Consider the following 121,896-nt stretch of genomic DNA (forward strand, 5'->3'; position numbering starts at 1 on the left):
TAGTATTGGTTGCTATGGGCAAAAGTTTCACTTTAGCTGAGTCATGTAAATCTCTGCTCCATTGTTCCCTGGATATACAGTATGCCACCGGTTTGTGTATTTTCTTTTAGATGCATTTAAAATAAGGCACAGGAAGTGCAATGATGTATTATCTGTTACCCGTAGCAAACAATTATATTGCATTCATGGCTTCAGAGGAGACCGAACAATGAAAGATTAATGTTGTTTAGTTGCTATAGGTTACTGTGTGTTCTCTTCACTCCAGTCGCTAAGTCTCATTACTGTATTTTCAGGCTGCCATGCCTCTCCGTATACTGATGGTTTTCCTGCCACCAAGGACCACACATATTATATAGAATAATAGATTTGAGGCACCTATTGCTAGCCAGAATAGTTAGCACATATGTTCTAAGTGGATGAAAAAGTTTGTTATCAATAAAACAATGACATTGCACATATGCAGAACATCCTTCTAAATATAGGCATCCCCACCAGGATCTCCTCAGTGTACACATACCCAGATTCTCAGCTCAAGTGATCATTCAATACTCAGCTACAGAGCTGACACGAGCAGAGAGAGAAGAGGAAGTGCCTGCAGAATGGAGGGCCATGGTGGTTGTCAGTGAGTAGGTTGATGAGGCAGGGAGTGGACGTTCGCCCCCCTAGAGGGCAGGTTAGAAACCACAAGCCATTAAAATAATGCTCCACTTTGGTTCCCAATGCATTAACCACTTTATACCCAGAACCAAACAGACACTGTAGACTCAATCGCTCGCTCTCTGAATCCATTAGCATTACCAGAAGGTAATGCAGAACATGTGCCACTCTTCATCAGTCCCTTGTGTCTTTCCTTAACACAAACGTCTGGTTATTAATGTTACTCTGTCCATTATATTCTTTTCACCCCACATGCACACACCACAGGAAGCTTCTGCACTTCTACTGATGCAAGGCCCTGCTCTTGTGACTCCCCAGGCTAGGTCCATAGGCCAACCCTGTGCCATAGCAGGCTCCAATATGGAGACAGAGCCGCGAGGTGAGGGAAATGAAGTGCACCTGTCCCCTCACCAACAAGGCTAGTTCTCAACAATCACAGTCACCTGCTTCCTCCTCAAACTGGCTGCTATTTCTAGGAAAGAGTGTCCCATCCCAGAAGGATAAAATGTGTGTTTCACCATACTGTATGTACTTGACCACAAGGGTTATCCTGTAAATGATCTGCAACAGCACAAGGCTGTTTAACCCAGAGGATTGAATGGCTTTGTTCTTTTTGATACACCAAGGTTACACTTATTCTTAACATTTCTCCCAGTACGTGAGTTAGACAACTTCTTTATTTAAATAAAGTCCTTTTATGGTTAAGCTTGCAGAAAGCATGTACAGCATACAACATTCTTCACATAACATGTATCAATGATGGCATACAAATTGGCAGTGCGATTTGGCTGAGCTGTTGAACTAGTACACTGTCCCTAGCAGTTTCACAGAGAACAACTCCAAAGAGAACACAGAATGGCTCATACCGGAGATGGCATTAGTCCATTAGCATAAAGTCCATGCAACTTTTCTGCAGACATGCCCATTGAAGGTAACACCATTAAGCTGCACTTGGTCCTCACTGATTTTTCCCATGTAAGAACCACCAATCTAAGGCTGGTTCTCTACAGATAACTATACCCCAGAATACAGGATATGACACACCGGCAGAGGTAGAAGTCATACACAACCTGCAGCAACAACCAAATATTTAAAATAACATTACACCAAAATCACAAGAACATTAGCAATCACAATAATGTAACAGCATCCATTAGGAACTTGCCTACATGCGTGATGCATTGCACCCCTGAGATCCAATGATGGGACAGTACAGAGGCTGTCAGTACATGAGGACACATCTACGAGTATGTGAGGTTCTGCGCAGCTCCATGAGACTCCCCCCTGGGGGACTGTTCTGAGAAACCATGGATGTCTGGTCACCCTAATATACGTATGCAAAAAATATATATATTTTATTTTATAGAACTACCCTTGGAACATCAAGTCCTAAGTCCACAAAGATGGATGGGGCCTGCAGAACTCACGCTAGACGTCTGCTTGCCCCCATGCTGTGAAACATATTATACAAATCCTCCCTGCACATAAAAATAGCACTTCCAATTCAGATAAGAAACAATACCTGGGGACACAGGTAAAATTACTTATCTTGGGAGAGGAGAACAGCAGTGATGTTGGATTCATTTTCTACTCAACAATCTCATCAAGAGCTGTTGACCAGCAGGTTGATCAGCCTGACACCACAGATTAAAACAAAATGTTGCCCAGTGCTGCTGAAAACAAAATTATTGTATTTTATAGTTTTGCAAAGGTAAATCAAGATCCTTTTCTGACCTTGCCATGCAGGGTGACACCATTCTATCCATGTTATCAACTGAACCCTTTCATTTTTGTAATTTAATTTTCTTAACCAATTAGCTATCATCTTCTCCGATTTCCATTAGAAATAAATACCAACTATAGAGACTGCAATATATTGTAGTTTTCCTGGAACAATGGTATTCACTTTTTTTTTTTGGAGGGGTTGGGGGGCAGAAATAATATGATCACATCAAAAACCTTTGAAGTTGATACATGAGAGCCACAAAGACTGCACAGATTGCAGTATACATTTAAAAATAGCTCTAGTATTGTCAGCTTCACTAGGGCATCTAGTCCAACACATTACTCATAGCAAGAGCAGCTGGTAACCTATAATGAAAAATAAAACTGATGTAGAATAATAGAACCCACATAGTCACAAAAACTTGATTTAACTTTTTAACCAATGTGGTAAGAGTATTCTGAAATAATTATACAAACTGAGATTGGTTACAGGCATATTATTTGTCTGATGTAAGTGTTAATTTAGACACAAGCACACTTATACTTTATGTACTGTATATATACCTTTACATTTTAAAAAATCCTACCATATATAAAGCACGAGAAATGCTCCAAATGCTCTCTTACATTGGGGGTCAGTGGGAAACCCCCCCCCCCCCAACACACACAGGAGAGGTGCTCCTTTACATTGTTTGCCAGTAGAAGTACCCAATTGCACTGGTGGTTGGGGGAAGGATGCCCCTTAAATTGGTGGTCAATGAAAAGAATGTCCTTTACATTGGGGGTCAGTAGAAAGAATACACCAATATGATGGCTTTTGGGAAGAATTCTCCCCTTTCAGACAGCTAAAATAAACATTGGCATTAGTGGTTACCTACCTAAAAGACAAGAGGAAAAGCACCACTGGCTCTGCAAAATTGTTTTCCCACGTTTTTTGGGGCAATATAATTTGTCATTACTCAAAAAAGCCTACCTAGAAAATCCCAGGGTTCCCTCCTCTTTCCTCATTAAGAAAGGCAGGTCTACATTGCAGAAATGCTGGACAGCTCACATCACTCCTAGACCACTTTCTTTTCATTTGATAAGCCGCTGATGCATGCATGAAACAAATGGAGCCCAAAATAGGATTTTCGTTGCAGTGTGAACATAAAGTACATTGAGGGCATGAGTTGTACTGCTTAACACATAGGAGTAGAATTACTAAACCTGGAGCATGCAAAATCTGGTGCAGCTGTGCATGGTAGCCAATCAGCTTCTAACTTCAGCTTGTTCATCTAAGCTTTGCAAAAAAAAACTGGAAGCCAATTGGTTTCTATGCAGATAATGGATAAAATAGGTGCAGCGCTAAAAACACAAAGTAATAATGTTCATGAGTATGCCAATAAAGTGATAGTCTGTGCAGATCTAGGTGCAAAATAGTTGTAGAATCCGCAATTAGTGCTCCAAAACGTGTGGTAAAATTACGCACTCACCAGATGCGTAAAGTAAATACGCATTAAATATCACTCCAGGGGTCTCCTCTAGAGGTTGGGTAGGGTCCTAGTCCAGGCCAATACTCCTTCTGGGTATGGTGGTGCTTGTCAGGAGCTCACGGGTAGGAATAAGATCCAGCTGGCCAGAGATCTCTTTAAGGGATGGACAGGTGTAGAAGCCTGCTTTAAGGGACTCCCTTCTCTGGATACTATGTCGGCTGGATCAGCGTGACATCACATTGCCGGAGCCGCGTGGAGGCCCACCAGCCATCTTAATTACTGGACGGTTAGTCCAAGTGCATTTACTCTGCTGCTCACTCTGCTGTTTTTTCTGGAGTTTTGGAATTGCTATAATTATGCTTTTCTTCTAATACATTTATACCTACTATACTACACTATGGGCATTCGCTATGGTCTCCTGCATGGAGCAATTTATTTATAGAGCCCCCCATGATCCAGCCGACATAAGATCCAGAGAAGGGAGTCCATTAAAGCAGGCTTCTACACCCATCCATCACTTAAAGGATTCTCTGGCCAGCTGGACCTTATTCTTACCCGTGAGCTCCTGACAGGCACCACCATACCCAGAAGGAGTATTGGCCCGGACTAGGACCCTACCCAACCTCTAGAGGAGACCCCTGGAGTGATATTTAATGTGTATTTACTTCACGCATCTGGTGAGTGCATAATTTTACCACACATTTTGGAGCACTAATTGCGGATTCTACAACTATTTTGCACCTAGATCTGCACAGACTATCACTTTACTCATGAACATTATTACTTTGTGTTTTTAGCTCTGCACCTATTTTATCAATTATATGTTTTTGAAGGTTTTATTACTGGTTGCCTTTGGTGTTCTAGCTGCTCAGTTGAGAGTGCTCGCTTTGTTTCACTACTGGTTTCTATGCAGAGCTGCACTGTGCAGTTATAGTAAGTCAACCCCATAATGTTGAACCTTGTATAAAATTCCACTATGGTGTGTCTAGAAAATTATGTACAAATAGTTATACAATTGTGCCAAATTCCATGAACATTTACAAAAGGCATATGATGGAATTACACTCTACAGTTTAAATATTTGCATGATAAAATATTTGAAGGGTCCAGCTAGAAGAATAGGACAGTTTGGTCTTTGTTGGATGGTAAACATAAAGCATGGAAATTCTACCACTGGAGTCCCAGCAATAAGAAGTCAGTGGGCGATTCAACTAAACTACTTGATTCAGGTGTAAAAGACTTCAAAATCTGAAGCAAAAATAAATAGCACCTTATTAAACAGTGATATGAATCCTGATGAATACATCCAAATTAGATATCACTCTGTAGGTACATTTGGGAGATTGTACAAATATGTTATACATTGCTGAATGCTCTAGCTCACTTTACAAGTGGTTATATACAGTACAAAGTTCATGTTGGAGTAAAAACCATCTCTGAAACCAAGCTGCACACATTTGTATTACAGTTATAGACTATTTATAATTATGTAGATGTAAGGGATATATTACTACTGGACTGTGTCCATGAACAGTAGAGCATTGTCCCCTGATCTGTCCAAAATGGCTGGATTGGGAACAATCAAAACATCTGGCACAGCCAACCAAAGCTAGTTAAGGGGAAGAGGTGACTCAACAGATCTCCAACTGTTTTTTTTTTTGTATTTTTGTTTACCTCTCTCCCCCCACAAAGCGACTGCCATTCGAAACTGTAGTGCTCCTTCCCATAAGCACACAGTCCAACTGTTTGTGCTGACCTTGGACCCTGGTTGCCAATATAAATGCCCAATGATGATTGGATCATGCCTGCATGCTCAATCAACCTCTAATGCCTGTTACATTTTAGTTTGAAGGAACCTGGAATTGGATGGTGGCTGCACCTTGCCATAGCCAATACATCAGATAAGCCTTTATCCATAGGAGGTTTCAGCTTTGATTGTCTAACTTGCTAAGGGTAAATAAACAAGGAGTCTGACTGGCTGCTATTGACAACTGCATTCCCATCTGCCCCAGATTTCCTCAATCATCTCCATTGCTGTGGATAATGTCAACTCCAAAAAGCAAATAACTCTCAGAAAACCAAAACCTAACAATGAAAAAAACGTACCGGAGGTTTTATTATTTACAATGCATTTTATGATGATCCAACACCAGAGCAACACAAACTACAGAAAGGTTAAGATATATATCACCAATTTAAAATGCAACGGCCGTATGACAACAACCTTTAGCTTCTCTCATACTTACAATTCTAAATTAGCGATGTACAGTTGATAAGTGATAAAGTTCACACTCTACAAATCGTCCTTTGAAGATGCAGGCACCAACTTTCTTATACTTCAGTAATTCCAGTACAGGAAACTTAATATAATTGCTTCTGAGACCCATCCTTAGTCCAGTTGATAGAGATGTAGCATAGTAATAGATGCAGGTTGAAATCAGAGTCTGCAATATGCTATTATCCCTCCTGAGGGGTGGAGCTGCGTATTAGAAAAGATTCAGCTATGCCCTTTCATCAGCTAATACAGATTATCTCTATCCAGGTATAGAAAGTCATTTCCTGGCCTTAGAAAAGACATTTGGCCTTCCTTTCTCCTAATATCTGATCACTGAAATTATTCTATCCAAGTTTAATTAAGGCTCTTATTTAGCTCTGAGTAAGGTGAAACATCAAGAAATACAATCTTGTTTATAAATGAAAAGGCTGTAAGGTGTACTAAAACCTCAGCAGCCAATCAGTAATCATGTCTCATAGCCCTGATTACTCTAAATTGATGAAAGGCAATAGCTGATGGTTATAATTAATGAAACGTGTTCATTTCATCATTGCTTAGAGCTGTCTTATCAAATAATGTTATCTGCATTGACTAGTTCACTGTAATAATAGCTATACAAAATATAATACATTCAACCTCATCTTACAAAGCACTGAAGACTGTCTGTTAAATGTAGTAACCCATAGCCAAGTCTGATCAGTGTTCTTTCACAGCCCATGTTGTTTTATCTATGGCTACGAATGTGTTTATTTTGCACAACATATGCGGTTCACAAATTCTGGCCTAAGGATATCTTTAAAAAAAACAAAATTAAAATAGGTAGGAGAAAAAAAAAACCAAAAACTCAGTTTTAATATTTCAAAGTAAACACAGCATAAATATACTGTACATTTTCTTAAACAAATCTTGCAATGACAACTCATTTGAATTTAAACATCTTATTCTCCTAGTACCTACCACATCTTCTGCCTTTTTGCTGCTCATTGCTGGAGCAGGGAAACCGTCTTTACTTGCAGACTGGTTGTGTAAATTGGAATAAAAGAAGAATCAGCTCTTTGTGTGTATCCAGACAGGCTGCAAACCATACGATGAAACAAATGTGTTTGAAATGTTTTGCAGTTTCAAAGGTAAGCATGTGACTTGTGCTTTGGAACCCGGAGGTCCAATCACTGTGAAATGACATAGGTTTGAGCAGCTCCACAGGTGCGAAGTTGACCCACTGCCACTGTAGGAGGCAACATGCCGATGCTAAGTTTAGCATGGCTTACAAGGCTTGTAAATATAGGAGCGAGAGAGAATACTGATCCAGTGTAAACTCACAGACACATCGCAGAAAAGGTTCTCAATTGCCAACTCATTATTACAGTATTTGATAAACCTAATTAGATGACATTGACATTTTGTATGGCTCATTAAAGTGATTCCAAGGGCAAAAATGTTTGGGGCTAAAAATAAAAGAAGATGTTATACTTACCTGCTCTGTGCAATGGTATTTCTCCTGGGGTACAGGAATCTTCACATTCCTGTGTCAGCAAGTTCACTTTGTAAAGAAACACAAGGTATTCAGCATGGCTCTGCACAGTTTAATGCATGAACTATGAGACCCAACACTGTGCAGACTTTACCATATCACACAATCCCTGGGTCTCGCAGTCTAGCACTGGTGCAGGTGGGTGCATCAAAGTAATTAGGTCTGGCGGACACAAGCGGGCAGGGAATTCCGTCTCACTTATCATTTGAGGATGATGTGTTTCAGCACATTAGCACTCCCACATGTGTGATGCATCACAGAGGGACTAAAGAGGTATGCACTGGATGTTGAATAACCTGGAACAAGAAGTTGTCTTGTCCCTTTGATGAATAGGGACTGGCTAGCTTTAGCAATACATGGACACAGGGATTGATCAGTCATGACACCACAAACTGCAGTCACAGCATGTGAGCCAATGATTGGAAGGTAACGCAAAGAAACAACACGGTATATAACTACACTAATGCCTAGTTAACAAAATGAACACATTTGAAGGTGTACAATGCCTTTACTATATATGGGTTTACGTCATAATATACTAGAACAGCAATGGTATACAATAACTGAAAACAAATTATCTTTATGCGCTTCCCGACCGCCCTATAGCATACTGATGCAGGGTGGCACGGGTGCGCAAAATCACGTATATGTGTGATTTTGCATTTTCGGAAGGGAGGCGCACACGAGGCACACAAGCCCTACCCATGCCACCATTTGCGACCATCAATCACTGGGTCCCATCTGGTGATTACTCGCCGACGCCCAGTGATTACCTGGGATTTCCGACGGGGAGAACTGTTTTGTTTACTAACAGTTCTCCTCCCTGTCAACTCGGGCACACTGCTTTGGATGGCTGTGCACACCACAGCACAGCCATCCAAAGCAGTGTGCTTACAGTGAAGCACACAGACACCACCTCATAGTAAAACACAACTGTGACGATTGCGGCGTCAGACCCCAGCCCTTCTCACCAAACTCGTGACCGAAGGACTAGCCAATCTAAAGCCGCGCTGTCACGTGCATAACAATGCCACGCTCAGCTGCACCCTGCACAAAGATTTTCCAACTAATGGACCACAATCTGTGTACCTGCAGCCTGAGAGCGATTATTACTGAGTCAGGTTAATTATGCAATTAACCCTTCACACTGCCACCACCTCCTTTTTGTACAGAGAAAGAGGAAATTCGGCAATATTAGCAATAACACTATGATGTTTGAATAATCGTTTGTATACCACTGTCACCGCAGGCAGATGTATGCAGACGTTTAAAACACACAGTAGCGCTCTTCAGAGGCAGGGATTCTTAGTTTGCATTAAAGAGCTTTAGAAACAGTTCAACACTTTCAGAAAGTAAGATTTATTACTAAAAGGTCAAAATGGTGCAATATAAATATGTACAGAAAAAGATGTAGCCAATATATATATATAAATATATAGAGAGCAATAACACAGCAAAGAGATAACAGAAAAAAGTTTAGGGAGGTAGAGCACTTGCCAAAAGTCCTGGGTTAAGCAGATCAAGTATCCTGAGCAAAAGGGCCTTTTCTCCCAAAGTTCGTTCCGATGTTAAAAGGGAGGATTCTTCAACTCAACTTAGCTTAACTCCCTGCTCCAAACATAACAGCCTTTCTAGGAACTCAGCAGGGTGTCTCCTTGAAGCAGAGAACCAACCGCCTCATCTGGGGAGGGTGTTGGAGGCGGAGACCCAAGCTAGAACCAAAATCCCTTGCAGCTTATATCATGACCTATAACTTACCCTCAGTGCATGTAGCAGCCTAGCCAGTAGTAGATTAATATGCAGAAGCATCTGCTGAACGTCTAGATATGAAATATGACATACCTGCTGGAGACGGTTAAGGAGATATCATTTTCTGCTCTCCTGTAGATTTCAGCTCGGGGGTGTAATATATCAGGCGACTTGTATTAAAGTGACCGATCTGAATATATGCCTGGTCTCCTTGCAAGTCTTTCATATTCCAAGATATTAAATCATAGGGGAAAGTGGATTTTGAATGTGATGTCTGTTTTTATGGCTTATCTGGAATGTCTTTGAAGCTCAGTGAAGGACTTGGTTTATGGCTTTATGATATCTCAGATTAAGAAGCTAACAGACACCCGGGCACCAGCTAGTGGGATTTATAACCATTAAACTCTCCCGTTGAGCCTGTAATCTCTGGCATCATCCAGACCACATTTCTGAGGGAGGGGGGAAATTGGAGAGAGGCTGGTTTTGGAGTAGAAATGATACAAGATGGAGGATCCTTAGCAAGATGGGTGACCGCGCCCATCTCTGTATGCACAATTGCTATACCTCCCCCCTCAGGTGGTTGCATGGGAGGGAACTGCAATTTCCCTCCTGACGCAACCGACACCTGCTGCTGGTTTGGCTGACCAGGGCACAGATCCATTGTGCCCAGAGGGTCGCCGTGGGGTGATCTGGTACAACTGCACTGCAGGAGAACCAGGTTCCTTCTGAGAAGGGTGCTGCTCTCCCCAGCAACACAGTTGTGCCAACCAAGTGAGTTGTAAGGGGTGCGCACCAGTCGGCTGTGACTACCAGGATATCGTGGCAACTGCCGTGGTGCCCACCTGTTCACACAACATTTCTGTTCAGGGGTGTCATATGCTAACATATTGAGATGTAGCTTCTTGTAGAGGTAGAGAATGAGATTTCCCTCTCCAATCTCCTTCCTCAGGCCCAGGACTACATTTGACCCGAAGGTAGTGGCGCCTGTGTGCACGGGAACCAGACAGGCGAATTCTGGAACTCGCCTTCCGGATGTGCCTACAGGTACCTTCGTCCAGGATGAACAGTCCTCTTTACCTGCTAGCATCCAGGACACCATTTCCATCAGTTTCCTGTCTGCTAGGTCAGTCACAGGTTCAGCTGAGCCATGATAGTTGCACCAAGGCGTCTTACCGTAGCCAGCTGTATCCAAGACTGACGTAACCAGCTTTTTGGCCTGGGGAGTAGGCCAGGCCATAACAACCTCAGCCTTCCAATTTCCAGACCTCTGGGGGTCTCTTCCTACTGGTGGTTTCCAGTGCTGAACCACTGACATGCCCCTCTGACAGTTACCATGTTTGACTGTCAGACTAGGCATGGGCAGTTTGTTCCTGACTAGTGACAGGGGTCCAAGTGGCTCTTCCCAGACATGGCCGAACACTGCAAGGCCCCCCAAAGTGGGCAACTGCACACAGTTCCACTCCACATTGTAGGTCATTCCTGACCCCCGGGGAGGTGGTTGGTGCGTTCTCAACCCCAACTAGCTTTTCGGTGAATTCAGACAAGCCACATGGGGTTGTGAAGGCTGATTCGTCCTGAGCCTCCTGGGTGAGAGATGGTGGCCCATACCCTCTGTTCAGGTCCATGATGGTTAGACAGCGGGCACCTGCCGAATGCTTCATTACCTCATGGCTCCTGGGCATTGGGTAGGCCACACCCACAGGGCTGGCGCTCAGTTTTCCAAGGTCCTCACAAAGCCTGGTCATCTGATCCTGTTTGGGGACCGAGATTACCGGTGATGCCCAGACCCTGCGGGACCTCTGGATCCCTGACTGCGATATTCCCTCTGTCTCATCGGCCCATTCAGTCTGCACCTCCTGTGAGATGAGGTGAGCCGAAGGCATGAGGGAAGGATACACCCTGCCGTCCAACTCATTGTCAGGGCAGGAGCTGAGGAACGGACAGGCAGGCCTAACAATGTAATGCACTGGCTGACGACAACCACCACCCACAGACCGAAGTCCCTCAGGGTGCGGAGTCTAAGTCCCAGGCTGCCCTTCACCAGGGCCCCTGATGGTGGGGATGGACTTGACGCAGCCAGGAACCAGGTCGCGGCCCCCGAGACACCTCAGCTGCGGTAATGGCCGCCGCCAATGGCGTGTAGCTGGTGGAAGAGACAAAAGAGTAGTCAGACAAGCCGGGGTCAACAACAACAGGACAGAACAGTACAGGACAGCAGACGAGAATCACAGGTCACGAGCCGGGTTCAGCAACAGAGGGTCAGATCAAAGAATAGTCAAGACAAGCCGAATCAGATACCAGGAGAGTCACGAGAGTCAGAACAGAGTAACAGCAACACAAAGACACAAGACACAAGTGCAAAGAGCATGTGCGGGCCACAGGCTTATATGTCATCAGCCACACCCCTCTGGAGGATGGACCACAGAAACCTGAAGGCATAAAAGGGCTCCCATCATGCACAGCAGAATCCAAGATGGACACCAGCACATGAAGTAACATAACCACAGGGAAAAGGTAGGACCTTGACAGTACCTCCCCCTCAAGGGCCCCTCCCCCTCCGCGGCTCAACAAAAGGTTTCTGAGGAAAGCGGGTATGAAAAGCGCGGAGGAGGGCAGGAGCATGGACATCCGCGGAAGGAACCCAGGAACGCTCCTCGGGACCATAACCGCGCCAATGAACCAGGAACTGTAATTGACCGCGCACCAATCGAGAGTCCAGGATCCGGCTCACCTCATACTCCTCATGACCGTCAACCCGGACAGGACGGGGCCGAGGAAGAGAGGTAGTGAAGCGATTGCAGATCAGAGGTTTCAACAGGGAAACATGAAAGATATTGGAGATCCGCATCCCAGACGGAAGGGCAAGTGCATAGGCCACCGGATTCACTTTGCGGAGAATGCGGAAAGGACCGACAAAACGGGGAGCCAGTTTGGGTGTGGGCACCCGAAGATTGAGGTTGCGAGTAGACAACCACACCCGATCGCCGACCTGGTATGAAGGAGCGGGCAACCGTCTGCGATCAGCCTGGAACTTCTGGCGCTGAGCTGAGTCCCTCAAGGCCCTCTGGATCTGCCCCCAAGAAGAACGCAGGGCAGCAAGATGGTTCTCCACAGCCGGAATGTCCTGTGGTGAGAACCTCTCAGGTAATACCGCGGGTTGAAACCCATAGTTGGCCATGAAGGGAGACATCCCGGTGGAGGAGTTGACCGCCGAGTTCCTGGCAAACTCTGCCCACGGCAGGAGATCGGCCCAATCATCCTGATGGTCTGAAATATAACACCGAAGGAATTGTTCTAAGGCCTGATTGGAACGCTCCGCAGCCCCATTGGACTGCGGGTGGTAGGCTGATGAAAAGGAGAGACTAATACCCAACTGGGAGCAGAAGGCACGCCAGAATCTGGACACGAACTGACTCCCGCGGTCTGAGACAATCACCTTAGGTAACCCATGCAGGCGAAAAATCTCCCTGGAAAAGACCGTGGCCAGTTCCTGCGCTGTGGGTAATTTCCTGAGTGGAATGCAATGGCACATCTTGGAAAACCGATTGACGATCATGAGGATGACCGTATGACCCAGAGACACCGGGAGGTCTACAATAAAGTCCATCCCTAGATGTGACCAAGGACGCTCCCCATTGGGAATGGGTTGCAGAAGACCCAAAGGGAGATGCCGTGGAGACTTATTCTGGGCACAGATCGAACATGCCGCTACATAAGAGGCAATGTCGGCACGGAGGGTTGGCCACCAGAATAAGCGAGAGACGACCCAACACAGCTGGTTCTTCCCTGGATGCCCGGCAGTTTTGGCGTTATGGTAGGTACGCAGCAGGCGGGTGCGCAATCCCTCGGGTACGAAACATCTACCCTCCGGCCTCCCGGGAGGAGCATCAGTTTGAGCCGCCAAAATCTGCTCCCCAAGGGGAGAGGTCAGACTGGTGCGAATGGCAGCCAGGATCTGATCTGGAGGTATAAGTGAGATTGGCTCAGAGTCCACCCTGGACAACTCAGAGTATTGCCGTGATAACGCATCAGCCCTGACATTCTTGGAACCAGGCAAATATGAAACCACATAGTTGAAGCGTGACAAGAACAGAGCCCATCTGGCCTGGCGGGGTGTCAATCTCTTGGCCTCCGAAAGATAAGTCAGGTTCTTGTGATCGGTAAGAATGAGGACCGGAACCGCGGAACCCTCGAGCAGGTGCCTCCATTCCTTGAGAGCCAGAATGATGACCAACAACTCCCGATCTCCAATCTGGTAGTTGCACTCAGCCGAGGAAAGCTTCCTGGAGTAGAACCCGCAGGGAAGTAGGGGTCCATCGGGTGACCGACGCTGAGACAGGAGAGCCCCTACTCCCGTCTCGGAAGCATCAACTTCGAGGACGAAGGGCGACCCAGGATTGGGATGCGAAAGAATCGGAGCCGAAGCAAAGGCAGCTTTCAGAGCCTCGAAAGCTCTGATGGCCTCGGATGGCCACTCGTGAGGGTTACTCCCCTTCTTGGTTAGGTCAGAGAGAGGCTTTGCCAATGTGGAGAAGTTCCTGATGAACTTCCGATAGTAGTTGGCAAAACCCAGAAAGCGCTGAATGGGCCGAAGACCATTGGGACGAGGCCACTGCAGAACTGCCGCAACCTTCTGAGGGTCCATGGAAAATCCCTCCGCGGAAATTATGTAGCCCAAAAAGGCAACCTGGGATCGATGGAACTCGCACTTCTCGAGTTTACAAAAGAGTCCGTTCTCACGCAATCGTTGCAGCACCTGCTTAACATCCTGGACATGGGACTCCATGGAGGTAGAGTAAACCAAGATGTCATCCAGGTAAACCACTACGCATTGCTGCAACAAATCACGAAGGACATCGTTTATGAATTCCTGAAAGACCGCGGGCGCGTTACACAATCCGAAGGGCATCACCAGGTATTCGTAGTGCCCAGTTCTGGTGTTAAACGCGGTCTTCCACTCATCCCCCTGTCTGATCCGTACGAGGTTGTACGCCGCCCTAAGGTCGAGTTTGGTAAAGACCGTTGCTCCCTTAAGGCGGTCGAATAACTCAGAAATCAAAGGAATTGGATATGCATTTTTAATGGTAATCCGATTGAGACCCCTATAATCGATGCAGGGCCTCAATTCCCCACCTTTCTTCTTTACGAAAAAAAACCCCGCTCCTGCTGGGGAAGTAGACTTACGAATGTGCCCCCGGGAAAGCGCATCCACCACGTACTCCTCCATGGCCTTATTCTCCGCAACCGAGAGAGGGTACACCCTGCCACGTGGAGGAGTGACCCCGGGTTGCAGGGATATGGCGCAGTCGTAAGGACGATGCGGTGGTAAGGTACCAGCGCGTACCTTATCGAACATGTCCCGGTATTCCCCATAGTCGGTGGGCAACGCAGAGTCCGAGGAGGCACACAATACCTTAACCGGCCCCCGGATGCACCCGGCCCCACACTGTGGAGACCATGAGAGAATCTCGGCTGTTTGCCAATTGAAGGTTGGATTGTGCCTCTGGAGCCAGGGATACCCCAAAACCACCGAATAGTGTGGGGAAGAAATCACCTGAAAACAGGCCAACTCCCTGTGAACAGCCCCAATGGCTACCTCTATTGGCAGGGTCTCGTGGGTAACCTGCGGCGGCTGCAGGGGCCTGCCATCTATTGCTTCGAGAACCAATGGGGCAGCACGAGCCTGCAGGGGAATGGAGTGCTGCGCAGCAAACGAGCTGTCCAAGAACAACCCACCGGCCCCAGAGTCTACCAATGCCTGGGCCGTCACCGAGCCCCCTGTCCAAGAAAGGACCACGGTGATCAGTGGCTTATCCTTGCGGAACGCCGGGGACGAGGAAACTCCACCCAAGATCTGTCCCCGACATGATCTCAGGTGCGAGCGTTTCCCGGACGGACCGGACAAGACTGCCGAAAGTGCCCACCGAGGCCACAGTACAGGCAGCGACCCTCCCGACGCCGAGCGGCCCGCTCCCCCTCGGAAAGGCGAGCAAACCCCAGCTGCATGGGTTCCCCACCAGAAAAGCTATCCCCAGGAGGCGTGGGAGGAGAGGGAGGAACGGGTGGGACAGAAAACGCAGGTGCCAGTCGATTGGAAGGCCTCCGCAGGCGTTCCTTGAGTGAAGGCCTCTCCCTGAGCCTGGTGTCAATCAGGATCAGGAAAGAGATGAGCTCCTCCAACACCACAGGCAGTTCCTTAGCTGCAATCTCGTCCTTCAATGAGTCAGAAAGACCATGGGAAAACGCAGCCACCAGAGCCTCATTGTTCCAACCGACCTCTGCCGCCAGGGTACGAAACTCTATAGCGTACTCGGCCACGGTCCGTGAACCCTGATGCATGGTCATGAGCAGCTTGGCCGCCGAGGCGGAACGAGCAGGTACGTCGAATACCCTACGGAAGGCATCGACAAAACCAGAAAAATCTTGAATCACTGGGTCGTTCCTCTCCCATAAGGGATTTGCCCAGGCCAAGGCCTTGTCTGAGAGTAATGAGATGAGGAACCCCACCTTTGACCTCTCAGACGGAAAGGCGTGGGGTATTAATTCAAAATAAATACCCACCTGGTTGAGGAACCCACGACACTGACTCGGCTCACCCCCAAAGCGCTGTGGAAGAGGGGCTGAACCGGTCATACCTCTGGACACCGCGGGTGCCGCATCAGCCGCGGCGGTAGGCACAGCAAGCGGAACAGCAGCGGAAGCGACCACCGGAGCGACAACCGGCCTAATAACACCAGGAGTAAGGTGCGCGGTGCGTGCAAGCAGAGTTTGCAACGCCTGAGCGAACTGATCCAACAGGTGATCCTGTTGATCGAGTCTGGCGACTAGCATTGGGAGCGAAGGCGTGCCTGCACCGTCAGGGTTCATGGCACTTGTGTAATGTCAGGGCAGGAGCTGAGGAACGGACAGGCAGGCCTAACAATGTAATGCACTGGCTGACGACAACCACCACCCACAGACCGAAGTCCCTCAGGGCGCGGAGTCTAAGTCCCAGGCTGCCCTTCACCAGGGCCCCTGATGGTGGGGATGGACTTGACGCAGCCAGGAACCAGGTCGCGGCCCCCGAGACACCTCAGCTGCGGTAATGGCCGCCGCCAATGGCGTGTAGCTGGTGGAAGAGACAAAAGAGTAGTCAGACAAGCCGGGGTCAACAACAACAGGACAGAACAGTACAGGACAGCAGACGAGAATCACAGGTCACGAGCCGGGTTCAGCAACAGAGGGTCAGATCAAAGAATAGTCAAGACAAGCCGAATCAGATACCAGGAGAGTCACGAGAGTCAGAACAGAGTAACAGCAACACAAAGACACAAGACACAAGTGCAAAGAGCATGTGCGGGCCACAGGCTTATATGTCATCAGCCACACCCCTCTGGAGGATGGACCACAGAAACCTGAAGGCATAAAAGGGCTCCCATCATGCACAGCAGAATCCAAGATGGACACCAGCACATGAAGTAACATAACCACAGGGAAAAGGTAGGACCTTGACACTCATGAACCACATGGTAAGCTCTCCCCGGGTTTCCCTGAACCCAGACACCATCTATCATAGGCCTTGCCAGCAGCTTCTGTACCTGAATGGAAAGGAAAGGGGATTGAAGCTAAAGGCCGCAGCTCCCTCTCTGCGGGTCGGCCATCAACTCCAAAGGGGCCCCTCGCACGTCCAATCTAGGTGTGCTGTCACTGTCCATGACATATGTTTGTCTGCCTGGTGTTTGGGGAGTGAAACGAAGCCAGAAGTAGTTGGAGGGGGTTTCCTGCCTGGCTTCAGATGTTCCCCATACACTTTGACAGGCTAGATCAGGTGACACTCTTTCAGTCCCCAAGCCCCCTGCTGGTAGACCATTCATTTCACTGTCCCTGTCAAGCCATTGTTTATCTTTCTCAGCAGGGAAGCTCACAGCTAGCCTGTGGATGAATGCAACATTTTGGCCATTCTCTAGTGCTGCCTTGGCCATGGGACTACAAGACCCAAGCAGCTGTTGTTTACCTTTCTCAGCAGGGAAGCTCACCACTAGACTGCTGATGGATGCAACATTTTGGTCATGCCCCAGTGCTGCCTTGGCTGTGGGACTACAAGTCTCAACCAGCTGTCCAGTACCATGCAAGGACCACGGCTGGGCGGTTATCAAGGTAGAATCCTCTGAGCCGGAGCGAGGAAAAGGCCTATCCAGACCATCCCTTTGCTCAGCACCCAGAGATTGTACCTCTGCCCACTTCACAGCACTGTGGGTGACCCCCAACAATGAAAATGCATCATCATTAACATTATCAACATTATGAATATCATAGTCATCATTATCAACAGTTATGTTTGTAACATCAATGACACATGAGCTCATTACCTCCCCATTCAAGGGGATTTCCTCTCGTTGGCCAGCTAATGGAGAATCCTGTAACCCCACTCTATTCCCAGCCCCCTCCCTCTGTCCATCCACAGGTTGCCCAGACATTACCCCAACATCTGCACACATTACCTTGGCATCTCCAGAGAGTTCCAGGGGGGGCTCTGGGTGTTCTTGGCAGGGGCATAGTAGGAAACAAGAGTACATAGATCAGCACCCAACAGAACAGGTATGGGAATTTCATCCAAGACCCCCACCTCCCTCATCCCCCTTCCCTTACCCCAATCAATGAATACCTTTACACAGGGTATGCGTGAACAGGTTCTCCCAACTCCAGTGAGGGTAAGGAACTTTCCTGGGATGAGGTTCCTCTGGCCAGATCAAGGTGACTTCTGCCCCGGTGTCACGGAAACCAGTTACAGACCAGTTTCCCACATTAACTGGCTGCAAGTTGGCGGGGGTTACCCGCATCCTCCTGCGGACAAACAGCATGGAGGAAGAGTTGTAGGCCGGTCGGCCCGGTGAGGTCATCTTCTGCTCAGGACACTGCGTTCTGAGATGACTGGATTTCCCACAGGTGTAACATCTGCGGTTGTCAGGCAGGGATGGCTTTGCCCCAAGTACTGCAGGTGTTGGGTGAAGGGGAGCTTGACTCACCGGCGTAGGAGGGGTTGCTATGGGTGATTTCACTCCTTTCCAGCCATTTGGAGGAGCCTTGCGAGGGTCAGACACCCGCGTGTGGACATAGGTATCTGCCAGATCGGCTGCAGCTTTAGCAGATGCTGGTTCTCTCTCCAAGACAAACTGTCTGACGTCTGCCGGGCAAATATGCAGGAGCTGATCTCGTATCATGAGATCCTCCAGAGACTCGTAGGAGTCAGCTTTCAGTCCTTTAGTCCACTGCCGGTATGTGGTCCGTAAGAGACTTGCCACATCCGTGTAAGAGTCCCCAGGACCCTTTTGCAAGGACCTAAACCGCTTACGGTACACTTCCGGGGTCATATGGTACTTCCGGACGATGGCATCTTTTAGAGCTTCATAATCGTCATCCTGTCCCTCTGGCAATTCAACGAACGCATCCAGGGCCTTGCCTTGTAGCCCTGGTGTCAGGTACCGAGCCCATTGTGCTTGGGGCAGATGGTACTGACGGCAAGTTTTTTCAAATGACAGTAAATACATGTCAATGTCACTATCTTTTTCCATCACTGGAAACTTGGCTGCTGCGCCCATGGCCAGAGAGGCGTGCCTGTGCTCTAAGGACCCGAGGTACTGAACCTGTCACTGTGGCTGGAGCCTTGCCATCTCCAGCTCGTGCCAACGATTAGCTTCCCTCTGCGCTGCCTCTCTGGCAGCTGCTGCCTGGCGTTCCTCTCTCTCAGCCTGGTGTTCCGCTCTCAGCTGGTGCTTGGAGTTCCGCAGCCTCTCTGTCAGCCTGGCGTTCAAAGAACCGCAGGTATGACATAGGATCCACCTCTTTGATGCGTTCCATGGTTCCTGCATCTGAGGAGAGTCTCTGCTGGTTACAGGCACTCCGGTGCTGGCCTGCTCGGGCGGTGGTGTGAAGATAACATTCGGTGATCCTCCAGTGTCAGTCTCCGTATGCCCATCCTGCGAGGCCGTCTCTGAACCACTGGGATTGGAGGTAGCGGGAACCCCTTCATAGTCAAGTTCCCCCGAGTTCTGGTCTGCTCAGCTATCATGTTCCAGTAGGTCACGAATCAAATCTTCACAAGATTTGCGACAGATGTCAATTCCTCGTGAGGTACATTCCATACACAAATCACTTTTTTCCAATTTTCCTGTATTCTGCTGCACCGGGACATAATTGCAAAGGTAGAATAGAAAGAAGAAAAAGGAGCTGTTGCTATATGTCTCTCTCTCTCTCTATATATATATAGATATATTATATATATATATATATATATATATATATAAAAATATGCACCGCTTGTTTCTAAGGACTGTTTCCACAAAGGTTACAATCCTTCAGTGCAGAGCTAATTCCTAACAATGTACTGAAGATCTAATGCAAAACTATCCTACGTACGCTGCCAGCCAATATGTGACGATCGTGGCGTCAGACCCCAGCCCTTCTCACCAAACTCGTGACCGAAGGACTAGCCAATCTAAAACCACGCTGTCACGTGCGTAACAATGCCACGCCCAGCTGCACCCTGCACAAAGATTTTCCAGCTAATGGACCACAATCTGTGTACCTGCAGCCTGGGAGCGATTGTTACTGGGTCAGGTTAGTTACGCAATTAACCCTTCACACTGCCACCACCTCCTTTTTGTACAGAGAAAGAGGAAACCCGGCAATATTAGCAATAACACTATGATGTTTGAATAATCGTTTGTATACCACTGTCACCGCAGGCAGATGTATGCAGACGTTTAAAACACACAGTAGCGCTCTTCAGAGGCAGGGATTCTTAGTTTGCATTAAAGAGCTTTAGAAACAGTTCAACACTTTCAGAAAGTAAGATTTATTACTAAAAGGTCAAAAGGGTGCAATACAAATATTTACAGAAAAAGATGTAGCCTATATATATATATAAATATATAGAGAGCAATAACACAGCAAAGAGATAACAGAAAAAAGTTTAGGGAGGTAGAGCACTTGCCAAAAGTCCTGGGTTAAGCAGATCAAGTATCCTGAGCAAAAGGGCCTTTTCTCCCAAAGTTGGTTCCAATGTTAAAAAGGGAGGATTCTTCAACTTCAACTCAACGTAGCTTAACTCTCTGCTCCAAACATAACAGCCTTTCTAGGAACTCAGCAGGGTGTCTCCTTGAAGCAGAGAACCAATTGCCTCATTTGGGGAGGGTGTTGGAGGTGGAGACCCAAGCTAGAAACAAAATCCCTCGCAGCTTATATCATGACCCATAACTTACCCTCGGTGCATGTAGCAGCCTAGCCACTAGTAGATTAATATGCAGAAGCATCTGCTGAACGTCTAGATATGAAATATGACATACCTGCTGGAGACAGTTAAGGAGATATCATTTTCTGCTCTCCTGTAGATTTCAGCTCGGGGGTGTAATATATCAGGCGACTTGTATTAAAGTGACCGATCTGAATATATGCCTGGTCTCCTTGCAAGTCTTTCATATTCCAAGATATTAAATCATAGGGGAAAGTGGAATTTGAATGTGATGTCTGTTTTGCGGCTTATCTGGAATGTCTTTGAAGCTCGGTGAAGGACTTGGTTTATGGCTTTATGATATCTCAGATTGAGAAGCTAACAGACACCCGGGCACCAGCTAGTGGGATTTATAACCATTAAGCTCTCCCACTGAGCCTGTGATCTCTGGCATCATCCAGATCACATTCCTGAGGGAGGGGGGAAACTGGAGGGAGGCTGGTTTTGGAGTAGAAATGATACAAGATGGAGGATCCTTAGCAAGATGGGTGACCAAGTCCATCTCTGAATGCACAATTGCTACAACACCCAACACACATAACCCTTTGATCGCCCCTCATGTTAACCCCTTCCTGCCCAGTGCCATAAGTACAGTGTTAGTGCTCTTTTTTTTAGCACTGATCACTGTATTGGTGTCACTGGGGATGTCAGTGACACAAAGTCAGTTCACCCCAGTGTCAGAATGTCCACCGCAGTCCTGCTATAAGTCGCTGATCGCCGCCATTACTAGTAAAAATGTAAAAAAAAAAAATCCCAGTATATTTGTATACTGTCATTTGTAAATGCTATAACTTTCACGTAAACCAATTAATTTGCATGTATTGGGATTTTTAGCAGAATACATTTTGGCCTAAATTTATGACTAAATTAGATTTAAAAATTTTTTTACTGGACATGTTTTAATAAAGTAAAAAATGTTTTTTGTTACTCAAAATTGTCAGTCTTTTTTTTTTTATAGCGCAAAAAATAAAAAACGCACAGGCGATCAAATACCACCGAAAGAAAACTCAATTAGTGGGAAAAAAGGCCGTAAATGTAATTTGGGTGCAGCGTTGCATTACTGCGCAATTGTCAGTTAAAGTAATGCAGCACTGTAACGCAAAAAATGGCCTGGTTAGGAAGGGGGGTAAATCCTCAGGAGGGCAAGTGGTTAAAGGATAAGTTCACCTTTTGGACAAAAATAGATGCAAATTTTTTTGCAGGTAAAAAAATGTGCATATATTATTTTTGTCCAAAGGAGCCTGTAAAGCATTGCACCAGCAATCAGTAGGTTGCTGATGCAAGTGCAGGTCTCCTGCAGACCTGTCAGAATATCTACTTGCTGTATGGGATGTACAACCAAACAAATATACTGACAGGAAGAATCAATGAACTACCACGGCACTCCACAACACCGTGGTAGCTCATCGAAAACTACAAGCCCACAGCCGCTAAGGTTGTCGGGACTTGTAGGCACTCATTCACAAAATTCTGGGAATGAGTGACGCAGCCATGTGGGCAGAGCCATGCTGTTTTCAAATCCGACAGTACAGGGTGAAGTTTCCTCGTACTGTCAGAAGGAGGGGGGGGGGGGGGTGGCAGGCATGGCTGAAGCTATGGGAACATGTTACATGTTCCACCCTAAAAACAGTTGGAACATGTAACATGTTCCAAAGGTGAACTTATCCTTTAATTAACCTATCACCTGCTTGGCCCCAATAGGTTACTGCCCTCAAAGCTCATTATACAATGCAATTAACCTCTCTCCTGCTGTTTTTTTTGTTTTTTCTTTAAGGCACCAGGAAACCCTGTGTGTTCCCAAGTGCCTTTATTAATAAAGTCCCTCAGGTCTCTCTTTAAGTGTGTGCATATGTACATGTCTATTTTTGTGATATTGCTGTCAATGTAGACATTCTTATCACAGAGGCACATAGGAGCCACTTAAGAGTTTCCTGCTCTTGTGGGAATGGTTTAAAGCTGGCTATACATGGATAGGTTTTTTTTTCATTCAACCACCGGGTTGAGCGGAAAAAAAAAATCCTGACAGAACCCTGCATCAACAGAAGAAATGTTGAGGCAGCGATCTCCCCTGTTCTTGTATTGTATACAGACAGCACCAAAATACACTGATCAGCACTTGCAGCCATTGGTTTTTCGGCAAAAATGTTCATCAAGAGTCGGACATTAGACTGGCTTTTGTTGAGCAAACAGCAGTACACATGTACCAAAAAGTGTCCGATAAAGTACACATTCAGCATACATATAAATCTGGCGTATTTTGTGCCTGATGAACGAGTTACAGGGAGATAATTTTGTGAAGGATCAAATAAACTCTTCAGCATTTTTTTCACTTTTCCTAGTTTATTGACACGTACATTTAGGAGCTTTTGGAGTTGTTGAAGGTTATTTACATGATAATTAAGCTATTAAAGAACCTATACAGAGAGAAATGCATGAACTCATCTTCTTCTGAAAGTTCTGGTTTTGTATCCAGTGTGCTGATCTAGTGGCTTTTAGAATTTTTTAATCTCGGAACCAGGAAAAATTGCAGATGTTGTTACTTCTCTTGCTGCATAATTGCTCAAGGTCAATGAATTGTAAAGCACTGAACTAAAGCACCTGGTAATCAGTATGCTCAGAAAAAGGTGAACAATGGCAGCCACCATTGTTCTCCTAGTACAGAACTCCTTTAGGGCTCATTTGTACTAAAAGTGTGCTGAGATGCACAGATCTGCATTGATTAACACAGGCTCTATATGCTAGCGCACTTAGAAAACAACTGTTTTTGTTGACACCTCCTGGTGGCCCATGTGAAAAAAAAAATGCAGAGTTTAAATTCACTTTAAAGCAGACTGTTTGTCTGAAAGCAAGCTGCATTTGCCCATTGATGCAAGTCTAAAGCTGGCCATTCAATGATCAAAATTCTATCAACTTCTACTGAACAGGGACAGCGTCACACTGATCAAAATTTGGCCTGTCCCCGCTGAACCAGCTGAATTTTGATAAGTGTTCGGCTGTCCCTGTTTGACAGAAGTTGATCATTTGAACGACTTCTGTGAAGAGACATGTTGGAAAGTTTACCTTGATTTGATCATTGGAATTTAGACAGCAGCTAGTGCCACTGTCAGAATACAAAGTCCCAGTTGGGGGGATTCCTCCATTCACTTCATTTGTGTGTCCACTGGCTCAACGAAAACCCCCAACAAAAAACAAAACTGTATAGCCTACTCACAGGAGCTCAAAAGAAGATTATTAACAAATTTAGAAAGGGTAAGCAATAAAAGCCTCTATTTATCTCAATACAGATGTTCTTTTAATAAGACCCTATATTATGTTTAAATGAAAAAAAAATACGGTATATTTCAAAACGTTACCATTCCATCTTATTGAAATCATAATCCAGGCTAGCATACACTCACATTTAGGCCAATCATTCTTTTCATTTGTGAGTTAACGGTGTCATAGAGCTGTTATATCGGAAATCTGGATAGAACAGAGAAAATGTACAACCTCGTTTCATGTGCACTCGCTGTCTATGAAGTTTTGAGACTTAAGTCAAAGTTCTGTCGCTGGAGAACAGAAGGATGAGGAATTCTGCTGTAAATGTCTGGCATTTTTTCAATGCCAAGATGAATGAGCAGGAAAGAATAGGTTAGTTAAACTCTGGGCATTAGGTGTAAAATAAGGAAATGAGTGTTTTTCGTAAAATGCCACTGTAAGACCAGTCACATCAAGTGACTACGGATATCACAAGGTTTATTGAAAATCAAACACCACAACATAAATGTGATGTGTATTCCTTTATGCGGACACATACAGACAGACGCTCTCTCTCTCTTTCAATATAAATAAGCACAAAGGAATTTATATCCAAGTAAAGTGCATTTTATTAGGAAATATTAGTACATACATTACTGGGGAAATTGTTAACCCTTTAAAACTCACAGTTTATAAAGCATCATGTGCCACAAAGGTTTAGGCAATTACTTAACAAAATACAATATTCTAAACTGGGTAATAGCTGCAAAATACAAATAGAACAAGACAGAAATTTTATTATATATACACAAATGTTCTTAAACAGGTCATTTCATAAACTGAGATCAGTGGAAGAAGTTGAATCAAGTATACTGAATAAATAACACTCATCTTCCTGCTCCCATTCTGCTGGTTTTAAGTCTTGCATGAAATATACCTGTGTTCTATTGCCTATAGCTCTGACAAGGTATCAGAGGTATTTTGTAAAACACAAAATCGACCTATTCTCAGCACAGGCTACAAGTAATAGTTGAAACGAACAACCACTGCAAAATTACAGCGGAGATAGAGAGTCACAACACCGTAAAGGGTGGGGTGTGAGAACAAGTTTCAAAACCCACCTGAGTGTTTCTTTGATGAAGGATAAGCACAATGGGAACATGAAGGTGTGTGATACTTACTACACATATTATTCTCCTCTGTCTTATGTTTTTTTTTTAGTTTTCCTTTAGAAGGCAGAATACATGTGTCAACACAAGTCTTTTCTATAATCCAATCCAGCCTTCCCCAACTTTTTTACCTTAGAGGAACCCTTGAAATCATTTTCAGGTGTTAGGAAACCCCAATTAATTGGTTCATTAGGAAAAATGTAATTGGTGATCAGTGCAAAGAAAGCTCCCCTTACAGTGGTGTTCTGAATACCACCGTTACAGAAAGTTAAAAAGATCATTGGTGCTGCTGACTTTGCTAAGTGGGGTTGGCCCTGGAACCATGCAGGCACCATAAAAATAAGGTCAATCACCCACAGCTCAAGGAACCCCTATCAACCTCTCGAGGAACCCTGGTTGAAAAAAGTTGGTCAAACCAAAGATACCTAAAACATACAAGAGCTAAAAATGCAACTAATGCACACCAATCTGGAAAATGCTATCAAATACTTATAAAAGGAAACCTTTCACAGATATGACAACTCTGCACCCACATATGGTATGTCAGCTGAAAATTTGTAATATACCTAGTGTGAAATATGTTCCAGGCAACATTTATATCCTGGAATTCATCTTAAAATAACACAAGTAACAATCATTTTATGAAACGAACAAATAATAATATAAGGAGCTAGTTAGTATGAGCGTCATGCTTAAAAGTGTTTGACGGAGGAGCAAACCTATCTTTTTTGCACATACTGTGGTGAAAAAATGAAACTAGTATGTGATTAGTTGCCATTGTCATCTATGTTGGCTGCAAAACAATATAAGCTACAGGATGTTTTTATAAAGCAGTGGGATAACCTTACTTTGGCCATACCACCACATTAAACAAAATAATGAAAAAAATAAAATAAAAAACACACACACACACACACACACTGGCAAATTTATAAAGAAAAGTGATGTGCTTTACAAATGTGTTTAGTGCTTTGCTTGCTTTGAGACTCAAAAGGAAGCAAAGTTTTACTTATTTGATTCGCTGAAAAAACAAAATCGTAAGGAGGAGGCGGATCATTATGCAGAGAACACTCCATAGCATAGCCTGCATTTTATGAATGATTGGTAAAATGTAGATGCAGTGTGTAGTAAACACTTCAGTGTTCAGTGGAGAGCAGTAAATACCATTCTTCATTGTGATTGGGCCCCCAAGTGTGAGGTTGCAAAGAAAGCTTTCACATGCCAAAGCTTGCGTCTAATTTTGCAATTCTTAACAGAACACTTCCCTGTAAGATGGTGTGTGACCAGTGGTATGGTTTTTCCAGGAAGTGATGGGGATCCTAAGAGGGCAAACAGCTCAACTCAATATATGGTTTTGATCCACTTTATAAACCAAAGCCTGTTTCAACTTGGCCTGAAACAGTCAGAAAAGTACAGATCAGGAAGTTTCATGCTGCTTTCCTGAATCTGATAAAGCACCTTTTAGCTCAGGCAGGGAGTGGTGAGCACAGACCTTTTTAATAACTGCTTGTTTAAAGGAAAGCAGCACTCTTTAACCACTTGCCCACCAGAGGATTTACCCCCCTTCCTGACCAGGCCATATTTTGCGACACAGTGCTGCATTATTTTAACTGAAAATTGCACAGTTATGCAACGCTGTACATAAATTAAAATTATGTATTTTTTTCCCACGAATAGAGCTTTTATTTGATCACCTCTGCATTTTTATTTTTTGCGCTATAAACAAAAAAGACCAACAATTTTGAAAAAAAAAAAAAATAATATTTTTGACTTTTTGCAATAAAACATACAATAAAAAGGAAAAAAAATTTCTTGATAAAATTTAGACCAAAATGTATTCTGCTACATGCCTTTGCTGAAAAAAAAAAAATAAAAAAAAAAAAATCGAAATACGTGTAAATTCATTGGTTTACCTGAAAATTATATACAAATGGTGATCTATACTGGAAATTTAAAAAAAATATTTTTATACTAGTAATGGCAGCGATCAGTGACTTATAGCGGAACTGCAGCGGGCAACTGCCACGGACATCCCCAGTGACACTAATACAGTGATCAGTGCTAATAAAAAGCACTGACACTGAACTGACACTGGGCAGGAAGGGGTTAACATCTGGGGCGATCAAAGGGTTAACTGTGTGCTGTGTGTTTTATACTGTGTGCACAGTGTTGTGTTTTACTCTGGAGACATGCTGCGGTGTATTTCTCTGCTGTGCAGAGATACAAAACAGCATGTCCATGCTGACAGGAGAGAGACCTGTGTTGTTTACACACAGGTCACTCCCCTGTCGGCTTTCCCCGACGATTGCCAAGTGCCAGCCGGGACCAGGTGATTGACATTTTCGCCGCCAATAGCTGCGCGGGTAGGGTGTAGCGGGTCCCCCCTTACCCGGAAATGCAAATCATGTATATATACACATGATTTTGCGCAGCCCTGCCGCAGTACTTCTGCTATAGGGTGGAGGGCAAGCAGTTAACTACCCTACTCTTGGGTGCAGTTTTAAAATGGCACTATGGTAGCAGTCCTCTGGCTCAGCAGTATTTTAAAATGGCATCTGGTTTCCAAGGCTCAACACAAGCTTGATAGGGTTAGCTCAGCAATGGAACGGTCAGATTTCTTATTCGGCTACACACATAAAAAAGTGTGTGTATGTGTGTTTTTTTTTAATTTTACAGAAATATCTACAATGCTTTGTGTATTGCAGCATAGGAAATTAAATTTCAAGAGTCACTAAACACAAATATAAATAAAAAAACAAATACTTCCTAACAACAACTAAAACGTTTTTGTGCATTTTGTTTAGGGCTAAAATCATTGGTGGTGGCAATGATCTGCCAGTTCTGTACTACTTCCACCAACACTGCGTATACTTCTTTTCTTCTAAATCCTCTAATGAATCTCACTACAGCTGGGTTGGGGGGGCAGGGCTAAAATGGAGCACGTCACATTTCCTGTCACATCCATCAGCTTTTTCAGGCCCTCCCCCCAAGCCCAACAAAGAAGATTGAAACTCTCAGTCAAGAGCTTAATCCCCAACATTTGACTGACTCTGGTTTAGCCTTGCTCCCAACCTGGGCCGTAGTGAAATTAGTTAGGGGACTTAATCTACAATAAGATGAATGTACTGTAGATCAAGTCTTGTAACTAATTTCACTATGATCCGGGTTTGGGGCAGCTAAACCAAAATCAGTCACATGTCCTGTGTAAACATCCATAAAAAAAGTTTTGGTTTCACAGAGAGAAAAGTCCTCAGGATGGAAGACTTTCAGACAAAAGTGTACTTGTTTTGCCCAGTTGCCTTGACTTTAACTAACCCCCCCCAGATGCATACTTGCCAAAATATAAAGGGTGCACCTGCAACATCCAGTGCTACAAGAATCTTAGGCAGGCCATAGACAATGCGATTTTTTAAAAGTGAATGTTGATAGGGGAATCCCTCCCATGGAGCCATTGTGTTCTCCTGGTGGGGTGGCACAGTGAGCTGTCACTGCCAGGAGAAAGAAAGTGATTATCGCTAGTGGCTATAGCCACTAGCAATAATCTCAGTAAAAATTCAACATGCTGGTTGTACCAAAGTCAAACAACAATCGAATTTGGTACAATCAGCCTGCCCATAGATGGTTCAATTCTTGGCTGGTCCCTGCTAAACTGGCCGAGATTTGAACCATCTATAGCTTGCTTTATTCTTCTGGGCATGTCTGCACATTACAGCCCTAAAGACTTCTATAGGATTGTGTTATAACGCCATAGAGGAAGTGAGGTAGGGGTAAATACAGCCCCAAAGAAGTTTATGAGGCTGAAGTAGCCAGGATGGTCGCAGCTTGAAGCTTGACAAAAGCTTTATTAATGCCTGCTGTACATCATGTTCTTCAGAATAGCATTTCCAATCTGAAGCTTGGGTGAACTATGACTTAGGGAAACAAGAACTTACTCCAAACAAACACTTTCATTCACAAAAGCCGAGCTAGCTCACAGATAAACAAAATGAGTATTCCTCACCACACAAACTATACATTAAAGGCGGCCATAGATTTCCGATTTTCTTGCCAAATTATCGGCTGATAAAAAAAAACAACATCCGATATACGTACCGTTAGTGGGGAAAAATGTTGGCCATTTATTAATTTTAAGAGATTTTGAAAATCATCCAAGGTGGAAAATCCTGGGACGATTTGTTAGATCGGCCGATTTTCGCTGTAATTTATGGTCAAATCAGCCGTTCTTCTAGCCGATTTGATAATAAATTGGCTATGAAGAAAAAGAAGAAATAAATTTTGCAACAGAAGAAGAAATAGAATATCAAGAAGAAGAATAGAAGAAAAGAGGAGAAGATAGATTTTGCAGAAGACGAAGAAAAAAAGTTGCAACATTGTATCTATTTGTATGCATTTTGGATACAGATGTTTCTATTCAAGTACAAATACATACAATGTTGTTTGTCTTCTTCTGCATAATCTATTTCTTCTGTCAAATATAATAGTGGGGCTCTATGCAGGGACACCACTATTATATTGACGGCCGTAGACGGGACTAAAACCCGCCGACTTTTTTTTTGTTTAATTAGTGGCAACGTCGCCAGTCTGAACGACCGATTTACGACTTTTAAAGAAAAAAAAAAAGTCCGATTGTCCTCACGTCTATGGCCTGCTTAACAGTTTGTGGTTCACAGGTCAATTTCAACTAAGAAAGCGGAATGTTACATGATAGTCCTTTACCATAACTGAACACTTCCTGAATCCATTAGGGCTCATTTACATAATTATTTTCCTTTTCGCTTTCTAAAAAGAAGGTAAACAAGGTAAAAGCATACCAGCTCAATAGGGTCAAGTAAGCATTTCTACTGACACAACAGGATGCTTAAATGCAGGGTGGGCAATAAATAATAGCCTTTTTGTGTATTGCCCTTTGTACCCTTCTAAATGGAGTGTATACATTTTGCATGTGGGTGACTGGCCTTAAATGTAAAGTAGATTAGAAAAAACATTCTAGCGAGTATTTTTCTCAAATATGAGGGCTGGTAGCAGCTCAAATAAATAAGGCACAGAAAGACAGGAATAGTATCCGAGATGCATGCAACTTGATGCAGGCACAATACACTTGTGGAACTCATGCATCAGTGTATACATGACATTAGGCACATATTTGATTAAAAATTAGGATATTTATTTGTTCCCAACAAACAGCAAAGAATATTTAATTGTACAAAAGGCACATTAGTGAAACGTGACGGTATAGACATAACAATGGTTTAAAAAGGTAAAACTCAAAGGCAGTATTTTAGTGCAGCTTTTAAAATTTCAAAAGCACACAGGAGAGGTTAACAGACAAACTAATGGTTCTGATAAAGTTTGATCTACAGAAAAAAAATTCACACAATAGTAAAGAATTTTGGCATGACCAAGGTCACTATTATCTAAGTTTTAGAGAATACCTTCAAAAGCATTTTGGGTGTGGGGAATGTTCCATGATATGCAGTTAATACAGTTCTTACCTCAGCTCCCCACTGCTGCCAAGCTGAATGTGCTATTATGATTGTATTACGATTACTTCCATCTATCAGCTACTCTGCCTAATTCAGAATGTGTCAAAAGACTTCCCAAAAACTGGAGAAGATAAACTTCCTAGCACAAAAAAGCAGATACATTCAAAGGTTAAAGTGTTTCTATGGGGGCTTTTCTAAAATGTACTATTCACCAATTTCAAGTGGTTCTAAAGACTTTTTTTTTTTAACCTGCATTAAGGTGAAAGCTTTTGTTTTTGAATTGCCACTTCACCTCCCATATGTTTACCCGAGTCCTATCTCACTCCAGCACTGTGCAGTTCACTAGCTCTGTTCTCTCTCTGCTCAAAGAGGAGGCAACAGGAGCCATTGGCTACAGCTGCTGTTAATCAGATCCGGTGAACAGAGAGCGAGAGTGAGCCATGCTGTGTGTCAATAGGCAAACACAGCCAAGCTTGGGATTAAGCCTGCAGTTGTGCCTCCATAACAAGCTGCTTACTATGGGGGTAAACAAAGAAGAGGAGGAGCATCAGCAGGGGACACCAGAAGAGGAGGATTGGGGATGCTCTCTGCAAAACCATTACACAGAGCAGGTGATTATAACATGTTTGTTATTTATGAAGAAAAGAGCCTTTACAAAGCTGAACACAAGGCAGATAAAAAAAAACAAAGCCTTGTATATGTATTCATTTTTAAACCAACATGTATTTTTAAAATGCAGCTAGAATAAGAAGCTGCATTTTATGTGGTTTTGGTTTCCCGCAATCCTCTGTGCAGCACTCAAGACTGGAAGAGGGAGAAGGACTGGGTGCCAGAAAGTCATCATGCATGCACAACAAACAGAGGAGGAGGAAGCAGAGTGAATAGAGGGATGCCATTGGTCAGTCTGCTGCTGCTCCTTCACTGTTCAGTCAGCAGGCTGAGGATGGGAAGGTGTCACCACAGCATTTTCTAAAGCAACAGAAAATGTGCCCTTGCTCTCCTGGCTGTGCTATGTGATGGGTTGGGTGTTAATATTGAGTTAATAGGGATGCAAATCCTTTGGTAGGTAAAACAGTTCTCTTATATGTATAACATCTATTTATTGAGCTCTTTGCCTGGATACGTGGTGTTTTCAAAAATACCATATTTCTCCAAAAAATTTTTTGCTAGTGAGCCCAACTCACAAATTACTTTTTAATAACTTCTCCAAAATTGTCACTGCTCTTCCTTATTTACCATCTTCCTATGTACATTATCCTAGAAAAATAATGTACTCTGTCCTTGGCTATGTTCTCCTGCCATGAATTAGACCAAAATGTCTCTATAAAAAGATGAGGATCTGAAAGTAGCCATTTTTGGAAAAACAACATTACATATTGCATCAACACAATATACAGTCAGGTCCTTAATTATTGGGACATCGACACCATTCTAACATTTTTGGCTCTATACACCACCACAATGGATTTGAAATGAAGCAGACAAGATGTGCTTTAACTGCAGACTGTCGGCTTTAATTTGAGGGTATTTACATCCAAATCAGGTGAACGGTGTAGGAATTACAACAGTTTGTATATGTGCCTCCCACTTGTTAAGGGACCAAAAGTAATGGGACAATTGGCTTCTCAGCTGTTCCATGGCCAGGTGTGTGTTATTCCCTCATTATCCCAATTACAATGAGCAGATAAAAGGTCCAGAGTTCATTTCAAGTGTGCTATTTGCATTTGGAATCTGTTGCCATCAAATCTCAAGATGAGATCCAAAGAGCTGTCACTATCAGTGAAGCAAGCCATCATTAGGCTGAAAAAAACAAAACAAACCCATCAGAGAGATAGCAAAAACATTAGGCGTGGCCAAAACAACTGTTTGGAACATTCTTAAAAAGAAGGAAAGCACTGGTGAGCTCAGCAACACCAAAAGACCCGGAAGACCACGGAAAACAACTGTGGTGGATGACCGAAGAATTCTTTCCCTGGTGAAGAAAACACCCTTCACAACAGTTGGCCAGATCAAGAACACTCTCCAGGAGGTAGGTGTATGTGTGTCAAAGTCAACAATCAAGAGAAGACTTCACCAGAGTGAATACAGAGGGTTCACCACAAAAAAAAAACAGGAAGGCCAGATTAGAGTTTGCCAAACGACATCTAAAAAAACCTTCACAGTTCTGGAACAACATCCTATGGACAGATGAGACCAAGATCAACTTGCACCAGAGTGATGGGAAGAGAAGAGTATGGAGAAGGAAAGAAACTGCTCATGATCCTAAGCATACCACCTCATCAGTGAAGCATGGTGGTGGTAGTGTCATGGCGTGGGCATGTATGGCTGCCAATGGAACTGGTTCTCTTGTATTTATTGATGATGTGACTGCTGACAAAAGCAGCAGGGTGAATTCTGAAGTGTTTCGGGCAATTTTATCTGCTCATATTCAGCCAAATGCTTCAGAACTCATTGGACGCCGCTTCACAGTGCAGATGGACAATGACCCAAAGCATACTGCAAAAGCAACCAAAGAGTTTTTTAAGGGAAAGAAGTGGAACGTTATGCAATGGCCAAGTCAATCACCTGACCTGAATCCGATTGAGCATGCTTTTCACTTGCTGAAGACAAAACTGAAGGGAAAATGCCCCAAGAACAAGCAGGAACTGAAGACAGTTGCAGTAGAGGCCTGGCAGAGCATCACCAGGGATGAAACCCAGCGTCTGGTGATGTCTATGCGTTCCAGACTTCAGGCTGTAATTGGCTGCAAAGGATTTGCAACCAAGTATTAGAAAGTGAAAGTTTGATTTATGATTAATATTCTGTCCCATTACTTTTGGTCCCTTAACAAGTGGGAGGCACATATGCAAACTGTTGCAATTCCTACACCGTTCACCTGATTTGGATGTAAATGCCCTCAAATTAAAGCTGACAGTCTGCAGTTAAAGCACATCTTGTTTGTTTCATTTCAAATCCATTGTGGTGGTGTATAAAGCCAAAAATTTTAGAATTGTGTCGATGTCCCAATATTTATGGATCTGACTGTATAAAGGGATAAGTTCCTTTTAAGCAAGTCATTTAATATGCTGATCTGCAAGTAACACTTATATAATTGTAAAGCCTGAAGTCTCATATCAGTTTGCTCTAAGGTACTTTTGGCCTGTGTTAATTGCCAGGGAAAACAGCAATGAGCACAGAAGGGAAAGCACTATGATGAGACCAGTAAGCATTACACTTGAATGCATCAACATGAGGCTTTGATTGATGCTTAATGAAGCACAAAAAACTGTCCTATTCAAGATAACAAAGGGCTTTATCCAAAAGTCATAGGTTCCTGGCTAGGACCCAAAATTTCTTCCTCTTGGACTGCTTAGATGGAGATATATTTTCAAACACACCACTACTTTTCCCTTCCTTAAAAAAACTGATTAAAGGCATTGCCACTTAATTACTTAAAAACAAAAATCAACCCTGGGCTTAATGCAGTGAACTTGTTAAAAAAAAAATAAAAATACAACTTAAAGCAGACCTATTGTCAAACACCCCCCTCCCCCCCACCACCATCCAAGCTCCCTCCATATACTCTGCCCACCCCCTCCCACTAAAAAGGGAGACTCAATGATTCAAGGAATCGTAAAAAAAGGGGGATTCTTTAGCAGTGTTAAGAATTTCAGAACCACTGTATATTTTATATCTGAAAACAAGTTCTGCTTTAAACAAAATCCTTCATTATACAAATATGAAATTTAATAAAAATAAAATGCAACTGAATTATGACATGACAACATTCTCATATAAAAGGCATAAAAGGTAAAAAACACCTACGTTTCATGCACCTTCAGTAATTTATTAGAAAAGGCAGTGCTTGGAGTTTCAGCAAGGTGCAACGTATTTAATAAACCCAGAAAAACTTCATGCTGGTACAACAGGGCTGCTTGTCCAAATCCATTTATATCTGGTTTAGAACAATTTAGTAAGAATAAATCATACAAAATAAAAGGTAATTTATACACATTTAGAGGAGCTTTAGAAAGAAAGCTACATCTTGGTTTGACATAAGCTGAAAATGGAAAAAAAACTGTAAACTGTAAAAGTTATTGTTAATGAATTGCTACCATCTTTAGGACTGGAGAACATTTTAGCAGAACAATACATCAGTAAACACGTCAGGCATGTTGGGGTAAGTGAAGTGTCATTGCAGCTAAGCATATTATTATATATAAAACATTTTCACATTCTTCACACAGCATTTTACAAGACAGTATTTAATTTGCTACAGAAAAACACCATTCTGCTATGGCGCAAAATGACACATTTAAGACATTTCCGGATTATTATTATTAAGCTTTCATAGTGGTCCCATGTCTTCAAAAAAAGTAAAAACAAAAATATCTACTGAACCTGACAGATGAAAACTAAAAGGAAGCGAAGCTGGACCAACCAGTCATGTGCTAGCTTTCATTTTGTACCCTATATCAGAAATGTGGCAGCTCTGAGTCTGGTTGACTGCCATGGGCAATATCTCCACTCATATATATATATATATCAACCTTGTTATGACAGACTGGTCATGGAATGTTAGTGTCCTACACCTGCAAGAATCATTACCCTGTTCATGAAATGGCAAGAGTACTGATCACATAAACAGCAGCGAGCTGTAATATATGCAATCCTACATTACTACAGCACTCTTGCCAATTTGTAGTAACAGCAGTACTCGAGGATTAAGGGTCTAGCTGCTTGAAACTATTAATGCAAAGATGTGTCTGGAATGGTGTACTAACAGTGAGACAAGTAAAAATTGCAGAAACAGGAGACAGGTATATAGCATATATAGAAATAGAATATGCTGAAATGCAATGGCTGCAGGGCTTGATCGATGACATTACGGCCTTCAGTTCCGTGACAAATATAAAGCTTACATCTTTACAAACTGTAGCTATTCAGTTAAAACATACAGTATGTAGGAGGAGCTACAGAAATGTATTGCAGACACAGCATGTATATTTTGAATAAACAGTAAGGGTTAGATAGGAGGTGAACAAATCACCCACTGGCTTCTTATATGATGACTTTAAAACAGAAATTCCCATGCCTGAACATGCTGAGCTATATCCACATATTGTGACAACCACAGTGACTCCCTTATTTTTTCTTACACTTTGAACAAAACAAATCAAAAAGGGAGATCACCATTCTGCAAACCTGGAAAATATAATAAGCCAGTGTGATTGCGTCCACCAGCATCCATCCATTAAGAAAACATCAGTTTTGGATGGACTTGGTGAGCTGAATGTGAGTTTTTATGCAAGTCAATCAATTTTCATACCCATGTGTTCCTAGGCAGGACTAAATATAGTAAGACCGAGTAGTGTTGATATAATTTATCACTATTTAGTAATAACATAAAAAAAGAATTAAATACCAAGTTAAATGTACTGCTGTTAAGGCTACAGCAACTAAAATGCAACTTAATGCTTGTTGGAGTTCAGAATCGCATTAGCAGGACTACAGCTAGTACCACCAAAACAAGCCTTAATATGGCATACATAATTTGTATTACAAGAATATAACACTGAATGCAGGACAATTTCAATGTAGTTTCAATGGGTTGCAAGGTGAATTAAAAGAGGAAAAAAAAAAAAAAAAGTTCTGTAGTGCTAAGGCAAGCACCATCTTTTGCATGGATGGTGCTGAATTACTTACACAACAAATATATATATTAAAAAAAAACAAAAAACTTTTGTTCGATATTTGGTGAGAAGAAGCTGCTCTGCGTTCACATAGGCGACACTGTTGCTTTTGTTTCACAAAGTGAAATGAAGGACCTTCTAAAACTTCAAAGTCCATATATACTTGCCTCTCCTTCATACGGAATGATTTTAAGTTTGCTTATGGTTTGCAAAGTAAACAAATAAGTATTCTGACCAGGTGACAGATCATAAAAGTCCCCAATAAGAATCTCTGGAGCAAAACTGAATATGGGAGGAGGCAAGATATCCAACTCTTATTGTGCCTGCTAAGTCAGTGTCGTTGCCAGGATGATTACAAGAATTAACACCAGGACGACCACACAGATGATTATGAAGATCATTTTCTGTAATATCAGAAAAAAAAGGGTTAGAATCAATGCATATACTAAATGCAAACTGTCTGTACTGCCCCAAAACAACCAACCATATTCAAACCTGTACTTGAACATTAGGGTTGCAAAGAATGTTGACAAGCTACATGCTTGTGAATCAGCAGTGACAACCCCAATATCCACACCTATTTTGTAATCTCATTTAATGTAGCGGCAAGCTGAGCTGCATCATTGCCACGCCAATACAGGAAGCCACATTAGGTGGGTTTCACTGGTAAGTTCAACAGGTATCTGTTGGACTTTGCTGGGGACAAAGAGGACACTGAATGCAAATGAACTTATAATTAAGTGCTGCTGCCCACATTTTTGTAATGGGAGGCCATAGTTATACTTTAACAATTTCACTGATCTTAAAGTGGAACTTTACCCATAACAACTTCATAAAAAATAATGTTCTTTAGCAAGGAACATGCATTCCACATTATTAATTATGCTACCAAAATTAGTGTGCTGTAAATTGCCTCCACGATTGCTCGTTTGTTCTTGCTGCCATTTTGCTGAAGCCCAGAGCCCCTGAGCAGTAGTAAATCTTTTAGGCCGTCAGCAGATCGGCCTCTACATTTTCAGCACAGTGCCAAAAAACAAAGAAAAGCTGAGCATCTGCAGAGCAGGGTGAGACCGTGTATTACTGGATTTTAAACGATATAGGCACTTATTTGTAATGTTTTACATAGTCATACCTGCAAAAGGGGCCAGCCTGGAATGATCTAGTGGGACTTTTTCTGACTAAAGTTCCACCTTAAGTGCAAGAGTGTTGTACAAACATAAAACATTTAATAAAGTGAAGGTCCTTTCTGTCTGCACACCGATTTGAAGGAAGAAAAACATCCATAGTAAAAGACAGGTCTTTCGTAGCCACCCTACAGTGAGCAAGATTTTATACAAACTAAGGTGCTAGCCCTTTACCTGTGAACACACACTGCACCAATGTCAGAACCCTCCACCAGTGTTGACCATATGTGTACATGCATTTGTTTCAAGTGCTCAGTGTCATGGAGTGAGCTATTCTCATGAAGCTTTAGGCTCTTACATTGGATACATTTTTGGAAAATCTCTAGTTATCAAAAAAGTAATGGACAAATAATAAAATTGGTTTAAGAGGAAGAGTCAAACTGGACCAAAAAAAAAATTTTCCCTGGTGTTATGGATTGTTACACCTTGCAATGCCTTGTTAAATAATCATTCAAATGTAACGAAGAAATAAAATCTACAAATACTACACATGATGAACAATACACACTATTTTATTTACTATAAATAGCTTGTAAAATAGAAACGTTGCTGCAGTTTGTCAGCTGAACACCAGGAGGCACAGTCAACATTGGTATACCAGAATGGACAATGCCTTTTAACAAAAAGTAATCTGGAATTTCTGTTATGTCTAATAGTAGGTATTTGACTCTCCTGAACCGGTCGATTATTTTATGCACTTTAGAAAATATGCTACTCCCTAATTAATGATGGTATAATGTAAAATGACTACCATGACCTCTTTTCTGAACATATACAATGGATAGAACAGCACTTGAAAGTGGAACCAAACCAAATACACTGCCTCATCGGATAAATTCTCCTTTTCCCCTCTTCACTATGCTACATTAATTTTACTTAACTGGGCACAGTTTATTACGGGAACATAGCAGAACAAACCCTACACAGCAATGCTTAAATAACTGGAACAACAAAAAGAAAAGTTGTTATATCTTAAAGGTTTACCAACTAATTGTATAAAAGTATCCATTACATAAGTTAATCAGATATTGGACATTCTTAGCCTACTGTGTTAAGTTAAGCTAAAAGTGGGATAAAATCAGCAGCCCCCCAAGTCAAAGTGAACCAGAAGGAAAATATTTAGATTTACAGAGTCTTCAGGCATCTGTTGTATAACTGAAAAATATGAGATACCATTAGCCAACACCACTGTAAACCACCCGTGTACATGTAGATCATAGTGTAGTCTGCTGTTGTGCTACCCACTCCTTATACAATCAGCCTTGTTTACTACTAAACACATTAAACTGACTGATCTTCTAATAAGTTTACTGAAATGCAAATACAACTACTTAGCTATAGCAGTCTTGCCATGTTTTCATAAAATATTGTTCTTGGTCCTAAGCTGATGGTATAATGAGGGAGCACAGAAGCAAAATAAAAGTTACTTACTGCCACACAGGCAGATGTGCATATGCACAATGGGAAAAAAAGCAAAACACAAAACTTCACTTGAGGCCAACTGACAAACCAATAATCAAGGCAAGTATGCCAGTCGCCACCACCAATAAAATGGCAATGATCCATTGTTTCTGTTGAAGTTTAAAAGAAAATTCGGTCAGAATGCTTCTTGATCACTACAACTTATCAACATGATTCTCAATATGCAAGAAGTAAACTTAATTCGTTAATAAAGTAGAACTAAAGACAAAATTGTTTTTTTTTTCATATTGGATAGAGTAAGAGAGGCCATAGATTATGCGATTTTCTTTCCTGCAACCTGTGGGTGAAGAAAAATTGATTGATTCCCCCATCAACACAGTCAGTCAGTGTTGATGGGGGAATCCCTCCCACAGAGCTATTGTGTTCTCCCAGCAGGGGAGGCACAGACAGCCATCCCTGCTGGGAGAACAAAATGATTATTGCGATCGGCTATAGCTGCGGACAGTAATCACACACAAAATATCTGACATGCTGGTCGTATCCAAGTTGATTGGATTGATTTGGGTACAATCAGCCTGCCTATAGATGGATCGAATCTCGGCCAGTCCCTGCTGAACTGACAGAGATTCAATCCATCTATGGTCAGCTTAAGGGTCAGGTTTTTTTTTTTTTTTTTTTACCATCTGTGTCCCATTTGAGAGATTTCCCATCACTTGCTGTCCCCATAGCCAAAACCAGTGATAGCAGTAAACAGCACAAATAGAGAGGGTGAATCTTCCTACCTTGAATAAGTATTCATACCCCTTGCAATGTTCCACATTTTGTTATGTTACAACCAAAAACGTAAATGTATTTTATTGGGATTTTATATGATAGGCCAACACAAAGTGGCACATAATTGTGAAGTGGAAGGAAAATGATAAATGGTTTTCACCATTTTTTACAAATAAATATCTGAACAGTGGGGTGTGCATTTGTATTAAGCCCCCTTGAGTCAATACTTTGTAGAACCACCTGTCGCTGCAATTACAGCTGCAAGTCTTTTTGGGGATGTCTCTACCAGCTTTGCACATCTAGAGAAAGTTTTGCAAAATAGCTCAAGCTCTGTCAGAATGGATGGAGAACGTCTGTGAACAGCAATATTCAAGTCTTGCCACAGATTTTCAATTGGATTTAGGTCTGGACTTTGACTGGGGCATTCTAACATATGAATATGATTTGATCTAAACCAGGGGTAGGCAACCTGCCGCTCTCCAGCTGTTGTGGAACTACATTTCCCATGAGGCATTGCAACATTACAAAACTGACAGTTACAGCTATGACTTGCAGAGGCATGATGGATTTTGTAGTCCTGCAACAGCTGGAGAGCCGCAAGTTGCCTACCCCTGATCTAAACCATTCCATTGGTGTATGTTTATGGTCATTCTCCTGCTGGAAGGTGACCCTCCACCCCAGTCTCTAACAGGTTTTCTTCTAAGATTGTCCTGTATTTGGCTCCATCCATCTTCCCATCAACTCTGACCAGCTTCCCTGTCCCTTCTGAAGAAAAGCATCGCCACAACATGATGCTGCCCCCACCATATTTCATGGTGGGGATGGTGTGTTCAGGGTGATGTGAGTGTTCGTTTTCCACCCCACATAGCGTTTTGCTTTTAGGCCAAAAAGTTCAATTTTGGTCTCATCTGACCAGAGCACCTTCTTCTACATGTTTGCTGTGTCCCCCACATGGCTTCTCGCAAACTGCAAATGGGACTTCTTATGGCTTTCTTTCAACCATGGCTTTCTTCTTGCCACTCTTCCATAAAGGCCAGATTTGTGGAGTGCACAACTAATAGTTGTCCTGTTGACAGATACTCCCACCTGAGCTGTGGGTCTCTGCAGCTCCTCCAGAGTTACCATGGGCCTCTTGGCTGCTTCTCTGATTAATGCTCTCCTTGCCCAGCCTGTCAGTTTAGGTGGATGGCCATGTCTTGATAGGTTTGCAGTTGTGCCTTACTCTTCCCATTTTCGGATGATGGATTGAACAGTGCTCTGTGAGATGTTCAAAGCTTGGGTTATTTTTTTTATAAGATAACACCGCTTCAAACTACTCAACGACTTTATCCCTGACCTGTCTAGTGTGTTCCTTGGCCCTCATGATGCTGCTTGTTCACTAATGTTCTCTAACAAACCTCTGAGGCTTGCACAGAACAGCCATCTGTATTTATACTGAGATTAAATTACACACAGGTGGACTCTATTTACTAATTAGGTGACTTCTGAAGGCAATTGGTTCCGCTAGATTTTTGTTAAGAGTATCCAAGTAAAGGGGGTGGAATACAAATGCACGCCACAGTTTTCAGATATTTGTAAAGAATTTTCAAAAAACATTTATCATTTTCCTTCCACTTGACAATTATGTGCCATTTTGTGTTGGTCTATCACATAAAATCCCAATAAAATACATTTATGTTTTTGGTTGTAAGATGCCAATATGTGGAAAATTGCATGGGGTATGATTACTTTTTTAAAGGCACTGTAAATAGAAATAACTCAAAACACAACACAAAGCTTTAGCAAAATGTGGAACAAAAATATATTGATCTTTACTAGTTCCTAGTTATTGCTGCTTTCGTTTTACTTTTGGTCACACACAGGAACCTAAGAAAATTAGTCAACCATACCCACTAGTAGAATCATGGGGATGCCAATAAAATTACTCTGTTCAACAGAAAATGCTCATCTAAAACTTGTCAGGAATTTTACAATAATAAAAAGTAGTACTTCTTAAATGTGACATTCCGCTAACCTAACCTGACCTATTTACTATTGCAATGCAAGGCAGCACATACATTAGTAATTTTTTTCATTCAATTAGCAAGTTAAAAGAAAAAAAAAAAAGACAAAAAACAGCCCAATTACTCCATCCACACATTCGAGATGGATGGGGGAGTCACTCCTGCTGACTTGCTGAGTTATGACAACAAGAAGTAGAGTTGGTGGCATTGATCGTGCAGACATTTTCCAACAGGCTGGATATACAGAAGTCAATTGGTAGATCAACTTCTGTACAACCCAAACATGGATCAAAATTTCGCTGGACCGGCTGAATTTTGATCCATGTATGGCTGGCTTAATAAGAAAGATCAGCTGCCCATGGCAGGATCATTAAACTCAAGTAAACCATCACCAATTAATTTAGTTACGGCTTTATGTCTCCCCGCAAACCCAAATCATGCTAAGCTACTCTGATAGATACAGGATTAAATATATAGTAGAACCTTGGAAAAGGTAACACTGAGCTGTAGCACATCTGCCAGACTGCAACTAACCAAATATGGGAAAATATTGGAAGACCGAAATTAGGAACACAGAACTTGGCACAAGGAAGGGAGGGGAACTTGTAAATTGTTATCAATGGGTCTTCAGCAGCCATCACAAAGCTACTTAGGTTTCTTTTATTAGATGAACCAATGTACAGAAGTGAGTACACCCCTCACATTTTTGTAAATATTTTATTATATATTTTCATGTGACAACACTGAAGAAATGACACTTTGCTACAATGTAAAGTAGTATACAGCTTGTATAACAGTGTAAATTTGCTGTCCCCTCAAAATAACACACAGCCATTAATGTCTAAACCGCTGGCAACAAAGCAAGTACAACCCTAAGTAAAAAAAAGTCCAAGTTGGGCCCAAAGTGTCAATATTTTGTGTGGCCACCATTATTTTCCAGCATTGCCTTAACCCTCTTGGGCATGGAGTTCACCAGAGCTTCACAGGTTGCCACTGGAGTCCTCTTCCACTCCTCCATGACGACATCACGGAGCTGGTGGATGTTAGAGACCTTGCACTCCACCACCTTTCATTTGAGGATGCCCCACAGATGCTCAATAGGGTGTAGGTCTGGAGACATGTTTGGCCAGTCCATCACCTTTACCCTCAGTTTCTTTAGCAAGGCAGTGGTTGTCTTGGAGGTGTGTTTGGGGTTATGTTGGAATACTGTCTTGTAGCCAAGTCTCCAAAGGGAGGTGATCATGCTCTGCTTCAGTATGTCACAGTACATGTTGGCATTCATGGTTCCCTCAATGAACTGTAGCTCCCCAGTGCCGGCAGCACTCATGCAGCCCCAGACGATGACACTCCCACCACCATGCTTGACTGTAGGCAAGACACACTTGTCTTTGTACTCCTCACCTGGTTGCTGCCACACACGCTTGACACCATCTGAACCAAATAAGTTTATCTTGGTCTTATTAGACCACAGGACATGGTTCCAGTAATCCATGTCCTTAGTCTGCTTGTCTACAGCAAACTGTTTGCAGGCTTTCTTGTGCATCATCTTTAGAAGAGGCTTCCTTCTGGGATGACAGCCATGCAGACCAATTTGATGCAGTGTGCGGTGTATGGTCTGAAGGGGTGGGGGGGTCAGCCTGCCAGTGCTCAACCTCTGCAGCAATGCTGGCAGCACTCATACGTCTATTTCCTAAAAACAACCTCTGGATATGACACTGAGCACATGCACTCAACTTCTTTGGTCGACCATGCCGAGGCCTGTTCTCAGTGGAACCTGTCCTGTTAAACCGCTGTATGGTCTTGGCCACCGTGCTGCAGCTCAGTTTTAGGGTCTTGGCAATCTTCTTATTGTCTAGGCCATCTTTATGTAGAGCAACAATTCTTTTTTTCAGATCCTCAGAGTTCTTTGCTATGAGGTGCCATGTTGAACTACTAGTATGAGAGAGTGAGCGATAACACCAAATTTAACACACCTGCTCCCCATTCACACCTGAGACCTTGTAACACTAACGAGTCATATAACACCGGGGAGGGAAAATGGCTAATTGGGCCCAATTTGGACATTTTCACTTAGGGGTGTGCTCACTTTTGTTGCCAGCGGTTTAGACATTAATGGCTGTGTGTTGAATTATTTTGAGGAGACAGCAAATATACACTGTTATACAAGCTGTACACTCACTACTTTACATTGTAGCTAAGTGTAACTTCTTCAGTGTTGTTACATGAAAAGATATAATAAAATATTTACAAAAATGTAAGGGGTGTACTCACTTCTGTAAGATACAGTATGTAGGCTTTGTTACAATTTACTTACCCTGCGTGACTTGCTCTGATATTTTACGGCCTTCTTTGTTTCTTCTTTGGCATGTTCAATATAATCAGCAGCATTTTCAACATTCTTCTCTATGTTGTTTATCATTTCACCCTGTATAGTGTAAAGAGTTGATTTTACATGGCGAGTTTTTTAAAACATATTTTAAATGAAACAATTCAACAGTAAAGAAGGGATGACCTTTATCATGAAAAATGAATGGAAAAAATAGGACATCAATAGTGGATTTAAAAAAAAAAAGAAAAAAAAAAGGAACTTGGAAAAAATTGTTAATATAGTGTTAAAATAAAATATATATATTCTCTCTCTCTACATGACTGATTGAGCTCTGCAGTCACTTTTGCAGCAGTGTTTTTTTTATTCTAGTTTATAATCCTGCCCATTGTCCTTTTGTCTCTTTCGGTCAGTTGACCACGTCGACCGAGCTTACAGTGAGGAACAGAAGTATTTGAACACCCTGTGATTTTGCAAGTTCTCCCACTTAGAAATCATGGAGGGGTCTGAAATTCACATTGTAGGTGCATTCCCACTCTGAGAGACAGAATTAAAAAAAAAAATTCAGGAAATCACATTGTATGATTTCTAAAGAATTTATTTGTCTTGCACTGCTGAACATAAGTATTTGAACACCTGAGAAAATCAGTGTTAATATCTGGTACAGAAGCCTTTGTTTGCAATTACAGAGGTCAAATGTTTCCTGTAGTTCTTGACCAGGTTTGCACACACTGCAACAGGGATTTTGGCCCACTCCTCCACACAGATCTCTTCTAGATCTGTCAGGTTTCGGGGCTGTCGCTGAGCAACACGGAGTTTCAGCTCCCTCCAAAGATGTTCTATTGGATTTAGGTCTGGAGACTGGCTAGGCCACTCCAGAACCTTGATGTGCTTCTTACGGAGCCACTCCTTGGTTATCCTGGCTGTGTGCTTCGGGTCGTTGTCATGTTGGAAGACCCAGCCACGACCCATCTTCAATGCTCTGATTGAGGGAAGGAGGTTGTTGCTCAAAATCTCACAATAAATGGCCCCATTCATCCTCTCCTTAATACAGTGCAGTCGTCATGTCCCCTTCGCAGAAAAGCACCCCCAAAGCATGATGTTACCACCCCCATGCTTCACAGTAGGGATGGTGTTCTTGGGACGCAACTCATCCTTCTCTTTCCTCCAAACACGACGAGTGAAGTTTAGACCAAAAAGTTCTACTTTGGTCTCATCTAACCACACGACTTTCTCCCATGCCTCCTCTGGATCATCCAGATGGTCATTGGCAAACTTCAGACGGGCCTGGACATGTGATGACTTGAGCAGGGGAACCTTCCGTGCAATGCATGATTTGAAACCATGATGGCGTAGTGTTCTACCAACAGTGACCTTTAAAACTGTGGTTTCATCTCTCTTCAAGTCATTGACCAGCTATTCCCTTGTAGTTCTGGGCTGATTCCTCACCTTTCTTATCAGTGATACCCCACGAGGTGAGATCTTGCATGGAGCCCCAATCCAAGGGAGACTGACAGTCGTCTTTAGCCTCTTCCATTTTCTAACAATTGCTCCAACAGTTGATCTATTTTCTCCAAGCTGCTTGACAATTGCCCCGTAGCCCTTTCCAGCCTTGTGGAGGTCCACAATTTAGTCGCTGGTGTCTTTTGACAGCTCTTTGGTCTTGCCCATGGTAGTAGTTGGCGTCTGACTGACTGTGGGGTGGACAGAGTGTCTTTAAAGAGCTCAGACAGGTGCTACTAAGTTAGATTGAGTGGAGTAGAGGTGGACTTTTTAAAGGCACAGTAACAGGTCTTTGAGAGCCAGAATTCTTGCTGTTTCTTAGGTGTTCAAATACTTATGTTCAGCAGTGCAAGACAAATAAATTCTTTAAAAATCATGCAATGTGATTTCCTGAATTTTTATTTTTTAATTCTGTCTCTCAGAGTGAGAATGTACATACAATGTGAATTTCAGACCCCTCCATGATTTCTAAGTGGGAGAACTTGCAAAATCGCAGGGTGTTCAAATATTTCTGTTCCTCACTGTATGCTTATCAGATAACATTTTCCCAGAAACTGTACATGCAGTCATAACCTTTGATGCTGTACCTCGCGACACGGGAAATAAAATTGGCAACTTCAGTCAAAGAGGCACCAACAATCTGCCCTCTTTAAAGCTCAGTAAGCTCTGTACTACTAGCAGTGCAGCTGATGAAAGTCAGGCTTCCCACCTGTTAGATAGGTGTCTCAAATCACATCGCAAGCAAAAGAGTGTTACTTCCGCTTTCAACGCAAAACGTGACGTCACTTTCACAATGCAAATCATGTGGCATTTCCATTTTTTTGTCTGTGTGTGTGTGTATTTATATTTCCCCCCTAAAAATCACTGTACTTGGGCAGGCTGACCTATGAAATATTTATATTTTCCCTGTTATTTAGCTTTACATACTTTGCTAGTTCTCAGGGTCACCGCTCATCTGACATTTTCTACCTTGTCAACTGCTTGACCCCCTGTATAGTGTCCCAATTTATTTTTTTTTTCTCCTTGTGGTCATCTTGTGTACTAGTAGCTAGCAGGTAAACAGGAGATCTGTCCCACTGTATTTTTTTTTCTTAAGATCTCTGTGTACTGAAATAAAACCAAGGGGATATTTCTTGGAACAGTTCTTGGACTGAAGGAGGAGAGTACATCGGAGGATGTGTAATCAGTGAGCAGAAGGAGAGGACACCAGGGTGCTGTGTGAACAGTGAGGGTGAGCAGAAGAAAAGGGATGCTGGAGGCTATGGGATCAGTGAGCAAAAAAAGAGGCCTCCAGGGGGCCGTGTGAACAGTGAGCAGGAAAATGGGACCCCAGAAACCGTGATCAGCGGACAGGATCAGAAAAGAAAAAAAAAAAAAAGGACACCGGGCTGGGGTTGGGAGTTAACGTAATAAGTTAGGGAAACTGTGCTCATAACAGAATAAAGTTAGGAAGGAAGATTAACAAACTATATAAAATATAATAAATTTTTCCTGAATTATCCCCATTAAGTTAATGGGTAAAGTCCAATAGGAGCAGCAATGAGACCTGAGTATGTGTATGTTGCTTGAACAACCATGGCTAAATACTGCTGTGCAAAAGTATGAAACTAAGGCAGCAACTGGCAACACTGTGAAGCATCATCTAACTGAAAGGGTGTTAGGACTGTGCCAGTCAGGTGCTGGAAGGGGCCAGTACAGAGGTGGCTGGAGATATGGAGGTGGAGGCACCAGAACAGAGTAGATGGGTGACAGACAGGATAGAGGGAAAAGCATTAGGGAGGCCAGTCCTGAGCTGAAACATCCCAATAAACATGCCCGGCTGTGTGATGTTGGTGGTATCAGTCAAGGAGTGGCATTACTGGAGCAGAGTGACTAGCCTAACTGCCAGGGGAAAAATGCCTCTACTGAGGATGGGGGCACGTTTACAAGAAAGGATAGAAAGATACTGGTGGTAGGGGAGTCGGATGGGGCTGGGTGAGGACCCAGCTGTCATGGCACACATTAGTACCAAAGAAATTTAGGAAGATGGAGTGTCCTAAAAAAATATTTCAGGGTCTTAGATGCTATATTAAGGAAAAGGACCTCCAAGACAGTATTCTTAGAAATACTGCCTGTACCTCGGGCCACACTAGAAACAGACTTTTTACAGAAACAAATGAAGAGTAGTAACTCTGAAAACTGCCATTTCTGAAAAAAAAAAAAAAAAAAAAAAAGACATGAGAAAATAAGCAAAATAGCTGCTATTCTTCAAGTTCCAAAGAATTCTTAACATCCATCACCTCCATTTTTCTTTATAGAGGAAATGTGCAAACACTTATATTTACAGTGTCCTTAAAATTGGACCTAAATTGAAGTGAAGATTTTTAATATTACAGGAAACATCTAGAAATGTTAATTTTGCCAAATCAGTACCTTTTGCCATGACTTTCTCCTTAAAAAAAAAACTCTCTTTCACACTCTCACATGTGAGAAAACAGGGCAAACAAAGATTTCTTTTAATGATAATAAAAATTATTATATTTTTTATGCAATCCATAGACAAAGATAACAGTATTAGTTAAAACATGTGTTGCTTTAGTTTCTTTTTAAAAATATAAAATGTATTCTATAATCTTTCCAATTTAAAATATGACACTTTTTTAAAATGTGTTAAAAGGAGAAAGGGAAGGAGGATTTAATAAAAGGAAGAATAATTGTAATATATGGTTAATTCCACACACTTCCTTGTGTATATTTAAAATTTATAAATAAAGATAGTTATATTTTATTTACTGGAGTCTCAATAAATGTAAGCACCATAAAACCCCCAGCAAGCCTGTTTGAGCATTTATATTGGGATAATTAGGGTAGATTATAGTAAACACAGCAACTTTAGTTATTTTGACAGCCAGGAAGTGCCGGCAAGTACAAGGGGAAGCGACAGTAGGGTAGGGCATACAGCACAGGCCCGCTGTCCACAACTGGTTAAGCTATTAACGACATGGAAGCCCTAACAGCATTGGGCAGGTGTGTCAGAGTGCTATGACTTGCTTTTACTAGAGGGAGTCTTCTCCAGAACATGGTATTGAATGATACTTCATAAAAGTCACTGCGTCTTTCATGAAAAAGATAGTAGAACTAACTCTCAGGTGTTATTTTTTTTTTTATAATTGTGGCAGTTGGTGCTGCAGGACCTACATTTCTTCCTCCCCCTTTTCACTAAATCTCAAAGTAGCAGGGAAATTCCACCATGCCATGACATATGGGGCAGCTGTAGGAATTCCATCCTTACCAATCAACGTAAAGTAAAAACAAAAAATACAAAATGCAGTTTACTTGTGCTTCATTGTGAAGTTCTACAAATGCTTTTTGATACAATGGCAACACTCAATTTATGCAACAAACAAAAATTACAAGCAATGTAATGACAAAAACAAATGACTGTACCATGTGCATTATTTGTATGTGCTGAAATGAAAATGTAACTTTTCTACAACAAAACAATTACTTTACCTGTATCCCCATCCTCCAGGAGATAAAACCAGCAGCAAATGGCAAAGTGTTACACAGTTATTAATATCTGGAGAAAATGTTATCGATCGCATTGCTTTCAGACAATGAACACAGTCCCAAAGTGATACATGGTCTTTACTGCATACAAGTGCAAATGTACAGTAATCTAATAAAGACAGCACAAGTACAACTACCAAGTTATTGAAAAGGGTACCAATCATTCGTGACTATAAAAAATAATTTCAACTTGAACTGGAACCCTTGCTAAATCTTTTTTATATAATTTATGATAGATCAGGTAGGGATTAGAACCTCTTTGATGTTTCTACTGCCATTTGTATCTCCAATGGGGAGTTATGCCATTGTTTGCTGTTACAGAGACACAAATATCTCCCAAAAGTGAGAAAAACCCCCATCTTCGACAGTCAACCCTGAAACAGTTGTCCCCTCGGTTTCCACTTGAGCAAAGTTTCAGAGAAATGGGAGGCACCTGAGATAAATTTCAAGTGTTGTTGCAAATGGTCTGAATACTTATGTCAACATGATATTTAATTTTTTTCTTTTTCATAAATTTGCGAACATTTCTAAAATTATTTTTTCACTTCATCATTATGGGATACTGAGTGGATTAGGAAGAAAAAAAAAAATATTTAAACTGTATTATCAGGCTACAACATATAAAAATTGAAAAAATATTGCTCAAAAAATTTAAAGGAACACTTTGAAAACACATCAGATCTCAATGGGGAAAAATATCATGCTGGATACCTATACTGATATGGACTGGATAATGTGTTAGGAACGCAAGGATGCCCCATTGTTTGATGGAAATGAAAATTACCAACCTACAGACTGAATTCAAAGACACCCCGAAACTCAAAGTGAAAAAAATATGCAGTTGGCTAGTCCATTTTGCTGCAATTTCGTTGCAGCAACTCAAAATGATGCTTAATAGTTTGTATGGCCCCCAAGTACTTGTATGCATGCCTGACAACGTCGGGGCATGTTCCTAATGAGACAACGGATGGTGTCCTGGGGTATTTCCTGTATTTCCTCCTAGATCTGGACCAGGGCATCACTGAGCAACTGGACAGTCTGAGGTGCAACCTGCACCATTGGATGGATCGAAACATGATATTCCAGAGGTGTTCTTTTGAATTTAAGTCATGTGAGCGTGGGGGCCATTCAACGGTATCACTTCCTTCATCCTCCACGAACTGCCTGCATACTCTCACCACATGAGGCCGGGTATTGTCATGCACCAGGAGGAACCCAGGACCCACTGCACCAATGTATGGTCTGACAATGGGTCCAAGGATTTCATCCCGATACCGAATGGCAGTCAGGGTGCCATTGTCTAGACTGTAGAGGTCTGTGCGTCCCTCCATGGATATGCCTCCCCAGACCATCAATGACCCACCACCAGAACGGTCATGCTAAATGATGTTACAGGCAGCATAATGTTCTCCACGGCTTCTCCAGACTCTTTCACATCTGTCACATGTGCTCAGGGTGAACCTGCTCTCATCTGTGAAAAGTACAGTGTGCCAGTGGTGGACCAGCCAATTCTGGTGTTCAATGGCAAATACCAATCGAGCTCTATGGTGCCGAGCAGTGAGCACAGGGCCCACTAGAGGATGTCGGGCCCTCAGGCCACCTTCAAGAAGTCTGTTTCTGATTGTTTGGTCAGAGACATTCACACCAGTGGTCGGCTGGAGGTCATTTTGTAGGACTCTGGCAGTGCTCGTCCTGTTCCTCCTTGCACAAAGGAGCAGATAACAGTCCTGATGATGGGTTAGGGACCTTCTACAGCCCTGTCCAGCTCTCCTAGAGTAACTGCCTGTCTGGTGGAATCTCCTCCATGCTCGAGACTGTGCTGGGAGATATAGCAAACCTTCTGGCAATAGCACAAATTCATGTGCCATCCTGGAGGAGTTGGACTGCCTGTGCAACCTCTGTAGTGTCCAGATATCGCCTCATGTTACTAGTAGTGACACTGATCCTAGCCAAATGCAAAACTAATAAAAAACAGTCAGAAAGGATGAGTAGGGAAAAAAATGCCAGTGGCCTACACCTGTAAAACTATTGCTGCTTTGGGGGTTGTCTCATTGTTGTCCGTCTAATGCACCTATTGTTAAATTTTACTAAACACCAACACAGCTGAAACTGATTAACAACCCTCTATGTTACTTAGCTGACCAGATCATAATGCCAAGAGTTTAACTGACTTGATGCTATACTCTGATTAAGAAGTGCTCCTTTAATTTTTTTGAGCAGTGTATATACACGTACATACATACAGTGGGGATCAAAAGTTTGGGCACCCCAGCTAAAAATTTGTATTAATGTGCATAAAGAAGCCAAGGAAAGATGGAGAAATCTCCAAAAGGCATCAAATTACAGATTAGACATTCTTATAATATGTCAACAAAAATTAGATTTTATTTCCATCATTTACACTTTCAAAATAACAGAAAACAAAAAAATGGCGTCTGCAAAAGTTTGGGCACCCTGCAGAATTTATAGCATGCACTGCCAAGCTGAGACCTGCCAGTGTCACGGATTGTTCTCAATCATCGTCTGGGAAGACCAGGTGATGTCAATCTCAAAGTTTTTAAATGCCCAGACTCATCTGACCTTGCCCCAACTATAAGCACCATGGGTTCTTCTAAGCAGTTGTCTAGAAAACTGAAACTGAAAATAGTTGACGCTCACAAAGCTGGAGAAGGCTATAAGAAGATAGCAAAGCGTTTTCAGATGTCAATATCCTCTGTTCGGAATGTAATTAAGAAATGGCAGTCATCAGGAACAGTGGAAGTTAAAGCAAGATCTGGAAGACCAAGAAAAATATCAGACAGAACAGCTCGCAGGATTGTGAGAAAAACAATTCAAAACCCACGTTTGACTGCACGATCCCTCCAGAAAGATCTGGCAGACACTGGAGTTGTGGTACACTATTCCACTATAAAGAGATACTTGTACAAATATGGTCTTCATGGAAGAGTCATCAGAAGAAAACCTCTTCTATGTCCTCACCACAAAAATCATCATTTGAACATATAGACAAGCCTGATGCATTTTGGAAACAAGTTCTGTGGACCGATGAGGTTAAAATGGAACTTTTTGGCCGGAATGAGCAAAGGTACGTTTGGAGAAGAAGGGGCACAGAATTTAATGAAAAGAACCTCTGTCCAACTGTTAAGCATGGGGTTGGATCAATCATGCTTTGGGGTTGTGTTGCAGCCAGTGGCACAGGGAACATCTCACGAGTAGAAGGAAAAATGGATTCAATAAAATTTCAGCAAATTTTGGATGGTAACTTGATGCCATCTGTGAAAAAGCTGAAGTTAAAGAGAGGATGGCTTCTACAAATGGATAATGATCCTAAACACACCTCGAAATCTATGGGGGATTACATCAAGAGGCGTAAATTGAAGGTTTTGCCATGGCCTTCACAATCTCCTGACCTCAACAAAATTGAAAATCTATGGATAGACCTTAAAAGAGCAGTGCGTGACAGACAGCCCAGAAATCTCAAAGAACTGGAAGACTTTTGTAAGGAAGAATGGGCAAAGATACCTCAAACAAGAATTGAAAGACTCTTGGCTGGCTACAAAAAGCGTTTACAAGCTGTGATACTTGCCAAAGGGGGCAGTACAAGATATTAACTCTGCAGGGTGCCCAAACTTTTGCAGACGCCATTTTTTTGTTTTCTGTTATTTTGAAAGTGTAAATGATGGAAATAAAATCTAACTTTTGTTGACATATTATAAGAATGTCTAATCTGTAATTTGATGCCTTTTGGAGATTTCTCCATCTTTCCTTGGCTTCTTTATGCACATTAATACAAATTTTTAGCTGGGGTGCCCATACTTTCGATCCCACTGTACATACAGTGCTCAGCATAAATGAGTACATCCCAACAGATTTGCCAGAAAACCTTTACTTTCCTTTCAGAAATAACATTTTCTATGGGACACTATACTACAAAATACTCCCACAAATGTGGGCCACTGATTGCAAACAAGATTTGTTCATTTGCACACACAAAGTATTTTTCCTAACAAATTCATTCAAGACCATGTTGCAAAAATGAATACACCCAATGAAAGTCTTAGGAGCAAAGGTAAATTTTAGACAACAAAATCCTAATTAACAAGAAATCAACTACAGGTGAATCTAATTATTCATTAAATAGATGTCCAGCAGACAGTTGATTATAAAAAAGCGTTACTTAAAGAAATCTCCTACCCATTTCATGCTGTCAGCAATTGCACCACATGCAAGAGAAATGTAACAAGGCCTGAGAAAGAAAATTTCTTTACAAAAGAAAGGTGGAGGCTACAATAGGATCAGCAAAGCTTTACTTGTCAGAATACGGTAGCAAAAGTGATACAAAAATTTAACAAAGATGGAACTGCACCCAACTCACAGAGACGTCCCAGGCCATACATGGTGTTACAGGAGCATCTTCTGATGAGAAGGGTTGAAGAATATCGCCATGCAAGTTAGAAGAAGTAGAAAGCCAAATTGGGGTGATTGTTTCCCGTGACACAATATGGTGTACACTGCAGGGGAATGGCATGCATGAGTGTCATCCATGAAGGAAGCCTCTCCTGAAGCCCATGCATAAAAAAGCCTGCCTAGAATTTGTCAGGGCCCATGCTGAAGAAGACGACGACTACTGGGACTCTACTCTGGAGTGATGAGATCAAGATAAATGTTTTTAAAACCGAAGGCTTCAAAACTGTAGGCGTTGCAAAGGTGAGGCGTACAACTAAAAAATGCATTGTGCCTACAATGAAACATGGTGATGGCAGTGTCCTTCTGTGGGGCTGCATGAGTGCTGCTGGTGTTGGGGAGCTGCATTTCATTGATTGTATCATGAATTTGCAGATGTACTGCTCTATATTGAAAGAGAAGATGCTTCCATCACTCCGTGCCCTTGGTCGTCGTGCCCTTTTCCAACATGACAAATGATCCAAAACACACATCTAAGGCCAATGAAAAAGAACAGGGTGAAAGTGATTCAGTGGCCAAGTATGTCTCCTGATCTGAACCCAATCGAACACCTATGGGGAATTCTGAAGAGACAAGTTGAGCATCATTCTCCATCCAGCATCCAAGCTCTAAAAGAGGTCAATCTTGAAGAATGGAAAAAAAATAGATGTTGCAATATGTCGCCAACTTGTTCATTCCATGGCTAGAAGACTTGGTGCTGTCTTTACAAATCATGGAGGACATACAAAATACTAGATGTAGTAGTTTTTGTTGTGGGGTGTATTAATTTTTGCATCAACTAATTTGAGCAAAACTGAAGATTTTGTAATCTAAGTTATATTTATTTAACCTTACCTTAATAGCATTTGTATTGCAGACATAATAATGCTCAGATATATATATTATCTCTATATTGGTCATTGGTAAAACTATTTTAATACAAAATACTACTTCTTTCTGCAAAACTAAAAGTGCTTAGGATTCATTCCCTGCCATCAGAAATGAATTTTTTTCAGTGACAAAACTAGCTCTTTGTAGCGGGTTAATGGGGAATGGTTTCCCTTGTATAAACTAAAATCTTTATGGGCCATGTGTATATATAGTCAGTCACAGTGTACAGTGAGTGGTTTGTAAGGCTCCTTGAGGGTTTTTGTTTAACCACTTGCCCTCCTGAGGATTTACCCCATTCATAACCAGGCTATTTTTTCGTTACTTTAACTGACAATTGCGTAGTCATGCAACGCTGCACCCAAATGAAATTTACATCCTTTTTTCCCACGAATTGAGCTTTCTTTCAGTGGTATTTGATCGCCTGTGCGGTTTTAATTTTTTGTACTATAAACAAAAAAAGATCGACAATTTTGAGGAAAAAAAAATATTTTTTTTACTTTTTGCTATTAAACATGTCCAGTAAAAAAATGAAAAAAAAATCAAATGTTGTCATAAATTTAGGCGAAAATGTATTCTGCGACATGTCTTTGCTAAAAAAAAAATCCTAACATGTGTAAATGAATAGGTTTCCGTGAAAGTTTTAGCGTTTACAAATGGCGGTATAGATAATGGGATTTTTTTTTCTTCTACTAGTAAAGGAGGCAGTCAGCAACTTTTAGCGGGACTGCGATGGACATTCTGACACTGGGGGGGGGGGGGGAAACTAACTTGGTGTTACTGACACCCCAGTGACACCAATACTGCAATCGCGCTTAAAAAAAAAAAAAAAAAAAAAAAAAGCAGACACTGTACTAATGACACTGGGAAGGAAGGGCTTAATGTAAGGGGTGATCAAAGGGTTAACTGTGTCCTGGGAGTGTTTCACTAGGGGGTGGGGGGTGTGTTCTTCACTGAAAGCACACTGATCGGGACGGCTGTACTGTGCACAGCCATCCCGAGCAGTGTGCTCAAGCTGACAGGGAGAAAATGGTTTGTAAAGAAAACAAATTCCTCCATGTGGGAGATGGTCGGTAATTGCCAGGCGCCGGTGTGTAATTACCGGCCAGGACCCGGTGATTGACATCTGCGGCCGCGAATGGGGGCGCAGGTAGGGCGTGCGCACCCCCTACTCGTTAATGCAAAATCATGTATATACGTGATTCTGCACACAGATGCCGCCCTGTAGCAGTATAACTGCTAAATGGCAGTCCTTAACCACTTGACCTCCAGAGGATTTACCCCCCTTAATGACCAGGCCTATTTTTGTTACTCGGCGCTACACTAATTCAACTGATAATTGCGCGGTCATACAATGCTGCACCCAAACGAAATTTACGTCCTTTTTTTCACACAAATAGAGCTTTCTTTCAGTGGTATTTGATCACCTGTGCGCTTTTTATTTTTCACGCTATAAACAAAAAAAGGCCAAAAACTTTGAAGAAAAACGATATTTTTTACTTTCAGCTATAAAAAAAAAAAAAAAGCTATAACTCAAAGTTAGTTATAAATTTAGGCCAAAATATATTCTGCTCCATGTTTTTGGTAAAAAAAAATCCCAATAAGTGTATATTGATTGCTTTGTGTGAAAGTTATAGTGTCTACAAAGTTATAGTGGTATAGATACTGCAATTTACACCATTTTTTTGCTATATAGCGCTGCACTAGTTTAACGGACAATTGCGCGTACGGTACATAAATGAAATTTACATCCTTTTTTTCCCCACAAATTGAGCTTTCTTTCGGTGGTATTTGATCGTCTGTGCGGTTTTTATTTTTTGCGCTATAAAAAAAGGCTGACCATTTTGAGAAAAAAAAAACAACATTTTGGACTTTTTGCTATAAAACATGTCCAGTAAAAAAAAATTTAAAAATCAAATTTAGTCATAAATTTCTGCAAAAATGCATTCTGCGACATGTCTTTGCTAAAAAAATACGTGTAAATTAATTGGTTTACGTTAAAGTTATAGCATTTACAAATGGCGGGAAAGATACTGGGATTTTTAGTTTTTTTTTATACTAATAATGGCGGCGATCAGCGACTTATGGCGGTGATCAGCGACTTATGGCGGGACTGCGGCGGACATTCTGACATTGGGGGGTACTGACTTGGGGTCACTGACATCCCAAGTGACACCAATACAGTGATCAGTGCAAAAAAAACAAAAAAAAAAACACTGACACTGTACTAATGGCACTGGGGAGGAAGGGGTTAAGTTTATTATTCAGGGAAAGGGTTAACTGTGTGAGAGGAGTGTTTTACTAGGGGGCGGGGTTGTGTACTGCAGGGAACACTGCTGATTGGGAGAGAGAAACTCTTCTGTCCCGATCAGCGTGTCCTGGAGCTGTCAGGGAACTGACAGAAAGCACAGCTACTACAGCTGTGCTCTCTGTCAGTGATTGCCGCCGATTGCCGGGACATAGCTGGTAACGACTGGCTGTGATCCGGCGACTGACATCCATGGCTGTGATCGGCGGGACAGGTAGGGCGGCGGAGCGCCTCGCGCGTGCCCCCTGTTTTAAAAACACACGTTTTAAAACGTGGTTTTGCCCAGCCATGGCGCCCTGCCGCCGTATTTCTACAGCGGCTGGGCGGCATGTGGTTAAGCGATTCAGTTAACCTCCCTGGCAGTATTCCCGAGTGTAGCTCGGGGTAAAATTTCAGTACCACAAGCGGTAACCCCGAGCTACACTCGGGCTTACCATGCGGCGTTCCTCAGGGATTCCCTGCAGCGCTTACCTTGTCCTTCGCTCCCGCGATGAGTCCCCTGCAGCGTCCCCGGCCATCTCCTCCGGCCGATGCCGGCATCCGGCTTCCGTGTTCCTGTCCCTGTGACGTACGGGCGCCGGAACCAGCGGCAAATTTGAAAGTTTTAAAAAAATGTCTTTTTTTTTTTTAACAATATTACATAGCAAAACATTGCTGTTTCAAAGCATTTCACATACATTTTGTCCCTACTACTTTGTCCTGTGCCCTGCCTGCATTTGGACTGTTTTCTGCCTGGAAACTGGAAAAAGTCCATGGCATCCAAAAAGCGTGCTAATGATTTGTGGGGAAATTCGTCAGACACTGAAAACGATTCTGCGACTTTGCTCAGCGATGTGCTAACTTGGCGCTCTATTTCAAATTTCAGTGTTTTTGGTTTGATTATATTACGGAATTACATTTATTATTATATTATTTTTTATGATTATTTATTAAATTATAATTTATGATTTCGTGTTTCAAGTTTTATCATATCCGGAATGTTTACTAGACTCTTGTTCGGACAGATTTCAGTGAGTTATTCCTAAAAATGACAGGCCTACAATAAAAAAACTACAAATTTCCATGCAAAATAATGGTACCGCTTTCAGCACCAAAAATCTGAAATAATCATACCGCCAGGGAGGTTAAATAAGTGTGGGCAGTCAGGATTTATATTGAACTACGAATATTTCTTCTTTTTTTCATTCAGTCATCTGCATTTTCCTGAACAGTGACATGTGATGCTCATCTCCAAGAGATAGAAAGTCAATGTCAGACTGATCAGTAACTATAACTAACTTAGTAAGCCATTTATTGCACGTCATCTTTTGACACTTGTAATATATTTTACTTGTAACACTTCTTGTCCTCCAGGCTCCCATCTTTATAAGACATGTCTAATGGGCATCTCAAGTGTTTATGATCCTCTATTCTGACATTAAAAAAAAACAAAAAACTTTCCATTAAAACCCAGCTAAATGAAATCTCTAAAAATGTGGTGATCCTAAAGAATGATCCACTCTGCAAGCTGCACCCCTGTGAGTTTAGACTAGAAAACTTTGCTAAAGATTTCCTCACAGTACTACAACTTTACTGGAAAACCGTAAATTAATGCAATCCAGAGAACTTATCATGCATAACACTTAATATTTAAGATGTCAACAGAAAAGTAACTCCTGAAATTTGAATGGGTGCTGCTGCTTGTTCCTAGTCTTACTTTTATAAAACAAAAAAAAAAAAACAAAAAGAATCCATAGCAGATGACTGGGAAGTTGACAAACACCTACTGATACAATTTAAAGTGATTGTACAAGCCTTAAGGTTTTTTAATTTAATGCATTCCCTGCATTAAGGTAAAAAAAACCTTCCAATACCTGTTCCTTTCTCTCCCTCCCTAAATACTTACCTGTCACCTCTCTCGATTCAACGGTGTGCTCAGCTGCATCTTCTCTCTCCTCTCACAGTGGCTACACAGACTAGTGGGAGCCATTGGCTCCTATTGCTGTCAGTCATATCCAGTGAGGAGGGAGCAGGGGCAGGGCTGAGCTGTGTGTATCTATGGACACACACAATAGAGAGTTAATTGGTGCTGCGCTAATTCTAAGTATGATATAAATACATTATATACCTTTATAAGGTATTTATATCATACTTAGAATTAGCGCAGCACCAATTAACTCTATTCGGTATTCCCATTTGGTATATGGTAAGGTGTTAGCAGCTTTTATAATATAGATTAGGAGGCCTAGAGCGCGGGAGGACTATATAGATATATGGACGCACACAGTCCAACTTGGGAGCATGACCGCACCTGTCACCCACCATAGTAAGCGGCTTGCTATGGTGTTGCAGGCAGAAGAGGAGGAGCAAAGATCGCCAGTGGGGGACCCCATAAGAGGAGGTTCAGTGCCAAAGCTGGTAAGTATAACATCTTATTTAATTTTAGAGAAAAAAAAAAAAAAAAAAAGATTATTGCTTTAATTCTACAGATATAAAAGTCAGTGTTATGCGTTACTTTTTACCCACTTTTCAACAAACCAGAAGAAATTCTTAAATTACCTGAGTTTCCACTAACATGGCAATGTCCATAAACATGTCATGTAACTCCCGTATGCTAGATTCCAGCTTCATGATATCCTTGTGCCGTGATTCAATCTCATTTAGAGCCTGCCTTGTAATCTGGGAATCTGAAATGATCTATGGAAAAAAAAAAAGGTACATTTATAGCAATCAATAAATGCTCTCCATAGAAGTGAGAATTTGGATGCACTGAAATATAAAAGTAATGAGGTGAAAAAAGGCAGGGAGGATACACAAGGCTTCTTAATAGAAAAGGGCTGACCATGTGAAATGTGGGGTGACTTTTTTCACTCTAATCATTCTGCAGTTAGGATAAATTATTTATAGTCTGTTTCTCCTCTATCCATTCATACATTTTTTAAAAAAAATTTTTTTTACTTACATCCGAAGTGAAAATTGCTGGGTTTCCAGTCTCCAGCATCTCTTCCAGTTCTTCATCTGTAGTACTTTTTCCAGCTGAAACAAAGCAATAACGTCATTTGTGTGCTTGCCCACAGAAAGACATTAAAGACTCTGTTCTTCACACTTTCCAGTTAAAAAAGAAAAAAAAAAGTGTCTGAAAATGGTCTTATTCATTAATATTTCAACAGGAAAAACATGGGACAGTCCATTTTCTTTTCTGCAGTTGTGTAGTCTGATGCACAATTAACATTAGATCGATGAGCAAAGGGCATGTGGGCATTTTAATAGACGGTTGCAAAAATGAATATGTTGTAATCACAAAAGTGTAATGTATTGCAGCTTACCAATCCTTAAGTGGAACTAAACTTCCATTGTACACTGCAAGCACACAGGTTGTTTTTATTGCTGAAGAGACATATAGGGGTTAATTTACTAAAACTGGAGACTGCAAAATATGGTGCAGCTGTGCATGGTAACCAATCAGCTTCTAACTCCAGCCTGTCCAACAAAGCTTTGAAAATATAGAAAAACTGTAAGCTAATTCAATTAAGCTTTGACAATAAAAATCTGTAAGCTGATTGGTATCTATACAGAGCTACATCAGATTTTGCACTCTCCAGTTTTCGTAAATCAACCCCATAATATCTCTTCAACATTAAAATACACATTCCTCCTGTTCACAGCGGCATGTAAACTGAGCTGTGCATGTGTACCTCCATTTACAGCAGCTAGCCTGTTCCCAGTGTGCCAGAATGATGACCTCCTGCACATGCACAACATCATGGTGCCCTGGCCAATGAAGAAAACTGGTGAGGGACAGGACCGTAAAAGGAAAGGAAAGTACAAAAGCTCCCTTTAATTCTTGCTTTAGATGTGGTGGCTACATTCGTTTTCTTTTTAGGCTATTTATCCTTTATTTTCACCTGGTGATTCAGCCGGTATCACTTCCTGTCTAAGATGTCTGCATTCTGGATGAAGTAGTAAAGCAGACACCGTTGAACAGTAGCATTGTCCGTCTGGAGACGGCAGCAGATTTAGATGCTCCAGCTAAAACATTATAAGTAGTTCCAGTCAGAAAGGATGCAACCGGTGGCATCCGTCTCCCAGCACACAGTGAGAGGAACTGAAATTGTTCCTCCCATTGTGTGACGTCACAAATGGAAGTGACATTGATTTAGTCTCTTCCGGTTACTGACCACTCGATCTCACCATAAAAAGTACCTGTCACTGCCTTTTGCTGTCACATGGGACGTTTACATTCCTTGTGACCGCAATAAAAGTGATAAAAAAAAAAAAAAAAAGAAAGAAACCATGTAAAAATTAAAAAAATATTTAAATGTTTTCGCCCCCCCCCCCGTGCTCATGCGCAAAAGGTTAACACAAGCATCGGTCCTGCACAAACAGTGATTGCACCACACATGTGAGGTATCACTGCGAACGTCAAAGAGAGAACAATCAGGCTTCTAAAGCGTTGCCTATGGATAATTTAACCACTTGCCCTCTAGAGGATTTACCCCCCTTCCTGATCAGGCCATTTTTTGCGTTACGGTGTTGCGTTACTTTAACTGACAATTGCACGGTCATGCAACGATGCACTCAAATTAAATTTACGTTCTTTTTTCCCACAAATTGAGCTTTGTTTTGGTGGTATTTGATTGCCTGTGCGGTTTTTATTTTTTGCGCTGAAAAAACAAAAGACAATTTTGAGAAAAAAAAACAATATTTTTGACTTTTTGCTATTAAACATGTCCAGTAAAAAAATTTCAAAAAATCAAATTTTATCCTAAATTTAGGCCAAAATGTATTCTGCTACATGTCTTTGCTAAAAAAAAAAACCAATACATGTAAATTAATTGGTTTACATGAAGGTTATAGCATTTACAAATGGCAATATACACACTGGTATTTTTAATTTTTTTTAATGTTTACTAGTAATGGCGGCGATCAGCGACTTATAGCGGGACTGCAGCGGACATTCTGACACTGGGGAATTGATATACCCAGTGACACCAATACAGTGATCAGTGCTGAAAAAATAAATAAAAATAAAGCACTGACACTGTACTAATGGCACTGGGCAGGAAGGGGTTAACATGAGGGCGATCAAAGGGTTAACTGTGTGCTGGGTGTGTTTTACTATGAGGCACTGTCTGTGTGTTTCACTGTAAGCACACTGCTTTCCAAAGCAGTGTGCCCAAACTGACAGGGAGGAGAACTGTTAGTAAACAAAACAGTTCTCACTGTCAGAGATCCTTAGTAATCACCGGCCGGGACCCAATGACTGACAGCCAAAGCCACAAATGGCGGCACGCGTTCCCCCTACCTGGACTTGCAAAATCACGTATATATACACATGATTTTGTGCAACTGTGCCGACCTGTAGCAGTATTTCTGCTATAGGGCAGTTGGGAAGCGGTTAAAGCACTGTAGTTTGTTGCCATTCCATGAGCAATTTTTAAGCAAGACATGTTTGGCATGTACTCAGTGTAACATCATCTTTTATATTTTAGAAAAAAAATTGGTATTGTGTTCACTAAAATTCATTAAAGTGTTTTCAAGTGGTTTCAAAAAAGTTTCATTTGAAAAACTCCTGTGCAACTACCGTGTGACATAAAAAATTGTAACACCCATCATTTTGTTCTATAGGGCCTTTGCTTAAAATATACAATGTTTGGGGGTTTCGGGTAATTTTCTAGCAAATAAAATTATAATTTTTGCATGTTGAAGAGAAAAGTCAGAATTGGCTCGGTAGGCAAGGGATTAAAATAAAAAAGATTTTTAGATGCACCCCCTCTTCTCGAGTCCCCACCAGTGCTCTCCACTCTTTCTTCTTGTGGTTGTCCCCTCAAGCAAGCTGCATGCTGACCGGGGGGGGGGGGGGGCGGAGTAGAGCTGCAGCCGGGACAGAACTCAATCATGAGAAGAGATAGGTGTTTAGGGATGCGTTGGGGAACAAGTAGTTTGGAGGGTTTTTTTTTTTTACCTATGCAGAGAATGCTTTAAAAAGGGGAATAAAAAACCAAACACCTTTTTGACTTTGGAACCACTTTAATTATCCTCTCCTAGTCCAAATGCTGATGTATCGTGTTTGCAGAAAAACATCCATGAATTTTACCACATTTATCTCTTAGCATATGTGAATAATTGCCCACTGAAGTCTATAGATGACAAAACACCAGCTTTTTTGAAGCACATTGAGCTTCAATTGAACCAGTACCATAACCTAAGCGCAGAAAGGCAAGCCAAGTGGTTTTTGATCATGTCATCCGTACACTCCCATCAAGTCTAAAAACGGAGCCCTCAGCTGAATTAGAATTAGTCCACACGGTGTCAGGAGGGTAGAGGAGTACCCTAAACGTGTTTTTTTTTTGTATTCTAGATTAGAGAAAGCTGGACCCCCAAATATGTACATATTGCCAGAAGGCCAAATCTCACTCCAGAATTGCATAGTGACATGCAGTATGCATGTCTAAACACTTCTCTACAGACTTGAACAGGTGTGCTCATGTGGTTTAGTATGGAGAAATGTTTAGACTTTTAGATGGTTAATAGTGCCTGCTTTCATGCACACTACGTTCTATCACTAGTCTTTTGTGACAGGCAAATGTAAGGTAAAATGACTAGATGTTATAACTTCAGAATGACAAAATTATTTTTGGATAGCAGCAGCACTTTAGTGATTAGTTCCATGTATTACCCCAAGCTGTTCTTTAAAACCCTATGAAGATTTTCTGTGGAATTTTAAAAATCTTTAACCAAGGATACATTTCTGGTATGCCTTGATAATTTTTTTAACTTCTATGCCCAAAGGGTTATTGGTGTATTTAAATCTGCTAATACAGCTAGCTCTCTCCTCCCCCCAGACTGACAATGCTGTTGTCTAAAGGTGCCCCTGTGCTCCTTTATCCAGAATGGGGACAGTCTAAATCAGGGAGTGTGCTACTGGCCAGAACACCAGGTGATAACAGAGGAAAAAAAATCTTAAAAAAGAAAACTATTGCAGTCACCACATCTAATGATTTGTAAGCTGCAATAAATTACATTTTTGGTTTTGGGTTTAGTACTGCTTAAAGGAAGTGTGCCAGTGGTTAGGGTGTTATATCTGTTCAGTAATTGGCAAAAAACTCTGTTGATCCTGCAAAAAATCTAGTGCAGTCATGAACACTATTTCAGGGTAAATGTAAACAATGTATTTAAAGTGGAACTTTAGTCAGAAAATTAAGTCTTGCTAGATCACACCAGGCTGGCTCCTTTTGCAGGTATAGCAATATAAAACATTACAAATACGTGCCTATACTGGTTAAAATCCAGTAATACATGCCTCACCCTGCTCTACACATTGTCAGTTGCTCTCCATTTTTAGGCACTGAATTTTTAGAGGCCGATTTGCTGACAGTCTAAAGATTAAAGTGGAACTAAACCTATCAAGTTAACAGTTTCAGAAGTTCTCAACCAAACTGTCAAACCATCAAATGACTGGTGTCATGACTGATCATATGTGCAGCACCATGGCAGTTGCAAATCAAACAGAAGCCGGTTTCCTTGGCTGAAAGAATAGGAGGCTTTAGTTCCGCTTTAACTGCTGTTCAGGGCTCTGGGCTTGAAAAAAATGGCAACCTCCAGCAAGACGAAACAGGGAAAATGATGGAGGCAATTTACAGCACACATTAACTTTGGTTGCTTAATTATTAGTGTGGAATGTATGTTCTTTGCAAAAGAACATTATTTTTTATCAATTGTTTTGAGTAAAGTTCCATTCTTATGTTTACCCATTTTAAATAACCTGAGCGGTGTGAAACAGACTCTATGGAAGAACCTAAGCTGATAACTGTTTTTTGATGAAATGCCTGAAAAGAAGGAGTTGTAAAATTTCTTCCTGTCTTGATCATTGAGATCAGCAATATCTCCCTCTATTAATTTCTAAAGTTTTGGAATCTAGAATCATGCATCAGAATGTAGAGTATTAACTGGAAACAAGTTTCATATGAATATGCAAAAGTAGCATGGTTTCTACCATTGAATTCTGAGGCCCAGCTGTCAAAAATATAATAGGCACAGCAGGAAATAGTTACATAGATAGCCTGGTTGAAAGAAGACACGTCTATCCAGTTCAGAGAGAAAACACACGCACGCACACGCACACACACACCAGAGGAAAGCAGAAAAAACCCCAATAAAACATGATCCCACTGTTTTGATCTAGGCTGTATAGCACAGATGTAAGAATCTATTAGGTTTTTGTTCAGCCTGTCTAGAAATGCCTACTCCTCAAAACTGACATCCACCCATCAAAGCAATTTGACATTTGCAGAACTCTTCTCAAGGGCCATCACACAGGTTGCATCAGAATAGAGGACTACTGAGAGGAGTAATGAAGGAAGGAGCTGTGATGTTTTTAGAAAGCTTTGAACAGCACCCTGCTGGCCCCTTCCATTATCCATGATCTGTCTGCATTGCAGAGAGAAGCACAGAGACCCAGTGATGACATCACTTGGTCAAAAATAAGATATAGAATAAAAACGAAAATCATAATGGAAAGGCAAAATATTGGCAAATTAAAAACTTTAGCTTTAAAATGGAGCCATCATTCCACACGTCATTAATACAAATGTGATGCACTGGAATACTGGAAAGACATGTAGCTCTGCACCCTCCTCCCCCACATGCAGAGTTTGAAAAAATTCTGTACAGAAAGCAAGAATTATAGAAATATCATACTTATTTCTAGCTGACGTTGTATCCGTCCTTTACTGCGCTCCCGAAATTGAATCTGTGTTTCATTGTATTCTATCATAACCTCCCCAAACTTTCTGGACAATACTGTATGCTGGAATAATAAAAAACAACAAACAAATGTTTAGTGCTGGACACGAACATGCTGGATAACAAACAGGCAAGTACAGCACACAAGATGTTAAAGAGTCCAGATATACAACGTAAATAAAGCATAAAGGTGGAAATCTAGACAAAGCTGGTTTCCCTTGTTGGATAGTGAGGGGAAAGGCTAGATGTCTTAGAACATTCAGATATAAGACTGTGTAAATTAAAGTTAACACTTTCATACATACTTGCAAGAAAAAATAATATATATTGTTCTGTCTAGGTATAAGAAATATTTATGAAAATATTTACTGTATTTAGTATCTGTTAATAAGTATGAATCGCCTAAACTTTTTCTTTTTTTAGCATAGAGTAGGGAAGAGTTAAAACCCGTCAGGCGAACTCTAAACCCCTCCATTTCCACTCACTTTATTTCTCAGTGACAAAAGTAACAAATACAAATAAAGGAATGGAGACACACACAGCAATAAAAATGTGATTGTGTCTAATCCTTCCTTACTCTAACCAAAAAAAAAAATGCGTTGTTTGCCAGGGTTATGAGGAAGGTAAAGAGACTATAGGTCTCAGTGTTTACTAAACAAAGACAGTTTTTACAACTTGCCACAAAGCGTGTAAGAAGTGCTGCAAGCTTGTGAAATTTCTACTACTTTGAAACAATACACCAATTAAATGTTTGCACAAATACTTGCAGGTAATGAATTGTGCTTGTTTATGCCGTAAAAGGAAATACCAGAGAAATGTTAACACAAAAGTCTGTTTAAAAAATGTCTTTGGAGGACACTTCAGTTTAATTTTAATGCATCCTTGAGGATCTATTGGCATCCTAAGAAGTGGCCACAGGCTTCAGATGACAGTTGTACGTGAAGACACAAGGCTCCCAATTAGAACCATGTGGGAAAATAAGCCTTTTGTGTTTACTGTAAAATTAATTTCTTGGAGTTCATTAAGGGACACAGAATTCATAAACAACTGTGGTACACTTCCACCTACATTTGTATTTGGTCAGAAGGGGTATTTACCAACTCATTTTATTCTACCTTATGTGACAGTAGGCAGGTGAAATCACCTGGTTGCGTCCTGGATGGACAATACATTTGTCCAAGGTTCAGACTTTATGGGGATTTGTTCCACTAGAGGGAAGTGCTGAGTCCTTCTGCATGGAGGTAATGAGCCCAGCTGAAGGTAGTGGGCTCATTAAGGCTGCTATAAAACTTCCCAGCTTGCTTAGGGAGTTGCTCCAACCTGGAACCAGATCTATGCCTGAACTGTCTGGGGAGCAAACATCTTATCTGTGTGCAGGAAGACAAAAGCCTGTGTGGCTAGCCTCCAACTACTAGCAACTAGGTATAGCACCAGGCTGTACCTAGTGGGTAGCTAGGGAAAGCTGTTGGTACAGTAAGTAGCCAAGTTGGCCAGGATTTAATTTGAGGTTTCTTTTTTGTTTGGCATTTTTTGTATATAGTGTAAATAAACTGCACCTTTTTTGTTTTTTCACCTCCACTGTTGTTGTGCTGCGCCTGTCTTTTTGTGTTGTGCACCCATCCAGGGGGTCACACACACCCACTGCCGAGCTAACCCCGTTACTCTTAGGAAGCAAAGAGGCTCTGGATCTCAACATCACATAAGATCAAAAGGGGTTCTTTACAGGACAAGGGTTGGGTTTGCATTTTGATGGTACTTTGGGCCAACTGTTGGCCCAAGCCCGATTGTAAAAAGGTGAGAATTTGTCCCAAAGAGTAATTCCTGGGGGTGAAAAGTTTCATCCTCACACCATGCAAAGTATCGCTCCATGCCCGATAGTTGACCTTGTGAGAAGTAGCTTATGACTGCATGGAAAATGCAGAATCAGAGAGGCCCCTGTCTATTAGAAACCGAGCTTCAACAGCCATGCCATTAAAATCGGCAACCATATAGCAGAGTTGTAATTGGCATCTGCCAGCAGTAATATGACCTTGGAGCACCACACCTGCCTAGGCCAGTTTGGAGCAGAGTATCATTGGCATGCCCTCACATCTTGACCCTGTGGAGTAGACATGGAAGTTTAAAACTCAGAAAGGCATATATCAGGCTGTATGGATCTCAAGGAGGCCAGTTGGTCAATGACCAGAATACCCCCACCTGTGACACAGGTTCTGAAACACTTCAGATGTAAGGACCATTCTACTGAATCCAGAGCTTGCCAGCTGAGGTAGCCTGGCTGTCAGTTTTCTACACCAGGGATGTAAACAGCTGACAAAGCTGTAAAATTAAGTTCTGGCCAAGATAGAAACCTCTTTACATATTCTGCTGCAGCAAGAGCTCTGGTTCCTCCCTGATGGTTGATGTATGTCACACTACTGTGCCTTTGTCCGTCTGCATCTGGATGAAATGACCCTCAAGATGGGAAGTCCAGCAATCCAGGGACAATCAAATTGCCCAGAGATCTAGAAAGCTGATCGGAAGACAGGATTCCACTCTGCAGTGACAAAGTGTCTAGCAGTCCTACCCAGCCCTCCAGGCTGGCCTTTTTTGTTAGGATCTTGCAGGACATTGAGAGGAATGATTTTCCCTACTCAAAACTTGCATTCTTAGACCACCAAGCCAATTATAATCTGGTCCTCCGTGTGAGGCAAGTCAGTTTGTCCCAAGACTGAATCAACTTATCCTACGATGACAGAATGTTGAGTTGAAGAGCTCTGGAATGGAACTGAACAAAAAGAACTGCTTTGAAAGAGGCTACCAAATGCAGAATTCTCATGCAAAGTTGCAGTGAATCAACACAGACTTTTCAGTCCATATCTGGAAGCGGAGAGTCTGAAGTTGTATTCTTGGGGAAGAAAGACCCTGGCTTACGCCACATCCAGGACAAGACCAAAATACTCCAAGCGATGAATCAATTCCAACGCAGGCTTCTGAAGTTTCAGGATCCGACCAAACCTTTTAAGGTCTGGACTGTACACATTGTTGGTCAGAAGCTATGTTGAGCTATCCCATAATGGGAATGCTCTAAGAGCGGGGGGGGGGGGGGGGCTCTAGCTTACACACAGCACTTGAATCCTTTTTTTTTTTTCTACAGTGTGTGGGCCCTAATATAGCAGTACCAAAGAATTTCCTTTCTTCTTTACCTCAGTACATTATCTGTTAGACCTTTGCCCCTCCAATACACAAATACATCTAGCTAACTACACCTTCTTATTAACACATATTGCTTTCCTGTGCAATCCTACTCTGCCTACAAAATATTACAGTTTTAAATGTTCACTAAGTACATTCAACTATTACATGTTGCTATACTTTAAATAGACTCTAAAGGGATGTCCTGCAAAATATACAAGCAATAAACACCAGATGGTGACCAGCCATGTATGCATGATAGATCACTGTACAAACACACATGTTTGCTTTGGGTGAAAATGCATATTTTGGCTTATGGAGAATGGAGAAGGGAGCAACTAAGCTCCAGCTTAGAGTAGAAAAATAGAAAACATCAGTGATTGGGCTGGAAAGTCCACTGTCCAATTGCTTTATCTTATGAGAGTGCTCAAAAGCCAGGAGATGTCTGGCATGGCCTATGGCATCTGATCTTAAGTAGCTGGATCAAGGCCACTATCACTTCTGTCTGTTGCCAACTTAAGGCATACATCTATACATCAATGTAATCATAATTTAACTATTTGCACAATTTCATATACTTAAAGTGAAACTAAACCACCTAATAGTGGGGCCCCTTGGAGTTTTTGCTATGATGTCCAATAATGCCTAGCATATTTGTACATCATGCCATGCTTCTTTTGTAAATGCCTTTCCCCCCTCATCACTACCATTTTCATCTTCGTCCAGTCTTCTTCAGGGCCTCACACAGCCTTAGGCCACCTCAATTGGCTGCGCCAGGATGACATAACTGCCACGCATGCAAATATACAGTGAGCTGAGCGTGCATGGCTACGTGTACACTTAGAAAAAAGAAACAGGGAGAAGCATTTACGACAGAACAGAGAGACACAGAGTAAGTTTATGTGGAGCCAAAACAGATTTTTTTTTCTACTTTTGAAAAGATTGCTGAGAGGTTGTTACTGCTATTTGTGTACACACTTAGGAGATTTACTCTCGCCTTGTCCTAAATGGGACTGCATACAAAATGGAAAATAAGCTTTGGCTCAAAGGATAAGTTCACCTCTTCTAACATGTTTCACCTGTATTCAGGTATAAAATGCTTCAGCTGAGAATGGGTGCAATGCTTTCAGGGCTCCTAGTAAAAAAAAAAAAATAAAAGGACATTTTTCTACCTGCAAAAAGATGTGAATGTATTTATTTATTTTTACAAAAGGTGAATTTATCGCTCACGTTCTAATAAAATTAGACAGACATGTTTGGATGTGTACTAGTATGTGTCTTGGATTATCCTACAGACAAGTGATCAATCTATTGATCCCTTAGCACTTCTGACAGAGCATTTTAAATGTACTTTGGGGTTGAATTACAAGCAAAATTACTTTTTCTTTCCTTGCACATGATTGGGTTTTTATTTGCATAGTGAATCTTCACCACTTTCACTAAGCGAAGTGAAAATCCCCTTACAAAGTGAACTTGCTTTTAGTAAATCAACCGGTGTCTTTCTTCCTGTGCATAACACGTATCAGCATCATGCACAATATGTTGAATACAATACAGCCCTTCGTGTCCATCTCATTTCTTTCATTACTGTCCATTTTTTAACATACCACCCAAGCATTTCTGCTGGATCATTTTAAAGTCAAATTGGGCTATGGACTATTCTCACAAGTGACAAACGTGTGCGAACATCAATTGTAAATTTATCTTCTCAGTTCTCATGATCCTCTATAAGTCTTATTAAAGCAGAGCTTCACCCAAAAGTGGAAGCTCCCCTTGTTTGCCTCCTCCTCCCCTCCACTGCCATATTTGGTACCCTTGTTTTTTGGGGGAGGGAGTGGGTACCTGGGGTTTTGACAGGTACCCGCTCCCACTCCCAGCTCAGTTTGCGGCAGCGAAGTGAGCTGGAAGTTTGGCCCCCTCTTTCCTCCCACAGTCTCCTGGGACACAGGTCCCAGAAGGCTGCCGGACCAATCAGAATGCGCAGCATGTCATGCGCATGTGCAGTGGCCACCCAGCTGTGAAGCTGCAAGCTGTCACAGCCTGGTGCCCACAGTTGAGATGCCGGCATCGTGGAGAGAAGGAGAAAAGGGACGGCGCGGGTGAGCACATCGCTGTACCTCAGAACAGGTAAGTGTGTGTGTTTATTAAAAGTCAGCAGCTACAAAAACGGCTGGAACTCCGCTTTAAGTCTCCCCAGAACAATCTTTCCACTCTGTGTGTGTTAGAAGAACACTTTTTAAAGACTGCGAGAAAGTGGTAAAGGTCACAGTCACACAATAAAATACAAAACAAATGGAAAACCAAAAATGTTGTCAAATTATGTGCGTAAGCCTTACCTGAGTCTTCCTTATTCTTAAATTCACAGAGGATCTATTGGCATTATCATCATGGTCAACAGTTTGCTCAATTGCTATAAGAAAAGGAAGCGGTATAGGAAATATGAAAATGGCATAATTTTAAAACTTTCCAGAGACCTGCCGTTACCTGTTGGAAATTCATATTTACACTGTAAACCTTTCCCCCCTTTAAAAAGTAAATCAAGTGACGCCTACGTACTTGTTTCCAGGTCAGTGTCTCACTTGGTAAACACAATCAGAAAGCTAGCCCCCAAACCTGTACCTAAACCACTTCAAGTCTGGACACTTCCACCCCCTTCCTGCCCAGGCCAATTTTCAGCTTTCAGTGCTATCACACTTTGAATGACAATTGCGTGGTCATGCAAGGCTGTACCCAAATGAATTTTTCAGCATTTTTAGAGACAGATAAAGCTTTATTTTGGTGGTATTTATTTAACACTGGGATTTTTATTTTTTTTGCTATATAAATGAAAAGTCCAAAAATTTTGAAAAAAGTGTTTTTCTTATAAAATTTTGCAAATAAATAATATTTCATCATAAATCTTGGCCAAAATGTATTCAGTTATCTTTTTAGCAAAAAATAATCCAAATTAGTTTAGAACCAAAAATTATAATTTTATTTAAAAAATGTTTTTACATTTTTATTTTAATTTTTTATATGATATTTATTTTTACATATTGTCACCCTTGCAGTACAGTGTCACCATGGTGACACTGTACCACTTGTGGGGGGTGATGAAGATTTTTTTTTTTTTACACCGATTGCTTTTTCATACATAAAGGCTGAAAAAGCAATCATTTCTCCTTCTCTCTGGCTGCATTCTTGCAGCCATTGAGAAATACTGTGTGAGCTGTGATTGGTCACAGCTTGTCACATGGTACAAGGCTGTTGTGAATAGCCTTGTACCATGTGACCTCTGTGATCATTCACAGATTTCACACGTGGTAAGCAATGATGTCAGAAGTGACATCTTGCTTACTACTCTGCATGTGATCACTGTGCAGGGAGCGCGCACAAGCAGGGGGCGGGGAGGTTGTTTATAAACAGCCAGCCGCCCCTGCACTGCCACAGTCCGGCCGTTTATATACAATGGCCGAACGGGAGGTGGTTAAAAAACAAGCTGGCAAAGAAAGCCTTCAGATTTCTCTTCTTACAGGTTTACTTTAACAAGTTCTAAGATGGGGGGGAGGGAGGCAATCTATTGGCCATGCACATTTTACACAAATCATATTCAGCTATAATTAAAACAGCATAGAGTTTTTATGAGGTTTAACATTTTTAAGACTAGTTAGGCTTTAGCTGAAATTTAATTTTAAAAATCACGAGTGCCCAAATTACAACTGTGCTTGACTTACTTGAGCCAATAAAAATAAAAAAGACATACCAATTGCACACACCAGTCCTCTAATTTGAAGAAAATGTAAAATATACTTCAGCTAATCAAATGTCACATGTTTTTAGTAAAAAGTAAATTAAAATATCAAAAGAACCTGAAAAACAAACAAAAAACACAAAGAATTTTCACACTAGAGGGGATCTATGCCTACAAATGTCAGTGATCCCTTAAGATTAAGCTAATCAAACCAATGTATTAAAATTCAGTGTTCAGAAATGTCATTCTCCTGAGAAAGGAGCTTCAGCATTTGTTTGCTCAGAACACAACAGGTTACATCTATAAACTGCTGCTAGTAAACTCTCCTGGCAGGAAGACCAGTTCATTTGTCAAATACAGTGCCTTGAAAAAGTATTCATACCCCTTGAAATTTTCCACATTTTTCATGTTACAACCAAAAACATATTTTCGTGCGGATCCAGATGTGAACCTAGGGTAAATACAGCTGTTCTGTGAAGCCCTCAGAGGTTTGTTAGAGAACATTAGTGAACAAACAGCATCATGAAGGCTAAAGAACACACCAGACAATCAGGGATTAAGTTATGGAGAAGTTTAAAGCATGGGTAGGTTTTAAAAAAAATATCCCAAGTTTTGAACATCTCACGGAGCACGGTTAAATCCATCATTCAAAAATGGAAAGAGTATGGCACAACTGCAAACCTACCAAGACATGGCCGTTCACCTAAAAAGACAGGCCGGGTAAGGAGAGCATTAATAGGAGAAGCAGCCAAGAGGCTCATGGTAACTCTGGAGGAGCTGCAGAGATCCATAGCTTAGGTGGGAGAATCTCTCCACAGGACAACTATTAGTCGTGCACTCCACAAATCTGGCCTTTATGGAAGAGTGGCAAGAAGAAAGCTATTGTTGAAAGAAAGCCATAAGAAGTCCTGTTTGCAATTTGCAAGAAACCATATGGGGGACATATGATGGTGGCAGCATCATGTTGTGGGGATGTCCTTCTGCAGGGACAGGGAAGCTGGTCAGAGTTGATGGGAAGATGGATGGAGCTAAATACAGGGCAATCTTAGAAGAAAAGCTGTTAGAGTCTGCAAAAGACTTGAGACTGGGGCAGAGGTCTACCTTCCAGCAGGACAACGACCCTAAACATACAGCCAGAGCTACAATTGAATGTTTTAGATCAAAGCATATTCATGTGTTAGAATGGCCCAGTCAAAGTCCAGACCTAAATCCAATTGAGAATCTGTGGCAACACTTGAAAATTGCTGTTCACAGAAGCTCTCCGTCCCATCTGACAGAGCTTGAGCTATTTTGCAAAGAAGAATGGGCAAAAATGTCTCTCTGTAGATGTGCAAAGCTGGAAGAGACCTCCCCAAAAAAGACTTGCAGCTGTAATTGCAGTGAAAGGTGGTTCTACAAAGTATAATTTTCCTTGCACTACACAATTATGTGCCACTTTGTGTTGGTCTATCACATAAAATCCGTTAAAATTTACGTTTTTGGTTGTAACATGACAAAATTTGGAAGATTTCAAGGGGTATGAATACTTTTTAAAGGCACTGTATAAGGGAGGAACAACATTCTGCATCTTCCACAGAACAGTAGGTCACCACAGTCCATATTTGTGGCATGGATAGTTGCTTTATGTGTGCATGATTCCACAAAACTAAAACAGTAGTTTTGGTCGCAAAACAAAATATATTTCACACTGAGTTATTTATTTCAGGTACTTAAATAGCGCCATCAATTTACGCAGCGCTTTACATATATATTGTACATTCACATCAGTCCCTAACCCGCAAGGGGTGTACAATCTAAGGTCCCTAACTTACATTCATACACACACATACTAGGGCCAATTTAGACAGGATCCAATTAACCTACCAGCATGTCTTTGGAGTGTGGGAGGAAACCGGAGTACTCGGAGGAAACCCACGCAGGCACAGGGAGAACATGCAAACTCCAGGCAGGTGGTGCCGTGGTTGGGATTCAAACCAGCGACCCTAGTACTGCCAGGCAGAAGTGCTAACCATTTAGCCACTGTGCCGCCCATAGCCACATAGCTCAGTGCTCCGCATTTTCGGACAAGCTTCATTCATCTCCATGATGTCTGGAGGTCTCATTCATACAACTAAATGGTTAAATTGCTGCTGCAACCACTCACAACTGGTTACAGTGTATAGCATGGATACATCAGAATGCCAACAAGCATATTTCAAAGCACAAAGCTGTTTTTTATTGTATGATTGCATAGAAAGAAAATGATTCAGGACCAGGAAACCCTTCTAAGGCATGTGATGAAGGATCCCTGCACAGTCCTCGTTCACATGTGTACATTTTTGGGGCAGTTAAATACATGACATCTGTGCGATTACATGCAAAAAGCGTTAGAACTGTGTGAAGAAAAAAAGAAATAGGAACATTGCTCTTTACTATAGAATGACAGACTTCATTATGCTTTTTTTTTTCGTTTCAGTTTTAATGGCATTTAAATGAACCAAGAATGCTATAGCGCAAAGGGGGCCAATTACACCATTCTGTAAACAACAGAATACCTTACACTTTAATTTTGTCCGAACTTTGTTGGCGATATTCTTGATTTCTTTGTTAAGGCTTTCAAGTTCATCCTTGGTTTCTGCAATTAAAAGAAGTATATTATAAGTCCAAACAGTGGAAGCAATTCAAAAGATTCTGAGGACAAGATAAAGAGTTAAACATAAACTTGATTTTAGCAGTAGTAAATCAATTACTAGTACTCATGACCTTATGCCTTAACATTGTTATGTTGCCTGGAGTGGAACATACAAACTTACAAAGGAAATCAGGAAGTAGTACATATTTATTAATGTCACCTTTAGAACAAGTTACAAAAAAAGAACACTTTAGCCCAATCACCTATATAAAAAATCATAACATAGCAGAAGACGGCTTGCACTATATAGTATAATATATTATATCTCACTGTTTTCCCTTTAACGATATTTACCAATTTGATGGTTCTAAACGTAGTTGAAAAAAAAAAAAAAAATTCAGCTCCTGAAGCTCAAAAACAGAAAGAATTCCTGTTTCAGCAATTTGAAGTGGACAAAGGCACAGCCAGAGCGGTTGTTCCACATGACAAGTCAATGCATTACCTATGCACATTAAACATTAGGAGCTGAAAGGAGGCAGTACAACACTAAGCTAAACATGAACTGATGAAACAGAATTGTCTTGATTAAAACCTTACTTTTCTCACTATAAAGTAGCTTTTTCACTGAAACTTTATTGGTTGTGTGACACGGATAACTGATGTTGGAACTGTACATTTTTACCAAGATGAATACTTCCATTTAGTATTTAGCATTCTATTTTAGACCCACATGGTTAGGATTTTTTTCTTGAAGGGTAGGAAGTAGCATTAGTCCTTGCTGACATTTTTTATTATCATACAGAATTTATTTTGTGTGAACAGTTTGCGCAGAACTTTACAACATGAAGGCAGACAGTACAGTTTGGATACAATTTAATAGAGGAGGAATCAGAGGGTCCAGTTCATTAGCGCTTACAATCTAAGAGGAAGGATCAAGTGATCCAAAAAACTAAAAGCTGTGGGGAATGAGCTGATGGGAAAAGTAAAACGTACAGTTTTAGGTGGGGGCAGAATAGGCTTCTCTGAAGAGAAGGGTTTTCAAGGACTGTCTAAAAGCAAACAAAGCAGGTGATAGACAGATTAGGGTAGGGAGTTCCATAGGATGGGAGAGGCTCAGGAAAAGTCCTGGAGGAGAGCATGAGAAGAGGTGATGAAGGTGACGAAGGAGCTAGAGAGCAGAAGGTCTTGGCTGGAACACAGGACGATTAGGTTGACATTTTGAGACTAGGTTAGTGATGTAGCTAGCGGCCAAGTTGTGGATGGCTTTGGAAGTTGTTAGTATTTTAAATTTAATTTGTTGGGTGAGGGGAAGCCAGTGGAGGGATTGACAGAGAGGAGTAGCAGACACTTAATGGTTGGTAAGGTGGATAAGCCTAGCAGCAGCATTCATGATGGACTGAAGGGGGGATTTGCAGTAGTTGAGGCAAGAGATGACCAGAGAATGAACTAGGAGCTTTGTTGTGTCATTGGTTAGGAAGGGGCCTATTTTGGAGATGTTACGTGGGTTGAGGCGGGAAGCTTTGGACAGCAATTGGATGTGGGGCCAAAAGGATAGTTCAGAGCCCAAGATTACACCTAGAAACCTGGCATGGGGAACAGGTTGATAGTTATGCCATTGATCTTGTCAGAGAAATCAGGAGAAGAGGCACGTGGGGGAGGAAATATTATGAGCTTGATTTTGGATAGAGTTTGAAGAAGTGGTGCGATATCCAGTAGTAGAATTGTAAGTAATATTAAATGTGCAGTTGGATAAGAACCAGAGAAGAATACAGTCACACAGACCAAAAGCATAGTCCTCCGATTCAAAGGAAGCAGAAAGGTCCAAGAGTAGAAGTACAGAGTCCACAGATATCGGTCCATGAGTTAGTATTAATATTTCCATTTGATATTTCCATTTGATATTTTCTTATGATCCCTATGTGGATTTGTTTTTTGATTAAGTTATTTTATTATAACCCATGTTCAATAATTGTTGTTATTGCTCATTTGTGCTTCAGGTTCATGGCCTTGTATGAAGCTATCATTATGTCTTTTATGTAATAATATTAGGTTTAGGATGTCTAGTGCCTGTATTGGGAATAGTTATTAGTGCATCCTAGCACTGTAAACGAATGGTTGCTGGGGATCCTGTATTGTTAGATTGAGTTCTCCTAGTATTAGTGTTTGGTGTTTAGCACTACTTTAAAATGGCCACCATCATATCATCATTTTCTGAGACCAAGGCAAAATGCTGCCATAGGGTTTGGCAGCCATAGGTTTAATACTAATTTAAATAGCCGCCGTTATATCACCATGTCCTGAGACCATGGGAAAATGGCCACCATAGGGTTTCATTATGAGGACTTGGGCAAAAAGGCCACTGATTGAGTGGTTCTTTGTATACTATATAAGGATTCCCCCTCTGCCATATCTCTTATGAAGTCACATGGGCCTTAGGCAGACGTGAACCAGAAGTGACGCATGGGGAAGCGCAGCCTGGCTTTGGTGATTCCAAACCATTTTTTATGGCGTTATTTACCTTTATATACATGTGAGTGTATTACCTTTTAATAAAGCCTACTTGTTAGTACTTACTGCACCATCAGTGTCCTTTGTTTCCTCAGTATAAGGGTAGGAATCTCTGACCTCACACCACCTTTAAAGGGACCGGTCTTTTCTTTGGTTTGGTGATTTATTGAAAGAAAAGAGGGTGTCCAGCAACTCTGATATGGCGGATGACCAAGAGAGTGAAAGATCCTTTGCGTACTTGTTATTATAAAGCGCAATCTGACTGCTCTAAGGTGAGAGTTCTGTGAGCACTGAGGTGACACAACCTGCATGTTTTACAGCACTTCAATTGATGGTGTTGGTTATATGAGCATGTGAAGAAGCATATAAAGTTGTGAAGAATTTTAATGTTGAATTTTGTTGTTTTCTTATTTACATGGACTTGCTTCTATGGACTATTACTATGATTTGTGTATGTTATATTTTCACTCAATTGTATTGATGATTTAGATCTGTATACTGCACAATAGCAGCGGAGCATTGAGTTTATTTTTATGGTTTTGTTGTGAGAACACAATTTCTAATGCTGGCAGCAGCTCTTCACTATTATTATTCTAATATTTTATTATTCAAATCACACTGAGGTAGCACAGGAGTTTTCTTTTGTTCTGTTTAGAATGTACTCTTCTGTACTAGGATGTACTATTCTGTACGAATAGTGTCCATTGGATTTAGCCATTAGCAGATTGTGCATTTTAGGAGAGCAGTGTCTGTGAAGTGTTCAGGGCAAAATCCAGACTGAAGCAGATCAAGGTTATCCTCAGTGAGGTGGTCGCTCAGTCGGCTGTAGACTAGATGTTCAAGGAGTTTGGATAAAAAGGGGAGCAAGAAGAAAAGGCAGTAGGTTGTTAAGACTGGTGAGATCCAGTGAGGGGTTTTCTTTTTTTTGTATCAGAAAGAACGTTTATTGTATAATGCACAGAATAACAAATGCATCTCAGTCGGTACTGTACATTTGAATCATCTCAAGTAGGATATATATAAAAGGTCAAAGAAAGATACATCAGGTCTTACATGTTCATCCCCTACAACACAGAATGCAGAGAGACTAAAGATAACAAGTATACCATAAAGTTTACTTAGCAAACAAACCATAAGAAAAGATTCTTAGTGAGCATACCAAAGTTAACACTTTCAGCGTCCATCTAGACCCTCCCAACAAGACACTGCCCAAAATAGTAGAAAATTGTGCTTCACCAATTGGCAATGGCAAGAGGAAAATTGAAATCAAAATAGGAGGGGGAAGGTGAGAAGAAGGAGGAAGGTGGGGGGGGGGGGGGTCAGTGAGAAATATTTAAGTATGGGGGTGACTAGTGCATGTTTTGGTGAGTTGGGGAAGATGCCAGAAGAGAAGGAGAGATTGAAGATATGAGATAGAGCCAGAGGAATTGTGAGGGAGAAGGGACCGGGGGCAGGTAGTTAGGTGGGCAATATAAAAAACGTTAGCAACCTTGTCTATAGTGGCAGAGTTGAATGAGAAAAGTAATGGTTGTACCTGTAGACATTGAGTGTTAGGTGGGGAAGGTATCGGTACAGCAGAGATCTCCTCACAAATTGTATCAATCTTATTTTTTAAGTGATTGCCAATTTCCTGGGCAGTGAGTGAGTTAGTGGGTGGAGGCAGTGGAGGGCGAAGTAGACAGTTAATGTTACTAAAGCCTCAACAGTAAAATCAGTCTGTGTATGCAGTAAAACATGTGTCATAAAATAGTGCTGCGCATATATCTCTATAACCTTATATATGAATTAAAGCATTCAAACCATGTGATTGATTATGCAACAATGGTGAATACACTGAATATACCTTAAAAGTCCATACTGTGTGCTTGATCCGTGCCTTTATAATTTGTTCACAAAACAGGTGCTCTTTATTGCTTATATCCACATATATTCCTATAGGTGCTCCTCCACCAGAGACATACATATATACTCTCACCTATTTTTATGACCCAAATTGCATAGGTCAAATACCGCCTTTCCCTTTTAACCCGGGTAGGTATACTGCATAGATGACTCCACTTTCCACCTCACTCTGCTGCAAACGGTACCGTCTCCTCTTTATCCCACAAATCCTCCACAAATGTAAACAGAAACGTTTGCATAGTGTAGTATATAAATATAGTGTGCTTTTTTAAAAAACAAAAGTGCACTCACCTTTAAAAGTGTCCTGCTGGGACACCACAGTAAAAAACCTTGTTATAATGTATTTTCAATGTGTTGAGGAATTTCCAAGATGGGGGCTCGTAAACTTCTGGTTTAGCCGCATTACGTCATTGGCCCACTCTACACATTACATCACATCACATGATGGTACGTCACTGGACTTTGAATGGTTATACCAGTATGATGGCTGCAGCTGCAGACATCATCCTGGTATTATTTTTTTTCAGTCGGTGGTCGGCTTTCATGTATAAACAATCCTAGAAGCTCATTTAAAAGCGTTGCTATGGACATTCAAAATGTGTGTAGTTTGTCACCGTTGCATGAGTGTGCGTAATTTTAAAAGCATGTCATATTTGTTATCTATTTGCTCGGCATAACATCATCTTTTATGTTACATAACAATTGGGCACTATATTGTCTTTATGTGTTATAATTTTATTTTTAAGTGTATTTTTTCCAAAATATTTGTGTTTGAAAAACCACGGCGCAAATACTTTGTGACATAAAAAATTGCAACACCAACCATTATGGAGGCCCTGAAATGCAAGGTTAGTACAAACACCCCCCAAATGACACCTTTTAGGAAAGTAGATACTCCAAGGTATTTGCTAAGAGGCATGGTGAGTATTTTGCAGATCTCATTTGTTGCCACGTTTTTGGAACATGAACATTTATTTTTTTTCTCTTCTTTTTGAAAACCTTGTGAGAAAAAAAAAAAATGGTACCTGCAAAAATATTCACCATGCCTCTTATCAAATTCCTTGGAGTGTCCACTTTACAAAAAAGGGTCATTGGGGGGGGGTTGTACTATGCTGGCATTTCAAGGCCTCAAACTGTGATAGGTAGTGAGGAAGTGAAATGTGGAAATTATGCCCGTTGAAAGCCTGAAGATGATCATTGTTTTTCGAGTACATGTCTCACACGATGATATCCCCAAGCAGCAGAATGTATTTTGGGGTGTAATTCCACATATACCAATGGCATGTGTGAGCAATATATCATTTAAGTAACAACTTTGTGTAAAAAAAAAAAAAAAAAAAAAAAAAAAAACACCTTCTGTGAGCTCAACATGCCTCTCAACTTCCTTGGTGTCTCTACTTCCCAAAAATTGGTCATTTGGGAGATTTTTGTACTGCCCTGGCATTTTAGTACCTCAAGAAATGTGATAGGCAGTAAGAAAGTAAAATCTGCATAAATTCCAGTATATATAACATAGTTTGTAAACGCTATAACTTTCACACAAGCCAATTAATATACACTTATTGGGATCTTTTTTGCTAAGAAAAGACATGTAGCAAAATTTGAGTTTATTGAATATTTTTTATAACAAAAAAAGTAGAATATATGTTTTGTTAAACATTCTTTTTTTGTTTATATTACAAAAAAAGCTCCACTTGTTTAAAAAAAAAAGAAAAAAGGATATACATTTTGTTTGGGTACAGTGTTGCATGACCGCGCAATTACCAGTAGAAATAGCCTAGCGCCAAATAGCAAAAAATGCCCTGGTCAGGAAGGGAGTAAAATCATTTGGAGCTCAAGCGGCTAAAGGGAAAAAGGAAATAATTGGTGAGGGCTTAATCCTAATTTAAGAAATTTCACAGTATGCAAGTATAAAAAACACAAATTAAATCCCTGTGTAGGTTAACAAACTAATTCACTCTAAAGCCAAGAACAAAAATGGAAATATATACTGCAGCTTACCAGTCCTTACTCTGAAAAAAGGAAAATAAATGCAGTCACTAAATCTAAGTAAGTTTTCTGCAAGTATTGAAAATACTTGTTGATCTTGCCACAAATTCTGTGTCTTTGTATACTCCCTATGCAATGAACTGAAATCTTTATATTATAAGCCCACCAGATTCTTTTGTGAACTACTTAACACCTACCACTATGTTGTCAAGAGATGGGCGTTTTTCTTTCTCCAAATCAAGAGTGGAACATAGGGTAATGCAGGCCATAGGCGGGTCATTTATCGGCCAAATTTTGGTCCACACGAAAAATCGGCCGATATTCACGCCGTTAGTGTGGCCAGCCCGTTGGCCATTTTTCGTGGATCTTCACATTTATTTTTATCGGTCATGCTGAAAAATCCTTGAAAAACGGCCGTTTTTCGTGGACATTGGTGGCAGCATCGGCAACGGGCTGACCAATTTTCCGTTTATCGGACGAAAATTGGGCCGATAAACAGCCCGTCTGTGGCCTGCCTAACTCTAAGACAGAAATGTGTAACACTCTGGTTTAATAAGGTGAAAAAGTCTGAAAAAAGAAAACTAATGAAGGCAACATAAACAAGGATAACAAGCTGCAATACATTTCATTTTAGTTTTTGCAGCAAATGCACTTAAATTGTGCTAACCTACACAAATGTACATGAAAAATGAAAGCTTTAGTGCATTTTTTACATGCTTTGAACAGACATGGGGCCAAAAAAAAAAAAAAAAAAAAAAAAAAAAGATGTAAAATAAAATAGAAAAAAATAAACTGTATTTTTACCTGATATAGTAATGTAAGGAACTGTTTAAAAACAATGTAGATACCATCAAGGCTAATGCTCACACTATTAAAGTGCATCTCTAATGCATCTTATTTTTGAAAGAGCAGAGGAATACACTAGATCCTATAGAAGCTAAATATATTTGTTGTGATGGAAACACATTTAGTGGAGAAACTTTTCCAGTATAAGCTTTGCAGTAAAAAAACACAGATGTAAAATAAGCCTCAAAGAAACCGTGACATAAATAGATAACAAAAGGAAATGAAAAGGAGACCTGCTTCATCATGTCACCTGAACATAGCATGAATGATCCTACAGCACAGCTGCCACACCTTAGATATTCTTAGCAGGGCTGCAGACAAAGACGTCACATCTATACCCTAGTGTGAAAGTACAACCTAATTACTAATACTAAACTATTTATACTTACATATCAGAGTAATGACATAAAAGCATATCACTGATATTTTTTTTTTTGGAACCACAGATTCTTTACACTTGAAATACAAATTGCCATACTCAAAAACAAAACAAGGAATACAAAACGTCTTCTCATTTTGGTACTCATGGTAGCTGGCTTTAACACTGAACTCAATATGAAAAAAAACAAACATTCTTGTAGTTGGGCTTCTCCTGGATTTCAAGGGTTAAATGCCTAGGGCAGTGGTGGGCAACCTTTTTTTTCAACTGAGCCAAATCTAGCCAAAACCACGATTGAAATTTATTTTGAGAGCCACATTTTTAAAACTGAAAATACATCCCCCATATAGTAATTCATCCCCCCTATAGTAATTCATCCCCCCCTATAGTAATTCATCCCCCCCTATAGTAATTCATCCCCCCTATAGTAATTCATCCCCCCATATAGTAATTCATCCCCCCATATAGTAATTCATCCCCCCATATAGTAATTCATCCCCCCTATAGTAATTCATCCCCCCTATAGTAATTCATCCCCCCTATAGTAATTCATCCCCCATATAGTAATTCATCCCCCATATAGTAATTCATCCCCCATAGTAATTCATCCCCCATAGTAATTCATCCCCCATAGTAATTCATCCCCCCTATAGTAATTCATTCCCCATATCAATTCACTTACCTTTGCTCCGCGCGTTCTTCTCGCCGTGTTCCCGCGCCGTTCTGGTCTTCAGGGCGGACTGTGAGAGGAGAGGAGTTCGTCACGCTGCCCCACCTACATCCTGGCTGCCCCGCCTACATCCTGACAGCTGCAGAGTCCTGACTTTTGGGGCGGCCGCCCGAGAGGAGGGAGGGGAGCGGGCGCCCGGCACACAGAAGAGCCGCATTTAAGTTTGTAAAGAGCCGCATGTGGCTCGGGAGCCGCGGATTGCCGACCACTGGCTTAGGGCATCATTAAAAAGCACTTTTACTTATCCTAATCCCTTACTCCCCTGGTAGCCAGCACTTTCCTCTCATCTCCAACTCTCTGGGTTGTAGCTGGGCCCTCAGTGACCTCATTTACAATGCAGGACTAATGGTCCTGTATCACAGTGGCGATAGCTGGCCAAAGCACCGAAAAGACATGGCAATCTATAAACAGCAGCGAAACAATTTCTGAAGGTAAAGTTAAATTTTACAATTGCTGTGTAACATAAGGCCACCCATGAGTCTGCAGGTTGAGAGAAAAAAAAAATTACCCCCATCTACACACTTTATGTGGATGGAGGAATCCTCCCTGCTGAGCTATTGTATTCTGATAGTGTTGTCAGGACACACTGATCAGTGCTGCTGGCTATAGTTGGTGGTGCTGATCAAACAGGGAAAATCTGACAGGGTGACTGTAGAGAAGTCAATCTGTACATCGACTTATGAATAACCTCTCTGCCCATACAAGTTCTTTCAGATACAAAGACAACTTTCCTTCTTTTTGATTGGCAGGATTTATTTTTTTGCAAATGAACTGGCTGAGGACAGCCAATACAAAATGTAATAATAATCCCCTGCACTGGAAAAGTGTGGAATCACGAAGATAAAATGTCTAAGGGCTCGTACACACCAGCAGACGAATAGAAACAAGATTTTTTTTTTTCGCCTTATCATGCACTGGGACTATGCTGGGCAATACTGGGCAGCACAGTCCCAACACACCTGGTTTTACAGAGGCCTCGAAGAACTTCAGAACTATTCAGGGCTGGGGGGAAAAAGGCCTCTTAAATCCCATTAGATGTTTTGGTGAAGGGTCTATGCCTGTCTTGCAAATATGGAATAAGGTGCCCCCCCCCAACCCCCCTGTGGAAATGGTAGTTGTGGCATGATATAGAGAGAACACATCACTGAGAGGAAGATGTAGAGAAAAAAAATGTAGAAAAAAAAAAAAAAAAAAAAAAGGGAGGGCACATACTGCCAGAATACTTGCAAACTGCTAAATAAATGCTGAATTAAAAGAATGATTGTCTAGTGGTGGATTAAAGAATTGTGATGGCATATTTTCACTGAAGTGTATAGTCTATAAAATTACACATTTACATATCAGATTTATTTATATTGAACATGGTAACTTACTGTCTTCTGGGTTTGGCGCAGATAAAATTGTGCTGTGCTTCTTTTTCACCTCGTCTACATTTTCAGATATTTTAGCAATGCTGTTTCTTATTTCTTCTACCTAAGGGTGAAAAATTGTAAATCTCAAAAGGAAATGCAATATATTCTCTTCTTTGTACAAGATAACATTGAGGATAAACGATTAAGGATGGAGAGGCGGCAGTACAATAAAACCGACAAGGCAATTATTTACTAGACCAATTAACATCACGCTAAAGAACTCCACACATACTCTACTTTCGTAGAAGTGCAAACAGCTTCATAGATGAGAACCATTAGCAACATTAATAATAAATAGCTCCCAAGAGTGAAAGAGGAAATGCATGTTCAGTAATATATCACATGCTGCTGTCATCCAGCAAGATATTGCCACCACCCACTGTACACTACACTGGTAGCCCTCTTCCATGGCAATGCTGGAGTTTACCCAACTTAACTGGGTCTCCTCTAGGGTACATGAAGTTCCATCCACAATCCAAAACACGTACAGGTAGGATAACTGTGTGTCATTTTATATACAATTTATTTTTTAGTTTTCAACACCTAGCTAATTATTCTTCAGAGTCCCCAAATGGTTTGTTGTACAATGAGCAGAAGGACAGACAGGTAAAAGACTAAAAATGACCTGGGCAAGAGTAAGATTTCTAGCCTTACCCCTGGTTAACATCTCTGCAGGTGGTGCCGCTGCAGGATCCACACAAATACCTGCAGCTGCACCACCCACACAGAGGAATGCTGGACCTGCAGGTGGGTGCCATTAATTCTAATTTAACGCTGCCTGCACTGGAAATCACAACTGTACTGGTAACCTCGGTTCCTGTGCGGACTGCGATTTCCCAAGTAGTGCAGGGACTTTTTCCCTGTGTCCCCCAGGGCATGGAAGTCCATTCAAATGAATGGGCTCGTTTCCATACAAATCACGGCCCGCACGACCACACAGATGTGAACCAGGAGTTAATCTGCTTTTTACAGTAATGGGGGATGAGGAAATTTAGTACTTGCTATGTAAGCTCAGGATCATATTTTCATAAGGTGCGTTTCATATTCCTGATATGTGCCTGCTGTACCATGCATCTGAAAAAGATTCTGTTGTCTTCGTATTGCTTCCTTTGTGTGAAATTCTTAGTGTTCCTGCCAGTCCCTTTGCTTTCCTATTGAAAACTGACCACACTAGGCATGAGCGCACAGAGTGTTCAGTTTTCTAGCGGTACTGGAATTCAGCCTGCTCTGCACCAATAAAAAGACTTGTCCTGACATCCCCCCCCCCCCCACAGCCATTCACTGGGAAGATGTTCTCTCTCTCTCTCTCTCTCTCATTTGAAGTCTTTCTCTCTCTGATTTGAAGTCTACACACCCCTGTTAAAATGTCAGGTTTCTGTGATGTAAAAAAAAATTAGACAAAGATATATAATTTCAGAACTTTTTCCACCTTCAGTGTGACCTATAAACTGTAAACATGAAAAACTAAAATAATGTGGTTGCATAAGTGTGCACACTCTTTTATAACTGGGGATGTAGCTGTGTACAGAATTAAAGTGGAATTCCACTCACCCTGTCAAAAAATAAAGGTCAGCAACCACTGTAGCTGCTGACTTTTAAAAAATAGCCACTTACCTGTCCCTCGGTCCCGTGGTGTGTCCCCCCGCAGTCCGTTTCACCAGCCGTCCTGTATTCCAGGAGGCCGGCATCTTCAGTGCATGTGCAAGAAGTGCTGCACCTTGTGAATGGTCCTGTAGTCTTCTGGGACCTATCACGTGTCCCAAAAAGACTACAGGGAGGGAGGGAGGACACCAAAAGTGGGAGCGGGTAACCAATCAAATTCAGGTACCCCCCCCAAAGGTGCCAATCCTTAATGGGGTGCGGGGGAGCAGTCCTTAAAATGGAACTTCCCCTTTTGGGTGGAGCTCCGCTTTAAGCAATCACATTCCAAATCATGTTAAATAGGAGTCAGTACACACCTGCCATCATTTAAAGTGCCTCTGATTAATCCCAAATAAAAGTTCAGCTGTTCTAGCAGGCCTTTCTTGACATTTTCTTAGTCGCATTCTACAGCAAAAGCCATGGTCCGCAGAGAGCTTCCAAAGCATCAGAAGGATCTCACTGTTAATAGGTACCAATCAAAAGAAGGGTACAGAAACATTTCCAAGGTATTAGATATACCATGGAACACAGTGAAGACAGTCATCATCAAGTGGAGAAAATATGGTGCAACAGTGACATTACCAAGAACTGGACGTCCCTCCAAAATTGATGAAAAGGCGAGAAGAAAACTGGTCTGGGAGGATGCTAAGGGGTCTACAGCAACATTTAAGAAGTTGCAGGAGTATCTGGTAAGTACTGGCTGTGTGGTACATGTGACAACAATGTCCTGTATTGTTCATATGTCTGGGCTATGGGGTAGAGTGTCAAGATGGAAGCCTTTTCTTAGGAACAAAAACATACAAGCCCGGCTAAATTTTGCAAAAACACATCTGAACTGTTATGGTCTGGTGAAACCTAGGTTGAACTTTTTGGCCATGTGTTTGCTGCAAAAACACCAATGCACATCACCAAAAGAACACCATACCAACCGTGAAGCATGGTGGTGGCAGCATCATCCTTTGGGGCTGTTTTTCTTTAGCTGGAAATAGGGCCTTAGTCAAGGTAGAGGGAATTATAAACAGTTCCAAATACCAGTCAATATTGGCAAAACACCTTCAGGCTTCTGCTAGAAAGCTGAACATGAAGAAGAACTTCATCTTTCAGCAGCACAATGACCCAAAGCTTACATTCAAATCAACAAAGAAATGGCTTCACCAGAAGAAGAATAATGTTTTGGAATGGCCCAGCCAGAGACCAGAGCTGAACCCAAGCTTAAATCTGTGGGGCGATCTGAAGAGGGCTTTGCACAGTAGATGCCCTCGCAATCTGACAGATTTGGGGTGTTTTTGCAAGGAAGAGTGAGCAGATATTGCCAAGTCAAGATGGGCCATGCTGATAAGACTCATACCCAAAAAGGTATGTGCTGTAATAAAATCAAAAAGGTGCTTCAACAAATTATTAGTTTAAGGGTGTACATATTTATGCAATCATATTTTAGTTTTTCATTTTTACTTCCCTCCACCTAAAAGATTTCAGTTTGTTTTTCAATTGAGTTGCATGGTTTATAGGTCACAATAAAAGATGGAAAAAGTTCTGAAATGATTTAGCGGTGTCATTTTTTTACATCACAGAAACCTGACATTCAACAGGGGTGTGTAGACTTTTTATATCCACTCTATCGGGTAATAATCTATACACAAAAGGTTTTGCCTTTCATTTCTATGTTAAACTGATCGGGTTGTTTTACAAGAGGGTTCACATATACTTGATTAAAGATGAGCTGTAAACACAGCTGCCTAGATATGATTTTAGACTGTATTTGTTTTCAAGGATCTTAAAGTAGTTCTAAAGCCTGGGTGTTTTTTACCCTCATGCATTCCCTGCATTAAAAACATCCCACTATTTCCTTCCCCTCTCTACAAGAAAATATGAAGAAGCAGGATGGACATTTTTTCTAGAACAGACATATTCAACAGTAAATGTGGTTTTAATTTGAGAAAGTACATTCACTCCAAAATTGAATGTTAAAAGCAAAGCAAATTTTGATGTACTTTAAAATGATATTTGTCAAGTGTACTGAATGCTCATTTGAAAATCTACTAGCATATAGCCAGCTGCCTTCAGGTGACTGGACATTGGCAAAAAAGAAAGCTGCAGGGACACCCTATATATCACCCCCCAATCCAAGTAAGCCCTAATTTTGTAACAAACGCTGACGGAATCAGAACAGAGCAGAAGGGAGGGACCTGTATCCTGTAGTGCTCTCCAAGAAACTGATTTTACTGGCAAGTCAAAAATTCCAGTTTTTAGCCGTACAGGACACAGGATCTTTAGTCTAACTATTGGATGTCTAAAAGCAGTCCAAGAAATAGGTGGGCAACACATCAAACACTAATAGGCCCAGATGACACACAGGTCATCAAGAGCTCGACAAACAGCCGCCTGTACCACCTTACACCAAAACTGGTATCAGGGGAGCTTTATTCTTTAGACCAGGGTTTCTCCAGAGGTTGCTAGAGGTTCCTTGAGCAATGAGCAACGTCTGCCTCTCCGATAAGTTCCAATTGACACTATTGAATTTATAGCCATCTCTAAGGGGGAATTCTTTCCAATGACCACAAGTGTAAGGAGCATTCTTCACACTGACCATCACATTAATGTGTCATAAACTGTAGAGATTACAAATGTTAGCAGGGGTTGCATGAGACAGGAAAGTTATTACAAGGGTCCCTCTATGTTGAAAACGTTAAGTAAGGCTGCTTTAGCCTAAAGGCTCAAATGAGGTCTCATCTAATCCACCTAGTAATGGTGTGATGAGTAGCTGAGAGGCCCTGTTGGAACCTTTGGGAATAACAATGACTGAATCAAATTACCAAAAAGAGGCTTTAGCCAAGAGGCATGTTATCACAGTGCAAACCACATCAAGACAGTCTAGAGAAATTTCCTAGGGATGCTTCAGAACAGAGCATAAGTTAGGAAACAAAATGTTCTGGTTGAAGTGCAAAGAGGAAACCACTTTAGGGAAGAAAACAAGCTTTAGGACTCAGGACAACCTTGTCTTTTTGTAACACCAGGAAAAGGCTTCTTTTAGATTGTAAGCTCTAACGAGCAGGGCCCTCTGATTCCTCATGTATTGAATTGTATTGTAAATGTACTGTCTGCCTTCATGTTGTAAAGCGCTGCGCATACTATTGGTGCTATATAAATCCCGTCTTATAATAATAATAAAAATAATAAACAGGATAAGCCTGTTAACTCAAAGTACTTCCCAAGATGAAATTTCCGGGTCTCGCACCACTCAAAACAGACTTTCAGGGTATAATGGTAGACTATGCAAGAAGTTTACTTCCTAGTCTTCCAGAGGGTAGGAATGACCAAATCCGATAGCCCTGTCCCTCAGAACCTGGGTTTCAACAGCCATGCTGTTCAAAACAGTGACTGAATCGTGGACTGGCACAGAAGGTTTGGATGATCTGGAGTGGCTCATGGAAAGTTCTGCCAGGAGTCCTCCTGGGCCAGTGTGGTACAAAGAAAAATCACAGGAATGTCCTCTATTTTGATCCTGGAAACCTTGAAAGGCAGAAAGATATAAATCAGGTGGAACTGAGACCAGAGTCAACAAAGCATCCACTGTGAAGGGCCAAGGATCTCTGGGCCTGGTAACAAAGCTGTTCAGTTTGTTGTTGAACTTAGATGCTAGACCAACTTTGAAATTTGTAACCCAATCCCTCAATCTCGAATCTTAGGTCACACTACTGTTGTAAAAACTTTTCTCACAACCATCATGCAACCTGATTGTATCAACATCTCCCCCCCCCCCTTCCCTGAAAGCGCTGTTTGTATGTTCAGTCAGCTGATGGCAGTTTTACCCTTATCTTTTGTTCTGAAAATGTAAACTATTATACTGTATTTTCCTGTCCCATGTTAATAAGGATACCACCTCAAAAGAGGTGACAATCTTTCCCAGAAACCTCATGCAGATATGTATCAAGGGGTATCGCAGAGATCATAAATTGTGCAAAGACGTGATCATTACCTAAGACACTAGCAAAAAACTAAGGCTGTGCTGAGTTGGGAAAACTATGCCTGGGCAGTGGACTCCTGTCTTTTTTTGTCATTGTCCAGTCGCCTGAAGGTGTAAGCATAACCATATTGTAATGGATATAAAGATGCCCTGTATCCTGTGATGTAAGAAATAAATTTCGTTTTTTCTTAATTAATCAAAAATGACAATGACATACAAAAGCCACCATCTGACTTTATCTTTGCAAAATCCACATTACAAAATACTCTCATAAGCCATCAAGCACAGACTACTCTTTTTTTTTCTCTGGAACTCCTGCTCCAGACTAAATAGTCTAGTTATATTAGACCCATCCATAGTCTTCAAATTGAGAAATACACACACAAGATTTTGCATTTATGGGTTGGGGCGCAAGTGCATACCACCCTACCCATGCCACCCTTGGCGGCTACAGCAGTTCATCACAGGGTCCTGGCAGGAGATTCCCCGCCGGCATCCAACGATCGCCGAGGAACAGTGAAAGGGGAAAGGTCTGTGTATAAACAACACAACAAAGCAGCATGTTTCCTTAGTAAAGCACATATAGTAAAACAGCACCCTTTGATTGCCCCATATGTTAACCCCATTCCTGCCCAGTGCCATTAGTACAGTGTCAGTGCTTTTTTAATTAGCACTGATCACTGTATTAGTGTCACTGGGGATGTAAGTGGCAGTTAATTCCCCCTCAGTATAAGAATGGCCACAGTCCAGCTATAAGTTGATCACCGCCATTACTATTATTAAAAATAAATAAAAAATTCCAGTATTTATATCGCAATTTGTAGACACTATAACTTTCACATAAACCAATTTACATGTATTGAGATTTTTTTTTAGCAAAGACATGTAGCAGAATACATTTTGGCCTAAATTTAGGACAAAATTAGATTTTTTTTTATTGGATAAGTTTTATAGCAAAAAGTAAAAAATAATGTTTGTTTGTTTTTTTTAAAAAAGTGTCGGTCTTTTTTAGTTTATAGAGCAAAAAATAAAAACACAGAGGCAATCAAATACCACCAAACGAAAGCTCTATTTGTGGGAAAAAAAAGGACGTAAATTTAATTTGGGTGCAACGTTGCATGACCACACAATTGTCAGTTAAAATATCTTTTTGCGCCATATCGCAAAAAATGGCCTGTTCAGGAAGGGGGGTAAATCCTCTGGAGGGCAAGTGGTTAAAGTCTTCTGTCTAACTGAAATGCTCAATGCAAGTCCTTGGAAAAGGCAGAATGAGAAACATTGCATACACTAATGTGCATGTCTTTTTGTATAATAGCTGAGCTTTCTCAGTTATCCAGGATGTATGGCCTTCCTTAGATAGCAGTCCAAATCACACTGCCATGCAGTTAACCACTGTAATTTTGTTATCCCTATGGAGAACACCTTAAAAATACTTTTTACTGTATCCAATATCTAATTTCTAACTAAAATGGTTTCTCAACTGTCAGTTCTTTTATTATATCTCATCTTCATACAATTATCTATAGAGGAAACACATGTCAAAAAAAGCAAACAATATTTCCTGTTCCAGCCCTGAACTTTTGGGATACCGGATAAACGAGCCTAAATGGAGAATTTGACTTCCTCAGCTATTTCAAGAACACAGCACTGATTTTTTTTTTTTAATTTACAAAAAAAAAAAAAATCAACAATGTGAATTGTCCCTGTATTTACAGATGCATACAGCAGAGAACTGACTAGTTAAATGACTTTTAAAAATTTAAAATGTCTTACCTGAAGGAAGAAGTCATCCATAAATTGTTCTTTTTGCATAATAACCACGGTGTCCCCATCTTCGCCTTCCCCCTTAGCCTGTGTGCACATACAATGAATTGCAAGTAGATTAGACTCCTTATGGAACACCAATAATAAAAGAGACTATTACACTGTTATTATTATTGTTTATTAAAATTTGCTTGGACACAAAATATACAATGGAAAGCCTTAAAAAAAAAATCTAAAAATTACCATACTGCATTATAAGAAGTCCAAGTGATGAATACAAGCAGTCAGGTCACAATTACCCAGCACATTAATTGAAAAAAGTGGTGTTCCTTTAAAGTACACATTTTGGTTAGAGAAAGGGAGGGTTATAATCCTGGTCGGATTTTTCTTTGGCCATCTGTGCCCCATTGTGGAGATTTTCCTTCACTTCCTGTCCCAAAGCCAAAACTCGAAAGAGGGAATCCCTGGTTGCCACCAGAACTAGTGTCCCATTGGAAAATGTCCCCTCTATTACTTTCCTGGGGACAACCCAAAGTTTGGGATTTTCTTTTATTACCCTTTTGATGATAACGGTAAACAGGACAAACAGAGAGGGTAAATCAACACAATGGGGCACTAATACCTCTCCACAATATCCAATAAACTAGTTTTGCCTTTAGTTATATACTCAGGGCTTTTTTTCAGCTGGAACTTGGTGGAACTCTGTTCCATCACCTCTGGCTCAGGCCTTCTGCTCCCTACTCACCTCTATCACTTGTAAATACAGAAGTCCAGTTTTTGTGTTCACAAGTGACAGCTTGTCTCCCAATGGCTCCCACAGATCTGATCTCCTGAGGGCAGGACGGGGGCAAGGGAGATGCAGGTGCCCAAAATGTAGTGCAGATGCCGACACCTCCACTGAGACATCCTTGCAAGTGAGAGAGATGGAGCCACCTAAAAGTGTGCAGGGAGGTACTAAAGCCAGATAGGTGCTTCAACTCAATACAGCAACAAAAGTAAGATATGTAGAAGATAGTCGAAGATAGGGGCAGTGGAGGGAAGTTGCATGCAGAGGTCAGAGCTGAATGGGGGTGAAATTGAGATGTGGATGGGGGATGCAGAGATAAGCAGCCGTGGAAGAAGGCTGAACTTTGCACTCTGCACCCCTGAACTCTACACTATGTATGTAATGTACTCCCAAATTCTGCATGCAGCGTACCCCTGAACTGCACTGTGTGTGCAACAACCCCCCCCCCCCCCCAACTCTGCACCCTGTACATAATGCACTCATGGCATATGTTTCTTTAAGGCCAATGTTATTGAAAATTGATCACACCCACCATTCGATGTTGTTTGGAGGGGGTGTGTGTGGGAGAGGAAGGGTATTTTTGGGGGGTCGTGTTTGAGTTCTTGCACCTTTTTTCTGAGAAAAAAAACTCTAGTTATACTTTAAAAATTAAACAGCCATTTCAACTGTCTTGTATGACTATGTATATTTGTATGATAGCAACCTGATATTAGAAATCAAATGCATTAACTTCATGCAACAGTAAAAATAAACAGGACAAAGAAAAGTCTTCTGCATTTCATACATTTTAAGCACTAGGGAGTTTTCTTACAAGCCCAAATCCTTACACAAGACTCTTAGACACAAACAGGGATAAGTTAAGGCTCTGAATGAGCTGTTCAATGATTGTGGACGTCACTTCACACTTCCTTCCAAAATACTGCATCTCTTACCTTCAGCACAATCATAAATTGGAGCTTCCTCCGCACTGAAGGTTAAAAATATAGTCTCAAATATGAAAGACTAGATTCTTGCATTTTGCACATGAATGAAATGGAAGATCTGATTAGAAAACATAGATTGTCTCTCCTTCAGGCATTCTATTAGTGTTCTAGCAGATGTTCAAACATTTAAAGAGTAACTCCACTTTTGGCGAGAAAAAAACACTCCTCTCTGGCTAGCTGATCTATGTACATTGCAGGGATTTTAACAAACTTTGCTGCAGATTCCTACCTTTTGTTATGTTTAAGAAAGAGCTGTTTGTCAGTGTCCATGTGGAAAGTGAATCTAATGGGAGTGGTTTCATAATTATCAATCAGCTGCTGCACTTGCAGGGCTCTAATGAGGAAAATTGGGGGGTCTGCACCCCTTTACACATTATTTCCTAATGGAGGTAACTCCCCAAAAATGACATTTTTGTTACAGGGGATGTTTGAAATCTGACTTGTATCTTTAGTGCAGACTTCAGGGAAAATCAGTGAGCCAATCACACAAGCAGGAAATGTTTCTGAGGGGCGTTCTGTACACATTCTGTGTGCAGAACACCTCCAGGTTACCATATTGCTCTGCATTTTACAGAAAATTACAGTACAGTGGCTGCAGACAGAAAAGGAAAGGTAACTTTTAATAACATTTAATTACAACATATCTTGTGCTGCAATTGTATATGCTACATAAACTGCTCAAAAAGATTAAAGGAACACGTTTTAATCAGAGTATAGCATCAAGTCAATGAAACTCTGGGATATTGATCTGGTCAGTTAGGTAGCAGAGGAGGTTGTTAATCAGTTTCAGCTGCTTTGGTGTTAATGAAATGAACAACAGGTGCACTAGATGGGCAACAATGAAACGACCCCCAAAACAGAAATGGTTTCACAGGTGGAGGCCACTGACATTTTCTTCCCCACTCATCTTTTCTGTTTTTCACTAGTTTTGCATTTGGCTAGGGTCAGTGTCACTACTGGTAGCATGAGGGTATACCTGTACCCTACAGAGGTTGCACAGGCAGTCCAACTCCACCAGGGTGGCACATAAATACGTGCCATTGCCAGAAGGTTTGCTGTGTCTCCCAGCACAATCTCAAGAGCATGGAGGAGATTCCAGGAGTCAGGCAGTTACTCTAGAAGAGCTGGACATGGCCGTAGAAGGTCCTTAACCCATCCGCAGGACTGGTATCTGCTCCTTTGTGCAAGGAGGAACAGGACGAGCACTGCCAGAGCCCTACAAAATGACCTCCAGCTGGCCACTGGTGTAAATGTTTCTGACCAAACAATCAGAAACAGACTTCATAAGGGTGGCCTGAAGGCTCGACATACTCTAGTGGGCCCTGTGCTCACTGCCCGGCATCATAAAGCTCAATTGGCATTTAACATTGAACACCAGAATTGGCAGGTCCACCACTGGCGCTCTATGCTTTTCACAGAGGAGAGCAGGCTCACCCTAAGCACATGTGACAGTCGTGAAAGGGTCTGAAGAAGCCATGGAGAACGTTATGCTGCCTGTAACTTCATTCAGCATGACCATTTTGGAGGTGGGTCAGTGATTGACTGGGGAAACATATCCATAGAGGCTAGACAATGGCCCCCTGACTGCCATTAGGTATCGGGATGAAATCCTCAGTCCCAGTGTTAGACCCTACACTGGTGCAGTGGGCCCAGGATTCCTCCTGGTACACAATGCCCGGCATCATGTGGCCCCCATGCTCGCCTGACCTAAATCCAATAAAACACGTCTGGTATATCAAGTTTCAGTCCAACCGACGTGGCCAGGTTGCACCTCAGACTGTCCAGGAGCTCAGTGATGCCCTGGTCCAGATCTGGGAGGAAATACTCCAGGACACCATCCGTCGTCTCATTAGGAGCATGCCCGGACATTGTCAGGCATACATACAAGCACGTGGGGGCCATACAAATTGCCGAGTACCATTTTGAGTTATTGCAATGAAATTTCAGCAAAATGGTCTAGCCTGCTGCATCATTTTTTCACTTCGATTTTCAGGGGTGTCTTTGAATTCAGTCCTCTGCAGTTTGATAATTTTCATTTCCATCAAATGAGATCTGATGGGTTTTCAAAGTGTTCCTTTAATTTTTTTTGAGCTGTGTATTTTTTCCCCCATGCAAGTGGAGTTACCCTTTAACAACAGTTTAGTCATTAAAGTGTATGTAAACAGTATATTTTAAAGTGGTTGTAAAGGCTTCTATGCATGAAGGTAAAAACATTTCTGTGTGCAACAGTGCCCCCAGCCCCCTCAATACTTACCTGAGCCTCATCGTGATACAGCGGTGTGAACAACAGCCACGGCTGTTCCCGGGTCACTGCCTTCTCATTGGCTGAGACAGGAAGCGGGAGCCATTGGCTCCAGCTGCTGTCAATCACAGCCAGTCAGCCAATGAGGAGAGAGAGGGGGCCGGGCCAAGCCAGGTTTGTGCCATAATTCGAGTAATGGGAAAACATGCTAAAGAAAATGTATAGCTATAGATGTGAATAAAAATGTATAGAAACAATTCACCATTGTGAAAAGACACAGCACTATGTTTATCACTATTAACACATTTAGGAAGAACTATGGCCTTCAATTAAAACAATATGTATGCTGCAGCACCTAATTATATAAAGGGTTTCTGAACTTAAAGTTTTTTTTTTCTTACTCCCTCCACAAATACCCACTTATCCTGTCAGTGAAGTCCACCTAATGCAGCTTCCTGTGATAGTGTGGCAATACTACTGCATGTCTCTTGACTTCAGACCAGAGCTGCCACTTCAATTTTCCAACTGTGTGATAAACAAACAATTTGCAGGGGGTTTGACTATTAGCATTGTTACTGCATATACAAAAGGGTCTAGGAGGGGAAGTGTGTGAGACACAAAAGGTAAAGGAAGTTCTTTTGTTTGCTTTATGAGGCTTGTATGTCACACAGTAAATGATTTTGGTACTTGTTTAGATTGGCATACAGGAGTCTTTGGTTGTAGTCTAAATCCCAATTCTGGGTTGGAAATAAAAAAAAAAAAAAAGTTTGCACTGTTACCAGTTTTCCAGGACAGCACAGGACAGAATGCTTCCAGGTTTCATTGCCAAAGCTTCATTGAACAAGCTGAGGTTAGAAGCTGATTGGTTTCTATGCAGAAGGGAGTCTGATTTTGGACTCTCCAGCTTTAGTAAATAAACCCCAATGGGTCTACCTCTGGAAGCACAAAACACAACAGGAAGGACTTTAAAAGGGCGGTCCCAGGCCTAGTCCTTCAGTATTTTGTCCGAGAACCCCAATGGGAAAAGACTACAAGACAACAACATAACATAACATACAAAAACAGACATAATTCAGGGAGAGAATCCCAGCTGTCCTGGCTTATCTTGGAAACTGACTTACTGGTAGGTCTAAATCTGGGTTTTCCCCAGTCGTCTGTGCAGGACAGCACAGGAGAGGATAAGTGAGTACTTACCAGATTAGAGATGGACCACTACCTGAAGGACCATGCCCCAAAAGACTATCTTGAGCAGAGAGAAGGTCCAGACAAAAATAATGCTTGAAAAACAGAGTAGCTTGACCAAGTCGGTGCTCATCATACTGTATCTGCTCTGGTGTAGCTCCTGCTCGCTCTATTAGAGTGCGTCATAGGAGAGAAAGGACATGTTTTGTCTATGCCCTCATAGGATTCAGAGATTGCCTGCTTGATCCAACAAGCAATAGTATTCTTGGAAGCCTGACTTCCTACTTTACTAACTGAATGAATGAAAAAAAAGGCCATCTGTTTTTCGAATGCTTCCTGTTATCACAAAATACTTTATAATACACGTTTTCACATTGAGTAGATATAGTTTTTCTACTTCACTGTTTTAAGGATGAGGACAGAAGGAGAGCAATAGTGAGGCCCTCTGTGCTGCAAGGATTAAAGTATAGCTAAAGTGTAGGATAGAGTAGAGAGCATTAGAACACATGTCCAGATTTTATTGCTGTCTGTGATCCTGAGAGTCTGTTACGGAAAGTGAAAGCAGAAGAAAACCCCATATTTGTTTTTTTCCCAGAACAGGAATAGTGGGAATATCTTCCAATGGGGACACTGGTTCTGGTGGCAACAAGATGTTCCCTCTCATTGGAGAGATTTTTTTCTCACTTCTTGTTTTGGCAATAGGACAGGAAGTGATGGGAAATCTCCCTAATGGGACACAGATAGAAATCATAAACCTTACTGGGATTATAACCCTCCCTTACTCTATTCAAAATGAATAATAAAAAACGTTTTGCTTTAGTTCTACTTAAAATTACTGTTAACTATAGGAGGTAGAGGAATATGCTGTATGACTTACCTTATTCCTCCCTCCAGCAGGCTCCGATACTCTCCTCTTCCCCCTAGCACTCTGAGCTGTTGGTCGTAACTTTGCATCATCACATACAATGCAGAACTATTAGACCTCTATGGTCTGTGGATGAGGCACGCATGCAAATGAGGGGAGCACTTTAGAAAATAGGCTCCAGGGAGGAATAACGTAGAGTATAAATCCTTATTCCACCCCTAAACTCTGGGGGCCACACTGCAAGGGTTTTTCCTGTGCCCAGAACTGGGTTAAATTTATCTAATTTTAGGTTGGCAAAACAATGGGAAATAAGAAAACACAACTTTTTTTTAATAACAAAGAAAAAAAAGTGAATGCACCATTAGATATACAGAGTACAGCATACAAAAAAAAAACCCATACTAAACTAAAAAATATGTAAACAGGAAAAAAAAACCCTCTGAGTGATCTATGCATATTGAAGGGATTTCAACAATTTCTACTTTAATTGTTAAGAAACAGCCATTTGTTTCACTATGTCCTTTCCAGACCAATTTCTGAATGGGAGGGTCTGTGTCCATTATAATTGCCTGATCAAATCTGTGTTCTTATTAGGAAGGGCTTATTCACACCACAAGGATGAGCACAGAAACTAGAGGAGCACCGATATATCAGTGGCTGAACCGTATTGGGCAAAAATAGTGTTATCTGCATTTTACGGATAGGAAAAAAAAGGTGCGAATTATGGCTTTGTTTTTATTATAAAAGAAGCGTGTCAAGCCAACTCACACTGACGCAAATTCGCGTCCCATAGACTTTCATGCAAAATTGTGTCCCATTGACTTCAATGCAAAAACACCAGCCACATTAATTACATAAAAAAATGTTTAAAGACTGTCCGTTTCAATTTTCGGCAAAGTGAATCCTGAATTTTCGGTTTCAGTATTGGAATTTTTATTTCGGTGCACCACTAATGGAAACACACATATTGCTGTTCATTGAGCTACATAACACATTCAAAATTAATTAATTCATTTTAATTAATTCATTTTGAATTAATTAATTAAAAGGATAAAACACACCACAATGCATGCAAAAATGAAACAGGCTGCATTTTCCCACAATGCATAGGACTCCGTATTGTGCTGTACTGCACTACATATGAATTTCTAAGTTATATTGGGGGTGCCATTCCCAACCAGAGGCACTGCATCGCACTAACGTGCACTACAGTACACTGGTGTAAAAGCTTCAGTGTCAGCATCTCTTTCACAGACAAGTCAGAAGGATTATCTCACTAAAAATTAAATTCTTATTGCAGGTGAAGCCTAAAATTTTATTTGTAACTTAGTGCACACTTTTGAGAAAACCAGTAAGTGAACCACAAAAGGAAGTTGCATTCCTGAGAACATTCTGTACACCAATAAAGTACAGAATGCCTCCAGTATGCCATATTGCACTTTTTTTTTAATTTTTAGAAACTACAGGGGCTGGAGACTAAAAGCGAAAAGTAATCTTTCCATCCCCACTTGGACAGCTGCACCTGGTAACTAATTTTCTGGGTATCGTCCAGATCATCAATGAGAGAAGGCTTCACTCACCTAAAAGCAGGAAATACACCATCCACCATTATTATAAAAAAAAAAGAAGAAGAAGAGTACACATACCTCAGAGGCTCAGTAACATAACAGTACTGAAGGACAACAGGTAAGGTGAACCCAACAACCCAACTACTAAAGTTAATTAGAAAAATTGATAGAATCCTAGGGAAGCTGTGCTGCCCTGGAAGATGCCCAGATACCTGTTTTCTCAAGTAATCTTCCAGAGGATCAGCAAGTACTTACTTAAGGTGGGACTAAAGCCTGGAGAACCTTCCTCCCAAAGGACTGAAAAGAGGTCTATCCTGTAATGGCAGATGAAGGTTGGAACACTCAACCAGGCTGCTGCCCTGCAGATCTGATCGGGTCTAGTTTCTGCATTCTCTGCCCAGAAAGACGCCCAAGCTCTTCTGGAATGAGCTGTAATTCCTCTGGGAGGCACTTGGTCTTGAGATTGATAAGAAGATATTGAGATATAAAAAGTCTATACACACCTATTAAAATGTCAGGTTTCTGTGATGCAAAACAAATTAGACAAAGGAATAATTTCAGAACTTTTTCCACCTTTAATGTGACCTATAAACTGTACAACTCAGTGGAACAACAAACTGAAATCGTTTAGGTGGAGGGAAGTAAAAATAAAAAAAACAAAATAATATGGTTGCATAAGTGTGCACACCCTTAAACTAATACTTTGTTGAAGCACCTTTGAATTTTATTACAGCACTCAGTCTTTTTGGGTATGAGTCTATCATCAGAGCACATCTTGACTTGGCAAGATTTGCCTACTCTTCCTTGCAAAAACACTCCAAATCTGTCAGATTGCGAGGGCATCTCCTGTGCACAGCCCTCTTCAGATCACCCTACAGATTTTCGATTGGATTCTGTGCTCTAACTGGGCCATTCCAAAACTTTAATCTTCTTCTGGTGAAGCCATTCCTTTGTTGATTTGGATGTATGATTTAGGTTTTTGTCATGCTGAAAGATGAAGTTCCTCTTCATGTTCAGCTTTCTAGCAGAAGTCTGAAGGTTTTGTGCCAATATTGACTGGTATTTGGAACTGTTCATAATTCCCTCTACCTGGACTAAGGCCCCAGTTCTACCTGAAGAAAAACAGCCCCAAAGCATGATGCTGCCACCACCATGCTTCACTGTGGGTATGGTGTTCTTTTGGTGATGTGCAGTGTTGTTGTTGCGCCAAACATATCTTTTGGAATTATGGCCAAAACGTTCAACCTTGGTTTCATCAGACCATAACATTTTCCTTTTAGGAGACTTCAGATGTGTTTTTGCAAAATTTAGCCGGGCTTGCACGTTTTTGTTCGTAAGAAAGACTTCTGTCTTGCCACTCTACCCCATAGCCCAGACATATGAAGAATACAGGAGATTGTTGTCACATGTGCCACACATCCAGTACTTGCCAGATATTTCTGCAGCTCCTTTAATGTTGCTGTAGGCCTCTTGGCAGCCCCCCAGACCAATTTTCTTCTAGTCTTTTCATCAATTTTGGAGGGACATTCAGTTCTTGGTAAAGTCACTGTTGTGCCATATTTTCTCCACTTGATGATGACTGTCTTCACTGTGTTCCATGGTATATCTAATGCCTTGGAAATTCTTTTGTACCCTTCACTTGACTGATACCTTTTAACAATGAGATCCCTCTTATGCTTTGGAAGCTCTCTGCGGACCATGGCTTTTGCTGTAGGATGTGACTAAGAAAATGTCAGGAAAGACCTGCTAGAACTGCTGAACTTTATTTGGGGTTGATCAGAGGCACTTTAAATGATGGCAGGTGTGTATTGACTCCTATTTAACATGATTTTGAATGTGATTGCTTAATTCTGAACACAGCTACATCCCCTGTTATAAGTGTGCATACTTATGCAACCACATTATTTTAGCTTTTTATGTTTACTCCCCCACCCCCCCCCCCCCCATCTAAAAGATTTTAAGTTTTTCAATTGTTGTACAGTTTATAGGTCACATTAAAAGGTGGAAATAGTTCTGAAATGATTTATTTTTGTCTGAAATTTTAACAGGGGTGTGTAGAATTTTTATATCCACTGTAGCTTCTCTTATCCACCTGGCGATAGTCTTTTTTGAGGCACTTTTGCCTTTACTGGGTCCTGAAAAAAGTATGTACATAGCTTAGGTCTTCCATTTTCTATGAGGCATCTTCTTACATCAAGCCTGTAGTAGGTTTTTTTTTTGTTTTTTTTTGCAGCATTGGAACAGAAGTTCAAGGGAGTGGTGCTGTGCAGCCTCCAGTTGGCAACAGTGCATAGAAAAAATTAGGTATTAGGTGTTTGGACACACATATGAAGCAAAAACTTAATGAAGAATGTTTCACTGCTTGCTTAGAAAGCATTTGTCTTTTTAATACTACTTTAAGTTATAAAATGGCTTGTGTGTTTATATGCTAGATTTTTTTTTTTTTTTTTTTTTAAACAAAAGTGGCACATTCCTATAATTATCTGATCAGCACCAGGAAATGAGAACTGGGATGGGACTGGTTTACACAAACAACGCAGCCTTTCTCCCTGTATTAATATTCAGAAATGCTACAGTCACTTGAAAAACATACACAAATTAAAGACATCCAGAGTAAATTGCAACATACTGTGTACTAAGCAATGGCATTAATAAAATCATATCTGTTAATAAACAAGATGACATTGGTTGAGCAGATGAACACTAAACTGTCAGCCGAGCAAACAGCTGGAAGAAAATGAAGTCAGAGTTACCAAATGGAATGTGCTTCCCCAAGGCCTCTAAATGTGTCACTGGGAACTACAGATGCTAATCATGTCTGTGCAAGTTAAATGGTAAAACTAGCCTGCAATCAACGAAATGGAAAGCATGACTGGAAGAAAAACACCTTTGAGTATATGCTGATATAACACATGGAAAATCTTAAATTAAAAAGTTTAGCAACTGGAAATGTATTCCTTAAGGGGTACAGAGCGGAAATAGATGCTTTAATATGGTAGTCCCCAGGAACTGACAATGTACAGTGGTCAGAAAAAAAGAAGCCCCATCCCTGAAGTGAAAGGCCAATGTTACACTATCACAAAGAAAGTAAAAGTGAGCGCTGCAAGCCAGAAAAGCAGCTAACGCACCAAAGGATACCAAACAACCTTTCAACACAAATATATATAAGGTGAGGCGCTTAAATGATAATCAATATATATATTCCAAAAAATATAAAATGATGAATCATCTAAAATACATAAAGTTACTCGTGACAAGGTGCCAGCATATAAATATTCATCATATTCTGAGGCTGTGACAAAATTAGGCAGGCGCGGGCACACACCATATGCTGCAGCCACTTGACGCCGCCAACCAGCCTCTGCGGAGATTGGCAGGAGCTGCTGCAGACATGAGCAAGGGATACTTCCCACCTAAGTGAGCGAGGGGAGGAGCTACAGCATCGTGACGTCACACCGCCGGCACCACGCAGGTCCCGGCGGCCATCTCTGTTATCACACGTTCAGTTCAACTGTTACTTTCTACTGCCTTTGAATGGAATAAAAGTGCATATGCTAAAACAGGGTCACACTATTGGCCTCCTCTTTTTCTGAGCTCTTTGTGGGTCATCAACAAACCCACAGAGTTGCATGATTGAGGAACGAGGCCATATTGCCAGCAGAGGGGAACACCTGACCAGACCAGATTCCATCTGCATATGAGCCTGCAGTGTGCCCTAAGAGAGTATTGTCTCTAAATGCGCAGATTGACTGGGCATCTGGTGAGTGCACAGCCTTATCATTCACACCGGTCATCTTACCATTTGTTTGGGATGGAGCACCTACTATTGGAGACACTTTGATCTCCTATACTCACATTTGGACATATGTATTCTATCATTATTGTTCATCTTAGGTCACTTTAATAGTGACGGAATACATGATATCACTAAAGTCACTTTATATGATGGCACCTTGTCACGAGTCACTTTATGTATTTTAGATGATTCATCATTTTATATTTTTTGGCATATATATATATATATATATATATATATATATATATTCAATGTCACACTAGCAATCACAAAAATGTACAGATAAAACACCCCCAATACAAGGGGCAGGCGCATGTGATCATGTTGTGAGGTCTATCAAAAAGGTTCGGTATCTACACATAGTGATCATTTTACACAAAGATTTTAGAAACGCATAGCACAACATGTCGTACATATTTGATTGACTGCATGGTTGGATTTTTGGACATAGAGGATTCTTATGAAAATATATATGGATACTTAGAATTTACCATTATTAAGTGTTCTTTCATGGCAAGACCACTTACTGTTATCTCACATATATATTATTATAGCCAAATTTACCACCCTAACTCCTCCCACAGTTTTTACACTACATAGACAGTAATTTACCGAAACGTGCGGATTGTTCCCGATTGGTGTGCTATTACTTTGTGGAACGTTTCGCCGAATGGTGCACAAAATATTGGCGTTTTTGTGGTGAAATTGGTCCCATAGGAATGAATGGCGGAATGTTCAAAACTAGAGTGGGAGCTGACAAAAGCTAGAGTGTGAGCTGAAAAATCAGGACATGATTTCTAAACAGCCATCACTCATTTTCAAGCTCACCTACACAAATCTTATATCAAAATGTTCAGCTATCCCTGCTGCCACTAAAAATGTCCACGGCTAAGCCATAGTCCTGATAGTTTTCACAATATGACCGTTTGCAACTCACGCCGCCCATTGACATTCATTGAAACTCCACTCTAGCCACCTCAAATTTGAAGGGCAATTTCTAAACTGCGACTGTGCCTTCATTTTTAATATTTCAGAGACATACTATGCATCAAAATGTAGGTCTGGGTCTTGTGATTCTCACGATATAAAGCTCTTCGGTGTAGAATTTATCATTTTTAAACTACAACCGCCAGTGAAGTGAGCAAGTTGGAGCAGTTTGTTTTTAACCGCTCTTCTCTGCCCTTGCTGTAGAGTGAGTTGCCATAGGAACCCAGGTGTGTGAGCAGGGAAGAACACTTCACACAATTTCCCCAGAAATTGTAGCTTTTCTAGTTTTATGTGTTGTAGTTATGGGTGTGAATTGATTGTATATGTTCAACACATTTTCTGCAGGATTCTGTATTTTGATATATACGCATGTCCACTGAACATACTATATTATAAGATCTAGTTTTATGGTTTTTTTATGTTTTATAGTTATGGGTGTGGATTGTTTTAGATATATGGTGATGAGTTAAAAGCATATATTTTACGCATGAGTCTATGTTTTGATATATACGCATAAGATAGGTGCATGCATGTCCACTATACATACCTAATTACAAGATTCAGTTTAGCATTGTTCTAGATATACAGTGATGACATAAAAGCATAGTTTACACATGTTCTATGTTTGGACAAAAACGCATAGAATATATGTCCACCCAATTCACTTTATTATATGATTTTATGTGATATTGCATGGCACATGAGAATTTACCACTAGGAAGATTTGGCACGGTACAGCACTGAGTCACTTATACTTACCTTAACCATTTGCTTATGCAGAACTCAATATAAAGATACACAATAGCACTTGGATTATACTTGCTTTGCATGTTAAAGTGAAACTTCACTCTCTCAATCAACATGGACTATTTTGAATCCTTATGCTGCTAGCGTACGTAAATAGATCGGAAAGTAAATTATATTTACTAATTTTAAACTTTTTTTCAAATTTTTTCAGTTACTTCCTTGTTTCCATGCTTAGGCAAATGATGTCACACATCCTACCAGTCTTCAGGAAGCGAGGGTTCTCAGTTCAGCCCATTCCTGAGCTAAGGGCAGATGGATTCCAGGAAGCAAATGATACATGAATCCTCTACCCTTACTCAAAATGACCACTGCTAGAGATGCCAGGGGGGCTTTTCAAAATGATTTCTCATCAAAATAAAGCATGGAGACATGGATGGATGGGGAGAAGTTTGCTTTGGATATTAAAAATAAAATTAAATAGCATTTTTGGAGCTCAGATGCAGTGCAGTTCCACTTTAAAGGCCCATTCACATCTGTGCATTGTAAAAAGTGATGAGTTTTTGAACATATAGCATTTTAATGTGTTGCATGGAGCTTTAATGCATTTTACATGTGTTTTCCTCTTCCAGTCACCTAGGAAAAATGGATACATGTCTCAAACAAGGTACTAATAAAATCGCATGATGAATTTTTGGCATGCTACCACTGACTATAAGAGAAGGCATTTTATTCACAAAACGGACTGAAGAAGCAGCAAGCAGGACTTTTCAAAAGCACAGCACACTGTATAAAAATGTAGCACACAGATGTGAACAGTTACAAAGCATTTCAAGGGGACCATTTTACTGCACATTTGATGTACTAAGCAGGTGTATTTTAATGCAGCAAAAGAGCGCAGATGTGAACAGGCCCTTACAGGAAACCAACAATAGACTGGGCCAGCAGACTTTAAAGAGGTAAGAGCATTTAGGACTAGCAAAGCCAGGTAGGGAGTTTTGAGCATTGCCAATAAAGAGGAGTTCAACTTGAAAATAGGTCTCCATTTTGGTGCTTGCTATTATCTCCTTGATATATACATATATATGCCCTGATATATACATAAAATAGAACTATAGGCAAAACTTTTTTTTCCCCATTTAGGATAGAGTAAAGAAGCTTATAACCCCTGTTAGTTTTTTTTTGGACATCTGTGTCCCCTTGGGGAGATTTCACTTCCTGTCCCATAGCCAAAATAGAACGCGAGAGAAAATCCCTGCAAATAAAGGGAATCCATTAGCCCCTAAACTCTGCTGCTCCTAAACTCTGGTAGAAGCCTATGTGTACATGGACACATAGGCTTTTATTGAGTTGAGTTCAGGGGCTTTGGCAAAAAAAATGCCCAAAGCTCCTAAACTCATCTTTAGGAGCAGCAGTGTACATGAGGCCTTAGCGTGAGAGTTCAGCAACTTCTCCAGAGCATGTCATGATGACATTAGAAGTAGCAGAAAAGCTGCCATTTCCTTTATGTTACGCAGAGATATCATGCCTGGTATACAGATGGTGGCTGCAGGGCAAATAATGTAACAGGTAAGGATTACTAGAGAAATAATTTTTCTGACTTCACCTAAAAATAGTCTAGTAGGTTAATGTAGAAGGAAACATATGGTAAGAACATACTAACCAACAGCCTTCCACTTTTACAAAATATCGTTTTTAACACAGTTGCCCACCCCTGCTGTAACCCATACTGCAAGGACTTGTAAGTTTCCTACCTGGGGAAGCAAGTTATACTCACTGCAGCAATTTCTGGGTGCCGGGGACCGCTAATCCAGTGCTGCAGATGTGCCTGAGACCATCGGTCCCCCACAGTCCTGTCCACAGATGTCAGTCCTCTTATGAATACTGAAAGGTCTCTGCCATTGGACAGCCAATAGCAAGGTGTCCATGTCAAGCAGGTAGTGACACGGACACCCAAGAAGGAATGCACTGGATATAAACAGAAAAGAGAAGACTCGGTACTGGAGTGTCTTATGGCCATGGTTTTAGGAAAGTAAAAAGGCCATTTTTTTCATGCCAGCAATCAGTTGGAAGGGAGAAATTTACAACGTGGAGATGGGTTTTAAATAAACAGCAGCATGAACACTTGAATTCATACTTATTGTATCTGACAACAGCAAACTAAAATGAAATTGATTACCACATATTGATTTTTTACACATTACCTCTGCACTGATTTTTATGATAGTTATTGATAAATTTTATTTCCCTACACAAAACCTATGCTGCAGTTTTTAACTACCCAATACTGACACTCCAAGAGGGAGGCAGGAAAGACTGCTACAAATGTTAGAACTGTTGAAAATGTAATGTGGGATTGATTTCAACACCACAAAACTGGAATATGTACATAAGCAGCAATTGTTTCCTGTTCAATAACTACCTAGCTCCAGCTGACACACAAACAAACACTATCATGTGCTCCATCCCTATTTAAAGGCCAGTTGCTTTTACCAAACAATCCTACAGATGTTTCTTGTAGTGAAATATGATCAATTGCTGTCCTCCCCCCATTCTCCATAACAGAAAAGCAAGGCTCTGTCCTCCAACACACAGGGAAATCACTGAATGGACTCATTCTTTAACCACTTCGATACTGTGCACTTCCACCTCCTTCCTGCTAAGGCCAATTTTCAGCTTTCTAGTACTGTCGCACATTGAATAACAATTGCGCAGTAAACGCAACACAGTACCCAAATGAAATTTTTCTCTTTTTTTTTTTCTTTAGACAACTTTTTTGAGAGCTTTCTTTTAGCATTATAAAATTTTGCAAATAAGTAATTTTTCTTCTTCACTGATGTGCACTGATGAAGCTGCACTGGTGGGCACTGCTGTGGCTGCACTGCTAATCAGTGCTCCGATTATCAGTGTAAACACAACTGTGTGAGGATTTTCGGTTATTGGCTTTCCTTTCATCACTGTGAGAGCGAGGAAAGGAAAAGCCGATCTGTTTACAATGTGATCAGCTGTGATTGGACACAGCTGATCACAAGTTAAAGGGCTGCTGTGATTGGCCCTTTACCACGTTCTGTGATCGGCTATGTCCAAAGAACACAGTGGTCACAGATCGCGACCGATTCGCACCCCAGAGGGCGCATTCAAGTCGCGTTCTGGGACGACTTCAATAGATGTCCTACCAGAACGAGAGACCAGCGCTGTAGAGGTCTTTCTATTATAGCGTGGTAATGATGTGGTTAAAGCACTACTCTGGGAAACAAAGTGGAATTCCAGCTTACACCTAACTAGCCATGAAACTGTTCCCTCCCCCCTCCCACCACCTATGCTAATTATCCAGCGTAAGAACGATGTATATACTTACCTATTTTCAGGCTGCTCCAGTCCAGTCCTGTAATCCGGCTCACCTCAGCCAGCGCGACTTCAAGGCCAGCTGCTGCTGGCTGACACAGGGATGAACATATGAGTGGACCGGCCTGGAAATATATATAGGTATATACATCTTTCTTACACAGGATAGTTAGCATAGGTGTTAGAATACAGAGGGGCAGTTTTAAGGCTAGTTAGGTGTAAGCTAGAATTCCACTTTAAAATGTATCCCTTGAAGGGGGTCTGTGCTCATGTTGCAAGGGTTAATTGCTTGTTTAGGTCTAGAGGACACAGAATGGAAGATCTACTTACTCAATCCACTGTGATGCTGGACCAGTCCCTGAAGCATCTTCTCCCCATGCTCCAGCGGTCTAGGGTCCTGACAGCACCAAGACCTATGCAGGGTCCATAGCCCTGCATTGGACATGAGGACACCAATGAAAGTCCATCACTGAAGCACAAGGAGAAGAGGATCAATTAAATAAAAGTGCAAAAGCTCTCCCCTAGACTTAAAGTGGTTGTAAAGGCGTGAGGTTTTTTATCTTCATGCATTTTATGCATGAAGGTAAAAAAACATTGTGTGCAGCAGTGCCCCCAGCCCCCTCAGTACTTATCTGAGCCCCATTGAGAACCAATGATGTGCACACAGCCTTGGCTGTCCCGGGTCTCTGCCTCCTCATTGGCTGACACAACAAACAGGAGCCATTGGCCGCCGCTGCTGTCAACCACAGCCAGTCAGCCAATGAAGGGAGAGAGGGGTAGGGCCAAGCTGCTTGCTGTGGGGGCACCCGACAGGAGGGAGGGGTTGGGAGAACCTGTGGGGGACCCAGGAAGAGAAGGATCCAGACTGCTCTGTGCAAAACCACTGCACACAGCAGGCAAGTATAGAAATATTTATTTTTTTTTTTTTTTTTTTAAAAAAAGGAATGTTTAGTATCGCTTTAACGAGCAGTAAATCCTCAACACAGGTGCAGCCTCAAAGCAAGGGAAATTTTTTAAGTATCCAGGGGCTTTAAACTTTTGTTAAATATGTTTATGAAATACTCAAACCATTATCAAAAAGCTTCACAGCAGCAATGTTCAATGTAATAGCACAGCTGAAAATGTTTTGCCTGTGGCTATAGTGTAACAAGTATGAGTACTATAGTACAGGCAAGGTCAGCTGTAAGCTTGTGTCAACAATTCTGAAATTGGCATATCCATAACTGGGAGAATGCACATTCGGGGGATCAGATTGAATGAACTGAACTCATGTCCAACACTGAAACACAGCCCCGAGGTGCAGCAAAACTCAGACATGCTGCATTTTACCGCAGCGCACAGGTAGGCGCTGCATGTCACTGTGCTGTTCTGCGGGTGGCATGAATTACAGTATAACTAAAGGCAAAACTTTTTTTTAGTTTTGGATAGAGTGGATAGGGGTTAGAGCCTCTGTCGGGTTTTTATTGCTGTGTCCCATTAGGGAGATTTATTCTCTCTATTTTTCCTGTTTACCATTATCATAGAAATGGAAAGTATACGAAAATCTAAAATTTTGGGTTGTCCCCAGAACAGTAAGTGGGCAACCCTTTCATAGGGGACAATAGTTCAGCCAACCTGGGGGTCCCCAAGGGACTCCCATAATTTGCAGGGATTTTCTCTCGCTAACTTTTGGCAATGGGATAAGAAGTGAAGAGAAATCCAATGGGACACACATGGCAAGAAAAAAACAAAAACACCTGACAGGGTTATAACCCTTCCTTACTCTATCGAAAATGAAAAGGTTTTGCCTACAGTTCTACATGAAGTGCCATTGTGCAAATAAAGTTAGCAAAAATAGGAAACTGTGCGATGCACTGAAACACACATCACACTGACAGCTGTCTGCACACAAAACTGGAGCATTTAGTGTGTGGGCAGTGTGACAGTGCCGTTAAAGAAAGGCAAAAGGTTTTTTTTTTTTAACTTAAAGCATTCTATCCGTGAAGGTAAAAAACCTTCAGTGTGCAGCTTCCCCCCCTTATACTCACCTGAGCCCAATCCCAATCCAGTTATGTGCAGAAGAGCAGTGGTTCTCCTGGGTCTCTCCCTTCTCATTGGCTCCCGCTGCTGTCAGTCACAGCCAGTGAGAAGGGAACGGTGGATAGGGCCAAGCCCCACTCTTGAGTTTTATGGACAAACAGAGGCAGCTTGGGAGCAAGCATGCACAAGTGCCCCCAGAGCAAGCAGCTTGATCTGGGGGCGGAGCCAGAAGTGCCATCGGGGGAACCGAGTAGGATCGAGGCTACTCTGTGCCAAACCATTGCACAGAGCAGGTAAGTTTGACATGCTTGTTAATTAAAAAAACAACATATGTACCTTTAATGTCACTTTAAGAAGATTGCATCAATACTGGCAACAACACAGCTCAGTGCAGTTTAGAATACTTTTATTTTTATGGGCATTAAACTCATTTGGGCTTGGATTTCGGGGGTCTTCCTCATTCTTTCCAGGCTAAGCTGTACTGATACACAAAGATTTAGAAGGTTATTCTTAAAGTAAAATGCCAAGCTGGCCCAAATGAACTATTTTCCATTACAGAATGATGAGACCGCTGAGTGTGCAATAATAGACTGTAATAGCATTAGCTACATACAATAAGAGTTGCTGTGTTCCAGCAGCACTACAGGCAACTTCCCATCTGCTGGCGGAAAAGAGATTCATTTTGATTGGTTCTTCCACCACTCAGGAGAAGCCTTGTATTTTTATTAATATGTGACGTTACGATTTCCACCTCGACCAATCAGATGAATACTTTAGAAAAATGCAGGGCTTCTCCTGAATTGCGGAAGAAGCAATCCACCTGAATCCCTTTAACCACTTGCCCTCCAGAGGATTTACCCCCCTTCCTGACCAGGCCATTTTTTGCGTTATGGTGCTGGTTTACTTTAACTGCCGATTGCAAGGTCATGCAACCCTGAACCCAAATTAAATTTACGTCCTTTTTTCCCACAAATACAGCTTTATTTAAGTGGTATTTTATCGCCTGTGCGGTTTTTATTTTTTGTGCTATAAAATAAAAAAAAAGACCAACAATTTTGAAAAAAAAAACTATATTTTTTACTTTTTGCTATTAAACATGTCCAGTAAAAAAATTCTAATTTCCTCCTAAATTTAGGCAAAAATGTAATCTGCTACATGTTTGCTAAAAAAAAAAAAAAAAAAAAAATCCCAATACGTGTAAATTAATTGGTTAACGTGAAAATTATAGCGTTTACAAATGGAGGTATATATACTAGGCTTTTTTTTTTAAATTATTTTAAATTTTTGCTAGTAATGGCGATCAGCGACTTATAACGGGACTGCGGTGGGTATTCTGACGCAGGGGGGAACTGACTTGGTGTCAATGACATCCCCAGTGACACCAATACAGTGATCAATGCTAATAAAAAGCACTGACACTCTACTAATGGCACTGGGCATGAAGGGTTAACATCTGGGGTGATCAAAGGGTTAACTGTGTGCCGTTTTACAGAATGTTCTGTGTTTGTGCCTCACTGTAAGCACACTGCTTTGCATGGCTGTGCACAGCCATGCAAAGCAGGGTGCAGGAGCTGACAGGGAGGAGAACTGTTTTGCTTACCAACAGTTCTCCCTCCTCCCCCCCCTTGGAGATCCTCTGCAATCACTGGCGAGTAATCACCAGCTGGGACCTGGTGATTGACAGCCACAGCCGAGAATGGCGCCCCCTACCTGGAAATGCAAATCTCATATATATACACACACACGTGATTTTGCGCACAGCTGCAGCCCTGTAGCAGTATTTCTGCTATGGGGCGGAGCTGAAGCAGTTAAAGGAAAAGTTCATCTTTTTATCAAAAATAAATAAAACAGACATCTTTTCGCAGGTTAAAAAAATGTGCATTTATAATTATTATTTTTTTACTAAGAGCCTAGAAAGGATTGCACCACAATCAGCAGATCACGAGTGCCATGCAGGATGCTTGCAGACTTGTCAGTGTATCTGTCTGCCCATACATCGTATGAGCAGGCAGTTTTACACTTACAGCAAAGGCTGTCGGGACTTGTAGTTTTCCATTCACTGAATTCTGTAAATGAATGACGCAGCCAGGCGGACGGAGCCCCACAGAGGCGGGTTTTTTTTTTTAAATATTGACAGCTAATAGGGTGAGATATCCCCCCCCCCCCCCCCACTAGCTGTCACTAAATGCAGCGGAGCGAGCAGCGGCTCCAGGAGTGGGAACATACTGCACCCTAAAAAAGTGTGTGGTTCAGTGTATGTGAGGGCAGCCAGGCAGAAGGGAGTTATATGACAGAAGAGACTGACACGGTCTGTCCTGTCTATCAGCAATTTTGTTTTTAAATTATATTTACTACCACTTCAAGTCCAGCAGCAGGCAGGAAGTTTCCCATACTGCTCCCGTAACACAGAGCTGTCTAGTGCATGTAGCTTATGCTTTATCAGCATGTAATAGAAATAGTTTGAATGGGCCAGCTTGGCCCATATAACTATTTAAAGTGAAATTAAACCTGGAGTTCTAATTTAACTAGTTCTAGACTTCCAAAAAAAGGTCATCACTGTACACAGGATAAGTGTAGCATGTTTAGTCCTTCTGTCCTGCTCCCCCTTCCCAGTACACTAATCAAAGCCGGCATTGCTGTGTACACAGAGAAGATTGGTAGTGTAATAACTTTAAAATAAAAAAAAAAAAGTTTGACAATGTTTATAAAAAATACTTGTTAAGACACTACAAGACAATAAGACTTGCTAAGATATTATAGAAAAATACATGTAACATTTTTACTTTTGTATCATTCTGTGCATACATCTGCAGATCAAAAGGCATAAACTTTGATCTGCGGATGATGTCAGTTAAAGCAACCTGACAAGTAAAAAAAGAGAAACATTTTAGTAAAAAAAAAAACAAAAACTGTTTAATCCCTTATTAACCTCTAGTTTATTCTAAACTGTTCATCTCTATGTTATTAACCATAATATTTAAACTTTTTTGTTTTTGTTAATAAATATTTGTACACATTTAACATTTTTACATTTAATAGTGCAAACCTGAAAAAAAAAAAACAAAACAAAATAAACCTTTATTTTATTTGTAAATAACTTTGCAATGCTTTGTACCAGAATCATATTTTAGTGTAATTTTAAACAGGACAAATTACAAAATAAAAAGTGCACTTTTTATCTGCAGTAACACTATTTTTAAACTAACACTGCTCAAAAAAAGAAAGGACAGAGATTGCCGTGTAGAACTGTCAGAGGAGAGACCTGTGTGTAAACAACACAGGTCTCAACTGCCAGCAAGGACATGCTGCTTTGTATTTCTCACAGCAGAGGAATACAAACCAGCATGTCTCTGCAGTAAAACAGCACACACAGTAAAACACACAGTTAACCCTTTGATAGCCCAAAAGTTAACCCCTTCTTGCCCAGTGTCATTAGTACAGTGTCAGTGCTTTTTATTAGCACTAATCACTATATTAGTGTCATTGGGATGTCAGTGGCAGTTGGTCAGTTCCCACCCAGTGTCAGATTGCCCGCCACAGTCCCACTATAAGTCGCTGATCGCCGCCATTACTAGTATAGAACCATTAAAATTCCAGTACATATATCGCCATTTGTAGACGCTATAACTTTCATGTAAACCAATTAATTTACACGACATGTAGCAGAATACATTTTGGCCTAAATTTATGATGAAATTAGATTTTTTACATTTTTGTACTGGATGTGTTTTATAGCAAAATGTCAAAAATATAGGTTTTTTTTTTTCAAAATTGGCGTGGCTTTTTTGTTTATAGCGCAAAAAAAAAAACTGCAGAGGTGATCAAATACCACTGAAAGAAAACTCTATTTGTGGGAAAAAAAGAGCGTTGCATGACCGCGCAATTATCAATTAAACTAACATAACGCCGTATCGCAAATAATGACCAGGTCAGTAAGGGGGGGGGGGGGGGTAAATCCTCTGGAGGGCAAGTGGATAATACAATCCTAGATTGTAAGCTCCAAGGAGCAGGCCCTCGAACCCCTCGTGTATTGTATGGTTACTGTATTGTCTCATGTACTGTCCCCCACTATAATGTACAGCTCTAAGCAACTTTTTGGCGCTATATAAAAATACTGTATAATAATAATACTAATAATAATATTCTGGTAAATCTTTGTGTATCGGTACAGCTTGGACTGAGAAGAAAGGGGTAGGCAAAAAAAAAAAAAAGCATGTTGTAAAAACTAAACTCAGAACACAACAGCTCACACATTAAACCGCTAAGGCCTGATGTCCATTGTGTAGGGGCTGTAAAGTGTGCTGTTACAAAGCATCGCACGGTTTACTTTATTGAAGTGTCACAAAACAACACTTTATTCTTGTCTATGCGCTGCTGTGAAATGCAACGAGGGGAGCTGCACTGTGTAAAAAAATAGCAACATGGGTATTGTCAACATACATGTCTGTGTAAATGGAGCACAGAGGAAACAATTGTTTTCTATGCGTTCTGATATTGTTCTGTGCAGATTAACGCAACTCAGTGCAGATGGTGTGAACACAAGAAGCACCATGGACACTACAAGACAATACTCAGCTGTGTTGAGGATTTGTTAGTTGATTCTCCAGAAGGTAAGAAGTGTTTGGTCCATGTATTACACAGCCACTTCTCACTGCTCCTTGCTCTCAGGAGGAGACTGGTTGGTAAACACAAAACCCAATTAAAAAAAAACACAAAACAAAATGTACATGCATTTGATTCGCTTCCATTGAGGTCTATGTACCCAAAAACACACCTTCTTCCATGATAAAAGTCCCTGCACTTCTTTCAAACAACCACTTCAGGAAACTGCATAGATGTGAATGAGACCCAAAGGAAACCATGTTAAACTGACTGCTGTACATACCTGCACTTCTAAAAACATGCTAAAATACAGGTGTGAATCTAGCCTTAAATGTAGCTGCTTCATTTTCCACAGGATGCCTGTACTCCTCACATCACACTAAACAAAGAGGACACAAACACATGGATGCTGGGGCACCTCTACAGCTCACTACATGTTACAATCTGATTGTACAATCCCCTTTGGATCTACCAACTACGTAGAGGGCCTGTCTGATTAGATCGATAAGGTAGGTTCTCATAGTACATAGCTTTGGTAAACCCAAAGTTGATCGTACAAAGATTGTACAGTCAGGTTGTAAAGTGTATGGTGACCCCAAGGCTAAGTTCACATATGTGCAGTGTTTGTGAAGGCACAGCAGCACATTCATTCAAATGGGCTGCTGTACTTGTGGGAAACGCAGGAAAAAGACCTTTTACAAATGGCAGCCACAGGGAAAACATGCTGCATTTTCATTGCGAGAAATTGCATGGTGCATGGTTCCACAGTGAGTATAACAAGCATGTTTTACTGCACATACAGACTGATTTTAAAGTCAAGGGTTTAGTAAAATTTTAAAGTGTCACTAAACCCACATCATTAACTACTTGCCTACCGGGCACTTTTACCCCCTTCATGCCCAGGCCAATTTTCAGCTTTCAGCACTGTCACACTTTGAATGGCAATTGCGCGGTCATGCAACATTGTACCCATATTAAATTTTTATCATTTTTTTCACACAAATAGAGTTTTCTTCTGTTGGTATTTAATCGCCACTGTGTGTTTTCTTTTTTGCACTATAAACAAAAAAGTGCAATTTGGAAAAAAATTAAGTTTTTCTTTGTTTCTATTATAAAATTTTGCAAAGAGGTAATTTTTCTCCATCACTGATGTGCGTTGATGAGGCTGCACTGATATGCAGCACTGATGGGCATTGATAGGCAGCATTGATGGAAACTGACAGGCTGCACTGGTGGGCATTGATGGAGGCGGCACTGATGATGCTGCACTGATATGAAACAATAATGGGCACTGATAGGCAGCACTGATGGGTGGCGCCAATCTGCTCTGTGACAGTTGCAGGTTATCGGCAGTACTTCCTTATGCTGTCACAGCGTAAGAAAAAGTGCAGACGGCAACTGCATTTACTTGGTGATCTGCTGTGTCATTGGACGTCATATAACGCCCTCCCAGAACTGGACAACCGCACTGTACCCATTATTCAGCTATAGAGCGGTTGGCAAGTGGTTAAAAACAACGAATAAATGCTGTATTAATGTTGTTCATACTCACTATGGGATTCATTTTCTGTATTCTGCAAAAAAAAAAAAACCTGGTTGATCCTGCTGTTCTCTATCTCCCCCTACTATCCATATCTCCTCTGCAGCTGGAGATTTTGAAGGGCAGCATTGGCAGCTACTGCACATGCTCAGTGTTCCGTGCGTTTCTATGCTAAGCATTCAAACCAATCACATGTGAGCAGCCCATGTGACTATAGAGTCATACATGTGGGCACATATTGCATGTGGTAAATGACAGCCCATTCCCTCCTCCCCCATGCTTACTAACCAGCTAAAACACAGTGGGGGGGGGGGGATGTTACATCTTGACTGATGGAGGCTTCACTTCCTTAAAGCCTCGTACACGTGATGGAAATAAAAAAAAAAAAAAATATCGGAAGAAAAATAATGCTTTTGGAGCGATAATCTGATAATTAATACCCAGCTTTCAAGAGCCGATCACGACAGTTCATGTGAAAATATCTGAAGAGACATGCACGAAAATTACGATAACAGAACAAATGATTTTTGTTTAATCAGTCCAGCAGTCATTCATAAAAAAAAAAAAAAATCATCAAGTGTCCAAGACCGCGCATGCTCAGAAACTAAAGAATACATTACATAATATTACATCACTTTTGAAGTTGTATTCTTTTTTATGAGAATTTTCATAATTTTAGTAACCTCTTCATTTTCAACATGAGACTAGCATGAACCAAAAAAAAACGGGCAATCATTCGTCAGATATTCTCAACATGTGCACGAGGCTTAAGACATCGGCTGGAGGGGCGTGAAACAGCCTATGACTAGCAGAAATCCGCCCACATCGTGATACTGCCAAAAATAATAGAGATTTGATTTCAAATATATATTTGTATATGACAATGTAAAACAGTTTATTATGATGCATTTTTTTTTTTTTTTACTCTATTCCAAAGGTTTTTTATTTTAAACATGTGACCAGCAACAGAGGCTCCTCCTGCTTATGTTTCCATGCAGACAGGCTGGGAAAGATCTGGGTCATATGACAGCTGTGTATTGATTAGGAAACAGGTACTCAGAGGTTTTATAATTACAGTGCCATCATCCACATACAGACAGAGAAGAAATAATGTACGTAACCAGTGTGTGTTATGTACATATGTGTGTTATGTACATGTGTTATGTACATGTGTGTTTAGAAGGGATAATGCACATAACCAGTGTATGTTTAGTTTCATTGTAAATCGCAGTTCCAGACGTTTTTGTGGTTATTAAAAGTCAGCAGCTAAAAAAACTGTAACTGCTGACTTTTAATAAACACCCACTTACCTGTCCCGGAGTCCAACGATGTTCTCACCCATGCCATCCCTTCTCCCTTCCACAGCACCAGCATCTCAACTGTGGGCACCTGGCTGTGACAGCTCACAGCTTCACAGCCTGGTGCTCACTGCGAATGTGCAAGTCGCGCTGCGCATCTTGATTGATCCGGCAGTCTTCTGAGACCTGTGAAAGTTCCCAGGAGACTGCAGGAGTAAGGAGGGGGCCGAACTCGGAAGTGGGAGCGAGCACCTGTCAAAACCCAGGTACCCCCCCCCCCAAAAGGTGCCAATTATGGTAGTGGGGGGGGGGGGGGGAGGAGGCAAATAAGTGGGGCTTCCGCTTTAAAGGGAAGCAGCTGTTGCAGCTACCAATACATTACTAATGGCACCCCAAGCGCAGATCACAAATGCGATGCGTTTGCAGACCCCAGATGGTATGGTAATGCCATGCAACCTGCTGCAGCAAGTTTTTTTCATTAATAGCACATGCAGTACTTTTTTTTTGTGCGTTCGGCTGCAAATCGCAGCATATTCAAACGAATGGGCTACCAGATTACACTGCACAGGAACGCAGACTGTATTCCTGTGCGATTCTGGTGTAAACCGGCCCCAAGACATGCTGAGACATGTAGTACTACAACCAGCCCCACCACCTAATATCATGGTAAACCCAGGATGGAGGAGACACAAGAGCTAGCATACAACCCTCCCCTCCCAATGACTGATAAACACTGTATACACAGCCTGCCCTCCTTCCGCCCATTGCAGGACCGTTATTCACCTTGTATCTCCCAGCAGCAGCGAGCACTTACCGCTGACAGGTCGTTCAGGCGGTCCCTCATGCCCGCACAGGCTGTGGAGTCCCCAGAGTCACAGAGCGGCTCTCCCGGTGCCTGTCCAGAGGGTCTCCGCCTCCCGCACTCCGCCCGGTACCACAGCAACCGCACTGCTGGGAGCAGAAGCAACAGCAGAAGAGAACTTGCGCATGCGTGCCTCCCAGGGCCGGGACCTGAGCGATGGAAAATGCATGGGCGTGGCCACGGCGCTCTCTGAGCTGGGAATTTCTGGGAGCGTTCCATGTTGGTGCGTTCCGAGCCTCGTTCTGACTGAGCTCCTGCGGGAACAGGTCATGTGACCATTACTTTGCATTGGAACAAAAGTAGCAAAGCTGAAGGTGTCTGTTATAATGAAACACTAGGAACGGCTCATAGATCAGAGCAGCTATTCTCGATTGTTTCAACACAGAGGAACGTTTCAAATAACTTTCTGGTCTCAGGGAACCCCCTGCTAGAAATGACTACAGGGTCAATTCACTAAAAGTTTACTGAATGCAATAACAATGTCACGTGACGTATAAACAAGGGCGGGCTGACCATTTGGAAACTCGGGCATGGGGCCCGGGGTCAGTAGGGGGCCCCATGAGATGCCCCTGGTACCTTTTTTATAGGCTTTTTTGAGTTTGGGCAAGGACACAGAGGCCCCATGATCCCCTATTGCCCGGGGGCCCCATTAGTTGTCAGTCCACCCTGCGTATAAATTATCGCATCCATAGCAAAATGTTCTATTCACAAAAAATTTTTTTTTTTAAATTATTCTGCGGTATTAAGTGCAAAATTAAAAATATGTGGATAAATACCGCAAAAAAAATGTGGTAAGCTGTTAAGTCCAATTCTCAAACACAACATGAAGTAAAAAAAAAGATGCTATATTTATCATCAGAGTTTCACATGCAGTATTTTTTCAGATGCAGCGAGGGGGTCCCCCGCAACCCTTAGGGGTTTGGTAAGGATATTAAGGAACCCCACACCAACATCTTTTAAAAAAAAGGCTGTGTGGTCCCCCCAGCATTCATACCAGACCCAAAATCCTTTAGGATTCTGAGGAGACCCATACACCATTTTTTTTTCTTTTTATTTTGGTGTGGGGTTCCCCCAAAATCCATACCAGACCTAATAGCAATTTTTTAAAAATTTTGGTGTGGGGTTTTCCTTAACCGCTTCCCGCCCACCTGCAATGTACTGCGGACGGGCGGTAACTGCAGGCAAAGTGAAATACCCATATGTCAGTTTGCTCTTCCGGGTATAAAGCGCGCATGTGCGCAGCCCCCCCCACTGGCCCCGCTGTCATTCGTTGTAGGAGGTGTATGTCAGCAGGTCTCAGCCTGTGATTTTGGCCAATTTCCTACAGCAAATGGAGATACTGAGCTGTGCCTGCATTTGTAAATACAAGCACAGGATTTAGCTGGTTCTTCTCTCCCTGGAACCACTTTGTTCCAGAGAGACATCACTTGTGAGTAAAAGCAGCACACTGCACCCACACACGTTAGATAGAGACATTGTAACATCTTGATTGCCACATTTAACCCTTTGATTGCCCCCTGCCACCCTGCCAGTGCTGTTAGTACAGTGTCAGTGTACAGTATTTTAAACTGATCACTGTATTAGTGCCACTAACGACGTCAGATAGTGTCAGATAGCGTCAGTGTCAGTTAGCATCCCTCCTAGCTAGGGTCAGCTAGTGTTCACTCATGCTATAGGTCGCTGATCACAGCTATTACTAGTATAGTGTTTGTATGGATCAATACTGTATATTGATCAGAAACAAAACTATACCAGTGCTCCCTTAGAATTAGTGTCCCCAAAAACGCAGTGTTTGGATCATCCCCGTTCGCTGCCAGCACTAGCATTTAGCCCCAGCGCTCCCCTCTACCCCTAACAAGAAGTTCAGTGTCAGTATAATTTCTGATCACTGTCACCTGTAATACATTGCACACAAAACCATAGTGTTCACAGAATCAGGCCTGATCCCTGTTAGTACTTGCCGGTAAATTTTTTTGTAGTGGCTCAAGTAGTCCCTGATAGCCAGGTGCTCTTTTTCCTGTGAGTCGCACTAGGTGCCTGTAAATTTAGAGTCCAAAATGTCCAACCAAAGGTGGAAGTGAAGAGGCCTACAGGATTCTGAGCATGTTTGGTGAGAGCGAAGGGGAAGACTCCCTGACACAATCAGCCTCAGAATAGGAACCTGTAGACAGCAGTGGCGCCCTGACAGGTAGCTCGGACGATGGAGAAGAGGTCCCTGTTAAGATCAGGCGTACCCGACCCCATGAAGCTGAAGTGCTAGGATCGCATGACTTGTCTCATATGCAGCAGAGTGCCAGTAGTAGTGCTACACTAGCTTATGGTGAACTGGCGAGCACCAGTGGCCTAGTATATCCTGGTCTTTTTTATACCAGCATTTCAGTATCACTTGGTGATGTGGCAAGTCCCATAAGTGAAGTACAAGCTGGTGCGGTGGCGAGCACAAGTAGCATCCTGAAGCCACCAAAAATTTGCACACAGGTCAGTAGAGCTGTGGCCCAATCCTCAAATCCACACACTTTTTCTGTCAGAGTTTTCTTCCCTTTTTCATTCAGCTCACAGACTGCATAAAAAAAAAGGAACCTAGCATATACACCCAACAAGGACCAGCGATGTACTGGTATATCACTGGACTTTGAGTGGTTATACCAGGATGATGCCTGCATGATATTGAGACATTCATTATAGGGGATGGTGAGTTCTTGTCACTAGTTTTGTTTGTAGAAAATTTAAAAAAAGGTTGTTTTTTTTTACTATTTTGGGCCAGGTTTCCTTTGCTAATAATCATTAAAAAAAATCAGGAGATATCCATTACCATTTACCACCAAATGAAAGCCGATTTGTCCTGAAAAATACAAGGTACAATTTACCTGGATGTACAAAGTAGTGGTGATGATATGTACTATTTTATTAACACATGTCAAAGTTGTAAAATTGTACTTAGGCATTAAGATTTGTTTTACCCATAGGTGTGAAGGGGTTAATATCCTCTTGTGGAACCCTTGTTGAGAAACAGTGGATTAGAGGTTACAGTGTATGTACACAGGCATCCATCAGCTGCCACAGAAA

At 41.4% G+C, this 121,896-nt stretch overlaps 2 protein-coding genes across 2 annotated transcripts in view; both read right to left on the reverse strand.

Annotated features, from left to right (window-relative positions):
* Positions 1-7,242, reverse strand: part of RIMBP2 (RIMS binding protein 2) — a 593,145-nt gene extending 585,903 nt beyond the window's left edge. Inside the window, exon 1 of the mRNA XM_089653728.1 lies at positions 7,087-7,242. Coding sequence (XP_089509854.1) covers positions 7,087-7,113 — 27 coding nt within the window. The 5' untranslated portion in view covers positions 7,114-7,242. The remainder of the gene's footprint in view (positions 1-7,086) is intronic.
* A 27,169-nt stretch (positions 7,243-34,411) lies between these two features.
* On the reverse strand, positions 34,412-118,981 carry STX2 (syntaxin 2). The gene is made up of 10 exons (XM_089653747.1): positions 118,783-118,981; positions 92,020-92,097; positions 84,603-84,702; positions 74,804-74,878; positions 70,871-70,944; positions 65,319-65,427; positions 59,581-59,654; positions 59,178-59,315; positions 43,937-44,047; positions 34,412-36,643 (listed from the first exon to the last, which is right to left on the reverse strand). Exons 1-10 carry the CDS (start codon positions 118,810-118,812, stop codon positions 36,566-36,568), a joined length of 867 nt encoding a protein of 288 aa, XP_089509873.1. The 5' UTR covers positions 118,813-118,981; the 3' UTR covers positions 34,412-36,565.
* Positions 118,982-121,896: the final 2,915 nt, after the last annotated feature.

Source organism: Staurois parvus, unplaced genomic scaffold, assembly GCF_062004578.1.
Source record: "Staurois parvus isolate SC_StPar_1 unplaced genomic scaffold, SC_StPar_1.0 ptg000719l, whole genome shotgun sequence".
In the NCBI taxonomy this organism is placed as follows: domain Eukaryota; kingdom Metazoa; phylum Chordata; class Amphibia; order Anura; family Ranidae; genus Staurois; species Staurois parvus.

What these genes read in the sequence shown, in the direction of transcription:
- STX2 (XM_089653747.1), bottom strand. Translation starts at nt 118,812, where the DNA reads ATGAGGGACCGCCTGAACGACCTGTCAGCG. An exon ending in AGTTCGGACAAAATTAAAGT is followed by an intron (nt 70,945 to 74,803) that starts GTAAGGTATTCT and finishes CTTTTCTTATAG; the next exon opens with CAATTGAGCAAACTGTTGAC. An exon ending in ATCAGAGCAAGTCACGCAGG is followed by an intron (nt 36,644 to 43,936) that starts GTAAGTAAATTG and finishes CTGATATTACAG; the next exon opens with AAAATGATCTTCATAATCAT.